This window comes from Mobula birostris, chromosome 27 (genome assembly GCF_030028105.1).
Source record: "Mobula birostris isolate sMobBir1 chromosome 27, sMobBir1.hap1, whole genome shotgun sequence".
Lineage (NCBI taxonomy): Eukaryota > Metazoa > Chordata > Chondrichthyes > Myliobatiformes > Myliobatidae > Mobula > Mobula birostris.
The window spans coordinates 24527909-24645126 of record NC_092396.1 but is presented as its reverse complement, the minus strand read 5'-3'; the positions used below and the strand labels follow the sequence as shown (position 1 = coordinate 24645126).

Sequence of the window (117218 nt, the reverse complement as noted above, 5' to 3'; positions counted from 1 at the left end):
GCTGCTAGCTTTAGTTAAGCCTCCCTGGCTGCAGGCCAATGGATCATTCAGTCCTCTACTGTGAAAGCCAATAATTGTTGGTTCTTCTCATTAGCTGCTCCCTGGTGGGTAACAGTCACCGAATACTTTCCACACAGCCTTGCTCTTTTGTGCACTCCCTTGCTAGTCTGAGAAAGACTTAATTTTCACAGCATTCTTGTGGTTGTATCCTTTTGTCTCCAGTAATTAGAATAGGGGACAGAAGATGTGGTTGTTTGAAGTTGGTATGAATGCCACATATGATTCCTAAAGGACCAGGCACCTGGTAATATCTCTGATTTAAACCATAAGACATAGCAGCAGAATTAGGCCATTCAGCCCATCGATTCCACTTCGCCATTCCATCATGGCTGATCCTGGATTCCACTCAACCCCATACACCTGCCCTCTCACCATATCCCTTGATTCCCTGACCAATCAGGAATCTATCAACTTCCGTTTTGAATATGCCCACAGACCTGGCCTCCACCACTGTCTGCGGCAGAGCATTCTTCAGATTTACAACTCTTTAGCTAAAATAATTCCTCCTTACCTCTGTTCTCAAAGGTTGCCCCTCATTTCTGAAGCTGTGTCCTCTAGTTCTGGATACCCCCAACATAGGAAACAACCTCTCCACATCCACCCTATCTAGTCCTTTCAACATTTGGAAGGTTTCAATACAATCCCCACACATTCTACTAATTTCCAGTGAGTACAGGCCCAAAGCTACCAACTTCATATGTTAACCCCTTCATTCCCTGAATCATCCTCGTGAACCTCCTCTGGACTCTGTTCAATGACAACACATCCTTTTTGAGATATGGGGCCCAAAACTGTTGATAATACTCCAAGTGCAGCCTTATAAAGCCTCAGCATTATTTTCTTGCTTTTATATTCTATTTCCCTTGAAATAAATGCCAACATTGCATTTGCCTTCGTTACCACAGACTCAACCTGTAAATTAACCTTCTGGGAGTCTTGCATGAGGACTCCTAAGTCCCTCTGCACCTCTGATGTTTGAACCTTCTCCCCATTTAGATAATAGTCCGCACTATTGTTCCTTTTACCAAAATGCATTATCATACATTTCCCAACACTGTATTCCATCTGCCACTTTTTTGCCCATTCTTCCAATTTATCTAAATTCTGCTGCAATCACATTGCTTCCTCAGCACTACCTAGCCTCCTCCTATCTCCGTATAATCCGCAAACTTTGCCACAAAACCATCAACTCCATTATCCAAATCATTGACAAACATGTGAAAAGTAATCCCCATCCTGCCCCCTGAGGAACAGCACTAGTCACTGGCAGACAACCAGAAAAGGCCCCCTTTATTCCCACTCGCTGCCTCCTGCCTGTCGGTCATTCCATTATCCATGCCAGTATCATTCCTGTAGCACCGTGGGATGTTACCTTATCAAACGCATCAATTTCCCCATCCCAGTTGTAGTGACTCTTCTTATCCACAGTCAGTACTGACTTAAGAGTATTCCTTTCTTTACTCGACCTCTCCTGAGACTTTCTTTTTGGACATACAGTATGTTTCTGTTATTTTACTAGTATGCACCAATTCCAAAGTGATTCTTTTCTACATTTTGTGGACAAGCATTACCCTTCTTCTGTGCACAGAGGCAAATCTCTGGAAATCTATTTTGAGTTATTCTAAATGGCTTCCTGCAGTTCCGTCTTCAATGATCTCAAAAAATTATCCATCCTCTTGACTTTAGGTCTGTTTCTCTCAGACATTTTCAGACCTGCTGAGTATTTCTGGTAGTTTGCTTTAATTCAGATTTCTAACATCTGCAGTATTTTATCATTAGGTCCCTGCCTTAAGTTGCTTTTCCTTTCTTTTCAAATAAGTTTCCAAATGAATTGTATGAGTTTCCTCGAGACCTTGTATTGACCACCAAGCTGTGCTTCTGTCATTTACAAAAGGTTTGTAAATGGGACACCTTCCGTCTAACAGCATTTTCAGCGCTGATTTAATTACCGACTCTGTTGCGGAATTAAACTGGAAGGTTAATTGGGGATTCCCGGGAAGAAAAAAAATTAAAACTTAAGATCCAATATTTGCTCTCTGTGTTGATCAACCAAGCATAAGCAGGAGCCGGGATGATATTTGGCCTCTGATTTATCACTAATTAGAGATTGCTGCTGCAATGCATGAATATTTTGATGTGGGTAGTCATTTGTGTAATTATCTCTGCAGTCAAATTCCTCTTGCTTCTCATTATTGAGATAAATGTGTGAAATATAAGCTGTGAATCATAGAAGTTACAGTCCCAAGATAATGCCAAGAAAATTGGAGATCGGAGGATACAGATGTTCTGGGTGGAAGTGCAGGTAACGTTTCAATTTATTTAACTTTGTAAAGTTCTTTCTGAGACTGGAAATGAAGTGGCAGTGTGGTGAAGTAATAGGGCTGCTCCCTCATAGTAACAGTGAACTGCTCAACACTGACCTCTGCTGCTCTCTGGGGGGAGTTTGGTGAAGTCATGGTAAACACAAAATGATCTGCAGATGCTGGGGTCAAAGCAACACTCACAACACACTGGAGGAACTCAGCAGGTCGGGCAGCATCCGTGGAAAAGATCGGTTGACGTTTCGGGCCGGAACCCTTCGTCAGGACTGAAGAGGGAAGGGGCAGATGCCCTATAAAGAAGGTGGGGGGAGGGTGGAAAGGAGAAGGCTGGTAGGTTCCAGGTGAAAAAGCAGTAAGGGGAAAGATAAAGGGGTGGGGGAGGGGAAGCAGGGAGGTGATAGGCAGGAAAGGTGAAGAAGGAATAGGGGAAAACACAATGGGTAGTAGAAGGAGGCGGAACCATGAGGGAGGTGATAGGCAGCTGGGGGAGGGGGCAGAGTGACATAGGGATAGAGGCCTATTCCTCCTTCACCGTTCCTGCCTATCCCCTCCCTGCTTCCCCTCCCCAACCTCTTTATCTTTCCCCTTACTGGTTTTTCACCTGGAACCTACCAGCCTTCTCCTTCCCACCCTCCCCCCACCTTCTTTATAGGGCCTCTGCCTCTTCCCCCTGCAGTCCTGATGAAGGATTCTGGCCCAAAACATCAACTGATCGTTTCCACAGATGCTGCCCGACCTGCTGAGTTCCTCCAGCGTGTTGTGAGTGTTGCTGGTGAAGTAATGGAGCTGCTGCCTCATAGTAACGGTGAACTGTGTTCAGTACTGGCCTCCGCTGCTCTCTGGGGGGAGTTTGCAAGCTCCCACTGACCATTTCTGTTTTTCCCTGATATTCCCCTCATACTCCGAGGATGAGTGGGTTGCTCCTTGTGTACGGTAGGATGTGGGAGATGTAATGGGAATATGGAAGAATAAAGTGGGATAAGAGTAAATATGTGCTTGATGTCAGCATAGACTTGCTGGACTGAACGATCTGCATCTGTGCTGTAAGTAAAATGAATTAACTTTTCCAAAAAGGAGCAGTACACTTGTGGTTGAAAACTAATGGGAAGAGAATTTTATAGTTCAAAACTCCAGCATAGGGTAATAATCCCCCTCTGAACTGTAATGTTCCAAGCTAATCTATTTCTGCTAATCAAATTTACTGGATAACCGTATTATTATTAAGAATGAAAAGAGAAACGCATTTTGACTACAAAACTAGAATATCTCAATTACCTGGATGAGTTCCTCTCTATGGACCATGAAATTTAAAATTAGTTCCTGTATTCTACCTTTGAAAGTAAACCATGTCTCAAAGTCCAAAGTAAAATTATCATCTACTTTGAGATTCATTTTCTTGAAGGAAAATAAAGAAATACAATATAATACATGAAAACCATTGTATTTCAACAAGATAATTCAAGTAACAAAAATGTGGATTTGATTCTACCAGTTTCTGATTGAAACTCAGATATGGAACACAGGGTATGTCCCCACAGTTAAACACTTCCCATTCAAAGTATAGGTCAACACAATGACTAATGAGTTTTCTTTGTGTGGTTAGTCTGATCCGCCTGTACTGCCTCTTTGTTGCCACTAGAAGATGGTATAGGACAGGAATTGAAACCATTCTCAGCTGGTAAACATCACGCGCTTCTGAGGTGACCCACTATTAAAAGGGCTAACAAGATTTGACATCGAGATTTTTAACTTCAGATGCAATGGAGACAAAAAAAAACAACCCTCAGGAGTATTAGAAAATGCTTTCCTAAAATTTCTGTTGATTTCGGAAAGGAGAACTTTTGATCTGAAAGCATTCAGTGAATTTTGTTTTTCATGTAATGTGAAGGCTTTCAATGCAAACTAGTATCGCTACTACTAGAAAACTTCTTTTTGACTTTGGGCTTATTCAGCTCGAGCAACACACAAAGTGTTGCAGGTACTCGGGGTGTCAGGCAACATCTACGCAGGGGAGTAATCGGTCAATGTCATCAGGTCTGGAAAGGAAGGGGAAAAGTCTGAATAAGGTGGGGGGGGTGAGGTGAAGGTGTGCAAACTGGGAGGTGATCAGTGGAAGAGGCAAGGGGCTCGAGAAGGAGGAATCTAACAGGAGAGGACAGTGGACCATGAAGCAAGGAAGAGGGGAAACCAGGGGAGCTGATGGGCAGGTGTCGAGAAGAAGGGAACTAGAGTGGGGAATGGGAAAAGAAAGGAGTGGGAGAGAATATACAGGAAGTTCGAGAAATCAAGATTCATGCCATCAGGTTGGAGGCTACCCAGACAGAATGTGAGGTTTTGCTCCTCCAACCCGAGAGTGGTCTCATCGTGACAAATAGAGGAAGCCATGGACAGACATGTGGGATTGGAAGTGGGAAGTCAAATTGAAACGGGTAGCCACCAGAACCAGGTAGTTCCAACCTTATGACATGAACATCGATTTCTCTAACTTCCAGTAATTTCTCTCCCCTCCCCTTCTCTCTTTTTACATTCCCCATTCTGGTTCCCTCTCACCCCTTTTCACCTGCCCATCTCCTCCTTCCCTTTCTCCCATGGTCTTCTGTCAGACTCCTCCTAGCCCCTCAGCTCTTTCACCTATCACCTTTTAGCTGTTCGTTTCAATCCCCACCTTCTCCACTCTCCACCTTCCCCCTCAACTGGTCTCACCTATCACCTTCCAGCGTGTACTCCTTCCCCTCTGCCGCCTCCTTATTCTGGTTTCTTCCCCTTTTATTAAAGCCAGTCCTAATGCAAGAACTTAGCCTGAAACATCTACTCTTACTTTCCTCCATGAATGCTGCCTAGCTTACTGAGTTCCTCCGGCATTTTATGTTTTGCTCCAGACCTCCAGCATCTGCAGAATCTTGTGTTGATCATTCATATTAAGAAATTATTGCCAAAATCACAGTTGCAAGCTCTCTCTGGACAGTGCTATGGTGAACACAGTTCTCACATATCAGAAATAGAATGCATCAGCATATCCAAGAGTGTGATTATTTTTTAATACACATTCATTCAAAGGACACAGGCTTTGCACCCTAAACCAGCACTCAATCGCCTGTCCCGAGCTGTACTTGCAGAAGTGCTGGTAAGTTTCCTTTTTGAACCACTGAAATCTGAGAGGTGTGGATACACCGACAATGCTGTTAAGGAACTATGTTCTAGGACTTCGACCCGGAGACACTGGAGGAATGGTGATATATTTCAGAGAATTGTAAGAGGCCAGGAGGACAACTTCCAGCTAATGGCGTTCCTCCACTGTCACCCGAAAACAAACCAACAGCAAAAGATAAAGATTCGAATGAACAACCTCGGAAGGGAAGTTCTTCATATTTTATCTGGTGGTGCACTGTACTTTTGCTACAGTGATAATGTAGGTTTTCGCAAATAACAACATATTTATTGAACTCCAAAACCTGAGAAAAACCCTTCATCATCGCGTCAAATCAGCCTCTTAAAGTGAAGCCCCCAACTCAACGTTAGTGGTTGTGAATTATCTACATTCCATTACTCAATAATAATGACTGATCGCTCTCCTATGGTTATTGTAAGCTGACACACATTAGGTTATAAAACATAGAACGTAAGAGCTCCAGATCAGGCCCTTCGGCCCACAATGTTGTGCTGAACCAAATAAATTAGTTATCGAACGGCCAATTAAAATAATCGTTATGCCTACACAATGTCCATATACAGTGGATTCTGGTTAACTGGGACCAATACATTTTTGACCAATCAGCTAAAGTTTCATGGAAATAGTTAAAAAGGCCATTTCTCCGTCCATATCTGCAACTGATCTATATCCCTCTGTATCTTTTGTCAGTCATCTACACTATCCACAACAGCACCAGTCTTCATAGCATCTGCAGACTTACTAACCCACACATCTCCATTTTCATCAAGGTCATTTACATACATCACAAGCAGCAGAGGTCTCAGTACAGATCCTTGCAGAACATCACTAATCACAGATCTCTGGCTAAGATTACTCCCTTCAGCCAGCTCTGAATCCAAACAGCCAATTCACCACTGATTCCCTGCATATTAATTTTCTGTATGAGCCTCACGTGAGGGATCTTGTCAAATCTCTTTCTAAAATACACGTAGACAACATCCACAGCTCTAACTTTATCAATCACCCACAGCACCTCGTCAAAAACTCAAGGTAGCAAGAAATGATTTGCCCCACGTAAAGCTATGCTGGCTCTCTGTAATTAGACCATGGTTTTCCAAATGCTCATAAATCCGATCCCTAAGAATTCTCTCCGGTACCTTCTGTATCACTGATGTAAGACTCACCAATCTACAGTTTCCAGGATTATTCCTGATTCCCTTCTTCAACAATGAAACAACATTGGCCACTCGCCAGTCTTGCAGGACCTCACTGGTGGCTAGAGAAGACATAAAGATATTGGCCCCAGCAATTTCCTCATTTCCCTTGCTCAATAACCTGCAGTATATCCCATCAGGCCCTGGGGACTTATCCCAACACTACCTCCTCCTTTACTCAAAATGCCCTAGCATATTTATACTCTTAGCACTGATCTCCCCATATCCATGGTAAAAACTGACATAAAGTACTCACTAAGGACTTCGCCCACATCCTTCGTATTCAAGCAAATGTTCCCTCCTTTGTCCTTCAGTGGTACCACGCTCTCCCTTGTTATCCTTTTGCTCCTGAATATGTATGAATAGAATGTTAATCCTACTTGCCAAGAACTTTTCATGGCCCCTCCTGGTTTTCTAATTCCTTTCTTGAATTCTTTTCTGGATTCTTTATAATCCTCCAGGGCCCAGTTTGACTTTAGCTTCTGAAGCTTTATGTACTTTTCCTTTATCTTAAATAAATTCATCATTTCCCTCGACATCTAAAATTCTCTTACCTTGTCCTTCCTTCTGACTGAAACATACCTGTCCGATAATCCGTGCAGTTGGTCTTTAAACAACCGCCATGTTAGATATAGACTTGCCCAAAAACAGCTGTTCCCCATTAACTCTCCCTCGTTCCTGCCTAAAGACCTCATAATTCGCCCTACATCAATCTAATACTCTCCTGCCAGGTTCATGCTTATCCTGATCTCCGGCTATCTTAAAACCTAAGGAGTTGTGGTTACTAACTGCTTACTGAATGAGGGGTCTGTCACCTTGACGGGTTCATTACCCGACACCAACTACAAGGGTAAATGGTTGAGAGCAAGTACAGATCAGCCATAGTCTGATCAACTGATCTGCTCACTGAGATGCTTTGCCTACTCGTGCTCCTATTCTCAGGAGGAGCAACTTTTCTCTGTGAATCTTTCCAATCATCTACGTCGAGCTGTGGAGTTTGAGCAACTGAATATATTCTGGACTGAGATCAGTGGTTTTTGGATGATAGGAGAGTCAAGGGTTACGATGGGGCGTTGAGAACAATGTCAGTTCAGCCATCTTATCAAATGGTCAAGCAGGTCTGATTCGCTGTATCATCTACTCAGCTCCAATTTCTCATGTTTTTCTGGATTATGTAGAAAATCATTGATTCATAATTAACATGTCAATCTCTGAGGTATCCAAATTACTCACTCAATTGTTTGTTTAGCAATGTGGTGTGTGTGACCTCAAAGCAAACCACAGACCCACTGCCTGGGAGATTTGTTGAAGGCCCAAATCAAAGCCGTTTGCGGAAGCAGATGGATATCAGGACAATGGGTTCAGTGTTACTGTCTTTTTATTATTTTAACAGTGCTTTTAAAGACTAGTGTAAGTTTATTTTATCAAATCGAAAACAACAGCTCCTCTGAGCCAATGGGGAAAATACGTAACTCAATCTATTTGCTATAGTAATTGATTACTAAATCCTGAAAATTAAACTGATATTATGTTTTATCATATTCATTTGTAATTTCAAATGCATCCTCCAACTCTTCTCACCCATAGATGAAATGTAATGTACACAACATCAGGAAGTTTCTCAGGGTCAATAGTGATCAATAGTAACCAATATTTGTAATAAAATTTAAACAAAGTAGGCTTGCTGCATTGCAGTTTTTGTATCAAGGACACAGGAATATGGCCATTTGGTAAGTTACAAAAGATTACTGTTGTAATTTTGCACCTGTTTCTGCCTTCAGGATTGACAGAGCTGAAACTGGCATTCTTGCCTAATCACATTGAGGTAACATGATATGCATATATAAAAATGCTTAAAATCCTTAAATGTTTAAAGTTGTGGGAAGAAAAGGAAACAGTGAAGAGAAGACCCTGGCTGGACTCTGGTCCTGTCTTTACCATATCTAAAGTCTGCTGAAAATATTCCTTACTGTTTAATTTTGTGAAGGAAAAGTTCTGCAATGTTTCTGATAGGAGTATTCACAGGAAAGGATCATGCTGAGCTTGGAGAGGGACAGGAGTTGCAATCTTGCTCATTCGGCTATTGGAGCTCAGAGACATCAGCACGAAAACTGCTCTCGGGCTTGAGCAGGAAGCCAGAGGACTGTGAGCCGGTTCTCATCAGGGGATTGAGGTGGAGAGGGCCAGCAACTGTAGGTTCCTCGGTGTCATCGTTTCAGAGGATCTGTTCTGGGCCCAGCACGCGTGCAATTATGAGGAAAGTGTGGCAATGCTTCTACTTCCTTAGAAGTTTGTAAAGATTCTAAAAACTTAGACAAACTTCAAGAGATGCGTGGTGGAGGGTATATTGACTGGTTGCATCACAGCCTGGTATGGAAACATCAATGCTCTTGAACAGAACATTCTGCAAAAAAAAATAGTGGATGTGGCCCAGTCCATCACAGGTAAAGCCCTCTCCACCATCGAGCACAGACCACTATCGCAGGAATATAGCATTCATCTCAGGGTCCCTCACCACCCAGGTCATGCTTTTTCCTCAATGCTGCCATTGGGAAGTACAGGAGCCTCAGGACACGCATTGGGAAGTACAGGAGCCTCAGGACATGCATTGGGAAGTACAGGAATCTCATTGGGAAGTACAGGAGCCTCAGGACACACATTGGGAAGTACGGGAACCTCATTGGGAAGTACAGGAGCCTCAGGACACGCACTGCCGGGTTCAGGAAGAGTTATTACCCGTTACCTATCAGGATCTTGAACCAGAGGGGAATACATTTCTCGCCTCATCACCGAACTGTACCCACAACCTATGGACTCACCTTCAAGGATGGTTCATCTTATGTTCTCAATATTTATTGCCTATTTATTATTTTTTTTCCTTTTGTATTTGCACAATTTGTCTTTTGCACATTGGTGGTTTGTCTGTGCGTGGTCTTTCAATGATTCTATTGTGTTTCTTTGTAGTTACTGTGTATGTCCACAAGAAAGGGAATCTCAGGGTTGTACTTGGTGACATCTATACATACCTTTAATATTAAATTTACTTTAAACCTCGAGCTTATTTATTGGCCTATTTCACCAACACATTACAACCTTTTTGTGGCCTTTGTGCTATCTGGTCATGCTTCCTGTTTCCACATTCAAATCATTCATCTTCATTATAAACAACAATACCTGACAACCTGCACGAGTAAAAGGTATCCAATCACTAAACCAACCCTCTACCATCATCTTCTCTCTTCTATTTCTGAGCTAATTTTGGATCCCATGAGTTCTAACCTTTCAATCCAGTGTCCTCTATGGAATCTTGTCAAAGGCCTTACTGAAATCCATATATATCACATCTAAGGGAAGGTAAGGACATGTTCGGCACAGCTTTGTGGGCCAAAGGGCCTGTATTGTGCTGTAGGTTTTCTATGTTTCTATCTACTACTCTGCCCTCGTCAACCTCTTCAAAAAATTCAATTGAATTGATCTGTCAGGCTCTGTCCTTGATAAAGCCATGTTCGTCAAGGCTATTTAGATCCTGCCAGAATTTCCCCACTGCTGATGTTATTTCAGAGGTCTTTAATTTCTGCTACACTTCCTTTGCTGTCCTGCTGTAAAGAGGAACCTTGCCTGTGGTCAGAGAGGATTTTAAAATTTCTGCCTATGCTCCAGCAGCCTCTTTCCTTCCCTCCCATTCAGCCTAGTACATATCCCATCTGGTCCTGGGGAATTATTCACTGCATTTCCACCTGTCCCTTACTGAATTGTCCATCTACAAAATCTATTTCCTTATTGAATACCAATGAAAAATATTTATTTAGGTCCCTCCTATACCTTCTGGCTCCACACATAGATTGCCCCTGTTGTCCCTAATGGTTCCATCTCTTTCCATGTCCTTAAAGTAGTTGTGGAATGCCTTTAAGTTAATTTATGTTCGACAGTGATGCTTCATGACCCTTCTCATTTCCCCGTTTTCTTTCTAAACATCTCCTTATTTTTTTGTACTCCTAATAGGCCTCACTCATCTTGAGATTCCAAGATCTGATATCATTCTTATAATTCACCCCTCAAAATACTTCGTCATATGGGACTCCCTGAATTTGTTTCCCTTTTCTTTTACCCATGCAGGAACAGGTTGCCCGAGAACTTTTACTATTTCTCTCACGAATGCTTTCCACTGTGAAAATGTGTATGTGCCTGCAAGTGAATGATCACAGTCAATCTTATCCAGGTCCTGTCCTATTCCAATGCAATCGACCTTCCCCCAATTTACGACATCTATCCACACTTTTTTTTCCAAAACCACTTCGAAATATATGGAGTATTGGTCACTATTCCCAAATATGCCCCCTCCAACACTTCCCACTGTTGACAAGATTAATTTCCTCCAAGGTTCCATAGGGCTACTTCAATCATTGATCTTTCTACATATTGCAGCAAAAGTCTCTCGAACACACCACAAAATTCTGCCCCCTCTGAGCCTTTTCTGCCAATGTAATTTCAGTTAATATTTGGGAAATTAAAATCCCCTAATACTAGGACCCCATTTTTATTGTACTTCCCTGATATCTGTCTACCTGTTCCTTTACCTCTTGTTGACTTCCAGGAGGTCTGTAAGTGACAATACTCTTCTTCTCTCATTTCTACCCACAAGGTCCCATTTGAGGATCCTTCCAGGCTGTCCTCTCTCAATACTGAAATAATGCGGTCATTAATTCCTCCTCACTGGAAACCATCCAGAGATTATACCGTTTGTCATCCTGTTCTTTAACTGCCTATTTAGCTCTTTAAACTCCTGTTTCAGGACTTTATCTCTTATCAATGTTATTGGTACCAATGTGCACCATGACCGCTGGCTCCTCCTTCAGAATATCGGAAGCTGGATTTTTTCCACCATCAGTGCGTACCTTGCCTCTGGCAGTGAACACCTACGTCCGTTTGTTTTGATTTTATTTGAAATAATGCCAAGAGTTAACTCGTCCTTTTCACTTGCTGCCTTACGTCCTAGTAAGAGGCTTTCTCATTCAAGGTGAAGAGGCCAAGCCTCACGTTGTGGTTCCATGACATGGATGGTTGATCTGCTGACCTTTATATTGCTGCTAAAATGCCATAGTTTAAAAAAATCAAATCCATCTCCCCTCTCTCACCTTTGGCACAGAATTTGATTATTATACCCACTGTATATTTAAACCTGTAAAAACTTAAAGCCTTTTTCTTGCAACACACATCAAAGTTGCTGGTGAACGCAGCAGGCCAGGCAGCATCTCTAGGAAGAGGTACAGTCGACGTTTCAGGCCGAGACCCTTCGTCAGGACTAACTGAAGGAAGAGTTAGTAAGAGATTTGAAAGTGGGAGGGAGAGGGGGAGATCCAAAATGATAGGAGAAGACAGGAGGGGGAGGGATGGAGCCAAGAGCTGGACAGGTGATTGGCAAAGGGGATATGAGAGGATCATGGGACAGGAGGTCCGGGGAGAAAGACGGGGGGGGGGGGAACCCAGAGGATGGGCAAGGGGTATAGTCAGAGGGACAGAGGGAAAAAAAGGAGTGTGAGAGAAAGAATGTGTGTAGAAAAATAAATAACGGATGGGGTACAAGGGGAAGGTGGGGCATTAGCGGAAGTTAGAGAAGTCAATGTTCATGTCATCAGGTTGGAGGCTACCCAGACGGAATATAAGGTGTTGTTCCTCCAACCTGAGTGTGGCTGACGGAATATAAGGTGTTGTTCCTCCAACCTTTTTCTTGACTAGATAACTTGTCACATCATAGATGTGACTTGAAATGCTTTTTCTCATATTTTCTTATTCATTTACAATTTAGGACTCAATCATTTTATACTTAAACTGCTCACCAGTCTCTTACCTCAATTAATAACCTGCCATATCCATACTTAAATATATTTTTTTCATTTTTTTTAATGTCTGGTGGTCCAGAGGACTAGAATATAAGAGCAAGGATGAAACGCTGAGGCTTATAAGGCATAGGTCAGACCACACTTGGCGTATTGTGAGAAGTTTTGAGCCCCTTATCTGAGAAAAGATGTGTTGGCATTGGAAAGGGTCCAGAGAAGGTTCATGAAAACTATTCCAGGAATGAAGGGGTTAACGTATGAGGAGTGTTTGATTGCTCTGGAGCTGTACGTACTGTAGTTTAGAAAAATTGGTGGGGGAGAGAGGAAGAGGGATCTCATTCAACACTGTATTTTCCTACAGTGAGTAGTCTAGGACCAGAGGACACAGACTTAGAATAAAGTGACATTCATTTAGAACAGAGATGAGGAGAAATTTCTTAGCCAGACAGTGGTGAATCTGTTGAATTGATTGGCATGGACAGCTGTGGAGGCCAAGTCATTAAGTATATTTAAAGCAGAAGTTGATAAGTTCTCAATTTGTCAGGGCTTCAAAGGCTACAGGAGAATGGTGTTGAGAGGGATAATAAATCAGCCATGATGGAATAGTGGAGCAGATTCGATGGGTCGAATGGCCTAATTCTGCTATGTCTTATGGTCTAACAGCAGGGCTGCAGATTAATAAAATCGTTTAAAATTAGTCAAGAGTTTCTCAGTACCAGACCTATTGCATTGCAAGTTTATGATGTTAATTAACCCACTGAGATAATTTTATGGCCTTTTGAAATTTTACTGTACATTGCCTTCACTGTAATGGAACTTAAGTTACGGTGATAAATATGCACTCTCTGGTTCCCTCAGCAAAATGCCCAATCTTGCAGAAAGGCATGCATTTGTTATCATGAGGGGCAATTTGGAGAGTATCAGCATTAAGCCTTATCCCATTCTCACATCACTTTTGGACACACACTTTTCAAACATTTCTACTTTTCAGTGTTACTATCTATACATTACCTCTTATGTCTGGTTTAATCTAATTAACCATTTATAAGGCAAAGGATAGCATAGCTTGTTAAACTATTCCACTTAAAATTGGTTATAGAGGAACAGAAATCTTTTCTATGTTGTACGAGGTTAAAAGTCAGGTTGCTTTTCAAGAGAAAGACATCAGGGATATTATTCCAAGGATGGAACACAATGTTCCTACATTAAATAACAGTGTAGGGAAGTGTATGGTCATGCACTTTGGTAGAAGAAATAAAAGCAAAGACTATTTTCCAAACAGAGTGAAATCAGAAATTAGAGGTGCAAAGGGACTTGGGATTCTAGTGTAGATTCCCTAAAAATTAATTTGTAGATTGCATCTGCCTTTCTTACTACCAATTCAATCAGTGCATTCTTTTCGAGAGGACTAAAATGTAAGAGCAACGATGTAACATTGAAGCTTTATAAGGCATTAGTCAGACCACATCCAGAGCATTGTGAGCAGTTTGGGGCTAATCTTCAATGAGGGATGTGCCAGCACCAGAAAGGGTCCAGAGGTTGTTTACAAGAATGATCCCAGGAAAGAAAAGGTTAATGTATAAGGAGCATTTGATCCCTCTGGGCCTGTACTCACTGGAGTGTAGAAGAATAAGGGAAATCTCATTGAAACCTAACAAATATTGAATGGCCTGAACAGAGTGAACATGGAAAAGATGTTTTCAACAGTGGTAGAGCCAAGAACCAAAGGGCAGAATAGAAGGACGTCCACTTAGAACAGTGATGAGGAGGACTTTCTTTAGTTAGAAAGCTGTGCAGGTCAAAGTCATATTTAAAGTGGAGAGTGATAGTTTCTTGATTAGTAAAAGGTGTCAAACATTACAAGGAGAATGTGGTTGAGAGGGAAAATAAATCAGCCATGGCAGACTAGACTTTATGGGCCGGATGGCCTAATTCTGCTCTTATGTCAAAAATATATATAGAATTTATATCTTCCTTATATTCTAACCACCGGCAGCTTAGTGCTAGGAAACTGTAGTTTAATTTCTGTGTGTTTGTCTTTGATCTTCTGCGACCCACTCAGCTAATTGTAGGTATGTATATGTGTAGATACACACACACTGATCCAATCACTAACCTCTGGAGCAAACTCAGATACCCCTGTTTCAAGATGAGGTAGGTTGGGAAAAAATTGGGGAAACAAACAACGACTCCCTGCCCAAAAGGATAAGGTCTTAGAAATTACAGATCAGATCTACTGAGCTGATATCCAGGAAAAGAAACTTTGGTAACGCAGGTTAGAAAAATTGCATTACCAAATTGGTAGCCAGGGAGGTTTTTGATAGAGCAGTGCAGCAGCCACACATTGGAAAATAACCAAATGGGGAGGAAGGGCGGAGCAAATGAGTGAGAAAATGGGGCAAATTACCTGAAAGATTAATGAAATCAAACTCTATAGGAATTTTCAAAAAGGCAGTTTGCATGAAAATGGCTTAATACAGTATTCTATAGAAAGGCTGAGGTGTAGAACTGAGGTGGACATTTCTTTTAAAGAGTCAAAGGTACAATGCCTCCAAGGAAAATATCCTTGCTCAAATTGTAAGACCTGCCATCCAAGGTATTTCAACAGCATTAGAATTGTACGGAGCAATTTTGGGATTTAGGTGACTGTATTAATTTTTAGGAATATAGCAGTTTTACTACATTGGTAATGTGCTTAAATGGCAGTTTAGGAATTCAAATTTCATGAAACACTGAAAAAAGAACTGGTTTAATTGAAAATGAGCATGTTACTTCTTTCATTGTTAGCACATAATGATGGCTTAATAGCCATACAACACAGGAACAGACCCTTTGGCCCAACTTGTCATGAGAGTCAAAGTTAACTACCTGAACAAGTCCCATTTCCCACATTTTATCCATCTATACCTTTCCAAACCTTGGACCCGTCTAGATATCCTTCAAAAGTTGCAACCACTCTCTGTGAAAAAGTTACCACTCGGATTGCTTTTAAACCTTTCCCCTCTCACCTTAAACCTATGTCCACTGGCTTTGGATTCCCATAGCCTTAGAAAAAGACTAACTATTCATTTTCTACTAGCCCCCCGTGATTTTATAACCCTCTAAGGTCACTTAGAGTGGGCACGTGGCCAAGTGGTTAAGGCATTGGACTAGCAACCTGAAGGTTGAGAGTTCGGGCCCCAGCCAAGGGAACGTGTTGTGTCCTTGAGCAAGGCACTTAACCACACATTGCTCTGCGACGACACTGGTGCCAAGCTGTATGGGTCCTAATGCCCTTCCCTTGGACAACATTGGTGTCGTGAAGAGGGGAGACTTGCAGCATGGGCAACTGCTGGTCTTCCATACAACCTTGCCCAGGCCTGCGCCCTGGAGAGTGGAGAGTGAAGACTTTCCAAGCGCAGATCCATGGTCTCGCAAGACTAACGGATGCCTTTAAGGTCACTTATAAGCCAGGGGAGGAAAAAGTCCCAGCCTATCCAGTGTCTCCTTATAGCTGAGGCCTTCCATTCTCATGAAGTTTTCTGCACCCTCTCTGGCTTAATGACATCCTTCCTAAACCCAGGTAACCAGAACTGCACACAGTACTCCAAGTGAAATCTCACCAACATCCTGTAAGGTTGTAACATGTTGTCCCACCTCTTGTACTCAGTCCCCTGGCGGTATGCTAAACGTCTTCTTCACCACCCTGTCCACCAGTGTCTCCAATTTCAAGGAAGTACAGATCTGTACCTCAAGCTCCCTATGTTTGAAAACACTTTCCATGGCCCTACTACATTTCCTTGGGAAAGAACACTCACTAATTTCAGTCCCATGACATGATTTTTTTTACATCATTTATTCATATCAAAACATTTATGGAGGGCTAAGACCACCTTCTCTGAGAAACTCCCTTCCAAGACCCACCCATATGCTGATTGCTTATAGAATTGCCATTCATTACTCACAATATTGATAGACAGGGCCAGACCAGTAACACCGGTGTTTTGATTCTGGAATACAGATTGCCTTTTGTTAATAGACTAGGCACAGGAAGACAGGCATAAAATTACACCAATGAAGAATTAACAGTGGTTGTGATCTTACATAATAGCACTCCAATGGTGAGTTGTTTCCTGCTGTCTTCTACACTCAGCCATATTTACTTTGTGTAGATCCCATAATGAGAATTTCCTTACAGAACCTACCTGATCATCAGCACCAAGAACTTGTGAAAGTTTAGGGATTCTAGCAACAAATCCTAATGAAAGACTCTGGCAGCTGGCCCACCCACATCCATGAGCTGAATTGGCTATCAGGGCTGCCAAAAGCAATGATCGTTTCGGAATGTGAAAAGTTACTAATGCACAGATACAATTTAAAATGTTAAAGTAAATCCAGTTAACAAAAAAGTAAATGACTTATGCAATAAATAGTTTAAACTGATGTAAGTTCACTGGGCTCATTGCCCAATGTAGGCACCGAAGAACTGCAGGTTTGCATTCTACCCACAAACTCCTGGCAAGCATCAGTCAGGAAGTTCAGAATTTCCATATTAGTGCATTAGTAACTAGCTATCTTACTATCTCAGAAAAGACTCAAGATTCAAGGTTGTTTAATGTCAGTTCTAGTACCCAAGTGTAAAGGAGAATAAAATAAATGCTACTCTGGATCCAATGCAGCACAAGGAAAATCTCAATAATAAAAAAAACACAATAAATATAAATATACATAGTGCTGCTATAAAGCTTGTGAAACCTTTAGAAGTTTCTCTACTTATGCATCAAAATGACCTAAAGTGTGACCAGATCTTCACTCAAGTCCTAAAACTAGATAAAGGGAACTCAATTAAGTAACACAAAAAACATTACACTTGTACATTAATTTATTGAGAAAAATGATCCAATGTTACATTTATTTGTTGGAAAAGGTATGTGAACCTTTGCTTTCAGTAACTGGTGTGACCCCCTTGTACAGCAATAACATTTCCAGTAACTGTTCCAACACGCACAAAATACTGGAGAACTCAGCAGGCCAGGTAGCATCTATAGAAAAGAGTACAGTCGACATTTCGGGATTGGAGAAAAATAAGGTGAGGAGTCAGAGTCAGAGGTGGGGGTAGGGAGAAGGGAGAAGAAACACAAGGTGATAGGTGAAACTGGGAGGGGGAGGGATGAAGTAAAGAGCTCGGAAGTTGATTGGTGAAAGAGATACAGGGCTAGTGAAGGGGGAATCTGTTAGGAGAGGACAGAAGGCCATGGAACAAAAAAAAAGGGGGGGGGGAGGAGCACCAGAGGGAGGTGATGGGCAGGTAAGGAGAAAAGGTGAGAGAAAAAATGGATAATGGTTGGGGGGGTGGTGCATTACCGTAAGTTTGATAAATAGATATTCATGCTATCAGTTTGGAGGCTATCCAAATGGAATATAAGGTATTGCTCCTCCAACCTGAGTGTGGCTTCACCACAATAGTAGAGGAGGCCATGGACTCACATACCGGATTGAGTGAATTAAAACTGGTGGCGCCTGGGAGATCTCACTTTTTCTGACAGATGGAGTGTAGGTGCTCAATGAAGTGGTCTCCCAATCTATGTTGGGTTTCAGCGATTTACAGGGGGCCTCACCGGGAGCACTGGACACAGTAGACGACCCCAACAGACTCACAGGTGAAGTGTTGTCTTACCTGGAAGAACTGTTTGGGGCCTGAATGGTAGTGAAGGAGATGTAGGGGCAGGCATAGCACTTGCCTTCTTTCAACGACATGTGCCAGGAGAGAGTTCAGTGGGGAGGGACGAATGGACAAGGGAACTGCATAGGGAGCAATCCCTGTAGAAAGCAGGGGAGGGTGGTGAAGGAAGGATGTGCTTGGTGATGGGATCCCGTTGGAGATGGTGGAAGTTACAGAGAATTATGGCAACTGTTGATCAGTCCTGCACATTGGCTTGGAGGCATTTTAGACCATTCCTCGAGACAGAACAGTTTTAGTTCAATATTTTGAATTGAATTGACTTTATTACTTATCTCCTTCATATACATGAGAAGTAAAAATCTTTACATCTCCATCTAAATGTGCAATTTATAATAAATAGTATGTACAACAGGACAGTCAATATAACACAGAAATACAGTTGTGTCAGCGCGAATTAATTAGTCTGATGGCCTGGTGAAAGCAACTGTCCCAGAGCCTGTTGGTCCTGGCTTTTATGCTGTGGTACTGTTTCCTGGATGGCTAGCAGCTGGAACAGTTTGTGGTTGGGGTGGCTCGGGTCCCCAGTGATCCTTCAGGCCCTTTTTACACACCTGTCTTTGTAGATGTCCTGAATAGTGGGAAGTTCACATCTACAGGTGAGCTGGGCTGTCCGCACCACTCTTTGGGATACCTTGCATGAACAGCCCTCTTCAGGTCATGCCACAGCATCTCAGTTGGGTTAAGATCTGGACTTGGCCATTTCAAACACAAATTTTCTTCTTTTTAAACCATTCTCTTGTTGATTTAACTCTTCTCTTTGGGATCATTGTCTGGTTCCATCATCCAACTTCTATTAAGCTTAAGCTGACGGACTGCTACCCTGACATTCTCCTGAAAAATGTCTTGGTATAATTTTGGTCCCTCAATGATTGCAAGCTGTCCAGGGCCTGAGGCAGCAAAGCAGCCCCAAATCATGATGCTCCTTCCACCATGCTTCACAGTTGGGATGAAGTTTTGGTGTTGGTCTGCAGTGTCCTTTTCCCTCCAAACATAGCAATGTGTATTTCTGCCAAGAAGTCCAACTTGTGTCTCATCTGTTCTGGGACAGAACATTGTCCCAGAAGCTTTGTGGAGTATCCAAGTGGTCTTTGTAAACTTGAGGGGTGCAGCAATGCTTTTTTAGAGCAGTGGTTTCCTCCATGGTGTCCTTTCATGAACACCATTCTTGTTCAATGTTTTTCTTATAGTGGACATGTGAACAGAGGCTTTAGCAAGTTCTAAAGATTTCTGCAGGTTTTTTGCTATTGCCCTTGGGTTGTTTTTCACCTCCTTCAGCATTGAATGTTGTGCTCTTGGGGTGATCTTTGCAGGATGCCTTTTCCTAGGGTGAGTAGCAACAGTACTGAGTTTCCTCCATTTGGAGACAACTTCTCTTACTCTGGACTGATGAACACTCAGGTCTTTAGAAAGGCTTTTGTAGCCTTTTCCAGCTGAAAATTGTTTGATCGAGGTATTGTGCACATAGATACCCGACTTCAAGCAACTTTTGTAGAAGGCATTACCCCAGAAGTTCACATTTTTTGAACCTAGACTATGATTGTTTAATACTCAGTAATGACAGGAAGTACAATTGTTTGTGTGTTATTAGTTTAGGCAGATTGTGTTTGTCTATTATTATGACTTGGATGAAGATCAGATCACATTTTATAAATAATACAGACAGAAAACCAGGTAATTGCAAAGAGTTCACAAACTTTTTCCTGCAACTGTAAGATAGCTAATATACATACACACAATTATCAAGTCAGTGACAGTCTCACGGCTTCAGGACTGCTTCCACAGCACAGGCTGGAACTTGCTTGCACACCAAGCGATGTATGATTCGGGAATTAACTTATACATCACTATGGCCATGCACTATATCAAAGAATGTGTAATATCACCAGCAATAAAAACATCCATGTATTCCCAAATCAGAAGCCACGGATGAATAACTTAGTCCAGAACCTGGTCAGGGCTCAGGATGGTGCTTACAGATCTAGTGACGCTGCATCATACAGCAAAGCCAGGTGAAACCTTAAGAGAGTCAGTAAAACCGCCACATACAGAAACAAACAACAGAGACACACTTCAGTAAATACCACCAATTCCCAATGTGTGTGAGAAGACATCAATTCCATTACTAACTACAAAGGAAGGGTCTTCTGCCCTATAATAACGTAACACTAGCTGAGGAGCTAAACCATTTCTTTGTTTTGTTTGACAGGGACAGCAACGAACAAGTGATGAAGGCCTTGACACCTGAGGACACAGCGCAGACACTGAGCACACGAGGGGGATGTACCCTATGCAGTATCAACACGAACAGGGCATCTGGACCGGGTGGCGTAACCGGACTGATCCTCAGGGTCTGCTCTGACTAGCTGGCAGAGGTTTTAACTTCAATTCATAATCTCATAAAATCACACTAAAAGTTCAAAATCAAATCTAAAGGTACTGACTGCAATTATTGTAAGTTGGCAATCAGGAGATTTGAATACAGAAATAGTGATGACATCTCAAGAAAATGCATAGCAGAGGGGGATAAATAATTAACTACCAATATTTGCATCTCTCAATATTCATTTGATTTTTGTGTTTTTCTCAAGGTATTTATTTTCTAAATGTTCTGCCTTCTTCACAAATATTTTGGATTACTGTCCTACAGATTATGGGTAACCCTCCAAGTACTGAACTGTCATCAGCTTTCTGAAGACACACCAATGATCTGTATTTCTCGGTACAACACTATTAGATCACAAGAATAATTATTACTTTTCTGAAATGAAACTTTGGAAATTGAGTGGGAAGATGCCCAGTTGAGATGAAGGATCATTCATTTTATTGAATAATGGAGCCGAATACCAAGAAAATCTGCAGATGCTGGAAATCCAAGCAACACACAGAAAATGCTAGAGGCAGCCTGGCCTGCTGAGTTCGTCCAGCATTCTGAATAGCAGAGCTGGCTTGTTTCTCCTTCTCTTTCTTTCATTTTTCATGTTACCACACATAGTTTACACTTCGACAGTTCATCAGTCACCTATTTTTAAAATTAATTTTCTAACATTTAACCTTCTCCTGAAAGCACATACGCTTTACTAACCTTGCCCAAAATGTATGAATCCTAATAATGGCAGCTATATGAGGTAGTGGCTACACCCCGTTCATGATAAGTCAGATTAGAAAAAGAACAATTTTCAAGGTTTTGCATTTCATTGACTGCAACCATGAAATAGTAGAAGTCTGATGACCCTCTTGTTCATTCTAAAATGAACTAGCACCTTATGTTTAAGACAAATGCCACAACTCTAGGAGCTATGGAGGGCAAACTCATTCTCCTAGGCAACTTCAATGCCAATGTCATAAAAGGCACAGAACTCTGAAAGACTGAGTGGCAAGGAAGGAGAGAGAAAGCCAACTCCAAGTATTCTCGTCCTTTCAAAATGCCTGGAGCAGAGTCATGTCATAATCTGTTTTATAAGAGACAAGAACATGACATTATGGAAAGACACCTGATCTAGACACTGACATGTTAGACTTTGTCATCATCTGAGTCAGAGAAATCAAGGGATGTCCACATCACCCACACCATGACTAATCAAAGAAGTAAACCCACTGGGCTATGAACAAAACCTTTTTCAATTTTTGTTTTCTTTTTAAAGTCCCCTGTCAGGTTCAAGCTGGGTTTTACTTGTTACTTTTATATCTGTCTAAAATTTTTTAAAGAAACTTTTAAAAAGCAGTGAATAATAATGAAAAATAATGGTTTTATACTTACTGTAGGGACTGCATGATCTACACTTATTAATTGATAAATATAAATTTATAAATCAGAATCCCTCATGTATGGCTAGAACTAGTAATTGCACAGTAAACAAGGTTACATCCTGTACAAAAGAACTTGATGTCATTGTACTGTAATGTGCACAGATCCACAGTATCAGTCTTGGATAATTATCTACCTAAAAACACCACTATAAATATCATATTTTTGTCTGAATGAAAATATATATCTGAAGTGTATGCAATGACTCCACTCATCAATATGACTAGAAATAGCATGTTAATTTAGTTAGAAAAATGAATGGCTTAACTTCAGCATAGATGAAATTCCATCAAGTTTTAAGAATGAAACTATTTAAATTGTATCTAATTTAAACAAATGCTTGACTAAGATATAAAATTCTAAGCATGTCCAATTTCAGATTTTAATGTTTGAACAGACTTAAAATTCAATTATCACTATAATTTAATTTTTTAAACATAGGAACTGTGACACTTTTCTGGGAAGAGCTAGGACAGTGTTAACTTGACATAAAGACAGCAGGGAAACTCCAATATATCCTAGTTCCACTCCATCTCCATATGTCAAAGGCACTATATTCCAAAATAGTCTTCACAATTGTTGATGAAAAAGAAATGACTTAAAATCTGAAAATAAACAGATTTGTTTTTTAAACTGAGCAAATTAATTCTGCTTTCTATACTTGCTCCCAGATCATCAGCAGTATAATTATATATTCACATAACAGCTCATTGTCAATAATTACACATTCACTACTACACTATTCCTTGAGATCACTTTTAGTGGATTCCATGGTCACAGGACAGGTCCAGAAAGTGCAGCTGCCATGATCATATGGGATGGCACAGCCTGAAACAGGCATTGTTGATGTTGAATTCTGTGAGACATCTTAAAGGTCATCTACTCATCAAAAAAGACATCTAGCAACACTGAATGATGCCAGATAGCAGGTAAGTTGTATGTTCAGTTCAGAGAGAAGACTACCATATCTTCTATAATGTGCTAAGATTTTTATTCTGTGTATCAAAATTATAAGTGCCTTCAACATTACCATGAAAGAATTGTTTTCGAGTTTTACAAATATTTACAGCACTGTGTAACACGGTTCAAGTCTGGGGGTTGGGTTTCCTTTCTTTTTTACACAAGTTAATCAGATCAGACCAAAGCACAGAATTCCAAAAGTACTATGTACAAACGCCATTAAAAAGTACAAGGAGACTGTTTGCTGTCAGTAGGTAGTTACAGCTAGTTACATGGCTGGCTCTGACAGCACAGCTCTCTTTTCTCAGGAGTACCAGTCCCCTTGTGTACCCTTCCTACCAGTTAGGAAAAGGGTGTTTATTTATTCAGTACCAGTTTTTGCTGTGTATTGGAGACCACTTTTCACCACATTGGCTTAAATCTGAGTTGGATTGCTCCAAAAAAAACAAAAAGGATTAAAAAAAAACAAGTAAAGACTGGAAAGAATTTATAAATTAATGAGATTGAACAGATGTCCTGACAAGCATAAAATACTCTCACATCTTGAAGGGCAGCGTTAAGGGAGCAGTGAAGCGCACTTAAGAATGAATGAAAGTACAAAGTCCGCATATGAAAATAAGATTTCTCTGAAAATGCATTTTGGCACAGGTAAAATTGTATGTTTTTTGTCATCTCAGCAAAGTTTGAATTCATGGTTCCAAGGTTTCAGCATTTCCCACCAGCTTTATTTCCCTTTTCAGCTTAAACTGTTCATCCCTCTTCTCTCAGCAACGGTCCATTTGATTCCTCAAAAGAAGATTTACAAAAGGAAAAGGTTGATCATTACTGTTTACGGTGGGGTTGAGAAGCATCCCATATCTGCCCTGCTGAAATAGGTAGCGATTTTAAGGTCCTGCCTTCCAGTCCGTCAGAGGGGTCCAGGATGCTACCATGATAAGATCCATAACAATCTACTGCCATACAGTCACCAAGTCACTAATATAGTGCAATGGTAATCCCAATTCACATAACAGGAATCGCCGAGAGTGCAGGATTACATAGAGGGGTTTCCACTCTGCCACTGGAGCCCACCGGTTCGCCCAGTACTGGAAACATTGTAAACACGTAGCTGCCCATTGTCCAAGTCGGGCCTTGCTTGGAAGAAGATTGGCAGTTGGCAGTGTAACGGAGTTCAAGATTAAAAGAGAGCAAACCAAATGCTCACACTGAAGCAATGACAATCATCAAATGGGGGGAGATGTTGGAGATGCTGGCAAGCAAATCTGGGGCTAGGCGGGATAGGTGACTTTCAGAGAATTCACAGGGTGGGAATATTTGAAGAACGTAAGCAGGCTGTAAAGAGAAAAAAAATACAAAATCAGTTTATGTAGTTTTCAAAACATTAGTGGATTTCATGTAGAAAGAAAGGTCACTTAAAATAGTAACATAATTCCCCGTGAACCATTTTGATGTGCAAAAGGACCACTAACAAGATTTAATTTTATTGGTGGGGGGGGGATGGTGAGGTGGTAAAAATCAGCTTCATTATGTCAAGAAGCTCAAAAACATTTTCATCAATATTAATTGTTTATAAATAGATCAGATTACTCATTAATTCACCAACCAGAAATACAGCATGATCAGGGAGAGGGAAAAAATACAGCATATCCAGCAGGCATGGAGATGACAGAACTGACCTAGATATGGTCAGATTCAGATTCAACGTAGGGTGGGAAAAACTAAAGTAAGGAATGAAAGAATGCTATACCTTCCTGCTGCCAACCACTTCATGCTCAAGTACATGCTATTATTTCAACATCTCATTGCAAAATGCAATTATCTATTTCTTACAGCCCACTGGAAACTCCTATAATATTGTTCAGTTACATTCACTGGGGTAGCACAGTATTTCCCATTATTGCAATGAAACGAATACAAAATAATACAAGTCAAAGAAAATTCTGTCACACTCCTGAATGAATGACATTGCTAGCAACACACCCCATGCTTGTTTAGCATTCCCACAGATGACAAAGGAAAAAAACGCACACACACAGAGCCACGAGGTAATGTTGCAACTCTATAAAACTCTGGTTAGACCAGAGTTCTGGTTGCTTAATCGTAGGAAGGATATGGATGTTTTAGAGAGGGCGCAGAGGAGGTTTACCAGGATGTTGCTGCATTAGAGAGCATGTCTCATGAGGAAAGATTGAACTTAGCTATAGCTTTTGTCTTTGGAGTAAAAGATGCCGAGAGGTCACTTGATAGAAGTGTATACAATGATTAGAGGCATAGATAGAGTGGACAGCCAGCATCATTTTAGGGGAGTGGAGGAGACTATAGGGGGATGTCAGAAGTAAGTTTTTTTTCCCAAAATAGAGTGGTAAGTGAATGGATGGTAGAGGCAGATACGTTACGTACATTTAAATGACTATTAAATAGGCATAAGGTTGAAAGAAAAATGGAGTGCTATGTGGGAAGGAAGGGTTAGATTGATCTTGCAGTAGGTTAAGATGTCAGCACAACATTGTGAATTGTACTGTGCTGTCCTGTTCTGTGTTCTAAATGAATTTCAATTTGACAAACTACCTGATTCGAGCCAGGATTTGGAACATTGATAATTCCAGCAGCTTGTTTGAGCTGTAGATAGCTGATAAAACCAGCCTTCAGTGACTCTGTCTGACTCACTACATCCTCCTGATCACGGCCACAAGGTAATGCTAATAGTAAGCAGTAATCAGTTTCCACCTGGAAAACAAAATTTGTGAATTAATTTTAAAACAAACAAGATTTCTTTCTTTGCAAGCACCATATTAAACTTACAATGTTAAAACAAAATGGCTATTGAGGCATTTTAAAGTCACTTACTGTCATTCTGCGTGCTACACCTTCTAGTTGTGTTGCTTCCAACCGCATGCGCTGAGCAATTCTGAGCGGAGGCCCACCCTCTGACGCTGGAAGTGACCGATGGGCCAGCACATTGTTGCCAGACACAAAATGTAGTTGTACTGCAGCTGTGTCATTCTTAAGAGCTAGCAGACCCTGCCACACAATCGGGTATTTCTAAAGATATAAACATTTCAAAATGTAAATCACAGTTAACAATCCTGAAAAATTACTGCACTTCAGCAGTATTAATCCCTTCTTGAAAAGCAGCTTATTCTTTAAATTCGAGTTAGAAGCATGTCATTTTTAATCATGGAAAAATGGTTAGGTGGAAGTATGAAACAAAGTGGACAAAGGTGTCAAGTAAAGTAACAACAGAGATAGATACTGGAGAAATAGTCATCACAAGATATCACCCGTACAAGCAAATAACTTCCACATTCAGTCTTAACACTTGTACATAGCTTGAAATATTCTTTTATTAAATTTAAGTTGTCATGTTAGTAAATAAATCGAAGATAGTGATGAAATTGATGCTTACAGTTAGAAGCTGCACCATGTCCACAGGTCTTTGTGAGCCTGATGACGTCTGTGGTTCCTGCTTTACAGTGGCTTGATGATCTGGCCTGGATATTACAGGTGACGGGGCTGCCCCTGGTGTTGAGGACTGTGTGGAAATAAACGATGACTGCTTTGGGGTTAGTGTTTGGTGAGGTGAGGACAGTTCATGTTTGATTGGCAAAGACACTCCAGTTGGAGAAGGATAGGAAGTTGGATTAGCTTCTGGTTGAACACGCTCTCTCTGTAGATGCTGCAGGTGAGGCGAGTGCAGTTCCACCTGCCCAGACAGTCTGGTATCCTGGGATATTTGTGGAGTTTTACTTCTCTGTCCAGGATGGACATGTTCTCCTTCTGAAATACCCTGTCAGAAATAGGTAAGTTTTACAATCATGAAATTGAAAATATTCTGGCACTCATTCTTCTCACATCAACTGCTTTTATTAATGAATTAAGACAACCTCAGCAAAATTGCATAATAATTCTGGCTCCTCAATGATCTGCTGTGACTTGTCATCTGGAAATTGCCTTTTCAGGCCTGCTTTTAATATTGAGAATTAGCTACCATCCCTCAATATTTTAGAAAAGTTGAGCAGAAATCTTTCATGGGAATGAAGAAATGATGTGACATATTATGTAGAAATAGAACTATACCCTTAATAGATAATTCCAAAATCAGAGAAATCCCTCGTTAATGGATAATATAATTTTGCAGTATCCTGGACTGAAATGATGGCTTTTGAAAGGACAGAAAATATTTCAATTAAAGATATAATTGAAGAATGGTAGTAGTGTGGAGAGAATTGAAGAAAAAATTCTCATTGAGAAGAGATCTGAAATTCTCAAGGCCACTAAATTCCTTAGTGGATCTTCCAACATAACTGTTTACATATCAATCTGTAGTTGGAATAGGAAAGCTCAAAGCCAGGACAAAAGTTAATACATTAGTCTTTGTTGGAGTCACAATAAGTCCTTGGTTGTTGTCACTGCTGAATATAGATAAAATAACAAATATCCAGACATACAAAAGCCCTGTGCATGCAACATGGGAGTAATCAGAAAGATGAGCAATAAACTCAATACTGATGACGATAATCAATTACAAGTGCCTTTTGAAAAAATGGGGAGAGCATGAGTGCAAAGACTCTTAATAAAAAAAAATGCGGTAAATGAGCAAACTAATTTTCTTCTGATGGTTACAGGAAGTTAGAGAGACAGATAAAACTAATCACCAAAAGCTTTGGAGTTGAAATCCATTATCTAGATAGTGCACTTCAGTTCAGTCAAGTCCGTGAGGCATCCTCAAGGAAAATAATTCAGTGACAAACACATACAAGAAAAAGTTAGTGAGCCCTTTGCAATTACCTGGTTTTCTGTATTAATTATTCATGAAATGTAGTCTGATCTTCATCTAAGTCACAATAATAGACAAACACAATCTGCCTCAATTAACAACAGACAACTGTACCTCTTCTAATCGTACTGAGTACACCATTTAAACAAACACAGTCTAGGTTCAAAAAAATTATGTGAACCTCTGGGGTAGTGCCTTCTACAAAAGCTATTTGGAATCAAGTGTACCAATCAATGAGATGAGATTGGAAGTGTAGGTTGTAGAGGTGCCCTGCCCTATAAAAAAGACACACAAAAACAGGTTACTGACAGAGCCTGTGCTTCTCAAGAAAGATTTGTAGCTTTGTTTATGTGCACCATGCCTTGATAAAAACAATTTTTAGAGGACCTTAGAAAAAGAATTGTAGAGATGCATGAAGCTGGAAAAGACTACAAAAGCATTTCTAAAGACCTGAGTGTTCATCATCAGTCCACATTAAGAGAAATTGTCAACAAATGGAGGAAATTCAGTACTGTTGCTACTCTCCCTAGGTGTGGGCATCCTGCAAAGATCACAACATGCAATGCTGAAGGAGGTGAAAAAGAACCCAAAGGTAACAGCAAAAGACCTGCAGAAATCTCTAAAACTTGCTGAAGTCTCTGTTCATGTGTCTACTATAAGAAAAGCACTAAGCAAGAATGGTGTTCATGGAAGGACACCATGAAGGAAACCACTGCTCTCCAAAAAAAACACATTGCTGTAAGTCTTAAGTTTGTAAAAGCCCACCTGGATGTTCCACAACGTTTCTGGGATAAAGTTCTGTGGACAGATGAGACAAAAATTGAACTTTCTGGCAGAACTGCACACTGCTATGTTTGGAGAGAAAAGGGCACTGTACACCAACACCGAAATCTCATTCCAATTATGAAGCATGGTGGAAGGAGCATCATGGTTTGGGGCTGCTTTGCTGCCTCAGGGCCTCGACAGCTTACAATCGTTGAAGGAACAATGAATTCAAAATTGTATCAAGACATTTTACAGGAGAATGTCAGGGTAGCGGTCCTTCGCCTGAAGCTTAATAGAAATTGGATGATGCAACAAGACAATAATCTGAAACACAAGAGTAAATCAACAACAGAATGGCTTAAAAAGAAGAAAATGTGGCCAAGTCAGAGTCCAGACCTTAACCCAATTGAGATGCTGTGGCATGACCTGGAGAGGGCTGTTCATGAAAAGGTATCCCAGAAATATTGAAGAACTGAAACTTTTGTTTGGAGGAATGGTCTAAAATTCTTCCTCACCATTGTGCAAGTCTAATCAGCAGCTACAGGAAAACGTTTGGTGGAGGTAATTGCTGCTAAAGGAGGTTCTACCAGTTACTAAATACAAGAGTTCACAGGCTTTTTCCAGGCTGGATTAAACAATGTCTTCAATAATGACATGAAAAGTACAATTTTTTCTGTGTTATTAGTTTAGGCAGATTGTGGTTGTCCATTATTGTGAAATAGATGAAGATCATACCACATTTTATGAGTAATTAATGCAGAAAACCAGATAATTGCAAAAGTTTCACAAACGTTTCCTTGCAACTGTAAAAGACAAATATGTAGGTGAAAAATAAAAAGTATTGACAATCTAAGTAAAATAATCAAAGCACTATAGTAGGTAAATTTTTCAATGAACATACTCAAAAAAGACATAGAAACTGAACCTACAAATTTGACAACCATTAAAAATAAATTCAATCCAATATAAAAAAGCAAAATTTACTACATTGCCATCGGCAGCGAAAGAAGGCAATCCCCAAGCTGCTATGTCTGGAAGTACAGGAAAATCACTTGACTTGAAACTTGCAGTGTCACAGGGTTCAGAGCCATTACAAGCTACGTTAATGACATAGATAATTAAACAGTCAACTCTAGCTATCTAAGCCTACTGACAGTACAAAGGTAGTTGGAAAACCTGGCAAACAAACTGCAAAGGAGTGCAAGCATTGAGCAAATGAACAAGGTGGAATGTAATTTGGGAAATAACAGAAAAACATGATTTTAGTACATAATTAGAAACCAATATATGTGGGTGATCCTTGGGACCAATGTCTCTGAATACAGAAAACAAAAAGCCAATATATAGCAAGTGACTGGAAAGCCAAAAGAAATGTTGTCATTGTCTAAAAGAAAAACAGGGTTCAGAATTATAAATGACAATAGTAAAAAATGCATTTGGAGTATAATGTGGACTTAGGGTCATTCTTTTTTGGAGTTGGAGGTGACAAGGAGGTTCAATTAAGAGATATGAAGTGAAATGCCTCAAAACTCACTGGGATCCCAAGAATAAATAACCGTCAGAATAGATTCAGAGAGGTCTTTTCCTCTGGCAGAGCAGTACAGCATTCAGGTGCTTAGTCTGCTCATTTTCTCCGTTTAAGAAACAATGTGAATCTTTAACATTTTCTACAATAGAAGGCTTGGTTGATCAGTCTCTGATTATATTTAATTATCAAATTTTCAAGTCCAGTTCTATATAAAAACTAAGGTAGATGTCTAAATAGATGTCATATTGTCTGTCAAGTCAAACTAGAGTTTCTAGAAAGTATTGGGACGTAGAGGCAAAAGAAAATAAAATTTAAAAGTAATAGCAAGAATCCACTGATAGACCGGATGGAACCCGCTGCCTGAGTGCTGCTTCTGCCTGGAGCATCGTGAGGACCTGGCAGCACCACAGCGGCAGTCCGGGAGCAGCGTTGGAATCTGCAGTAAGATGCTGAACTTTAAATAACTTGAGAGACTGTTTCATGGAAAACAGCACTGCTGTCACTGCATTTTGGGTTAGCGCTAGCTTCACGTCACGGGGATCATCGCGCGCAGGCGCTTCTGGGAAATGGTGCAAGGTTTAAGAAGAGCTCAGGAACCTTCGGGAAGGGTCGCCTGGTTTGAAAACATAACGGTCTATTAGGGAGCGGAGAGGTGCAGGTCGAATCCGTCTACAAAGTCCGGAGAGGTAGCCAGTCTTTTCACCTAGTGACTAATGTCTAGTGACTAATATCTAATGTCTAAAAACTAATGTCTAATGGCTAATGGTTGATGGAACTAATGGAACTATCAAACTGCCGCACTTGTGAAAAGTAAAAGGAGGAAAAAGGAAAAGTTGTTTGATCATTGAGTGGAACCTAGTTAAAAAAACCTTCCAGTAGATGCATTCAATCTCTTTCAAGTGGGGAAGCTGCACATGTTCAAGAAGAAAAAGAAATCCGACTTGACATTGTCCTTGTTACAGAATACCTTCAAGTCAGATTATCACCTCATTTCAAACCTTAAAGTATTTCAACTGTCTTCAAAAATTCCACATTACACAAAGAACACAATTCCAAATACTGTTATTTTTGAAAAATGATGCATTGCACTTATTTAAGCAATATTTAGTTTAGCAGAACTATTTTGGGCTGACCATATCAAAAAATGTCAAGTTTATGCATTCAAACAATTTTACTAAACAGTAACTATTGCAAGGACAATGCTTCAAGGAAGGTCTGAGAAAGATGTATAAAGATACACTCAGAACTAATGAGAAGGCCTGTGGGATTGACAATTTGATGTGTGGAATAGCCACATATTTTAGATTACGTGGCACACAACCTGCAAGATTATATATAGATCATGATTTTCAGTAGGTGTCAAAGGAATCTATGTAAGGTCTGCCAAGCCTTCAAAAAACTGTGCTACCAGTGTGACATATACTGTATGTTCTGCTTACGGATCAAGATTCAGCCATGCATCATACCTGACGATCAACAGATGAGATTGTGTGTTAATATTCAGAGCAGAGATCAATAGATTTTTTGGACTCAAAGTGCATAAAGGGACTCAGCAAGATAGTGAGTTTGAATTGGACAATCAGTCATTGAACAACAAGATAACCTGTCAGGCTTAATGGCCTATTCCTACTATTCTGTAGTTTTCTCAGAGGAACTAAAACCTCTCCCAAGCTTTGAGTCAATTCCCTTCCCCACTGTCATAGGTGAAACATTATCTGGTCATTACATTGTTACTAATTGTGAAAGCTTCTTACCAAATAGACTGCTGTGGTTCTTATATTATAAAAGCAATTATACTCATGTTAAGAATTATTGAAGAGATTTGTGATATCCAATGAATGTGAAAAGTCTTATTGCCTTGTATATGTTTATAAAAATTGGGTGTAATCTTTTAGATTAGATTAGATTCAACTTTACTGTCATTGTGCCGAGAACAGATACAAAGCCAATGAAATGCAGTTAGCATCCAACCAGAAATGCAAAGAATAGTGTTATTTACAAAATAACTGCGAATAAAAAGTAAGTGCTACAGCACACAAATGTAAAAGTACTGAGACAGTACAATATAGGTGTAATACTGTTTAGCGCTGTGATGTGAGGTTCAGCAGTGTCACAGCCTCAGGGAAGAAGCTCTTCCTGTGCCTGCTGGTGCGGGAGCGGAGGCTCCTGTAGCGCCTACCGGATGGGAGGAGAGTAAAAAGTCCATGGTTAGGGTGAGATGCACCCTTGATAATGCTCTTCACCCTGCCCAGGCAGCATTTATGGTAGATGTTCTCAATGGTGGGCAGTTGGGTGCCGATAATCCGCTGGGCAGTTTTCATCACATGCTGGAGTGCTTTGCGGTCCGATATGGGACAATTGCCTCAATTATAAGTGTGCATTCAAATAAACATTTCTCTAAAGGAAAAAGACCCAAGGGATATACACTGAGTGGTCACTTTATTAGATACACATGCTCATTAATTCACACATCCAATCAGCCAATCATGTCGCAGCAACTCAATATATAAAAGCATGCAGACATGGTCAAGAGGTTCAGTTGTTGTTTAGACCAAACATCAGAATGGGGAAGAAATATGATCTAAGTGACTTTGACCTTGGAATAATTGTTGGTGCCAGACAGGGTGGCCTGAATATCTCAGGAACTGCTGATCTCCTGCACAACAGTCTCGAAAGATTTCAGAAAATGGTGCACAAAACAGAAAACATCCAGTGAGCAGTAGTTCTGTGGGTGAAAATGCCTTGTTAATTAATGAGGTCAGAGGAATGGCCAGACAGGTTCAAGGCTGACAGGAAGGCCACAGTAACTCAAATAACCATACATTACAACTGTGGTGTGCAGAAGGGTATCTCTGAATGCACATGTTGAACACTGAAGTGGAGGAGCTACAGCAGCAGAAGACCATGAATATCCACTCAGTAGCCACTTTAATAGGTAAAGTGGTCAGAGTATATGTAAACAAATCTTTGAATTAGCAACATGATTTGTGAAAACAGCTAAATATAAAGGATCCTCGATATTATAAGTAACATGTATCATATCTTCAACTTGGCAAAATACCCCAAGGTTAATTCACAGCAGCATTATCAAACAAACTTTGGTAACAAGCCATAAAAGGAGATAATTAGGTTAAGTAAATTTTTATATGTAACATGGAGGAAAGAAGAGTATATAGAGGCAGAAATACTTGGGAAGGGAGTTAGTTCCAAAGCTTAAGGTAGAGGTAGTTAAAGACTCATCAACTACCGCTGAAGTGATAAAACTAGCCACACACTAAAACTGGAGAACAGTATTGAAGCTGATTGGGTTGAATGAGTGTATAGAAATAGATAATGGCAAGACTCTGGAGGAATTTGAAGATTACACAAAATAATTTTAAATAAAGGTGTTGCTAGATAAGGAGCCAATGTAAGACAAAGTACATAAGGTTGTTAAGTGAATGGTATAACTTGGGTAAAGCTTTGAACCAATGTTTCAAGGCCAGTCAGACTCCTCTTGGAGGAGTCTGATCCAAAGTAAAAAAAAAGTGATAGATGAAGGATTCAGAAGCACATGATCTGAAGCAAGTAAGTGGAGAAAATAATAATAACATGCAAGTAGGAGGTCTGACAATGGAGAAAATAAAATAGCTGAGAGTCAATTTGTATTGCTGTCGCTATTAATCTGGTTCAGCAACAGGCAATGGCTGGGAAGACAGATGAAGGTGATGGCTTTAATCTTCTTAATTATTTTGGTGAAATATCTACTCAGCCAAAATAAGGTGTTGGAGAAGTAGCATACTTTTTTTAAAAAAACTGCAAAGGGTTGAATTCCAGAAGTGACTAAGAGTGACTTTCCTTGACACCTAGGTGACATTTGACTAAATGTGGATCACGGAGCCCTGTAAAAAATGAAGTCAATGGACATAAAATAAAAACACTGACAGAACTATCTAGCCTGACGTACAATGGCAAGCAATACTGACACAAAGAGCCCATCATCATTCTAGCAATTCCAATGACCAGAAACATAACTGAACCACTGACATAAGCACCATGGTTATAATGGGCACAAGCTGGGGATCCTGCAGTGAGTGACTCACTTATTGACATTCCAAAGTCTTCACATCATTAAACAGATTGTTAAGAGCATGAAAAATTTCTCCACTCGACTGTATGAATGGAATACCAACAATTTTCTAGAAACTTGATACCATCCAAAACAAAGCAGTTCACTTGATTGGAACCCCATCAACTCTCCTAAACATTAACTCTCTATACCACTGGTAGATATTGACTTTAGAGTTTACCATCCACGAAGTTGCCTGAGCTACTCTAATATCAAACTGGCCACAACAAAGGAGAAAGCCAATTTGGATGTAGGTACATCAGCACCTGCAGGTTCTCCTCCCAATCACACACACTGAGTTGGAAAAAATAACACTGGTGCTTCATTGTCACCAGGTTTAATCACAAATTTCTCTCCCCAGATGCACTCTGGAATATCTTCACCAGAAGAACTGCAGAGATTGAAGGCCTGGCTCACTACCAACTTCCCAAGGGCTAGCAGGAATGGGCAATAAATGCCAGCCTTGGCAGCAATGCCCACATTCTGAAAACTGAATGCAAAAAAAAAATGGGTGACTCAAGTGAAAGAGACAGCATTCAGGTAGAGCCATGTGTTATCAGAGTACATGCAAAATATTTTCAGATCATATTACTAAGGGGTTAGATCAAGATTAAGAAACAAAGAATATTCTAAGAATACTTCTGATATAATGGTGTGAGTTACATGCTAGAGGCAGAGAAAAAAAAACAAGTTAACAATAAACTGTTATAAATTGCCCATTTCAGGGGAAAATGAAAAATATCACAATCTTTCAGACTGCAAAGCAGTTAAATGGCAACATGAACTAGAGTGCTCAATTAAATTTTACTCCCTAAAGCAAAGAATATTATGAGAAAATCTAATAAAGGCATTTAACATCATTAAAGGGTGCTAAGAGCGCAAATTAATGAAAATTGTCATCATAAGCAGAAGGGTAAGTAACCATAAGGTGTCCATTTAAGGTAAGAGCAAATGAGTCAGATTTCTTTTTGAATATTGCTAAGTATTATGATTTAGAATATGCCCAAAATTATGGTGGAACTGGATGGAAAATAGAATTGAAAAAAAGAGCATTCAAGAAAGAGTACAGAAATAATCTAAATTGCTCATTCAAAAGCTGGTACGTGCCAAATACCCTCCTGGATTTTATGATTCCGAAATCCTAAGAATTAATCTAAACTGTGGAATTTAAGCAACTTCTAAAAACTGACATATAGAGTAAAACTCAAAAGTTTAGCTGACTTCATAATTTGTTTATAGAATACAATGAACATCAGAATTGATGAGTGCAGACTTCTTGTTCTTCACAAACATATTTTACAAGCTACATTATATTTCTTCACTAATAAATTACCATAGATAAGAATAATCTCAAAACAATAATCAGTTTTTAAAAGGGAAATAATTGAGAGAGGAAAATTGCTGTACATACCTGAGGTGTCATACTTCGTGATGGCAGGTTTATTCCACCAAACTGTGGATGACCAAGATGAGAAGGATGGAAGTTCCGAAGATCTTGGTATCGTGGATAGTCATGGAAGGAACTAGGAACCTGGTGCATGAGCTGAACACCGTGGGAGACCATTACAGACTGCGACATGGGCATTCCAGGGGGGACATTGATCAGCCGAGCTTCACTGTGAGGGGACTTCGCCATTTTCACTTCAGATGTCTTAGGAGCTTCTTTTGCTGGCTGAGGGGTTTTACTAGTTGGAGGAGTTTTAACTGACCCTTCTGGAGTCCTGGCTTGTCTGGATTCATTATGGACATCGCCAACTGCCGTTAGAGGTGGATACATCATCCGAACATCACGCAGCAGCATCTCCTGGGGGACATTATATTGGTCTAATCGTAAACTTCCAGGATGAATTCTGTATTCTGGCTGCATCACAAGGACATCAGGCTGTAGGGGACCCGACCCCCTTCTAATCCCATGATAATGGATTAAATCATCATCAGGTTGATGCTGATTGGGTATCTGAGGCATGCACAAGTCCCTGATAACCGTTGACTGTGGCGTGTTTGATCGCTGCGAACGAAGTTCCATCTGAGATTGAAGCACAGCTCTAGGGGATGGGTGATGAGCTTCAGGTCTAATTCCATATGGGATACCTGGTACTGAAGGGGCATTCATTCTTACTTCACCCTGAGAAAGGTGTCCTAAGGAGACTACCTGAGTCTGTGTCACACTGTGAGGAGGCATGATTACAGACTGTTCTGGTAAATGCACATTGGGAACAAATTGTGCCATTGTGAGGCCAGCATTCAGAACCATGTTTGCATTTATTGACTGAGAAGCAGATGATGTACTACTAGGCTGGCATACTTTGGGAAATGAGGAAGGAGAATGAACAGATGTGTGTGGGGAATGAGGTTCCTGTTTAATAGAAACTGGCAGAGATAGAGCACGTTCTGTTGGGGTGCCACGACCAGAACTGATGTGGTTAGTGTCTGACTGCACCTTACTTGGTATAGCAGCATGGTGAGTGCTGATTCCTGGACTCAGTGTTGACTGCTGAGTTACTTTGACAGGTTCAAGTTTAGGAACAACTGGTTCTCCACCTTTTTTGTTAGTAGTTATAATGTTTGGCAGAAGATTGTATACAATCTTCACCGATGCTGGTTGAGAAAGGATGGCAGATTCAGATTTCTCAAGGATCTGATGCTCCTGTTTAACACTTGAAATCACAGGTGGTGTATTATATGACTGCGCACCGCCATGTCCTGCAAGTATGCTTGAAGAATGAGTGCCAATCACATTGTAGCCTGTTGGAGTTTGTGACCCTTTTGTCACAGGTTGTGACTGCGAAACTGGCTCCTGTTTGGCTTGTGACTTGGACACAGATTGCTGAAACTCTATGTCTACTGCACTAGCAGGTGGAATCTGGCTGATTGGAGCACTTATTCGTTGAGGACCTTCTGTCTTCTGGCCAGAGTAGCTCAGTACCACAACCCCTTCAGATGTATTTACTCTAAGCCCTGGACTTGACCCCTGATTTAATGGGATATTATCCACTGACCTTGGCTCATCCGCAATATATGCCATTGTTCCAAGTTTGTATCTGCTGTTTTCAGTCAAGTTTGATCTATATTTCTGTTTTGTCAGAGACATATTTGGGAGGCTGGGTGATTGAGATGGAAGATTACCAGGGCCTCGGTTGTTCACCGAAACTTTTGCCATTTCCTCTTGGTCTAAACTTGGTGGCATTCTGCTTATTACTGAAGTAACTTTAGGTGAGATCAACGAACTAACATGTTTTTCTTTTTCATTAAAGGTTGGTACCTCTGCTAACTGTTGCCCTGCAGTAGTGCATGGTGGAACTGCAGGCTTCTCATCCAAGACCAGTTTGTTGATTTCAGCTGAAGGAAACGCTTCCTCTGTCCGAACTGAAGTCAATGGTTCATTTATAGCTGTGGTAACAAATGTTGTAGGGACTCCTGTGGCTGATACATACTTTGGCTCCATGAGAATTTTCCGCAATGTACTAGAGTTTGTGTCAAGATCTGAAGCTTTGGTATCTGGGGGAGGAGCAGCAGGAGGTGGTGTGGAACAAGAACGGGATGCTTCATGTCTTGAAATCCAGTCTGACATAGCCCCAGAACTAACATGCGTAGTTCCTAAAACAGGTGCCGGACTTACTGAAACCTTTGCAGTGGTGGTGGTTGGGAGTGCATTAATAGCCAATCTTGACATGCTTTGCTTAGGTTGAGACTCAGGTGTATGATCATTGAGTTGTTTTAATTTAAAATATGGAGGACTTTTGTTATCCTCATTACATGAAGAATGCTGTGGATCCTGAGGTGAAATAGCTTCTGTTACTGATTCCTTACTTGGTACAGTAACTTTCATTTCATCAGGTTTACACTCTTCTAATCTAGCCATATTATCAACACCACTCTTGGGAACACAAAGCGGTTCCACCACTACTCTCTTTGTAGGTTTTTCTACAATGGTTTCTGGTGTAACAGTGCTTTGCTTTATGTCAGTAGAAACAGACACTGGTTCAGGTTCAGAGCTGTTGTCGTCTGCTAGTTCCCCTTTTCTGCCAGTGCTTCCTCGCCTATTACGTCTCGACGTTCGAGGTTTTGAACGCCCTCTGCGACTTGGAGTTCGTGGGACTTCAACGGGTTCTGGTTTCAGAAGGTTCTCAGTTTTCTGGGAGATAATTTCAGACTGCTGGAGGCACATGTCAGGATCTTTTACCTCAGACAAAGTAGTTAACAGAGCAGATCTGGAAACTGAACTGACTGAAACTGCTGACTGACTGTCCACCACTGAAGTTTTAGAAGCTAAACTGTCTGAAGATACAGCTGGGGAAGCAAGACTGACTATTCCAGTGGGAGTTTCAGAAACTACATTCTCAATTGAAGTTGGAGCTTTGGAAATCACACTTTCCACTGAGGCAGGAGCCTTAGATATCACACTTTCCACAGAGACAGGAGCCTTAGATATCACACTCTCCACTGCAATAGTGCTTTTAGATAACACACTCTCTTCTGAGACAGGAACTTTAGAAATCATGGTATCTAATGAGGCTGAAGCTTTAGAAATTACACTGTCTGCTGCGGTGGAATCCACTGGTGTAGTAGCTTCAGATACTACATTACTTGTTGAGGTAGTAGCTTTAGAAATTATGCTATTTGTTGAAGAGGGAACTTCAGAAACTGTTCTTTCTACTGAAGGAACTTCCGAAGACATAGTCTCTGTTGATACGGGAAATTTAGAAACTGAATGGCCTGAGGGTGGGGCTTTCGAAATACCACGATCTGAAGTTGGGATTTTTGATACCAAACGATTTGAGGGTGATGTTTTTGTCAACAACCGGCCTGAGGCACCAACATCATTATTAGACTCTAATATATTTACAACTGCCTGATCAGTTTCAGGCTGTAATGCATCTGAGGGTGTAGGGAGCACCATCTGATCTTCAGAGATGCCTGCCACAGTTTGTTCAGCAGAATATCTCGGAGCAGACGTGAAGTTGTCAGGTTCTGCTGATTCATCTGCAATAATGGAGTCAATGGCAGCTGCAAGTTCAGTTTCACTTGCCTGATGAGCAGGCTTTTCTACTTCTTCCTCTGGCCTAACATCAGGTTCACTTGTTGTCTCTTTATAAGGATGTACAGTTGGGATTTCTGTTAATTTTGCAATGTTCTCTACTGCTCTTTCAAGTTCTATCTGTTTAGCACGTTGTACAGCTTCTGGCGAACACTCAAGTTTTGGGGTTTCTTTTTCTGGTGATTTTGGTGGTTCTGAAAATGGATTACTTGCTTCTTCTTCAATTAATTTGGGTGACTGAATGTCATTTTTCACGGAGTCTTTCTTTACTGTTCCAGTCATCTCTACATCACTTTTACTAACTTTTAACTCTTCGGTATTTAATCTTATTTCCAAATTTCGTAAACTCATTTTGTCTTCATTGGTCTTAGAATTTCTTCCCCTTCCGCACTTTGATTTTGAGCTTTTCTCCAAAGTTTTTTTATCTATTATTTCACTAGGGTTTTTATCTGAAGGACATTTTTCTGATGCAACATCATTTTTGTCTGCTTTTTGATCAATTACCATCTCACTTTCCTCTAGTGAGGTTTTTATATTCTCATTTGAACTTTGCTCAGCTAAGGGTTCTGCAACTTCATCTCTATGGTCAACACAAATCTCAGATGTCCTTGATTCTGTTTTAAACCCTTTTTTCCCTACGTGGCTGCTAAAAGCAGCTGAAGCAGGTAAAGAATGTAGAGCTTTCTGCGATCTTGGTGATTTCCAGCCTTCAACAGGTTTTGTGCTTTCAGTGCTATCTTTAGTTTCTGTTTCTTCAACTTCTTGTTTTACCTGGTCAGCTTTAAAACATGGAACCTCTTCCCCTGGTCTACGGCGGGATTTTGGGGGTCTACCCCGTCGTGGTGGTGTTTGTACATTTGATGGTTCCTGAGTTTCTTTATCACCTCTTTTCCTGGTTGACCGTGATGTATCAGCTGAATCCTTTAGATTTGGGCCATCATCAACTGTCGCGTAAACTGATCGCACATTTCTGCGTCTTGTTCTACCTAATGGCAGACTTGGCTCCACTGTTTCAGACTCTGGGGCAGAACTTGGAGACTTTGCTGTGTTTTTGGAGGCTCTTTCTATTTCCAATTTCTGTTCCTGAACTTTCTGAGTGTCAACACGGGGTGACGATGACCTCTTCAGCTTTTCACGGTCTATCCTCTCACTTTTTCTTGTTACAGGTTTTTCTGTGATGGCTGCGGTAACTGCTTGAAGTGGAGCCTTTGTTCTTTTGGTTTGAGAAGACTTTTTCTCTTTTACACCTACAGAAGGTTCTGCATCTATCTCATTATCCGAAATCTGTGGTTGTACCTCCAAATGTTCTTCTAGTTGGATGACATCAAACTGGACAGTGGTAGAAGGATTTTTATCTCCTTTATGGTCTTCTGCTGTCACCTCTTTTTTGTTAGTTTTGGAGGAATCTGCACCAAGTTCTTGCGCTTCAGTTTCAGGACTTATGCACTTTTCTTGTAAGTCAGCTCCCCCTGGAGTTGGTGGTTTAATATTCAAATAAGAGGAATGTTCTCCAGCTGATATTTCCTCCTCAGTAGTCACAAGATCTGGAGTAACATTTGCATCTAATTGCTTGTTTACAATAGGTTCTACTTCACAAGGGCTCACACTTACAACAACAGGTTTCAGGACATCAGCTGCGGAAGCAAACTCTGTACGATTCTCTGTTGAGCTGGAAAGTACATTTTCTACCACTGACGCTTCGTTCACTACTTTATTCTGTACTGTATCTTGCTGTTCAAGGGGAACTGCCTGGGGAACAACTGATGACGGAGGTGGTATATGAGTCCTAAAAAGTGGCGTAGCATTCTTTACCTCTGATTCAGGAAGAGATTCGGGTGTTTTAGGCTGAATTTCTTTTTCAACTTCTCGTCGCTCAAGTTCCTTTGGTTTCTGATCCTTTTCCTTTTCTTTTTGCTGCATACGTGTCAATTCAATGAACCGACTGTGAAACAAGACTACAGGTTCTTGCATCAGTTCTAGGGTGTTATTGGAACCATCCACGGATCCCTGCCTTCCAAATAATTTACCAGAAATTACATCCAAATCATCATCTTTTCTTTCAAGGTGCTGTAGACGTTTTGAATCCTGCTCAAAAATTGAGCTATGCAGGAACCGGGAAGCAAATAGTTCCTGCCTTTCCTGCTCATCTTCCTTATGGTCTTCCTTCTTTTCATCTAATTTACCTTCAGAATCTGTTCTAATTTTTTTCTTTTTCATATACCAAGAGGGGATTGGCCTTGGTGCTGATTCCACCTTTTCCTTATCTTTATCCTTTCTAAAATTGGCAAATCTAGAATCTCGATCCAGAAATGACCAATTTTCCTCTCGAGATGAAGACAGAGACTTTGCCCTTTCAAGTAGAGCCTTAGTGTCAGGAGTAATCGTCTTGTCAAGAGCAAAGGAGTAGAACTTGTTTCTTTCTAGAGAACTGGATAGCTTTAAGTCTGATATCCTATCTTCCCTATTTCGGTAAAACAAAGGAAATCTAGAACTTTCAAAGGACGTTGAAGCTTTAGGCGAATGAGATTTATGTTCATTATCCTCATCAGAATCACTCGGTACCTCACCTGGTTCTAGCTCACGCACTGAACGCTTGCGAATTCCATCTCGTTTTATAATGCTACTTGGAAAACTAACATCAGATCTACATGCATCAAGTTTCAAACGTGTTTCCCAACGAGGTGTCTCCTCTTCAGAGCTCTGGGATGTTATTTTAATTCTAGACAAATCTAATACTTGTTCTCGCTTATTTGATTCATATGCATTGCACTTTAAAGGTTCTTCTTTAATTGGAATTTGAATGGTGGAGTCTAGTTTGGGAGAAACTTTAGATTCTTTCAGTAACAATGTCTGATGTGGAGAGTCAGAATTATCATCCTCATCTTGATAAGACAGTATATGTCGAAACCCGGGAGAAAGGACGGTTTTTTCAGAATCCTCACTTTGCTGCCGAGAACTCCTGTAATTCCTCTCTCGTTTCATGCTAATTTCAAAATCAAATTGGTCAGTTTTTCTCCGCTTAACTGGAGGAGAGTCATCTGTAACATCCTGAGGTGGCTTCCCCACTTCGTGGACCAAACTTCTTCTCTCAAATTCGTCTGCATTCTCTTTTTTGGGGCTGTTAAATTTTTCTGATTTTGCCATCTCCATTTCCTGTTGCTGCTTAAGCCGGCGGTTCTGCTCCATTTGTTTCCTATAACTCTGGGTGTAATCGATATCAATCCCAGGTTTCTCCTCTGTGTCAGTGGTCTGCAGTTTTTCATGGGTGGTCTTGTGATCATTTGTTTCTTCAGTGCCACTATACTTTCTCTTTCGTTTATCTCTTTTAATTTCCCCTTCTCCAGACATCTCATCAAGATGTGGAGGCAGCTGCTGAAGAATTCCCTTAGTCAGAGGTTTCAGTGTGCTCACTTTCTTCAATCCAGTTTCTTGAATATCCACCAATTCTTCAGATGGCTCACTTAATCTACACTGTACCTCTATGCTGGACCGCAAGCCAATCCCTGCAGAAACAGTGGAAGACTCTTGCCCTTCTCTGGGGCTAAATGCTGGAACCAATTTTTCTTGCTTAATTTTTCTGTGCTCTCGTTTGAGTGCCTCTTTCCGCACCGGTCGTCGGTCCAAGTCTCCTTCTTTACCCACTTCTCTCCAGGGAGCCAACTCCGGTTGTTTTTTTAGGCCTAGACATAGTTCCTCTTCCTCCTGACTGCTTCGTTTAACCTCTAACTTCTGCCTGTCTGTTCTTAAAGCTGGATCCGCAAAACGCCTCTTCCTCGCCTCCAGTTTGTCAATATCCATTGCATTTGGTGCTTCAGCACCCTGTTCGGGTTTGAGGTTCTTTTTATGCTTAATTTTCACTTCCTTATCCACAATTTCTATTTGGCTGGCAAGCAGTTTCTCTTTTAACAGTTTTGGCCTAGTAGGCTCCGATTTTGACAGCTCTGCTTTTGTTTGATCAAGTCGTGTTAACTGTACTTTATTTTGTTCCGTAGGAGGAGATTTGACACCATCATTCTCTGGCTTCCCTCTCAATTTCTCTGAAACCAAGGGGTCAATCACTTTTGTGTCTCTTTCCTTTACACGAGTTAAGACCACACATGGAATTAAATCCAAACGATTTTTTGAAGCTCCTTCTTTCTCTGCTTTTTCTTTCCCTTGTTTTACTTTACCCTTTTGTCCATCAGGATTTAGATCCCTATCCATTTCCTGGTCTGTTTCAGAAGATGGGGAACTTGGAGTTGGGGGTTTCACCTTACGTAGTTTGAGCTTTTCAGTTTTTTCCTTCTTATCTGGTTTCTCCACCTCAGATTTTTCAGTCTTTTTCACTCTTTCCAATTTGTCAACTTTTTCTTTTCGTTGAGTCCGTTTATCAATTCTTTCAGGCTCAAACAGCCGATCTTTCTCTTTTTCATTTTTATCATAACGATCTGGTCGGATTTTGTCAGGCTTATCAACTTTATCATATCGAGGAGGTGACAATGAGCTGCAACTACCACTACGATCAGAAGATCGACTATAAATTCTGCGTTCAGAGTCCATGCTGTCACTCTGATGCCTTTCAGATTGTGTTGGTGATGCACTACAACTCTGGGCTCTCCTTGAATGTGTTGGGCTTTGGCTTCGTTCGCAAGTTCGTCTTTCATGATCTCGTTCGCGATCAGATTCATAACGTTCTCTCTCTCTTTCCCTTTCTCGCTGTCTGTAACTGTACTCCCTTATGTCTTGTTCATAGGGATCTCTGTAGTCTCTATACTCCCGTGGATCCTCATAATAGCGAGGATCATAATAATCACCCTGGTAGGGATCCCATTCAGCATAAAAATCTCTACTTCTTGCCCGATAGTCTCTGCGAGGATCTTCCGGAAATACAGCAGCTGGGCCCCTTACTGCATCGAAGTATGCTCGATCTGTAGGATATTCGTGATATGATCCTCTCCGGTCCTCTCTGTTAATCAAAGAAATGTATATCAATTCAAATGTCATTGTTTTAAACAAATCAATGGCAGTATAAAATTAATTTTCTATTTGTAAATAGGCCATCGGCAAAATTAAATACTCTGGATTTGATCCTTGTTTCAAAGCAATTCTCTAATGGAAAACTGCAGACTTTTTTTTCCACAAGCTGTCGTTGACAGACATTCATTTGGTGATGCCATATCCTGAAGCTTTGTGCTACTGAAGTTTTCTAACTCTACGCCTTTAAATTTGTTTTGTTTTGCCAAGTCTTATCAGCACATATGACTGCCTGGAAAGCCTACCTTCTTGTATACAAACCAGAAAACTGCATAGGTTCAATGCTGACCTCTGGTGCTAATTTTGTGAATGTTTGCATGTTCTCCTTGTCACCATGTGGGATTTCCCCTGGGCACTCTTGTTTCCTCCCTTTCCCAAAAATGTGCTGGTAGGTTAACTGGTTAGTCTAAGTTGTCCTAAGTTGCAGGAAAATCAGCTGAGTTATTGAGAATGGTGCACTGAGGGGCAGCATAAAATCTATCGGTCGAACAGACTTCTTCGATGTCATATGAAAAAAAACAAAATAGAATATGAAAGGGCAGCATTTGTAAATTTCCATGTCATGGAAACCATTCCTTAAACAGGACAGCACAGATTGCCCTGTTCTGAAAATGTTACCATAGTCCGGGTAAAAAGCAATTCTTCTCACTGAATCAATGTAACACAGGGAGCAAAAAAAAACCATAATCTTTTGAAATAGGGAAAAGTAACTGGTGCATTGATGAAATTCTAGGACTATATTTGACATAAAAGACAGAAATCATAGGGGACATTACCTATTAACATTGGACATTTCATGTAGGCAACAGGCATAACACCTATTTCTACCCCCCCCCCCCCAAACGAAAAGTGTACTTCCTACACAGCTATTTCCATAACCTCTGGATAATTCATACTCAAGCAAGGACATCATCAAATGCTCCACAGAATGTATGGAGTTGCAATATTTGCTGATTAGTAAAGGTCCTACAATGGATTGATCAACAAATCATGGAGTCAGATAGCATGGAAACAAATCTTTCAGCCCACTGAATCCACACAAATCCCATTTAATCCTCCCTACACTATCGTCAGCTCTCCCCCAAAATAGTACCACTCAGTGAGTGCTTGGGCAATTTACAGTGGCCAATTAACTTATCAATCTGCACATATTTGGGAAGTGGATGGAAACCAGAGGAAACCCATGCTTTAATAGGGGGATATGCAAACTAATCACATAGTGCACCTGAGGTCAGGATTGAATGCAGATTGCTGGAGCTGCAAGGCGATGGTTCTATTTGTTGTGCTACTGCGCTGCGTGAATCTCATTTTGAAAGTATGTTATTATTTACTGAGTTAATGCTTGCAGTCACGAAATCATTAGTTTTTTTCTGCTGTAGGTTAAGAATCAAGTCCTTTAGGTTTCTGTCTTGACAACAGAAGATTCACAAATGGATGAGTGTCTTCACCAAGTCACTGGAGTCACTTTAAAAAGTTTGTTCTGTCTTCTTTATACAATGTGCATTTTATTAATTGATATCAAAATAAACAGCTGCACAAAAAATACCAATAATACAAAATGGTCATTTTGAATTTGGACACAAAGTCTGATATTTTTACCCCATGTTGAATTGATACATCCCTGATCAAAATTGAAGTGCAAGTTGAAAACCAGAAAATGAATTATAATGTTTAAACCTATATAATATCTGAATTAGGGAAGAGAGAATTATATTTGACTGCTATGGCCCTTGGACTATGCTAGGTATAGGAAAAACATAGTCTAAAGACTTAAACAAAGCTTCCTCCAGAGTACACCATTTTACCAACAATGGTTTTGAGAGGTAATTAAAACACTGGTGGCATGCATTGGAAACACATTTCGAATATACAAAGCTTCTACATTTTAAAGTTGCTAGGGCAAAAATAATGCATTTATGACTAAACAATCCATGGACATACAATCCCTAATTTATATATAATAAATGTTCAGACATCTAATTGTCAAAGTTGATCAAAAATCCTGAGCTGAACAGTGTAGTAAACCAGAAGGTCTTCACACTATATAGTTTTCATTGCTTCAGAAGCATTAACAAACTTAAAAAATAGATTCACTTGCCTTCTCTCTGCAAAGATTTCATACAGATCTCTAATATCTTGCCCAGAGACTTCCATTGAACGATAAAATGCCAACTGACTCTCACGGTTTGCAAAATCCACCTGTATGGAAGGTATCTCACTGTTAGGCATTAGAAGTAGAAACTATATCAAGTATGTATATTAAAAAAGACAAACAAATATAGCTGAATATTCAACTGCAAAGTTGAACTGGCAGCAAATAGTATTGTTTTAAATGCTTATGTTTCTTGCAAGCATTAAACTGCTTTTCCAATTCGCTTGCTAGTCATAATGCCACTTTAAGTTGCCGAATGCCAATAGAGTATGCTTTCCAATGTTATAAAATACAACTTTAAACTTTCTGGGTTTTTCTTTAGATTTAAACTAAATAATCCCCTTCAATGTTGCTATTATTTCATGCTCTGGTTTTGAATATAACACATCAGCATCTCATGCAATTCCACAGAACTGAGGAAGGGTTGGGAAAGTTTGTGTATGTGAGTGTGAGAAGACAGGGAACTTTGCAATAAACATCTACCTGAAAGACAGAAAGAGAGGAATTTTAAGAATGAAGAGAACGTGCACTCCTAGATTGCCCATGAACTCTCTTATACTAACCTTTATTCTATTTCCTCCAATCTTCCTGCCCTTGGTCTCCTGCACCGCTGTCTGTGCGCATTCAATTTCATCGTACAACACCAGAGCCATTCCTTTCTGACGATCCAACACAATCTGTCCCAGGAGGTAAAGAAAGAAGTCAGCTAGTTCCCTGAATAGGAAGGGCATGTAACTGATATCTGGCAGAATCTCTTGCGTGTTTGTGCATTTTTGAGAAGGGCCAAGTTAGAATTGATGTTTGATGTAATTTTCCTGTAAGTGATCCATAAGCAGAGAAGGCTACTAGAGCTCACATCAATAATGATTATAGTGAAGGTTGTTTACGTAGCTTATTCGTGAACAAGGGACCTGTAATAAAATGTTATTGGAGAAGTTGTGTATTAGAGAATGACATAGTGAATGACAAATTAAAAGATGAGCTGAAGATATAGAGAATGCTATATCAAAGAGATAATGCATCATCTTACTACTTTCACATCATTTTATACCCAGAAGTTAGCTGCAATGATAAATATAATTTTCAAATAAGTTTTGAACATATGATTTGTTTGATTCAATATCCTCTTAATAAAACTATTGCTGGTCTTACAACCAATTTCAAGATTTAAGATGAGAGAAATCAACACCATGGTCTTCCAAAATAACCCAGCAGAGACTGTAAAACAATGGCTCTCTACTGCCATTGCTATTGTTATATAATGCAACGGTTCAGTGCTCGGCAGCTCTTCACTGCCCGGTTACATTTTGGCGCTAAAATATAGAACTGCTCTATATGGACATAAATAAGATTTATCAGTAATTCACAGAGAAAGTCAGTTCAGTGGCTTTGGTGGGAATATTCATTAGGAATGAGATCTGACAAAGAACTTGCACCTGAAACGTTGAACAACGTTTTATTTCAGATTCCCTGTTCGTGAGCTGATTACTTGAACACGGTGGGGGAAAAAAATGATTAAATATGCCATGTTGTGGGCGACATTACAGGGACCAGACATTAACTCTTTTAAGCATTTTATTATTTAAACTGGTCAGAGCAGCAAATAAAATCTTATTAAGGAAATATTTTTTTTTAAAAAATTACGCTTAAATACTCCGAATAAAATGCATTTTTCACAAGTTTCTTTTAAGGTACAAAATAAAATTGAAAACTGACTAGATTAATATGCTTATGATACAAACTGATTATTATTATTTGCTTTTATCAGAACATGAAATGTATAGAAGGACTATTTTGAAGGGGAAATCAAAATCCAAATGATTGGAAGAAAATTCTTTTTGCTGCCAGTTGTTAATAACTTAAGGTGTGTAAACGAGCACTGCAAGAAGACACTTACTTTGAGCACAGGACCATAACGACAAAAATGCCTGGACAAGTATTGTTCAGTAATATTTGAAGATAGACCATCCAGCCATACACAATTGGTTGGCATACTCTTTCCAAATCCCAGCTAAGGAGAATGAGAAATAGAGAGAAGAAAATAAGTGTATTTTAATTGTAACAAAACTCAAGGACCTAAATTCAATAAGATTAAGCTATATGGTAGACTTTCATTTTTGCTAATGTCATTTAATTAATTGGCTCATGGCCAAAATTTACAAACACTACTTATCAATTATAGAATACATGATATAAAGATATTCACTGGAGATAATTGGTATAGAAACACAATGGAAATTTATTTATATTTTTTGAAGATTTTATTCATCATATCTTCTTTCACACATAATTGAATCATTCGTTATTTGGCAGCTGAAACAGGAACTCTGCACCTTTCAATTTCCTTGCAAGACTGGCCTTTCGGGATATACTCAAGCATGTTGGGATGACATTCTAAATTTCCCTCACTTCATTTGGGAATCTGCCGTTTCTTTCCATTACAGCTGAGCTAATTTCTCATGGAGTACTGATGCTACGTTTTGTAACTTCCAAGATATAATATCCTAAAGCATTTACTCACTGTGTAAAAGTACTAAGGAGCACACAAATGTCTAATATTTTCATTTGTACATAAAAGTATTACTTAATTATAATTAATACTTCATTATATTATGTATTAATTATTATTTATCTTATTAGAAAAGTACAATGTAATGGTAGTAGAGAAGAGACGGCCACTCAAATTGTAGTACATAATCAATTGTACAAAGTAGTAATTTTGGCTTTCTTTGGTATATGCCTACTGTATTCAACTGAACAAACTGAATTTCATTTGAACATTCTTAAGTAAATGTTTTATTCAGTTTCCATGTTGGCATTATTATAACTCAAATTCACATTCAGTATTATGATCAGATATTCCTACAAATATTCTTGCACTAACTAAATATTATATTACAACTTATTATATTACAACTTGCCCATATAAAGTCTTGCAAAATGCAAACTGATACATATTGCTTTCAAGTCAAATTACAAAATGCAAGAAAAAATGGCACTTTGCCATTTTGGGAACATAGTTACTTTATTCTTGATTCCCTAGATGTTGAGCTCCTGATTTTTACTGAACCAGGTCAAGAAAAAAAAAATCCAAATGGAAGTGAGAGAAATCTAAGGATAAGTCGAATGGGGTAACATTTTGAATCAGATGCTTCAACCACAGAGGTCTGCACTAGCTTCATTAAGGTTAGCATATGTTGCTGTGTGACATGGGGATGTATAGGGTGTAAGGAAGGGGAAACCAGAGCAGATCAGTCTTCCAATCTAGCCCAATGGAATCTTAAATCAGAAAGCGCCAGGCTTCACCATTGTCCAGGTCAATTTAGCTTGTTTCAACTCTATCTGAGAGAGAAACAGTAATGTTTGCTTTCATACACTGTTCAATCACAGCTCAGACAGGCTGACCAAAGGTAACACCAAATACATCCACAGACAGATCTGCAGGTTGGACACTATACCTAATATGCCAAAGAGAACAATGTAAAAACTTGAAGGGAGGAAAGGGAAAAGTAACTCAATAAAACAATGGGGAATATTACAAAAGTAAAGTTACAACAAAAAACAGTATACAAGAAATTGTTCAACAGAAAATTCTTACTAATATTTCACTGTGAATTCCTGATAAGTGAATATTCCTGATAAGCAAATGACTGTATTTCTCCTTCCTGACCTTGAGCCGATTATTTCCTAAGTACTCTCCGTCCATTTTCTTGATGGCTTTGCAGACACTTGCAATGTCACAGTACTGTAGGAAGGCGTATTGAGGAACCCCATTTACCTTCTTGATGTCAATATCCTGTCATTTTAAATAAAAGAAAAGACAATAGCATGGACATTGAACTCTGGGCCTTTGCCTCATTTCAAAATCTAGGCAATTTTAATATTTTGATATTGTTTTCTTTGCATTTACTTTTTAGATTAAGTTGTGCTGCAAAAAAAAACTCTTATTAAACATTTGATAGTTATTTTCATGTGGAAATGTAATGCATAATATCAACCGCTACCATTTGCATTGGCCTCTTAAAGGAGTAGAAATGGTCAATTAGAAAATTACTCAAGGAAATGTAAATTTCTTAAATTTTAACAGTATTAAGACACCTGCTTGGATAACACATTGTGTCTTCACCCAATGCTTGAACTTAAAGGCTTGGCACCAGTTAGGACTTGCACACAGCCTTTTAACCTATAAACTATTTATGGTTCAATTTGGAAACCAGACTGCTTCATATAATGGTGCTATTAGGGTTGCAAATCTGGTTCCAGATTTTAATAATTCACATTAACCAAATACAGAATCCAATGTGTGCAGATAAAAAGCTGACAAAAAGCGAGTCATCCCTGGCCTTTAAAAACTTCTGCCTATAACCCTATACTCTATTAGGTCATACTAACGCAAAATCCTGTCCCCATGCTTATTATTATTGGCTCCAGAAGTCCTAATGCTTCCAAATTAAAATTCTTAGACATGTTTAAATCTTAGCTGGCTTTTTCTACTCTAGCAGTTTCAATTAACAAAATCAGGCAGGTTGATCAATGTCTAACAGTGCCTTGAAATACTGCAGGCATTCCCAAATGAGGTATTTGGAGTCTGCAGTATGTTATCAGACGTTCAACCTTTCAGCATCATGCACATTGATTTAGAATTAATTTGACCCTGCTTACCAGTTTTACCCACTACCCAGGAGGACTCATAATGTGACAATTAGACTATCAAAATTAAGTGCAACAAATATAGCTTATTCTCCACAAGAGATTAAATACAAATCACAGAAGTTATTTATTTAATATTCTGTAAAAAGATCGGCTCTGCAACAATTACGGAAGATAATCAAGATGATAAATAATTAGAACGTAGATAAATCTATACAGCCTGACTCAATTGCAAATCAGAAGCTCATATAAAATCCTGTCATCTTCATAATGACCAATCCAACAGTGTACATACCACAATCTCCCCAAAGCGTTCAAAGATGTTTCGAAGATCTCCATAGGTTGTTGTTTTCTCCAAGTTTCCAATAAATAACGTTCTTGTGGCCTTGGGATGAAACTCATCTATTCGGTCATCCAGCGGTCGAAATTCATTCTCACTTTCCGTTTCTGCAAGGGGACCCAAACAAAAAAAAAAATTCAAAAATATATTATGTCACCACCACTAAAACATTATGCATACTAACCCTTCACACGTTCATACATTATATTGCATCTAACTATGCAGTACACATTATGTTCATGTGATCACGCAGTTACTTCCTATTTTCCAATCCTCAAATGCTTTATCTAAGGTTTAACTGACTAAGGAACTAACTGTGTCATCTAGTTATCAACTACTGATTCACCCGACCATTGTTAGTCCTTTGTTCATCGCCTGTGGTCTATTTTCCTGGAGTGGATATATATTCTGTGTTGTAGCAAAGACTCAGTGCTGTTCCCAGCAGCCTGACAAGAGTAGTGAAGCAAACAAATAGGCATTAGTTACAGCAAGCAGACGCTGAGGAGACCAGCAACATCATGGCCGCCAAGTCCCAGGCTGGAGGACCAAATAAGCGGAAATCATGTAGGCTGGTCATCAGCGTTGGAGGTCCGCGTGCAATAAGAGTCAAGACCCGAAGGTCAAGCCCATCATCAGTGAGTCCTGGGGTTGAGGGTGGAGGCCCAATGTCTGAAAATTTGGGAGCTTGGGGCCAAGGACTGGAGACAGTCTGTCCTGGAGTTAGAAACCAGTTTGTGTGTGTGGGTGGGAAAGGTTTGTTTTGCTATTGTTGTCTTTTGTTTTGTTGTTGCTGCTTGTGTTCTGTTAAACAATATGGGCATACTATGTTGGTGCCAGAATGTGTGGCCACACTTGTGGGCTACCCCCAGTACATCAATGGGTGTTTTAGTTATTAATGCAAATGACATATTTCACTGTACAAGTGATGTACACGTTATTTAATGTATACATGATAAATGAATCTGAATCTGCATTAATTTTTAGTGCAAGGAAATCCTATCAAAAGCAATTATTACAGAATCCATAGTTAAGTGAAAATGCTTTGACTACAGATTCCAGTTGACTAGTGCCTCTACACTTCTACCCACACTGGCCAAGCAATAATTTTCATTTAAAGATAGACTAGGAACCAGCAACCCACTGGTGAAGGGTGTACAGAGATCCACTTTGAGGAGCACTGTGTTGTAGTATTTCTCAGTGAAACAAACTATACACAAATGAGACTTACACAAACCATTGCTTCCAAGCCAAAATGTTTAAAACGAGGGGTCAGTTTTAAAATAAGGAGCTAGAAAGAAGTGAGAACCAACGTCTTAACCCAGAGGGTACTACGTCTTTTGAATTTTCTATTCAAGCAGGTTGTGGGGACCTAATCACATTCAAGATAGAGATTGCTAGATTTTTGTACACAAGTAGAATTAGGGGACATGAATTTTTAGTGAAAAGTGATTTTCAGGCAAAAAATGATCCATAGTCTTATTGAATAGCAGAACTGAGAAAAGCTTGAATGGGCAACTTCTGGTTTTCTTTCTTTATGACCAAGAATAGGCTCTTAACAGGACACAGACTGGGAAGTCAGTTAACTTACTTGAGTTGAGCTTGTGCACCTTTCATCTCTGCATCAAGGTTACAGGCAATGTACTATGGTTCTTGTTCTGGCCGCAAGTAGTATTGTTTGTTTAGTATGAACATCACTTCCTGTTTGTAAGCTGTTTTTCACATCATATCCTACGCAGGTTAATTTGGATTTCGACCTGAACCACACATGGTAGAAAGACATCCATCTCCAACCACTCTTTATTTGCCCTTGAAACTGTGATATTCTGTGAATCCTAAGCTTTCTTAATATTAGTAAACAGATGGACTTTGAAGAAAATATTATGTTCATCGTTTATCACTATTAAGCTACAAATTCACTCTGATCTAAACAGCATAGTTACAGAATGTTGCATATGTTACCTTGTATTTTCACTGATCATGAGAATAACTGATAGTGTTAGTATACTCAGGCGTGTGACGATTCTGTATTGAATCTCAAATGTACTTAATGCAGTTTTACAAGCTTGTCCTCATTAAAAACCCTGAAAAAAATCTCTGGCTTGGGTGACTTCTGAGAAAGTGTTTAACTCCTTGCCTAGGTTTGTACACACGCACTGCGAGGGCAGTACAGTTTCTATGTAATAAACTAATCCAAAGCACAATTGTTCCTTGCTTCGATAAAGCCTTTGATATAACTATGCTCTCTCAAAACTCAGTGCTGCTCAGTATACACCTACCTGGACCAGTCCAGGCAGTGACTTCAATCTGCATGCCAAAAAATAACTTCCCCTTAGATGCATTCATAGCCTTCTCTTGATCTTCTTGCTGTCGAAAGAAAACAAGGCCATAGCGCTCTTCGGATGCACCGTGGATCTGCACAGATGTTACCTTCCCATACTTCTTAAATTCGTGAAATAGACCATCTTTAAGGCTTGTGTCTAAATGCAAAAATAAATATTTTCAATACAATGCTGTTCATATGATGCAAAGTATCACTTTTCTTTAGCTTAATTAGTATTCAACAGAAACTTCAATTTTACAAGTGCTTACATCTAGTATGCTCTTCTGATCTGAAATGATAAGACAATCCTGGTTTTCAGAGATTCTCAGATGAGAGCTACCAAAATGATCTGAAAGAATGGAAAGCACTGGCCATGCTGCAGTCAGCAGACAAACATAATATCCCCTGCAAAATCAATGGAGGGGAAGTTGGACTAAGAGAGAATTTGACCTGCTACTTGTATCCAGTAATTATAATGGCAAGGCTTTGCTCAATTTTAATCTAGATCTGTGCCATCCTTTTCAATAATATTACTAGCACGTAGAAAAATACAAAAAATTACGTTACAATGAGGATCAATAAAAAAATAAATTTTATTAGTAATTTTTATATAAATTATGCCGCAAGATGGCATCCCTAAACTAAACTTCTATTAAATTCTCCTATTTTATAAAAATGGATGCCAGTTATTTCTAGTTCAGATTCTAACTACTATACATGACTGAGACACCAATATTTATAATTTCAACTGCTTCAAGAAATGCTGTAATAATAAAAAAAATCCCAATATTAGCATTTCAGAGTTAAAACTTCCCTTTAAAAGGAGATACAATATTAAGAAACCAATTAACTATGGGTTGTGAAATTAAAACACAGTAATAAGTGATAACCGTCAAGTTTGGAGTTCTAAGCTTTTAGCACTGATATAATATCAGTGCTAAATATAGGTAACGTCTGTGTTTGCTTCCTCCACACATGCTTTCAGTGTTTTTGTTAGGCTCAATAAAGTGAATAGATTGAGGTAAAAAATAAACAAGCACATTTTTCTGAAGAGTGCTTAAGTTAGTACCCAATGCTCCCTTTCCTCTCACTCTTCCTCCTAATTGTTTTTCCTTCCCATTTGAAGAGATTTATTATTTGCTGGGGTACAACTGCACAGGCTTTTAGTATATGTACAAATGGCCATTTTCATGTGTACCTCCCACATTTAATATTAGCAGATTATTTGGTAATCACCCACTCCCACCTCATGTTCACAGAAATAATTTTGGCAGTGACAAAGAGGAGGAGCAGGAAATAAGGTCTATTTTTCTATCCATAACATGGGTATTTTAGTATCAGATACGGATAATGGGTTCTTCCAGTAAGATGGCGGCGTGCTTAGGCGCAGCAGCCTCTTACGGTCAACCAAAGGTGTTTGACCCTGTTGAACACTGATAATGTAAATGCCTCAGTTGTATCGAGGTGTAGGCCTCAATCTGCGGGTTTGCTTGCTGCTGCAGTCCAGGAGAGGAGGCATCTGAGGCGGTGTAGCGTGTCATCCATGTTCGGTTGGGAGCTGGCCTCTCCCTTCAGTGTTGCTCCCCAGTGTTTGACTGGTGGAATGACAAGCTGGATTGCGTGTGTGTGTTTGTCTATGGACTGCCAGGAACTGCGCCATCAGTTTGTGGGATATGCCACTCAGGTACTTGGCCTATTTACATTTTGTGTGACTGTATGTGTGCTCGCTATCTTGAATGTGCTATATGCCTTGTGTTGTGTATGTTTTGCACCTTGGCCCCAGAGGAATGTCGTTTCGTTTGGCTGTATTCATGTATGGTTAAATGATAATTAAAATTGAACTTGATTTGAATTTGAGATCTGTAATTACCATCATAGCTGAAGTCATCCTATTAAGCAGAGGATTCCAAATACCTTTACGGCTTAAATTAAAAATTCTCACACATATTTCTAAATTTCTCCCATAGCCTCGCGACTTTCTGTGTTGTATTCTCCTCTAGCCACTCTGAAAAACTTTCCACTCTTCCAATTCTGGCCTTGATATTATGCCCAAGTTGAGAATTGACAAATTCTGGTAATGCCTCCCTAAAAGACTTCTCTCTCTCTCTCTCTCTCTCTCTCTCTATTCTTCCCTAAGACACTCACTAAAGCCTCTCCCCTTGACCTAGATTATTTATTTGTGTTGCAGTGTGAAATGTTACTTAATTATATTCTTTACAGAGTACTCTGAGGCATTTTATTAAAAGCACTGCATGAATTAAAAGATGTTGTTTTATCAGTCACCTACTGAGTGCCTTAACTGCTATCATTGTGCCTCTGGCCTGAAGTATATTCTAACGTTTTGTCAATTTCATTTTTACTTCATCATAGTAGTGAGACTGTCAAGAAGGACAGGTAGATGATAAAGCAAAATTACACACGGTGGGATGAGTTGCAGTGTAGAAGGGGGACAAAATCAAAAAGGGGTTTGGGAAAAAGGATTGCAAGTTTTATTTTTGAATGCATACAGTATATGGAATAAAGTAGATGATCTTGTAGTGCAGTTAGAGATTGGCAGGTATGACATTGTGGGCAACACTGAGTTGTGGCTGCAAGATGATGATATTTGGGAGATAACATCCAAGGATACACATCATATCGAAATGACAGGCAGAGAGACAGTGGAGGTGGTGTGGCTGCGTTGGTAAAAAATGAAATCAAATCCTTAGTAGGAAGTAACATAGGATCGATGTTGAATCCTTGCAGGTAGAGTTAAGAAACTACATGGGTAAAAATACCCTGATGGGAGTTATATTCAGCCCTCCAAACAGTAGTCAGGGTATGGGGTACAAATTACAAAGGGAGATAGAAAAGGATTGTCAAAAGGGCAATGTTACAATAGTCATGGGAGATTTCAATATGTAGGTAGATTGGTAAAATCAGTTTGTGCTGGATCCCAAGAGAAAGAATTTGTAGAATGCCTACTAGATAGGTTTCTGGAGCAGCTTGTGGTTGAGCTCACGAGAGGATCAGCTATTCTGGATTGGGTGCTGTGTAACGAACCGGATTTAATTAGGGAGCTTAAGGTAGCGGAACCCTTGGGAGACAGTGATCTCAATTTGATAGAATTCACCCTGCAATTTGAGAGGGAGAAGCGAAAGATGTATGAGTATTACAGTGGAGTAAAGGGGCAAAAGAGAGGAGTTAGTGGAAGTTGACTGGAAGGGTACACTAGCAGGGATGACAGCAGAGCAGCAATAGATGGAGTCTTTGGGAGCAATTTGGAAGGTGCAGGATAGATATATTCCAAAGAAGTGGTAGTATTCTAAAGGCAGGATGATGCAACCGTGGCTGACAGGGAAGTCAAAAGCCAATGTAAAAGCAAAAGTGAGGGCATATAATACAGCAAAAATTAGTGGGAAGTTAAGAGGATTGAGAAACTTTTAAAAACCAACAGAAGGCAACTAAAAGAGCCATTAGGGGATAAGGTGAAATATGAAGCTAACCAACAATATCAAAGGGAATACCAAACGTATTTTCAGATGTATAAAGAGTAAAAGAGAGGCAAGAGTAGATATTGGATAACCAGAAAATGAGGTAGTAATGGGGGAAAGGGAAATTGCAGACAAACTGAATATGTATTTTGTATCGGTCTTCACTGTGGAAGACACTAGTAGTATGCTAGAAGTTCAAGAGTGTCAGGGGTTAGAAGTGAGTGCAGTTGCTATTACTAAGGAGAAGGTGCTTAGGAAGCTGGAAGGTCTAAAGGTAGTTAAGTCACCTGAACCAGATGGACTACACCCCAGGGTTTGCTCCTATGTTTTAAAGTGTTATAAAGCAAATCTGCTCCTATTAGAGCAAAGTCTGGTACATAATGAAGAACATTTTTTAAATGAATTATGCTTAGTTTATTTTTTGTTTTTATGTATTTGATCACAGAAGACAGCTGCACATTGGACATGTTTTTCTTTATCTCAATCTCTGCAAGAAATTGTAGAAATACCCATTCAGTTTATTCTCCTCAACCTCCTCAGCTCCTAACTGAACTGACCTGAACACCTGAAGTAACTTACAGTGACATGCTAACTTACAAATATCCCGCAACAAAATAAAGAAATCAAATTAAACACAAAGAAATTGTCATCTGCTAATTTAAACCAAATTGAGACGCCAATGATTTTAACCTCCAAATTCTGTGTTTCTTTCTTGCAGCGACAACTTTGTGATAAGATTACCAGACAATTTCTTCGAACTTATCAAATATCTACTAGAATATGACTTCTAGCTGGATTAAACTTTTCAAATGATGTGCTTACTCACCAGTAGAACGGACTGGCAAATTTTGGACCTTGATTCCATAACTCTTGCGTGGTTCATCCTTTTCCACAGGTGTTGGGAGTTGAACTGGTGGTGCAGGTACTGCAGCAGACTGAACGGATCTTGCTGGAGACTCGTCACTGGAGCTGCTGCTTGAATCACTACTGTGAAAAGAAAAAGCTGCTGATTAGATTTAACCAAATGTGTCCTGGAAAATATAAGCATTTTCTTATTTCAGCTGCAGAATAAACAATATCCAACTTGTTTATATCTATCCTACAATCTCAATCCTGTTGCTATGGAAGAGACTTTATTATTCCCCCAAAATAAAAAGCTGTAATTGAGACACTAGACTAGCTCTTATAATCAAGGCTAGCATGGCAGCAACAATGAGTGTTTAGAAAACTTTGCTCAGGTTAACATGAATGCACATCAATTTACAGTGTAACAATTTTTTTTAATGCAATATTAGGAAAAAAACATTCTTTTATAGTAAGGCTTGCTGCCTTTCACAGCAATTTTATTCAATCAGTAAAATGTCTTTATACATCAAGTACTCAGCAGGGTATTATCATGTCTCTTTACAAATACTAAATTGTATTCAAGGTATACAAAATAACAGAGCAGCACAACATATGAATTCCCATCAGTTTAATCATACGTGTTAATGATGTGATATCTCCGGCTACAGCACTTTATAAGCAATCAGATTTACATCTCAGTGACCAAATTCTAATTTTTTTAAAAGATTGATATATTAAAGAAAGCCTTATAATCTATAACTCAACTTAGCATTAGTTGAGTGGAAAAATCTTCAAAAAGCTGATAAGCGCAAGCATTAAATAAAAACTTATAGACTCAATGCACACAGGGTAAGCACAATTAAGTTTCAAAATGCAAAACAAACCCAAAAAGACCAACGACTGTTCAATCAATCTATCTACTCTCAATGATCAGGAACTGATGGAAACTATTACCAACTGTGCTATCAAGGGGCAGGTAGCCACCAATGGATCATAAGCACAAAAGACTCTGCAGAAAACTTCAGTAAAACACACAAAATGCTGGAGAAACTCATCAAGTCAGGCAGCACTCATGGAGGGGAACAAATGTTGGCTATTTATTCCCCTCCATATATGCTGCCTGGCTTGCTGAGTTCCTCCAGCATATTGTATGAATAACCAGTAGAATCATCTGGCTCTAGATCTCATAACAATTAGGTTTTAAACATGGACTAAAGACAATAGACAAAAACAACTAAAGATCTGAATGCCATGATGAAGTAGATTCTGAGGTCAATAGAGTTCATCTTATTGTACACAGAGATCATTCAATAGTCATGAAACAGCAGGACAGAAGCTTTCCTACAGCCTGCTGGTGCATGCTTTCAGGCTTTTTTATTTTTGCCTAGTGGGCGGAGTGAAAATAGAGATAGGTCGTGCCTATGATCGTGCTGGCTACTTTACCAAGGCAATAAGAAGTGCAGACAGATGCTATCTATGAAGGGTAAGCTGTTTTCCATAATGTGTTGAGCTGCATCCATAACTCCCTGCAGTTAGTTTATTGTAGTCTCGGCCAGTCCAAATGCCATACCAAACCCTGATGCATCTGAATTCGATGCTTTCTATGGTGTATCTATAAAAATGTTGAGAAGTCAACAGGGATATGCCAAAATTCTTTAGCTTCCTAAGGAATTAGAGGCGTGGCTGTACTTTCTTGGATATGGGTCTATATGGTTGGAGTAGATAAGGCTATTGGTAATGTTCACTTCTAGAACTTAAAACTCTCAACACAGTTGATGTAAACAGGAGCATGTGTACCCCTTTCCCCTTGAAGCAAATGACCAGCTCTTTTGTTTTGATGACAATGAGGGGAAAATCATTGTCATGACACAATGCCACTAGGCTTTCTCCTTCCAGTACTCTGACTCATCATTGTTTAAGACTCAGTCCATTACATTGGTGCCATCTGCAAGCTTGTAGATGTGTAGAGATGAATCTGCCACTACAGCTGTGAGTGTATAGGGAGTACAGTAGGGGGCTGAGGACACAACCTGGTTGAGCATCAGAGTTGAGGATAATTGTGCCGGACATGTTACTGCATGTCCTTATTGATCATGGTCCATTCACCAACAAGTTAAAGATCCAGTTGCAAAGGGAGATGTCAAATCTGAGATCTAGGAGTTTGGAGATGAGTTTCCTTGGAATTATGGTATTGAAGGCTCAGCTGTAGTCTAACATAGGTGCCTTTACTATCCAGATATTCCAGAGGGCCAAGGAGATGGTATGTGCTGTGGATTTTTTTTTGTGGTAGGCATATTGCAGAGTCTGGCTGGAAACTGGAGTTACGCCATCACTAGCTTCTTGAAGCACTTCATGACTGTGGATGTCAGAGCCACAAATTTAAGTAGGGAGACATTAAAAATGACTGCAAACAACCCCAATGTCTGATCAGCACATAATCCAAGTATGTGGCAGGACTCCATTGGGCCAGATGCTTTTTGAGGGCTCACCCTCCAAAAGACTTATCTTACATGATCTGTGGCGACTCTCTGTACAGGTGAATTGGAGGTTATTAGGTGGGTAGTGTCATTCCATTTCTTTTCTGTTCAAAATATGCATAGACTGATGCATGGGAGCACCACACCTGCAAGTTCCCTTCCAAGTCATGCAACATCCCGACTTGGAAATGTACCTCTATTTCTACACCGCTGCCAGTTCTAAATCCTGGATTTCCTTGCCCAACTGCACTATGTGAGTATCTGTACTAAAAAGACTGCAGTAGTACAAATGACCAGTTTACCTCAACAGTTTCAAACGCAATTAGGATGGGCAAAACCCAAGTCCTCAGAAAAGAATACAACATGGGATAAACTTGCACACTTGAGGATGGATGGAAGAGGGTATGTGGATGATGCATTAATGATATGGTGTGAAATTAAGACTAATGACCTAGTTCAGGAGTTCCCAACCTTTTAAGCCACAGACCAATACCATTAAGCAAGGGCCCATGGGTCCCAGGTTGAGAACTCCTGACTTAAACTTTCAAATTCAAGGATTACACATCATCCCTTAGGTGAATCCTGAGACTTGGAAACCATCAGAAAATGTATATAGCTTATGGAAGCAGCAAATTTCACGGGGACAAAAGAATATTTCTTCTTTGATAACCAAAAATACTGCTGATGCTAAAAATTTGAAATGGATCAGAAAACCCTGCATCTGTGGAGACAGAAACAGATCAATTACTTCTCATCAAAATTCCTGCCCGATCTTCTGATTATTTCTGAAACATTCCTATTTTTATTTCTATACTTTTGTGTTAATTTTTTAGCCACTTTGTCTCTCATCTGCTTGTCTGATTGTTTTAAAACCACAGATGTAAATCAGACATGCAGATAAGGCAATCAGCCTAGCAAAATTATGAGGTCTCACAGTGTTTGATGCTAAGTATGAAGACTAATTTCTGTACTGCTATTAACAAGTCTAATTAATTACTAACACCAAATAAAATAACACATTATCTAACATCATTCTGAAAACATAAGTACTGAATAATGTTTCAAAAATTGTTGACTTGAATGTTCACACGAGAATCTGTAAGAATTAGCTACTGAAACTTGCTACCTCTTCTTGTTACAGAAGAAGACATGCCACTTCCAAAATAAATTTTCAAGTGAATTAAAGTTCTTAATGTACCAGAGGCAAGAAATTGGAATTAGAAGTCAACTGCACTTTTCTCTGTGGAAGACATGAAAGAAAATCAGGAAGTATGTTCTTATAAATATATGTCTGCCTACATTTACTCCCGGATGATGCAATATTTCAATATTTGGACATTTAAATCATTTCAAAATTTTGTGGACTGCATGCTCTTCAACTATCTGCTTGACTAATGTTGAGTGGATTTAATGTATTCCAACTGACCAGTGTCCTCATTAATTAAAATAATGTGCAAAGTTACCTGCTATGAATTTATATTGTCTGACATGCATACACACAAGTTTAAAAAAAAAACAAGAAATTGCATGATTACACATACAATTCAACTCTGTACTTCACTGAATGGTAGTCATCAATTTCCAGCAGCGCTGTCATATTATACTCAAAGTAGCTGCAAGGTCACATCATGTCAGGCTGCTGATACCTAACCCAGCCGAAAGGTTATTTCTTAGCAGAGCTATAAAAGTCAGCAGCAACTGACATTTTGTGTTAAGTACAGTGGCACCAAGCCAGAAATTATTCAAATTTTGTACACCTCATCATACAATAGGCTCCATAAGATAGGAATTGTTCTACACTCTTCTGGTTTTAAGAATGCTTATTTCAATATTTATTTCATTTAGAAACACTCAATTCATAGTTACTCATTACTTTTACTGTGATGCCTTAACCTTTGTCTACCTGTTAACTTTTAAAATATCTACATAACAGTTGATTAAAATTTTAGATATTTAACAGCCACCATACATTAAAAACTGGGAAAAAAATTACAACCAATTTATCTAGCTGAAACGCTTTTTTTTAATCCACATCTGCTGCTGCTATAGTTCTAAATTTTTGAAACTTGATCTCCTTAAGTGGTAATCCTCAAACTAATTTTATTACGTATACAGTACAATTCACTTAACAATATTGATTCAATATAACAGGCTGCCTCATAAGCAAAAGCACAACTAAAATATCCATTGGGATAGTCTGTGCTCCATAAGCTTCTAAGCTGAAAGAAATTATTATATTCTTGTTTATTTATTAGTATTATGTCAAAACCAGTTTGGTTTCATTAAGAAGTCACTGAAAGGGAACAAGATATCTTCTTTATTTTTCATTAAGACAAAGTGGTAAATCTGTTTACATTATAAAACAAAGGGTCGTAATGCATTTCAAAACACATATTCCACACTGTGCAAAATATAGCTAAGGAGCCTAAGAATTTTGCAGAGTACTGTAGTAATTTTATGTATTGCCCTGTACTGCAACTGCCAAAAAAACCAACAAATTTCATGACAAATGGAGTAATGATAAACCTGATTCTGATACAGATTACTGTTGTTGAAGAGAACGGGAAGGGAGCAGGAAGAAGGGAATCATCGTTAGGAAAAGGGGAAGGGAGAGGGAAGGAGCAGGAAGTGCCAGAGACACTCTAATGATCAGTAAACCAATTGTTTAGAATCAAAAGACCTTGCCTGGTGTCTCAGGGCTGAGTGTGCCTGCACCCATGCCACCTCCCGCCCCGGTACTCCTCTGCCACCTGTCCCACACCCCTCCCGCAGCACCTCAACATCCTTTGCTCCTGCCAGACCTTCAAACGTGCTCTCTGCTCCATGTTGACAAATGCAGTACTGTGCAAAAAGTCTTGGCATATACAGTGCCTATAAAAAGTATTCATACCCCGGAGGTTTTCAGTAGATTTAATTTGGCTTTTTTGACACTGATCAACAGTAAAAGACTCTTCCATGTCAAAGTGAAAAGAGATTTCTACAAAGCGACCTAAATTAGTTACAAAATATAAAAACAAAATAATTAATTGCCTAAGTATTCCCGCCCCGCTAATATGACACAACAAATCATCAATGGTGCAGCCAACTGGTTTTACAAGTCACATAATTATTTAAATGGAAATCTGTTGAAGACCTGTGTGCAGTCAAGGTGTTTCAATTGACTGTAGTAAAAATGCACCTGTATCTGGAAGGTCCAACTGGTGAGTCAGTATCCTGGCAAAAACTACACCACAAAGTCAAAAGAACACTCCAAGCAACTTCGTGAAAAGGTTATTGAAAAGCACGTCAGGAGATGGATACAAGAAAATTTCCAAGTCACTAAATATCCTTTCACGACATCAAGAAATGGAAAGAATACGGCACAGCTGTAAACCTGCCTAGTTCAGGCCAACCTTGAAAACTGAGTGACAATGCAAGAAGGGGACTAATGAGAGGGGTCACCAAGAGACCTATGACAACTCAGGAGGAGTTACAAGCTTCAATGGCTGAGATGGGAGAGACTATGCATACAACTGTTGCCCAGGTGCTTCACCAGTCGCAACTTTATGGGAGAGAGGCAAAGAGAAAGCAACTCATATGAAATCTTGGCTAGAGTTTGCCAGAAGGCATGTAGGTGACTTTGAAATCCGCTGGAAGGAGGTTCTGTGGTCTCATGAAACAAAAATTCAGCTTTTTGGGCATCACACTAAACGCTATGTTTGGCATAAGCCAAACATTGCACATAATCAAAAACACACCATCCCTACTGTGAAGCATGGTGCTGACTGCATCATGCTAAGGGGATGCTTCACTGCAGCAGGCCTTGGAAGGCTTGTGAAGATAGAGGGTAAAACGAATGCAGCAAAATACAAGGAAATCTTGGAGGAAAACCTGATGCAGTTGAAGAAAACTGTTTTGTTTTTCAGCAAGACGATGACCCCCAAGCATGAAATCAAAACTACAGAGGAATGCCTTTAAAACAACAAAGTTAATGTCCTGGAGTGGCCAAGTCAGAGTTCAGACCACAATCCAATTGAGAATTTGTGGCTAGACTTGAAAGGGACTGTGCACTCACAATGTCCATACAATCTGATACAGCTTGAGCAGTTTTATAAAGAAGAATGGGAAAATTGCAGTTCCAAATGTGCAAAGCTGATAGAGATGTATCACGTAGACTCAAGGCTGTAATTGCTGCCAAAGGTACATCTACTAAATACTGACATGAAGGGGGCGAATTCTTATGCAATCAATTATTTTACGTTTCATATTTGTAATTAATCTGTTTTCACTTTGACACGAGTCTTTTTCTGTTGACCAGCGTCAAAAAGAAAGCCAAAGTAAATCCACTGTGGTTCAAAACAGTAAAACATGAAGACTTCCAGGGTGGGTGGGGTGGGATACTTTTTATAGGCACTGCATGTGCCTAAGACTTTTGCACTTTACCCATAATCATTATAACATAAACACAATTGGCTTTACAACCCAGAAAGTTTAGTAAGTAGGTACGACAGCAATATTTCAGAGGCACATGGGCAGGCATGTGAACAGGCAAGGAATGAAGGCATATGTGTAGGCAGATGGGATTAGATCATGATAAATTGGTATCATGGTCAGCAGACTTTGTGGACCAAAGGGCCTGTTTCTGTGCTGTACTGTTCTGTGCTCTGTAATCAATGTAGTACAAAACTTTCACTGTCTTATCATTGCTGGTTGCCCGATCTCCTGAACAATCAATACAGTGATCCAGCCCAGTGAAGTAAATAATTTCCACTACATGCCTTCTTAAATTAAAAAGAGTATCCATACTTCACATATGCATAATAAAAAAACTGAAAGATTAAACAGAACAATAAAAATATTGATCAGTCTTCAAGCAAAAACTTCTTTGATCTATACTTTTTTTAAAAAGTTTTTTTTTGCTTTATGCACAGCTCTACAACACGGTTTTTATTTCTAAAAAGATCCTATGATTAATTTCCAAGAGATCACAAGGTTAATGGACTCAAAATTCCACAATTCTAGAAAGAGAATGCTGACCAAGTTCATCCTGCAAACATCAACCAATGATCAAACAGACCAAAGAACGACTAGTTCTTGCATTTTTACAGAGAAGGGGGATAGGCATAGGGAATGTGACAACAGGGTGGAAACCAAACAAGACTAAATATGCAAGTGGTCTGTCAGCTGAGAGGGCAACAAATGTCTGTTAAAGTTGAGTTTAGAAGAGTAATAAATTAAGGGAGCTGAATGAAATCTGAGGAAAGGGGGAAATAAAACCCCACTGGAACTGTTAGTCACAGAACTATGCAGATGTTAGAAACTGGAAACACCAAATAGGTCGGGCAGAGTCAGCAGAGGGAAAACTGAGTTAATGTCATGAGTTTTCAGCTTTTCAGCAGAACAGGCTGGTTCTGACACAAATTATGCCAAAAGCTCCATTTCCCACCATGCCACTATGTTTCTTTACATCATGCAAGTTACTACCCAAATTATATTTGAAGGATGTTCAATAAACTTTAATAACCATCCACATCCAACATGATCTACAACACTGTATTCCCGTATTCAATGTTCAATCCACAATTTCCTGCAGGAAGCATTTTACCTGAATAATACCATGAGAGAACATGACTGGTCTGTCAGAGGAATCTCTAATACAAACGTAAATAAAGTCCTCAGAATAAACCAGAATTACACCATGCATCAAGTTATACTCTAGGAATTTCTCAAATACACACACATCAAATATTAGCGTGTACCTAACAATGTGACAATAGGATTACTGGAAATGCAAGGTCTTGAAAAGATACATTAAAGGAAAAGTTAGATGAATACACAAGCAAAGATGGGAAAAATATAAAGCAACCAGGCAAATTGCCTTGGAATGCCATGCATCTGATATCCTCTACAGTAAACCACTTATTTCTGGCACTGTTTATTTGAGAAAATTCACAGCAATTATAATATCTACTTTCAAGAAAAAAAACTGTTAAACATGTAAGGTAAATAAACCTCCTCTATGTCAAGAACAGCTTTAGACATCTAAATATAGATGTAAATATACAATATAAAATGTAAATGTAGATGTAGATTAAATATAGCATTGCTCAACCAGTGCTAAATATTGGCATTGGAGCTAGATGGTGCACAAAGGTAAGAGAGCAGAGCAAATTATACTTTCGCCTGAGATACTGTATTCAAGTACTAAAATAAAAACAACACACGGTTACAACAAAATATAGGAGCAATTTACAGAAGCATTGTCAATTACCAGCTAGGTCTTAACCACAGAAGATATAACAACAGAGGATCAACGGCTTAGTCAAACAGATTTCAAGAAAGCATGAAGGGTGAAGAGAGATGTTTAGGAAGGGGAAACCCCGACATTTGGGTAACAGAGCAGGAATGTGGATTATCAGTAACAGAATGACTAGTATCAGAGAAACACAAGATATTAATAATAGGAGGAAGAAGATTGGAAGGAGTGAGGATGTGGAGAACCCTTAAACAAAGACATGAACAATAAAACTGAGGCACTGTTGAACTTGGAGCAAAGGTTACTCTGCAAATAGAAATGTGATAGGTGAATGACATGCGATGCAAGTTAAAGCAGGCACAGCTAAGAAAATTTAAGTGAGCCTGTTTATTTAGTGAAATAGAATACAGTAAACTCTTGTTTATACTTTCGCAGTCTTCAAGAACCTGGCAAAAATTTCTAAGAATATTAATCAGGGAATTTTGTTTTAAGTGATAAATAGAAAAAGAGTGAAAAAATTACTTTATTTATAAGAAAGGACAGTACATTTGTGGTTTGATTAGCAGCAACATCATCTGTGAAGACCTGGCACTTCACTGGGTAGCAAGAAGTCATTCATTAGATTCATTTTTGCCATATTTTACATTAGTACTGCCTAGTCTTAAATATAGATCTGTAGTGTAAAACATGGTAATTTAAAAGGGCAAAGGGATGAAATACAGTTCAGCAATTTATTTAAAAGGTTTATGGATGGGACACTAGTGTATGATACATAATAATTTTTTGATTAATTCTAAACTGTTGCCACCTGCCCCCTCCTCATCCACATACCCCACAAAGTATACTGTAATCATTCCTAGAGTCAACAGTGACAACAATAAAGATGTCAACATAGTTGATATTAGCTTGGTAGAAGTAAGCAGTCTTGTTGAGTTACAGATGCATAGCCAAATGTTCATCTTGAAAAAAATACCATACCGATGTTATTCTGTATATACAGGTCCATCTTCAGAGTGATGCTATGGGGAGCAACGAAATCAGTGAATGGGAGCTTTTCAAGATAGTAACAACTAAAACACTATCTATATATTTTTCTTAAAATAGTCTAACTAACCGAACATCAATAGTTCTCAAATTTGTTTCAAAAATATTCTTCTCCTATTTTTGCCCTAATCCAACAAAAGCCGAGTCTTGTTCAGGCACAATCACAAGGCTAAGAAATTGCAGTTAAAGTATACTTAACAAAAGCTTATCGTCTCCAAGTCAAGATACAATGTGAAACTTATAAGACTACTTCAAACACAATTCAATAGAGAAAAAATTGCAATTATTGAATTGTTTCTAAAATTAAATTGAAAATAAACATACACATTAAATGATTAATATTTGGAACATGATTATTTGTTTATATCTTCCAGAATGTACAAAAAGCTAATCTATTTACTGTTTTATGTGCAATTAAATACTTCAATTATTGCTGTATGGAATATAAATTTGGAAATTTCTTATCTAAAAATGCACAGGATAGTTAATAGTCTGAAACAAAACAAAAATGGATTTTTATTACTATTGTGTGATGCACAATAATCTTTGAGAAAGAGGGGTGGTGGTAAATCGAGAAATATCCAACACACCATTGCTGTATTGTATGGTACGGGTTGAATTTTAACTGGGTGATTCAGGAGGTCTAACTTGCATTGCAACTGATATGAATTTAATATTTAATCTCATACCTGAGCAGACGGACCACGGAATGCTTTAAAATTGAGGCATACTCAGAGCTGAAGTCAATGTAGGTCCCCAAGCACCACCATGGGACAAATTAAGGACAAAATTCCAAACAGAGATATACAAAGGTAACCCAACAAACATCTGTCAAAGATCAAACTAACCAGTGTTTAGTAAAAAAAAAGTGACTGTTATTTTGCACAGCCTAATCTTATGCAGTAAAAAAAAAAACAAATTTATTTAAAACAATCCACATTAACTGTAGGGAATAGTTTAGAAGTAACCAAGGCATGGATAGGACTTTTTAGAAGCAGATGAACCAAAACTGCTAGGATAGAATCTCCACACCAAGTCAAATATAAATGGAAAATGTGAAACTGGTTCAAATTTTGATAATTTCTTTGAGCTGGAATGGTGGCCTTGCTAAGTGGAATTTAAACAGAGAACCAAAGACTCTCATGCAGCTGTTGTAAATTTTTGCTTATCCAATACTACAACATGAAAACCATGGGACACTCAAGCAGTTCAGATTGGAGTATGAGAGATAGTATTGGATCTTACATATACATGAAAAAGCCTCATGTATTTTGAGCCATCACTGGTAGACAAATGATAAAACTATAGGAAAAGGGTCAAATGTTTGGTGATGGGAATAGGGTGAAGGAAGAGAAATTTTACAAGTGATTCACTGGCTAAAATAAGAGAGGAGAGCCAAGGATAAAACAGGATTGTTGGATAGAGTGATCAAATGTGACAAAGACAGGGAATGAGTCCAAAAGTACAAAGACAGATGTTTAGCCAAATACCTTTTGTAACTTTGATATCTCTTTCAATACCATGCCAAATTTAAAGGAAGAAGATAGGTAAGAATTTGAACAATACATACAAGGGCTTTCATTAGAAACATGTACTGCAGCACACAAGCAGAGTAACTAATATATTCTATTTTTATTCCAAATTCTATTTTGAAAAGTATACAAAGTCACATTCCTATTCTTCATTCCAAACTGCAACCTCTAGAACCTCTCTTCATAATCTAAATGCAAGTACCTTGTTCACATATAAACATATATATGTGTGTGTGTGAGAGAGAGAGAGAGAGAGAGAGAGAGAGAGAGCGAGAGAGAGAATACACACACACACAAATGTTTGTATATTTTTTTTTATTACAGGATATGATGAATAAGCAGGAATAGGGTACTAGGATGGCCAAAGATGGGAGGGTATGTGTGCAATTGGGTGAAGGAATTTGGAATGCAAGTCCATTGCACACTCCGGAGCAGGTGGTGGTAATGCACCATTAAGCTGGGTGCCAACCGCCGAAGAAGACATATAAATATCTAATATCTTATCCTCCACTTCTATGTGTGTCTACCATCTAGTTCTTCTTACTCACGTTGAGTACACAAATATTCAGTTCTTGAATTAATAAAGAAAACAAGTGTCTCTTTTTAGTGCAGATTTCCCCATCATTAACAATTAAATAAATGAACACATAAATATCTTGATTTTGGTAGAGAGATACATACGGACTTGTCACCTGCCATTGTTCTTCCCCCTCCCTCCCCCAGTGCCTTTTAATGTCTCACCTGAAAGACAGAGAAAATGTACTTTCTACACACATCAAAAGAAAATAAAACATTTTATATGCAAAATAAAACATTTATATCAGACTATGTGTGATAGAAATAAAGTGTGCAATTGAAACATCTCTTCATTACAACTAGTTACAACACCAAGAAAAGTAATTTTCAAATGAAACAAGGTTGGGAATTAATTGGAACAGCACATCCAGACATAACATCCTGATCTAAATTCACATATAGACTCACATTTAAATGTTTTGAAACATTATATTGGGTCAGATCATCTGCAGAGATCTGCCCAAACCTGCCACAGATGTGCTCCATACCCAGTGCAGACTGTAGCACAACTTTTCAATAAGACCATACGACATATGAGCAGAATTAGGTCATTCAGGCCATAGAGTCTGGTCTACGATTCCATTAAGGCTGATTTATTATCCCTCTCAAAACCACTGTCCTGGCTTCTCCCTGTAACCTTTGATGCCCTGACTAATCAAGAACTTATCAACCCTTACTTTAAATATATCCAATGACCTGGCCTCCACAGCAACCTGTGGCAATAAATTCCACAGATTTGGACGTCATTCTGGTCCAAGACCCCATGGTAGGAAACATCCTCTCCATATCCACTCTATCTAGATCTTTCAATATTCGACAGGTTTCAATGAGATCCATGCTTAGTTTTTCCAAACTTCAGTAAATACAGGCCCAGAGGTATCAACTGCATCTCATACGTTAACCCTTTCATTTTTGCAATCATTCTCATGAACCTCCTCTGGACCCTCTCCCATTCCAGTACATCTTTTCTAAGAGACCCAAAACTGCTCACTGTACTCTAAGTGTAGTCTGACCAATGCCTTATAAAGCCTCAGCATTACATCTTTGCCTTTATATTCTAGTCCTCTCAAAACGAATGTTAACATTACATTTGCCTTCTTTACCATCAACTCAACCTGCAAGTTAACTTTTAGGGAATCTTGCATGAGGACTCACAAGTCTCTTTGCACCCCTGATTTTTGAATTTTTTTCACCAATTAAAATAGTCTACGCCTTTATTCCTCTATCATGTTCATGCATTTCTCTACATTATGTTCCATCTGCCCTTCTTTGCCCGTTCTCCTGATCTGTCTAAGTCCTTCTGCAGACTTCCTGCTTCCGCAACACCACACACCTCTGCACCTATCTGCAAATCATCTGCAAGCATAGCCACAAAGTGGTTGATACTGCCATCCAAATCGTTAACATATAACGTGAAAAGAACAGGTTTCAACACTGATACCTGCAGAACACCACAATTCGCCAGCATCCAACCCCTTTATTCCCACCCTTTGGTTTTTATTTTTTCCTGTAAATTTTGCTAGTATTTTTCCTGTAACACCATGGGCTTTTATCTTGTTAAGCAGCATCATGTGCAGCACTTTGTCAAAGGCTTTCTGAAAGTCCAAGTAAACAGCATCCACTGTCTATCTTGTTTGTTATTTCCTCAAAGAATTCCAACAGATTTGTCAGGCAAGATTTCCTCTTAAGGAAATCACGTACGTGGATTTTGGCCATTTTATCATGTGTCTCCAAGTATCCTGAAACCTCATCCTTAATAATGAACTCTTGAATCTTGCCAACCACTGTAGTCAAACTAACTGGCCTACAACTTTCTTTCTTCTTCCTCCTTCCCTTCTTAAAGAGTGGAGTGACATTTGCAATTGTCCAGTCCTCTAGAACCATGCCAGAATCTAGTGATTCTTGAAAGATCATTACTAATGGCTTCACAATCTTTTCAGCTATCACTTTCAGAATCCTGGAGTGCAGTCCATCTGGTCTAGGTGACTGATCCACCTTCAGACCTTTCAGTTTACTAAATACCTCCTTAGTAATAGCAACTAAACACACTACTGTCCCGACACTCTCAATTTCTCTGGCATACTGCTAATGCCTTCCGCAGTGAAGACTGAAGCAGAATAATTATCAAGTTCTTCTGCCATTTTGCTTGGTCCACAATTACTACGTCTCCAATGCCATTTTTCAGTGGTTCAATATTCACTCTCACCTCTTTTTTACTCTTTATAAATCTGAAAACGTTTGGTATTATTATTATTAGCTAGCTTTCAGTGGACTACAAGCCCAAAAGACTTGAGCTGCGCCAACAGTCTGGCAAAATGCCAGCTTTTGCTGACTTTCTAGCTCTTGGGCTGAGAAATCTCTTCTTTGAACCTGTGCCAGGCTAACCTTGGCAGAAATACATTGGGCCCATTGAAATGAAAATGGAGAAATTTGCTTCAGAACAAAAGGTAAATTGAACTATTTATTAATCACATTAAATGATTTTAATTGTTTCAAGTAATATCTGTAATTTTAAATTTCCATACTTTTATTTTTAAATAATTCTAACATTTTGAATTATTATGATTATTTGGCAATCAGAGTCATTATATCGTCGCTTGTAATGGAAGAGTCTCTGCACTGAACCAAGATTCTACAGCGGTGAGTTGAGTTCCAAGTCACAAGAGGAAGAAGAGCGTAATACACCACAGATCGTGAAGCTGAGCAAAATGTGCTCCGATGTTTTTATACTTTAAAAAAATAAACAGAATATACTGTGCTGATGGAACAAAGTATTTACCTGAAATATTGTACAGCTGCTCTTTGACCTACTGATCACTCCAGCATTTTCTGCCTTAAGTTCAGGTGCCAAATATCCAGTGTTTTGTTTATGTGCACAGTGTACAGACAGCATTAGCATTAACTGGACATTAGCAATTTCTTTGATTTACAAATGAAATTACTGAAAGTGCATTGTTTAGCACCTTTAGCAACAGCTTGTTCAGGCAGTTTCCATTCTGTGTACAATAATTTATACAGTCCAAAATAAAACAGAAAATCATTAAACTGCAAAATTTTCACAAAGATGCAGCTGAATTATATAATGCTGTAGATATGGAATTACTGCCACTTCCTTCTGCCTTTATGTTGCTTTTTTAATCTATCCATTCTTTTTTGCTTCGCACTAACATTTTGATTCCTTTTTCATTTAAATTGATACTGAGTCACCAAAGGCAGCAGGTTGTGTTGGTGGTCTGTGGGTTAAGCAGGTCTTCTCTAAACTCAGCCGAATAATCATGCCTGTCCTCAATGACATAGTCCTACTGTGCCTTCTACCCTTTTGTTCAATGCCCATATCTATTATGTCTCTCAAAATAACCTGCTCAATCTCACTACCCATTCTCCTCTCTATGCTGCTCGTTCACATCAACCTACCAAACATCTATGGTTCTTAGCAATCTCTTGATATAGGTGAGAATTTCTCCACGATTCACTTTTCTTTTAATTTACTCTGCATTCAAAGTTCAGATTTTTTTAAACTGTCAGAAGAGAATGAAGAGATAATTTACCCCTCTCTTTTTGTATCTCTCCCTCATTATCTGTCTCTTATCCTGTCTCACATGATGGAACTTTAAATTTTTGTCATGGATGTAAACCAATCTTACTAACAGTCAACAAAATACAGGTAAAACAGTTAATTGCCTGAAGTTAAATACATATATTCTGTTCTTTCTTTCCCTTATTTTTCACCTCTTTCCAACTCTGAACAATTTACTTAATCTTTTAACTTAATCTTTTAATGCTCACTTTTTAACATGGTCTGGATGCCTTACATCAGCAGTGCTTCTGGAATTTATCCATTAGCTTAGTCTTCAAATAATTTAGAATGCATATGCAAAAATGGTAGAAACTAAAACAAATTCCATCTGTACAGCTGAGAAACCTCCAGACACACTGCACATCCAGGACAATGCAATTTTAATTCTAATTCAGCTGATAGCACCATGGCTCTGGGGCAAGTTATCAGCTCCAAATCTGAGTGAAATCTTCAAGCAGTATTTATATGTAAAGAATACATTTCATGTTATGATAAAAGTGATTTATTTCAAGTTCTGGGGGGAAAAAATGACAGCTTAAAAAATGGGTGGGGGGGGGGATCTTAACTGACAAACTCTCAGTCCATTTGCCAAAAATGAACAGTTAAAATGATAAAGTTCAGAATCAGAATCAGGTTTATTATCATTGTCATATATGACGTGCAACTTGTTTTGCGGCAGTAGTACACTGCAAGGATGTAAATTTACTCTAAAATGCTAAATAAATAAATAGTGCAAAAAGGGAAATAATGAGCAAGTGTTCATTGACGGTTCAGAAATCTGATGATGGAGGGGAAAAAGCTTTCCCTGAATCGCTAAGTGTACAGACTCTCCTTATAATAGGTATGAACTTGGAATTTTAAATATTTTTAAATTTGTAAAAACAGGAATTCAAATGGCACATACAAATTGTGCCATTAGATACATACATATAAATATAGATACTAAACAAATATGACAAAATGGCATGATTTACACACCTTAGATGTAAAGTCACTTCATGCAGCCACAAAGCATTTTGCTTTTTTCAATGAAAAACAGAAAGAAAGAAGAAATAGCAGGTTAATATAAATATATATTACATCGCAGTAACCATTTTACTGGGGTGATATTTTAAGTTTTACTTCTCATACTAGTGAACACAGTTTTAACATATAACAGCAGATTTTTCACTTTTATCCCAATCTAGACTGCTCTTCCAGTTTACTGTGGATAAAGGATAATCCTAATCCTCCAAAAGTTCATTATTAAATTGGAGATCCGCAAATGGAAAATGGAGTAAAGGCAATTTGCTCTGTTACATAAAAAGTTTTTTAAAAACTACAAAAGCCAAGGCAGACAAAGCGAAAAGAAAGTGAAAGGTAAATTTTGTAATTTAGGAAAATAAAGTGAAAAGTAATAAATCAAACCTCATTAGACTAAAGGGCTCATTCACCAATTTTGATCAATGAACTTCAGCATAATGCTTCCAATCATGTGAAACCTCTGTTAATTTGGTATCAGGAAACATTTGGTAGAAGGTTAGCACAACTCCTCCATAAGCTATAATGACAAATAATTCCAGTGATGTTTAATTCATGGCATCAAATTAACTCCAATGGTTGGAGAGAGCAAGAATAAATAGGATCTCGGACAGCATTGTGAAGATTACTTTGGATACAAGCAGATCATCTATCATGGCAAGTTAATTTTATTTGTAAATGCACTATAGTGGGTCAAAAATACTGTAGCATACATGAAGTACTCCTAAACAAAGTGCCTTCAGAAATTTGTGACCGAAAGAACAAAAGCTGAATGAACAAAGGATCCAGAAAGTCACTAATGATCGCCCTTCTATATTGTCAAGACCATATCTTGTCCAAGCCCCCAAAAGCCCATCCTGACAGCCAAAAATGGAAGAAAGCACAAGGATAGAGGGTGTTCACTGGAAAAGAGTACTTTGAGGAACTTCTCAACCACAATTGTTTTCTTGACCCAAGTGCTCTTGACACGCGACCTTCACCACAAATTATACTGTTCAGGCTCACGGCCACTCAAGACCAAAATCAACAAAGCTATAAACAATGAAAAAGAAGCTTTGAAGTTTTGAAACATGGTGGAGGAACTTCAGCGATAAAAGAGATTTTCATGTCAGAGGACAACAGAAATGCCATAACTTTGACCATCTGCAAGATGAGATAAAACCTGATCAAGGTAACTACATCTCCCTGCCATCTACTATAGCAAAATCATCATACGGCTCTTCCTTCCAGTGACTGTAGCATTGCCTCCTGATTTTCAGATTGGATTTCTGACAATCAAGAGACATGACAGACATCAACTTCATTGCAAGGCAACAGGAAGGGAAATGCAGAACATGGTATAAAATGATGTATATGGTCTTTTTAACTCAGAAAATCCTTTAACTCCATCAACTAAGGGACCATGATATATTCCTCTCAAATTTGACGCCCTACAGAAATTTGTCATTTACACAATAGCAATCCACTGTTTAAACTAATGCCCACAATAGACCCACACCAAGTACAGACTGATGTCAAGCAAAGCCATATCATTGTCCTGACACTTTTCACTATCTTCCTCACTGCAGTACTGAACCTTGTACGTAACATTCCTGTTGCAGAGAAACTCATCTATAGGGTAAATGGATAAATGGGTAAATCTTTTATCTACATTGACTTCACTCCAGTACAAAGGTCATTCCAACCCCAAAGCAGGACCACACATACGCATACCTGCAAGGCACAATTGCACGCTAAGCTCCAAATCTTTGTTAATTTCTTCACTGAAGCACATTACTGACCCTAAACTAAGGCAGAATAAGTACACCACCTCCCAAACAATCGACAAAAGAAAGGTCCTCTTCCAACTCACACTATAGAGATCCATTGTAAGACCTTGGAAAATGTGAACCAGTTCCTATATCTTCCAACCATCTGCCAACAGAGGCACAGACAATGATGAGAAAGTTCACCGCAGCTTGCAATATGTTATTGCAGCCTTTAGCTATTTAAAGAAAAGTGTGTTTGAAAATTAATATCTCTAGCCACCTGTATAACTGAGACACAGACTATATACAGTAAGCACATCAAAGCACTGGGAGAGGTACTCTATGCTGTTAAGCAAAATTTTTGTTAACAACTGCAGGATAAGTGAGTCATGCCAACATCCTCAGTTTCACAATGCTAATCACAATCAATTGGCTCTGAAGGGCAGGGCACATTAATTGCATGCCTGATGCCAGGTTCCTGAAACTAGCAGCACAACATTCCAAGCTCCACCTTGGCAAGATTACCAAATGGAGCGATGAAACAATTCAATAATGTTCTAAATTTCTTCAATAAAATTTGACAACCCCCACCAACCTAGAAAGAATTCCTGGGCCTAACTGCCACAAATAGAGGAACATTTTGGGTGAATTCAATCAATGACCGAAGCAGAAAACCACCTCCCATCTTAAGAGCCTCATCTATTCCATCTGTGGCAGAGCCTACGGGTCCAACATTACCAAGCACGGCTCCCCCAGAAACTACAGAACTGAAGTGGAATCACGGAAACTTCCTAGAAGAATAGACAAGACAACAAATACTAGTCATTGCAACAGCACAACAGTAATAACTCTATTTTCCCCAAGCAGTTATCCATGAGGAGCTAATAAAAGGAAGCCGAATGATAAAAATCAAGTCTACTTTGTGGAATAAAACAGGAACAAATCCATGGAAATGAACACACATATTACATCATCTGATTTCACCAAAAGCTATATAAACTGCACAACATTTTTGCTTAATAATACTCAATATGAAGAAAATTCAAGAGGTTCAAAATAGCCTATATTGTTTTCCTAAAGGATAATATGCACAGTTGTTAGAAATCTCTCATAAAGACAGTTAATCGCTATAGTCATTCCCAGAGAGCACAGCCACTTTTCTCCAATTCTGCTCCACTTCACTGGGGCAGCAGCAACATATGCAAGTTAACTGACAGGCTTTCTACAGTCACTGCTGAGAACATGAACCCTTTCTCCCCAGGCTAACCGCAGACTCCTGCCAGTCACGTGTGTCCTCCCCTCTATCCTTCCCCCCCACAGCAGAAGGACTCCATTAGAGGAAGTGAAGCTCATATTACAAATCTGACATGGCCAGCAGCCAATCCAAACTGGATATTTCCAGTTCAAACTAGCCGAGAAGCCAAAAAAGCAGTTTTGCTATATTCAGATGCAAGCTTTTCAACTCATGCCAAAATAAGCCACCTTTCCATGTCATTCAGTTACACATTATAATTTTTAATTCAATTAACAGCATCCCACTTTCACTTGTATACACTGCAATAGATATAAAAAAAATAAGCTGAATTTGCCAGAGCATCGCTCTTCATACTGTGATAAAGGCTAATTGTTACACAAGAATTCATTGTTTCCTTTGCCTGCAAAAGTCACTAAGTTAATCCTCAATTTAAAAAAAAGCTTTGTGAATCTTTTCTTTTAAATAAGACTTTTGGTTCAATCTCAGCATATCAATGCATATATAGAAAAAATAGAACTATGTCTTATTTCTTTGCAACAAGTAGCCTTTAGTTTTCTACACAGTTCACTTTTATAATGATCTACCTGAGCTTTATGGTAATTGGATCTCCAGGCACTTAAATACATTCCCTCTGAGGCAATATGGGTTTTTGATTATGTATTACATATTTAGTTACATAGTAAAACTAATATAGAATCAAGCAAGTTCTATCAAATTTGACAAAGCTCACAAAATACACTGGTTGAGTTCAACAGGTGAATTCAGATGGAAAAAGTTAATTTGCCAGCCATTTGAGCTCACAGCCCCTATAGCCTTGAGCCTTAGCCAACTAATCAGCATCTTAATATCTGTGGCTCTCAAAAATAATTGTCTTCACTGAAGCCATTTTCTAATTATAAAATATTCTTGAAATAAAATGGATGAAAGTGTAAAAATGAAAACATGAGTGGACCATTCAGCCCTTAAGCTAGCTTTGCCATCCAATAAGATACTGGTTGGCTCCCTAATATTTCCTTAACATCTAAGAATCTTAAGTTTCATTCAAAATTTACAAAATTACGACAGCCAAAGAAGCTGATACAGGTGTCCCCCGCTTTTTGAAAGTTTGCTTTATGAAACCTCGCTGTTACGAAAGACCTACATTAGCTACCTGTTTTCGCTAACAGAAGGTGTTTTCACTGTTACGGAAAAAAGGCAGCGCGCACCCCGAGCAGCCAAGCTCCTCCCCCAGAACTGCATTCTAGCCAGCATTGCTTAAACATGTGCCTGGAAATAGCCGTTAGCAAGATAAGTTCTAAGGTATCGGAAAAGCCTAAAAGAGTTTGTAAGGGTGTTAGACCAAGCGTAAAACTAGACATAATTAAGCGTTTCCATCGTGGTGAACGAAGTAAGGACAAAGTGAGTTTTGGCTAGCGGAAGTTGACGAAGATGATGTTGAAGAGGTTTTGGCATCCCATGACCAAGAACTGATAGATGAAGAGCTGATGCAATTGGAAGAGGAAAGGATAACAATTGAAACTGAATGCAGTAGCGAACAGACCGAAAGTGAAGTCGTCCAGGAACTGACCATGAAGCAATTGCATGAGATTTTCGCTGCAATGATAAAGTAAGACTTTAATTTTGAAAGGGTACATAGGTTTAGGGTACATTTGCAAGATGGTTTGACTGCTTACAAAGAACTGTATGATCGAAAAATGCGCAAGGCTAAGCAGTCAAGCATACTGTCATTTTTCAAGCCTTCCACATCAGCCACAGCAGACGACGCACCTCGACCTTCGACATTGAGGCAGGCAGACATAGAAGATGACCTGCCTGCCCTGATGGAAACAAACGACGATGAGATGACACCCCAGTGTCCCACCACCCCAACCCCCGGCTGCAGAGAATGCAGCGGTAGCCGGGACGCACCCAACACATCTTTAAGAAAAAAGCTGAAATAAACAAGCTAATTAATTGGGTGCCATCCGGCACGTAAATGTCAGCCCAGATCAGAGGCAATTGCTGATTGCGTCGTCTCTGATCTGGGCCAACATTTACGTGCCAGGCGACACCTAATTAATTAGCTTGTTTATTTCGTCATTTTTCCTTAAAGATGTGCTGGGTACCTCCCGGCTACCACTGTACCGCTGCATTCTCCGTGGATCGGTATCGGTCCGCTGACCGGAGGTTGGGGACCACTGCACCACCCTAGCCGCCGACGATTCAGCCTAACACACCATCATCAGTGTGCTCGGTGCTGTCTTCCCAATTCCAGTAAGTGATACTACACTGTACATACATTATTTCTACTTTATATAGGCTGTGTATTTTTATGCGTTATTTGGTATGATCTGGCAGCTTCATAGCTTAAAGGTTACTGGAGAGAGTGTTTCTGCCAAGAGCGCTTGCGTGAGATTTTAGCTATGGAGAACAGTGCAACAATGATTGTAGAAAAGTACTTCTACTTTATATAGGCTGTGTATTTATCATATCATTCCTGCTTTTACTATATGTTACTGTTATTTTAGGTTTTATGTGTTATTTGGCATGATTTGATAGGTTATTTTTTGGATCTGCGAACGCTCACAAATTTTTCCCACATAAATAAATGGTAATTGCTTCTTCACTTTACGACATTACCGCTTACAAACCATTTCATAAGAACGCTCTACCTTCGGATGGCAGGGGAAACCTGTATTGTTTTCCCAGGGTTGCAATGTCCAGTACTAGAGGGCATATATTTAAGGTGAGAAAGTTCAAAGGAAATGTGTGGGGCTAGTATTTTTTCTTTATGCAGGGAATGGTAGATACAAGGGTAGTGAAGGCAGATTTGATCGTGGCACTTTAAACGCTTTCAGGAAAGCACATGAATAAGATGAAAAGAAGGGATATGGACCATGTGCATGAAAAAGGGATTAATATAATTAAGTATCATTAGTTCGGCACAACATGGGCCAAACGACCTAGGCCTATGCATATTACTCTACATTCTAAAATCACAATATCAAAATCAGTTGTTTTGCAATCCAGAGAAAAAATTTACTTTGATAATATGCTAAATGACCACATTTCAGTTTCATTAAATATAATTCAAACTTACAAACCAACTGACATATGCACATTTAATAAGGAAACGTCAAAGGTACAGAAGGAAAAGAGAAGAATAAGAAGAGTTAATCAGCAAAGGTTTCCTGAAAATGGCATTACAATTGGACAGGGTGGCAAAAAGGCTTTGGCACACTAGCTTTCATCAGTCAGCATGAAGTGTAGGAGCTGGGATGTTACGATGCAGTTGTATAAGATGTTGGTGAATCTGCCCCTAGAGCATTGTGTACATTTTTGGTTACTTTATAATAGGAAAGATGTAATCAAGTAGAAAAATTGCAAAGACTTACAACAATATTGCTAAGACCGGTCAAACTGAGTTATAGGGAGAGGTTAGGTTGACTAGGACTCCATACATTGGAGTGCAGGAGTCTGGGGGATATTGGGGTGTCTAAAGCCATGAGTGACATAGGTAGGGTGCACATTTTTTTCAGCAGGGAAAGGGAATCAAAAACTAAAGAGCATAAGTTTAAGGTGAGATTTAAAACGGACCTCAGGGCAACTTCTTCACACAGCAGATGATGCCTATATGCAATGAGCTACCAGAGGAAGCATCTGCGGCAGACACAATAACAACATTTAAAGGACACTTGAACAAGCACATGAATAGGTAAGATTTAAACGGACATGGGCCAAAATGTGGCCAAATACGACCAACTAAGATAGGCGTCTTGGTTACCATGGACGTGCTGGACTGCAGAGACTATTCCCATGCTATATTGGATTATTAGTTAAGATTTTAATTCTAATAAAAGCAGAACATATCTAATATGATTTCACTTACTAATACCAAATTTGTACCTTTTTTCATCCTCATACTTGTTTGTTCTACAAATGCAAGCTTAGTTCCTTGTCAAAAGGTACTGAAGAAGTTCTGCATTTGGTTCAAATGCTTTCTGACAGATGAGATATTAAACTGAGGCCCCACCTACCTGTTGAGGTAGGTGCAACAATTCAAAAAAAGAATTCTTTAGATGTTCTCCCCAATATATCCTTCAACCAACACCACCAAAACAGGTAAACTTGTCTTCTGTTATTGGTGTTGGGGGTTCCTGTTGTGTCCAACTGACCCTAAAAGAATGAGATAGGGACAGCCAAACTTTAGAATAAAAATTTTAGGAGATCTGGCTTTATATGGCAACTTAAGAACATGAATTTGCAATTAACAACTAAAGCCTGTTCTCTCGTTTAATGAGATCACAACTGACCTGTTATAATTCCCTTAACCCTGCTCATTCCAAAATGAAAGTTAAAAATCACGAGCCTTACATTTGCCTTATCTTTGCATTTTTACATAAGGCCTCTTATTATTTTACAATGATTTCCTTGTTAAAACTACAATAAACAAGCTAAACCCATTTTAAAAAATGCAGCTAACAAACACACATTTTAGTAGGCAGTTTTTCCACAGGAATACTAACCATGGAAAGACCACAGAAAATAAACACATTATTGTTTACACGGCATCTACAATGGCTACATAATTCAAATTCTGGAAAATAACTCCAGGAGTATGTTGTCTTTGCTATGAAACCTTTTCCCAGAACGCCTTGCTAATTATAAATCCCAATTTATAAGCCCACTCATCTAATAAATAAAAATACACATCAGGTGAAGACTTACTGAATCATCTGGGACTTTCACCTTTTCCTAAAGTCAAAATATACATACTACTCCTACTAGTTACAAAGAAACGAATTCAGATGTTTGATTTTCTAGGCATAAGAAGTTGATCCAAATTGTATGCATCTGCTAGACTGAGTAACACTGCAGCTTTCATGCACATCACTATACTTCCATTTCTAACAACCATTTAAGTAATAACAGTTGGTAGAATCACATTCGCACACAAACATTTGGTACATATACAGAAGGCAATCAGCGCTTATTCAGTCATATTACTTCAAGGAAATATTGATAAGGCCTCAGACAAAGTCAGGAATCAAAAGGTTGAGCGTGGTATAACTAATGTTCTGAGCTGCATATATTTTAATACAAGAAGTATTGTAGGAAAGGCAGATGAGCTCAGGGTACAGATCAACACATGGAATTATGATGCTGTAGACTTGGTTGCAGGAGAAGCAGACTGGCAACTCAGTAGGGTTCCATTGTTTGAAACGCAACAGAGCGGGAGAGATTAAAGGGGGAGGGTTGGCATTACTAGTAAGGGAAAATGTCACAGCAGTGATCAGTCAGGACAGACTGAAGAACTTGTCTAGTGAGGCTTTATGGGTGGAACTGAGAAATAAGAAAGGTATGACCACATTAATGGAGCTGTACTACAGACCACCCAACAGTTTGCAAGGTTTAGAGGAACAAATATGTAGAGAGATCATGGACTGCTGCAAGAAACATAATGTTGTTATAGTAGGTGATTTTAACTTTCCACATATTGACTGGGGCTCCCATACTGTAAAAAGACTAGATAGGATTAGTTCGTCAAATGTGTTCAGGAAAGTTTCCTTCATCAGTAGGTAGAAGTCCCAATGAAAGTGTGCACAATACTTGATCTGCTATTAGGGAATGAGACAGGGCAAGTGACAGAAGTTTGTATAGGGGAACACTTTGCATCTAGTGATCATAATACTATTAGTTTCAATGTAAATATGGAAAAATATAGGCATGGTCTATGGGTTGAGATTCTAAATTGGGAAAAAGGTCAGTCTTGATGGCATTAGAAAGGATCTGGACAGGCTATTTTCTAGCAAATGTGTACTTGGTAAGTAGGAGGCCTTCAAAAGTGAAATTTTGAGAGTACAAAGCTTGTATGCACCTGTCAGAATAAAAGGTAAAGATAACAGGCTTAGGAACTTCGGTTTTCTTTTTTTTGTAATTTATTTTTTTATTGAATTTCATCATCAAACATTTCCATAAGATGTATTTCAGATACTGTACATATAAATCATATAATCATATTTGTCACAAATCTCCACATAATATTTATCTGAGGTATACACATAGAAAGGAGAGGAAAGAAAGAACAATCGAAAGAAGAAAACTATGTACAGAGTAGGGAGTGGTTTTTTTGTTCAACATATTCATTGACTTGTGAGAATAAAAGCAGGCCAATGAGGTGTTATGTAGTTAAACCATTTTTTCCAGTATAAGGAACTTTGGTTTTCAAGAGATATTGAGGCTCTGGTTAAGGGAAAAAAAAGGAGGTGAATAGCAGGTACGGGCAGGTAGGAAAAAATGGAGTATAAGACATGTAAGAGAACGCTTAAGAAATAAATCATGAGGGCTAAAAGAAGGCATGAGGTTGCCCTAGCAGACAAGGTAAAGGAGAATCCTAAGGGATTCTACAGATATGTTAAGAGCAAAAGGACTGGAAGGGGGGAAAAATTGGTCCTATGTTAGATAAGAACAGTAATGTATACATGAAGCCAAAAGAGATGGGGGGGGGGTCTTAAATGGATTCTTTGCATCTGTACTTACTCAGGAGATGGACACAGAGTCTATAGTAGTGAGGTAAATTACAGTGGACAAATCTCCAGAGTCTGACAAGGTGCTCTGTGGGAGGCAAGTGCAGAAATTGCAGGGGCCCTAACCAGAGATATCTGAAGCATCCTTAGCGACAGGTGAGGTACCAGAGAATAGGAGGATAGCTAATGTTGTTCCGCTGTTTAAGAAAAGCTCTAAAAAATAAACCAGGGAATTATGAGTCGGATAGTCTGACATCAGTTGTGCGAAAGTTGTTGGAAAGCATTCTAAGAGACCAGATATATGAGTATCCGGATAGACAGGGACTGATTAGGGATAGTCCACATGGCTTTGGGAGCGGTAGGTCATGTCTAACCAATCTTATATAGTTTTTCAAGGAAGCTACCAGGAATGTTGATGAAGGCTAGGCTGTGGATGTTGTCTACAAGAGCTTTAGCAGAGATTTGACAAGGTCCCGCATGAGAGGTTGGTGAGGAACATTCAATTGCTTGACGTTTTAGATGAGACAGTAAATTGGATTAGACATCGGCTTTGTGGGAGATACCTGAGAGTGGTAGTAGATGGTTGCCTCTCTGATTGAAGGTCTGCAACTAATAGAGTGCCACAGAGATCAGTGCTGGGTCCATTGTTGTTTGTCATCTATATCAATGATCTAGATAATAATGTGATTAACCTGACAGTAGTTTTCAGATGACACCAAGATTTAGAGGTACAGTGGACAGCAAGGAAGATTATCAGCTTGCAGGGGCATCTGGACCAACTGGAAAACTGGCAGATGGAATTTAATGCAGACAAGTGCAAGATGTTGCACTTCAGCAGGACCAACTGGGGTAGGTCTTATACAGTGAACGGTAGGACACCAAGGAGTGTGGTGGAACAAAGGGATCTGGGAATATAGGTCCACAGTGTCGTAATAAAGCTTTTGGCACATTGGCTTTCATAAGTCAAGGTACTGAGTACAGGAAATAGGACGTTATGTTGAAATTGTATAAGATGTTGGTGAGGCCTAATTTGGAGTATTGTGTGCAGTTTTGGTCACCCACATACAGTAAACATGTAAGTAAGATTGAAACAGTGCAAAGAAAATTTACAAGGATGTTGCCAGGACTGAAAGACCTGAGTAACAATACAAGGAAATATTGAATAGGTTAGGACTTTATTCCTTGGAATATAAAAGGGAGATTTGATAAAGGTATACAAAATTATGAGAGGTATAGATAGGGTAAATGCAAGCAGGCTTTTTCCCGAAGTTGGGTGAGACGATGACTAGTGGTCATGTGTTAAGAGTGAAAGGTGAAAAGTTTAATGGGCACAAGGGAAAACTTCACTCAGAGAGGATCGTGAGAGTGTGGAACGAGCTGTCAGTGCAAATGGTGAATGGCAAGCTCGATTTCAATATTTAAGAGAAGTTTGGATAGGTACATGGATAGTAGTGGTATGGAGGGCTACGGAGCGGGTGCAAGTCGATGGGACTAGGCAGCTTAAATGGTTTGGCATGGACTAGCTGGGCGAAGGGCCTGTTTCTGTGCTGTACTTTCTATGACTATGATTAAATAAAATATAGCCATGAAAGTAGTTTCAAGAAAGGAGAGATTGACAAATCAAGTAAACACAGATGCAATTTCTTGCTGTAGGCAAATTTCTGAAATCCATATATGGGGATAAAAATGAATGTGTTTAGGAATACAAAAGTTTATCAAGATCAGGCAGTGTGGATTTCAAAAAGTCATGTTACTTTTAACAAATTCAAATCATGTTTAAAGTTGTTCCTGGCTAGATAAATAGAAGGTGCTACACAACAAAATCATACATTTTTAGAAAGCATCTAATAAGATTTCTTACAAGGGATTCGTTACTGAAATTCAAAAAATGGATAAAAATAATTTGTCCACAAAACCTTCCAAAGACAGACAGCAAAAGGTTTTTGGATTTTAGAAGTATCAATTAGAATTAGATATGGATTAGAAAATAATATCAAAGTTCCAAGTGACAAACAACTGCAGCACAGGGAGACAAATAAATTAGTGAAAGCAAAGTGATAAATACAATTTGATGTGAAGTAACATATTTTAGGCAAGAACTAGTAATGGAAATGCAGACTCATAGTAGAAAGTAAATAGTAGAACGAAAAGATAAATTTCTGAGTTCAAACTCTTCCATGGAAAGTAGATAAAGTCACTTAATTAGTCAATTTTATTTTGATCCTTTTAAAATGTAAACAGATGAGTTTCCACATTATTGATACATTTGGAAAAAAACAATGAATAGGTCAGTTAAAAATTACGAAATATTTAGGTAATCAATTACAGGAGATACCAAAGCCACTGAGACTTCATAAAATTACTGCAGATGATACAGATCTGAAAGTACAGTGCATTAATTTCTTTTTCTCCTTTCATAAATGCTGTCTGGTCTGAGTGTTTTCCTATCTTCTGTTGATAATGAAGTTATTCAACAGAATGAAACTGTTGTCTAAAATACACTTATGGGCAAAGGTAATTGAAGATACTGGAACAACTTCCATTGAAGGAAATGATGCTAAAGTAAATTAATACAGAGATTTTGATATAATATTTTTGCTAGATGGCTCAATGTTGTGACACTAATTTTCACTGCAATGAATGGTGTATAATATTCACTGCATAGAGACATTACGATACAATTGCACAGTTTGTTGAAAGAGCAAGAACATACAGAAAGTATAACATCTAAAGCTACTTTAATTCAAAATATGAACTAATGGGAAGTACTATAAAAGTTAATTTAAACAATGATAACCAACGAATTTAATTTAAAATCTTTATATAACATAAGTAAGTCTCTGTTATCTGTCTCCCCACAAACTCTTTCAATTCAACAGAGTTACAGCTAGGAATCTTTTATAAATGTTGTTCACCACATGAGTCAATGATGACTCAGAATGTAAGCAAAAGGCAATTTTTTCCAGAATGCATAAATAAAATCAACAAAAATATTAATAAGGTGAATTACTGGCCATTGAATACTTTGAAGATGGCATCAAAATCTGTGAAATTTGTTCTTTATGTACTTGCCATACAACTGTAACGATCATTGCTCTAAAACAGTGCCTTGAGTGTTAGTGGAATATACACATCGGAGAAAACAATACTGGGATTGGCTGAAAGGAAGTCTTTAGCTCATGATGTTACAAAGAGGATGAGGATCTTTCCTTTCTGTAGTTTCCCATCATTCTGAGTTTTGTTAATCTTTCAGTGTCATGGATTAGTAAATAAACTTTTGCCTATTTCTGCTCCTCCCATGCACCCAACCCTGAATATTACCAATTTCAGATTCAATCAGGGAATATGCTTTTCAACGTTATTACCAGTCCCAGTTTTTACTTTTAAGATCCAAGCAATCTCCAGTTTTGCAATTTAAAGTAAAGATCACACAAAAAGTAGCTTGTTACACTTTTGTTTCTATTTACATCTCCTTATGCTATGTGACATCTCTATGGCAGTTATCCAAGTGATTTTTAATTGCTTGTACTTCAACTATAAGACCCAGAGCATTTCAGTCTTGTTGTAAATGTTATTTTGACCCGTACAAACCACAAGTAATGAGTTATACTGCCACTGTGTTAATATTTCCATAAATAATGTAATCTGACCACATTCTAATCACAATGCCATGCTATAATAGCAAACTACATCACAGTACAAAATTAACAAAGTTTTCCCCTCATGTTACATACAGGTGAGAATATCTGATGAATAAGAAAGCAGTAAGCCAGCTAAATTGATTAGGCATTAGGAATTCAGAAGTAATTTTCATACATCTATATATAAATTATTTTAATAGAAGTCAAATGTTTTGATGCTAAACCCATGATGCTGTCAGTTTATATAAAATATGCCTTTACTAACAGAATTATATTTTTACCACTATGTCACAAAATAAGGTCTATAGAACCAAGCAATATTCCAGTAGTTTTGAACGTGTGCACACTAATATAGACACAGCTCTAACCAGACGTACTGTTCCACTACAGCCATATCACAGACCCCAACAATACAATACAGAAAATGTTCTAGGTAATGAGAATGGGGCTGCCACGTCCACAAAAGACTCAACAAACCCAAATGGAATAACCACAGCCAAGTCATTTTACTTTCAACTAAAGATGTGGAAAGTGTCTTTTACAACAGTTAATAACCAATAACCCACTCACCAATTCTACCAATTGGCTCCAAATTTCATGAGGTAGGTTCCAGAGAGATTGAAACAATGACTGCCCTTGATGCCAAAGCAATTTTTGATCAAAAGTGGCACTGAGAAGCCATAGTAAAAGTTCTAAGACTCAAGAAGTAAACTCTCCAATAGCTGGTCTACATTAATCTACATAATTAATATTTAAGCCAAACCAAAAATAATTGTTTTGTTTAATGTTGTATGATCTCAGTGCCAGGTCGTCATTTCAGAGTAGTGTCCTCAGCCCCGATCTTCTTGAACTGCTTCATTGATGACATTTCCTCCATCACAAGGTTAGAAATGTGAGTGTTTTCAGATGACTCCAAAATATTCAATTTTCACAGCTTGTCTAATACTGAAGCACTCTGTGTCTGCAGGCAACCAGTTTTGGACGTCATTCAGGCAAGGGTTGATGTGGCAAGTCACCAGGCACATCAGGCACTGACCACTGCCAAAAGCAGTAGCAAGTCAAAGAACCAACAATGTTTACTGAATCTCCTGCTGTCAATATCCTTGTGGCTTAGAGGGAGTAAAAACACTAGTCAAGCTGAACTGGATATTTGTACAGTTGTCCTTCCGTATCTGCGGGTTCCGCATCCGCGGATTCAACCAACCGCAGATTGAAAATATTCGGAAAAAAAATTCCAGGAAGTTCCAAAAAGCAAAACTTGTATTTGTCGCATGCCAAGCACTACGCTGAATCCACACGAATGATGTGATGTGTAGGCATACCCTGCTGTAGCCTCCTGCCATTTCACAGATCCTCAGTCTCTCTCCAGAACTCGTTGTTTGAGCATTGTTCACCTCGCATCTTGTTCGTTTGCTACTTGTGTTGTGAACGAGAAGAAAGAGTTTAAGGCTAGTAAGGGATGGCTGGCTAGCTATGTAAAGCGCTACAGCCTCAAGAACTTAAAGATCATGAGAGAATCGGCATCAGCTGATGCAGAAGCAGCATCAGCATTCCCAGAAGAGCTACGATAGTTGCAACTGCACTGAACATGTACAGTCTCTTTTTTCCTTGCCATTATTCCCGAAATAATACAGTTTAACAACCATTTACATTGTATTAGGCATTATAAGTAATCTAGAGAGGATTTAAAGTATACGGGAGGATGTGCATAGGTTACATACAAATACTACACCATTTTATATAATGGACTTGAGCATCCGCGGGGGGTCCTGGAACCAATCCCCCGTGGATACCGAGGGACAACTGTATACAATGCAACAAGAGCAGATTGGCAGGGGATCCCCTCTAACTCACCTTCTACCTTTGAAATGAAGAATAGCCTAATTCCGCTCCTATGTCTTATGGTCTTATTTACAGGGAGAAGGCAGGAGAATGCGATAGAGAGGGATATTAAATCAGCACAGATGGAAAGATGGAGCAGATCCAAAAGGGCTAAATGGCCTAATTCTGCTTCTGTGTCTTATGGTCTATAAGGTACATAAGGAATCAAATAGAATACTATTCACACGTCTAGATAACTGCAACTCTTGAAAAGCTTGATACTACTCAAGTTAAGGCAGTAGAATCCCTTCATGAAAATAAATCATCAAAATTAAGATTTTCTATACATGTAGTTCCCTTAACTTATTACAATTCTGAATTACCTCCTTTTCAGGTTTCTTTCCAGCACTTCAACAATTCCTTAGATACTTTTAACCATGAATGCTAGATTGCTTATTGTATCATTAAGAGCATCATATCCAGGTCCAATATCTCCTAAGTCACTATCTGCATACACTTGCCACAGAGACAATAAATATAATGAATATATTCATATATATAGACACCAAAAATTAGCTAATTAATGGTACACTAAAAAATCAAATTTTCTCTTCTAATTTTGGATATCTTATTGATGCATCATGTTAACTACGTAGGAAAGGCGTAGCCAGAAAATGCATTGTTTTGAACTACTTTATGAAAAATATACATTTTACTGAATCAAAACCAATAAGCCAATCCAGTTCCCAAATATTTTAACTGTTCATTCATTTAAAAAGGAGATAAAATCTACGTCATTAAAGAGCTCAAATCTTTTTACTACTTCTTGCTATAGTGCATATCAGATTTGCAAAACATTTCTGTTCTATCTGCAAGTGAGACCTAGAGCTTCCAGCTGTGTGCCACATTAATTATCTAATCCGGCTTAACCTGTCTTCAGCCCCTTGCAGCAAAGCTCAATACAAGCTCAAGGAATATCCCTCATTTTCTAATAGGTACATTAAGGCATTTTGGAATAGACAATGCTTTCAGCAATTTGAGGTAGCCAGCAATTCCAATCTTTGTAGAACCCTAGCATTAAGTGATTTTTCACCCATCTCTTTTTTTCCTGGTAATTTCATAATCATCATCTCCTATTTATATCTCCTGATACTTTCTGCTATTTATTATACTGGTACTGATGCAAACCCAGATTACATTCCTAAAATCAGTGATACAAGAGGTGTCATTACAGCATCAAATAGAGAGAGATGCAGCATGTCCCACGATCCTGTACAAGGAACCCGGCATGAACTTCTAATCTTGTTGCTGTGCATTTCTGTGCTAGAATACTTGCACAAAACACATCACTGACTTATACAGAACCTGCCTCTGAGGGCTGGTGTTGAGCAAGCTAAGGTGGCCAATGTGGTCACTCAGCATTGAGACATGGGGCTCAGAGTTGCTTTCTGGCCAGCAGTTACAACCATTGCTTTGTAATTGACAGCAGCTACTCCATGCGCTGGCTCTCTCACCTCTTTTTAACTTGATGGAAAACACTATCTCCCTCCTCTGGGCTCAGACGATCAATGGAGGAAAACAAAAGTGAAAGCCAGGTGGCAGCTTCAATCACATTCAACTGGTGGCAATGAGGGAAACTGTATGAAACAGGCAGCCAGTAAACACATGGAGAAAGTGCTGCCAGTCCCAAGCAATGGTCTGTATTCACAAGTGCCAGTCAAAGTGCAGCCCTGAGCCTAATATCTCAGTGCTTGACAGGTGCACCATTTACCATGCCCACCCAAAAGCAGACCTCACTGGCAGTCTCCTCACCATGACAATTTCATTGTTAGATATGTACTGAGGGAGGGCAAGGGTTCACACCAGATTCCCATCATAGTAAGATACAGTCTGAATAAATGCATTTTTTTGTGTAAATAAGTACCAGTAAGTGTTCGTACTGGAAGACCAAGAGCTCTATAATGACTTCATGCTCTAAAGGTTCTCAGTGGGTACTAGCATAATGCCTTTATTACCGACCTTCACTTTCAATCATTTAATCACTCTGCCTCCACCCTATCATAGATATTCCCTCATTTCTTCCTTCTGCTGCCAACATTTTTGCAACTTAAAATATATTTCACCACTAACTTTTCCCAACTTCAATGAAAGGCTAATGACTTGAGACATTTAACTCTGTTTCTCTCTCCATGCCTGCTGCCCAACCTACTAAGTATTGCATACTATTTATGAACTATTAAGCACAAATCATGTATTTAACTTGTACCACAAATGCTTAGATTAGTTTATTTTTAGTGTGCTGTACTGTTCTATGTTCTATTAATTATATTGCTTACATAATGTAGTGGGAATATTGTTCATAGGAACAATATGAGTTCTTCAGCCCACATGTTGAGCTTAACTATACAAGCCTGCTCCATGAACAATCTTATCCTTCCCTCCCATACAGCCCATAACCCTCCATTTTTCTTTCGTCCATGTACCTACCCGATTGTATCCACCTCTACTACCACCCCAACAGTGTGTTCAAGGCACTTACAACTCTTGTGTTTAAAAACAAACTACCTCTGACATCCCCTCTATTTTCCTCCACTCACCTTAAACAGATGCCATATGGCATTGGTCATTGCCCCCCTGGGAAAAAGGTACTGGCTGTTTCCTATATCTCTCATAACCTTATACACCTCTATCTATGCCTCTTATCATCTTGGTGACCAAAACTGAACTCATTCCCTGTTAAGTGAACAGGAGCAAGAAAAAAGCCAATACCAAGTAAACTAAAGAATTTTATCCCTTTTATATGACTAGATATTTACAATACTCTGCAACTTTACAAATAAATGGGTGGCATGGTAGCATATTGGTTAGACTAACACTATTACAGCACCAACGAAAGACATGGATCTGATTCCATCACTAACTGTAAGGAATTTGTATGATTTCCCCATGACCATGTGGGTCTCTTCCAGGTGCTCTGGTTTCGTCCTACCTATCAAAAAACATATAGGTTAAGAGAATAATTGGTTACATAGATATAATTGGGCAGCAAGGGATCACTGAACCAGAAGGGCTGTTACTGTGCTGCATCTCTAAGTAAAATGACTGAACTGTACAATTCTAGTAAGTAATTCCACAGTTAAATCTGCAAACCATACACTTCAATGAACTTTCTTAAAATTCAGTACTGCAGATGCATTTGGGCTCTGTGTACAGTATCTCCATAAAGTATATCATCATGGTTATAACTGGGGCTATTAACCTTTCTGTTCCCACTGATGCTGTCTAATCTACTAACCATTTCTAGAAATGTGTTCTAGGATATGCAGTATTTTGCTCATTGACTAATATCTCTTCTCTTGGCTCAGAATTCACAAGACTTTTCTCTCCATTAGGCATGTATTAAGTCAAAATTTAACAAACTCTCACATAAGATTTTTTAAATGCAATGTTATTTGGATTTGCAAAAATAATTTATTTAAATGACTTTACACTGCAAAGCCAAAATCTAAGCACATCCAAACGTGTGTAATGTCGAACATTTTAACATATTCTTTATTTGGTTAATACTGGAGATTCAATGCTAATTTTTCTGCTATGAATTTCCTACTCCGCATTCTGAGGATTAGCCAGAATAGGAGCAATTAACTAAACTATTTCCATTGCTCATATACACATGAATCAAGAGCAGTAAGGTACAGAATGCCATCTATAATGGAAAACAGCGAGAGTACTTGTTTGAAAATTCACATACAATAAAATGTTGAGTCACAAATTAACAAATATCATAAATATGTAATGGTTATATTATATCAACAATAGATATTACCTGTTATTTTATTATTCCAAATTCCAATTCTTAGTTGATAAAGGATTTATTGGATATTTTCAGCGCAAAGGCTCAGCAGCTAAAACAATTTAGCTACCTAATACAATATCATTTATGTAAGACTAGTTTTTTCCCAATTGGGATGGTTAGGAGGAATGGTAGCAGGGCTTCAGGTTGGTATGGTGGTGGCTAATGTTAAAGACTTTGAATTTTGAACCTATGGCGAACTTGCTTAGGAAATGAGTTGATTAAACAGTTATCCAATAAATATGACACAGCGCAGCCAAATATAACCCTAGGACTAGTGGCAGCTGTCAATGTCCTTCCCAACAAAATCCATATGTTGTGTTATGCATCACAGCTCACTCTAAGAGCTCAGATTATCTGGTAGAAATGTACAAATGTCTGATATTTATACAATAAAGAAACATGATTTAGTTTCATATTTCAAGAGAATCAGAGCCATTAACTTTTACCTATCTTATACCTCTGTAAAGGAACAACAAACTGATTTCAACACCACCACAAAATTCTCATTTGTTCAGAGAAAATTGTATTTACACACATCAATGTACTTACAGACCTATACAAAGCATCAAAATATATACTCAGTATATTACCATAAGGAAGTATTTCCTAAAAGCACTTGAAAAGCTGCGACAGATAGTAAAATGGATGGGTCTTTAAACAAACATCTACTCATAACCAAAGGTTATTCAGAAATTTACTCAGAAGGAATCAAGTTAACATATTTTACACACAGTTGCTGTACTTCCCTAGACTTAAAAAGGGCATACACTTCTGAAGATGCTATATCTCATCGTTCCAAATTCAGGAATTAACAGAAGCTGCACAGTTTATAAAATTCCATTTGGAAAAAAGGTGTCAAGAGGAATGCAAACAGATAATGCTCTGCAATACTCAAATGGGAAAACTGAATCAAAAGCTCAACAGTAACGTGCAAAATGAAGATAAGATGATAATAACTTAGATTTTGTGGTTATTAATGGCATCACAACTACCTGTATAATGCACTTTAACAATTCGATGCAACCAATAGGAATTTTTAAATTTTCACACATGTACAATTTAATAAAAGTCCCAAACTTGCTGCCAGTAATGCAGTGCCCCTTTGTAACTGCAGTTTTCAGTCTGCTCCAACACTATCGAGAATTGCCTGAACTGACTTAAATTTAAGCTTTCTGCAAACCAGCCTCACTACAACATCTCAAACTCAGTTACATGAGATTACAATGAATTATGACTAAACTATTATAATTACAGCAAATTTCTACATACATTGCAATTTCCCGATATGACAAATATCTTAAAATATATGAGATTTTAAAATGTTTCTAATGTTTGGGTTATTTCACTTTGTCTTTAATTCTTATTCATAGGTGACAATTTAGCACCTCACTAAAATGACCTAAAGACCACCTCCCAATATTCTGACTCCAAAATTCTTTAAATGAGATGAGCTGTCCTGTCAGCCCAATCATATCAAAGCTGCTGGACACAGGGAATTTACTTGGATCTTTCATTTGACAGCAGCAAACATTAGAAAAAGAGTGTTCACCATACAAGTCTCTAGATATTTTATTTATTCGCACCAACGGGTTCTGGATCAGTGGAAATTTTACTGAACTATGTGGCCAAAAAAAAATCTTAAAAAGCAATTTTGCATAGATTTCAAAAGCTTAGGTCATTCTTGAATATTCTTGGTAGAAGTTATAGACATTGGATAAAAGTCCTAAGGTAGGTATATTTCATATTCTACAAGTTTGAAGCATATTAGCATAATAACTAAGGTAGCACAAGGTAAACAGAATTCATAGTAAGCTAGCAACTGAACTGAAAACTTATGAGTTAAAAAAATTATTGAAATTGGTGGAAATTGGAAAAATGATGCGTCAAAGCAAATGGTATTGGAGTCACCACTGTTAATGCACTTCCATAATAACTTGGAAATACAATTTAATAATCACAATACTAATCAACATCAGTGCTGATTACTGGAAAGTAACTTGTAAAACTGCAGTGTAAATAGTAAATGGATTTTAAAATGGGTAACAAGATTTGCACAATTTGGCATGAGGAACATAAAGGCTACACATTTACTGCAATCAAAGCACTGTAAGAAATAAATTTAAAAAGTACAATAGTGACATTAAACTTGTGTTTGACCTTGGATAGATCTCAGTTGAAGTACTATATATACTTCTGAATTATCAATGGCATTGCATAAGTGCAACAAGAATAATACTTGAACCAAAGGTGGAACTATTTTCTCTTTAATAAACATTTCAGAAATGACCAAACGGGGTCTTGAAAAAGTATGAAGGGATTTATTGGAGCAAATGTAAACTATATACCTCTGCATGAGAAATATCTAAAATTAAGAAGCGTAACTAAATAGTCAATAATAGATCCAAACTAAGAAAATAGAAAAGCAAGCTAAACATCTAAGGATGAGAAAGCAGGATATGCTAAAAAGACTAAGTAAGCTTGGGGTTGGCTTATGTATAATGCACAAATCAGCACTGACCATTTTAAAAACATAAAACACATTGGAAAGATTACATTGAGGAATGCAACCTATTCTACAAATCTCAATTACCTGTTAACTCTACTGTCACTGCACCAACCCCTAGATTTAATCTATTCTATTAGAAACATTTGAGTTATCATATAATAGCTATGCAAATTAAACCATGCAGTACCAACAATGCAAGCTACAAACCTTTGATATGCTTAAGGTATGACAGGGAATTGTCTTTCTAAGTGAACTTGTTAACTAATGATTCAAGCTGGGAGCCCATGCACCACATCATTTTGCCATTTCAAGCAGCAGAATACAATTGGTAAAATATTAAAAATAATCTGAACAGTAATCATATTAAAATGGGAAGTAGGAAATGTAATCTTTCACTATGTAGTCGTAGGATCTGATACATCCATGATGCCACATAGTCAGCAGGGATCAAACGAAATGTTAAAACATCACAAAAATGCAGAATAATATACAAGTTATACTTTCTCACTGAAATTTTTATTAAAAACTGACATGGTATCTTGATCATTCTGCTCCAAATACTTCTCAAAAAACAGACGGGTGTACAATATGCTAAACAACACTTTGTATTATATATGCATTGATTACCAAGTTGAGGGGAAAGAAAAGATTTCACTGTTCTAAAAATATTCAATATTGCTATCCTACCACTAGTAATTTTATATAATGTCTGAAAGAAAAAACAATAAATGAAAAACTGAAATGCATAATTTTCTAATTCCAAAGCATCTGAATAGACTAACCAAACACAACTAAACCAAATCCCTCTAACCTAAGTATCATTGTGACAAAAATCCACATTCAAACGTATAAGTATTGTTACCAAAAATTTTTTCACACGTGGTAAAAGACCTACATAATCTCAAATTGCTAGTGCCATCAGCATCAATTTAACTGTGTTCTACACAAAATATATTTCCATGTCTAACATATTGTAAAGTTAACAATGTCCCTTAATAAAAATGGCATGTAGGTTATACATTCTTACCACTGCATATTCATTGAAATCCTAGTAACAACACCAAATTACTTTTCCATCATGGTGGCATTTCATACACATTGTCAAAGATGGGTTGTGCAAAAAATACATTCCTTTCTTTTAAATAATTTTTGAGAACTCTTTGTAATAAAACAGCATGTAATAATGTTGAATTACCAACTTGTACACTTCACCTTTTTTGATGACTAGTGAAAGCGACCAAATGATTCCCTTTATTCTGGCGGCAAATGGGATGCGTTGATGGAAACTAATTGTGGTATGCTCCTCTCCACCTACCTGTCACTGCTGGTACTACTGCTGCTGCTGACTGAATCACTGCTTGATGACCTACTCCGGGACCCACTGCCACTGGGAGATCGCCGTGACCGTCCTTGGCTAGGTCGTTGTGGGGACTGGTTTCCTGACCGTGAGGAATGTGGGGATCGACTTCTGCTGTGCTGATAATTTTTTTCCTGGCGTCTCCCTCTTACTTCCCGAGTAATATCTTCCCTGTAGAGATCTCGGTGTACTACACTTGAAATTGCAAACTGTTCCCTCCCTCTTTGTTCATAACGTGGATCATGAGCTTCAAATCGAGTTGGACTTCGACTTCTTGACCCATAATAAACTCCATGCTGTATAGTTCGATCCCGAGGATCTCTATAGTAATCCTGTTCATAATGTCTGGGGCGATCAAACCCTGCTGTTGTACGATCGTGGTGTCCATAGGCACTATGATCATAAGTACGCTCCCTGTTATCAGAAGCCCTGTGTTTTGTTAGGGGAAAGGATGGGAAGAGGAATGAAGAAAAAGACAATCAGTCAAGCATTCCCCACATAGCATGAAGATCTTCTAATTATTCCCTCTAAACACCGGGAAGATAAGCATTTGATTTTTAGCTAGTGAATATATAGAAACAATAAAGAAATTGGCAAAAGCATTATATTCAGTAGCAGTTATTAAAAAGCTGAATGCTTTCTTTCAATGTTTATCCTTCACAGTAAACCATCATTTCCTAATACAGTTAATAATATAGTAATTATTAAGCTTATATTTCCTATTCTCAGATAGTAAAGTCAGGAAAACATTACTGCAGAAGCCATCTACGAAAGCCTATTTAATTTTTTGCATATTTATCTAAGTAAAAATATAACAACTCAGATATGTAGTTATTTTAAATTCTGGAATTTCCATATTTCTATTCATAATCTTCATAGTTACTTTATAAACATATCTTTTTAATTGCTTCCCATTTTAAAATTCTTCCATGCAAAATATTATAACAGAATTACTTTTTTGTTGACATTCTACAGATTCAGAAAACAGAAAACACTGAGTAGCAAAGCCACTAAACTATGCATAGAGTCAAGTAGACTTAATCAGCGAGGTATAGAACCGAGCTTACAATGTACTGCAGAATCATTTTACACTGACCTTTCAGCAATGAAAAGAAGCAAGCTGATTCCAAAGCATTACTGCCATCAGCTGACACACAAAAAACACATTTCCTAATCCATGAAAGACAAAGACAGGCAAAGAAGCTAACAGAGGTGCAAGACACTGAGATTCTATTGGCTAAGTGCTGATTGAATTTTTAGCATTGCTAATGACTACTGGAGTTAGTGGAAAGATAGGGTTGACTGGGTTAGGAGAGGGGCTAAGATACGCATGGCAGGGCATACCAACCTTTTTAGACTGCAGTAAACACGACCTAAATCCCAATTAAATCTAGGGAGAGAAAAGTGTACAAACATTCCCAATTTGGTCCCCTCTTAAAGGGGTAATCCAACTTCGGATAGTGCTAGTGCCGCATTGATTTGGGGATTGTATCAAGAAAACTGAACGCCCAAGAAAGATAAACTTCCATTGCCAGTGTTACGTACATTCGCCTCAAACAGATAGCTCCCAAAGTTTAATAGTAACTCCCAAACCCCAAGACCTTTCTGAGATGCGGAGTACGTTCAGATTGATGTATGACGGTAAATAGATGTATCCCAATTCGCGTTGACATTAACTATAACCGTTACTCCCAGAGCACAGAGCATTCTTCTAGTAGTAGGTACATAACATCCATTTTCTAGCAGTCAGTTGCCACGTCTTATAATATTTTCATATTTGATCTGAAAGTTAAAAGTGTAATGTATCCACTAATAGATTTCCCTTGTTTGATAGTCCACTGGTACAATAAGTAGAATCATGAAGAGTACGAAACACAAACCAGGTAATCCAAACTGCCATAAAACTACTTTAAGATGAATATAATCCCATGTTGAAGAGATAATACCCTCCATTCCATTATGCATGAAAGTGAAATTCCAAAATGTGTAAAAGCTTCTACAAGTTAATCATTGGACCAGAAATATCCATAAGATCCAACTGGCATGAATCAAAATAGACAGTACATACGTAGACCCTTGCATGTGTTACGTTCTCAATTCTTCAGTTTTCCTTCAAATAAATTCATGTTGAAAATCATTAGCTGTAATATCCTTCAAGGAAAGCAGCAGATCAAAGAGTACTACATCTTCGTTGAAATATTTCATATCCAAAGAATGTGCATCAATATCTTACACTTAAGCCAAAGCCAATATGATACTGCAGGAAGTCTTCAATGCACTTCAATATTGTCTCAAACAGTAGGTCTAGTAACTCCATAGTATTCCTCAGGTTGGTTGTACCAGGATGCAATATCATAGCCACTCAATCGAAGGGATACATCCAGAGGGAACTGCTTGCAATCCATGGAGAAAAGGGAAGCTTATTACGAGGGTTAACTCCATAGTAACTGATAAAAACCTTCCATCAAACTAACCAAACTTATCCCAGGAGTAGTCATCCAGCCAGCTGCAGAATAGATCCACTGCGAAGAGGCCAGAGCTGCTACTGGTTTCAATGCTCTTCCACATCCAACAACGGCACGAATGTATAGATTTCCTCATTAAATCCATCTGGGAACCTAAACATGAGTTGCTGCTTCTCACACTATTTATCAAAACCCTGCCTAGAGAAACCTTGGAACTTACCCATCAAGTCTCCGTTCATAACGTCCTTCCCGTCCATGTAGTGATGGTGGTGGTCCATATGTTGGCCCCCCACCACCTCCCCTGAACCCTGAAACCTCTCTAGTACGAGTTCCTATAGGAACGGTATCATCTAATCCCCGAGCAGCACTTGGAATAGTGCCAGGCTCATTGTAATCCGTTCGAAGGTCCCGGTCCCCCATTTTGTTGACCGAATTATGAGCTTTCTGTGCACTTTTGATGTCCACAAAATCCACAAAGGCTGCCACTCCTCCTTCTGAGCCCCTTTTGGGAAGAATTTTAACACTTTCCACACGGCCATATCTGAAAGAAAGAGGAAAAAATATATAAATATGTAAAACACAAACTAGCCAGGACAAGTTACAATCGACATTTTACATAATATTGCAAAATTTAAACAGCATTATTTTCAACTTTTGCTTTTAACTAGAAAAAAATTAAATGCAACTTTATATTAAATTCAATACCAATGCATAACACCACAGCAATCAGTACATCTAACATCTCCAGAGATCCTTCAATTGATCCTGGCCTTAGGTGTTGTTTGTGTCAAGTTTGCATAGTCCCTGCATCATTCTTCTCCTGCAACCAGCACCTCTCCCCAACCCATGTCCCCAACAGTTGTGCTTCCACTCACATGCTAAAGATGTGCTGATTGGTGCATGAATTTGCTATTCAGGAGAATAAGACAGGAGAGTTCATAGAGATGTCAGAGGGAAAAGGGGGATTAATGCCTGTCTTGATGGCTGGCGTGAATATGGTGTGCTGCAGGACTCTACAACTAATTTAATTTTGATTTTTTTTAAAAATATAAACTATATTGTCCAGCTACTATCTACACTCTCAGAAAATATAGCCAACATCATGAAGAAAGTATTTACATATGGTATGACAGGACAAAGAATGGAGGACAGAGGTAAATTCTAAATTACTGTCAATTTCTTGCATATATTCTCTACCTGATCACCAGATTCCAGACCATGGTACTAATGAATACATAATATTGTTGATTTGAGAACATACATATTTCGCTATCGAAGCCAATATAAGATTCTAATTTAGACTGTGTAAAGAAAACCTCATAAATGAAATTAACTGTTTGGATTATTTTACGTCTGATGCAGAAATTTGAACAGAGCACAGTAACAGCAATCAGGTATATTTCCAACATTCACTGAAATGAATCACTGATTCCATTGGTAGCTTTTCTTCCTTGTTCCTATTCTCACTTTCAAACTCAGAGTCCCCAGTTCCTCCAATCTCTTATCGGTCTTACTCCATTAATAATCTTAAGGGTCCCAGATAAATTGCCATATTTCCATTCCTCAGTGAATTATCCATTGATGCTTTAGGATATGCATTCAGTATCCTGGTGATTAACTGCACTAAATAAATTCCAAAGGGAACAATGGCTCCTGCTAAATTCTTAAACAGAGAAACATCAATGTGCTTTAACCTGCTGAGAAACATAAATTCAAGTGTTCCAACAATGTATTCATAAAATAAGATTTTTAATTTCCAGGTTAAAATTATCCCATCCACCCAAAAAGATAAATAAAGATAAAGATAAAATATCAGATTTATTTGGTACAATGTACATTGAAACAGTGAAATATACAGTAAAATAGACAGTGAGGAGTTATTCAGTGTCAACAATCAATGCAATTCAAGATGTGCTGGGGGCAACCCATAAGTGTCGCCATGTTTCCAGGGCCAACATGGCATGCCCAAAACTTACTACCTTAAGTCTAACGTCTTTGGAATGTGGGAGGAAATCCATGCAGTCATAGGGAGAACACAAAAACCCTTTACAGACAGCGTTGTGAGTTGAACCCCAATTTTATGCTTTATGCTACTGTGCCAACCCATATTCATTAAATATTCAAATATGCAAATATTCATTAGTCAACTAAAACGTAATATATAATGTCCAACAGCTAAAGAATTCTTGTAAGAAACTTTAAATTGCCATGTCATGATTTTCATTCCACTCACCCCATCCCCACTTTTTCTTATTAAATTGCTAGCTTCCACTTGTTCGAGAGTATATCATTGAGACTTAGCTTATAACTTAGAAAATGGATTATGCTCAAAATTTTACATTGTAAAAAAATGCAAAATGAAGATAACAATGTTATTACTAATGAATGTGCTAAAAGTAATACAACAGAATGCACAAACGTTTGTACAACCTACTCTTTTAAAGCATAAATGTAAAAAATAGATTTCCATCAGTTCTCTCCTACAATATCCTAATCTTAGCCTAGAATTGTTATGTTTTGTAGGAAAGAATCTGCAGGACAGTGAGGTGTGCAGGGAAGCGGACTGTTCTTGTAAAGGCCAATAATGATGAGGGGCCAGATGACTTCCTCCTATCCTATAATGATTCTGCTGTGGCATTATCGTTCTTTGACTCTGGCACTTGAAATTAATCACTTTCTTGATTACAAGAGATAATATAATCTCATTTTCAACTATTACAATACGAAAACATGTTTCTCTTACAATCTGGTGGTATAAAATTGTTGATTTCCTACAGATTATTGTAAGATACCTAAAAGGTTTCTTTTGGGATACTACCGATCCACCAACTCCTTTGGCAACTCCAAAACGCTAAATTAAAAAGAATTGCGTGTATTTCCAGGAAGTGTCATTGCATAAAGAAAAAAATTGTTCTTCAAACCTCAGATGACTGGGGTTTGTCCCTGCATCCCAAACGTTTCTCACCTACGTTGTTCAAGAGTTGTCATACTCAATAAAAAAAAACTGATGTCAGCAGTTCAGTGGGCGGGGCAGATAAAACCGGGGATAAAGGTGGAATCCGTGCATGTTTTATTAGGGATGGTTTTATCTTTATAGAATTATTTTAAATTTCAGTACATCTTTTACTATTACTAGAAATAATTACAGCTATATTGTATGACAATTCGTGATTGTACAGTCAAACATGAAAAACGCAGAAAATTTACAATTTTGAATTAATCTGATCAACGTTTTTGCATCAGTAATTACAAAACCGCAGGCAGTAAAATACCATATTTTCACCAACATTTCTGTGACTGCTGTTAATGAGTGTTTTTTTTTCATTTTAATCCACTTTCAAATACATGACCTGTTTACAGGCTTGTGTGTACTTTCAGAAACCAAGGCCGTTTAAACAAACAACCGGACTTTGAGCAAATCCCCAGAGCAGCTATTTATGTGCTTTTCCTCAGTGACGAGTTAAACTGGCCGCATGACACACCTTGTGGCTGCTTTCCAACAAACTCTCCCGATTGCTGCAGTCTCGCAGCCGACCAGCGGTGCAATGCTGTAAAATGGCGGGACATATCACAGGCATCAAACGGACACATATAATGGCGGGAGGTGAACGGGGGAAAAACTCAAAATTGGGTCATTGTAATAAATCAATAGCGCTAACGAAAAATGATCGGTTATTTCGATCCCGTCGAACATAATTTTCCCTAAAGCAATCCTTTTTTTTCATTTCAAGGACATCATTCTTTGTACGATTTTCATTGGGTGCAGTCATCAAATAATCTACCTTTCAGAAATTGGGTGGATCTTAAAAGGATATCACATGATCTGCTTCTATTGCAGTTTCAATGCGGTATGTTCTAATTTGTACTTGCTTCCCTACGTAATAAATATAGTTTAAAAATCCTCCATTTCTGCAGGCAGGGAGGTAGTTCGATTTCCCACTTTTATCCAGTAACTTTTACAAAGATCTCCATGATTGCGATTATATCTGTTTGTAAATAATTCGTGATGCGATGAGAGTGACGTTTATCAGTGGAATAAATTGCCTTGTTTGCTTCTGGGCAAGTCTCTTGGGAGAAGCGAGTGCCACACCGACATTTTTACACAATGCACATTATGTGGAGCTAGAAACTGCACGACTACTGCAGAAATCCCGCATTCGAGGTTTCTTTAAATTAAAAACAAAAACAACAGGAATTCTGCAGATGCTGGAAATTCAAGCAACACACATAAAAGTTGCTGGTGAACGCAGCAGGCCAGGCAGCATCTCTAGGAAGAGGTGCTGCCTGGCCTGCTGCGTTCACCAGCAACTTTTATGTGTGTTTCTTTAAATTAAGTTTACTTCTTAAACTATGCGCAATAAAATTCTGTTTTCGCAACGGCAACATTTGAGAGGAAACAATGTCCTACTTAAAGTGTGATGAAATTATTTATGCCAACTCAAATATAACCTATCTGCACATCCTATCCATATTCTGTACTTCTGCATCAGGAACATTCAGCTAATGTTACAGAAAATTATTAGTCAGAACAGGGGTGCGGTGGGAAGAGTACAAAACTTTTTTTCCCTTTTCCCAGTTTTGACAACTTTCAAAACAAAATGAAAACAAAACAATTTTCAAAAGAAAGTGAAACAATCTGTAGTTTCTACAGATGTTGCTGGATTAATATAGTCTTTTCAGCATCAAGATAATTTTTCAGATGCCAACTATCTGCAGGTTTGCTTCACTTCTTGGGGGGGGGGGTGAAAACTAAGAAACTCTCAAACCCCTGTTTATATGGTAGCAACTTGATCAACTTGACAGGGGTGAAGTTATGTGCTGAGGACAACATGACTTGGAAATTATCACTTAAAAAACACAATGAAAATTTGAAATGAGAAATGGTGGATTACTCATCATAAATACAGTTAGGTTTTTGAAACAGTCACTCCCTTACTATGGAATCCAGTGGTATAGCCAGGAATCTGTTAACCTGACATGGGATCTACAACCCATAGATTTCACTGACTGTGGGGAAGGAAAAGGTCTACTCATTTCTGTTTAATGGTGGTTTGTTTAATATGTCATATTACTAGTTTAAAAGTAAGAGCTAATGACACACATTGAAAAATAAATTAAAGCTGACAATATTAACAGTTGTGGCATTTTGTGAACAGAACTTGTTCTGATCCACCCACTGACCACCACTCTACACTGGTTCTAAATGATCGAGTTCAACCTTCCCATTCAAATAAGGTAAATTCAGTCAAGTGGCAATAGTGAGCAGCAGTAACATCAAGGCCTTTTGGCTGCATTAGACCACTTATCTCTCTGCAAAGCAGCACTCTGTATCACGAAAGTACTGTCAGTTTAAAAAAAATTGAGCTTTACGCCACATATAAAAATGGTTCCAACTGCCCTATTGGTGATATTCCAGAGTAGCCAAAACTATCAACTCAATGTAGCATTTAATTTCCAAAGCTCCAATGTATTAAAATAAAGACACTGTAATTCATGTAGTGATGGGAAAGATACTGGAAACTCTCTTCAAAGATCCAACAAATAACAGAGAATAGTCAACACCTATACTGAAATATCTTTGTCGTGTGTGGCTTTTCATTGATTCTGTTGTGTTTCTATGTACCTACTGTGAATACCTGCAAGAAAATGAATCTCGGGGTAGTACATGGTGACATATATATATGTACTTTGAATTTTTAATAGCCATATCTGTTTAACATATTGAAACAAAATAGATGCCAGAAATATTCATAAGGTCAGAGGGTGTCTATGGAGAGAAAACAGACCTTTCAGATCAATGACTCTTCATCTCTCTCCATTGATGCTGCCTCACATGCTGATCGTTCACAGCATTTTCAGTTTCAGATTTCCAGCATATGCAGATTTGACGTACATGGGGTTTTTAAATGTCTCTGATAAGACATGATAAAGACCAAAGCATATAGAAATCAGACGAACAGGCTATCTAAAGGCAGTTACTCATATGCAAGGACAAGGAAACGGATGTCCCAAAAATACCACAATTAATTGTTGGTACTACCTGTATAATGCTATATCAATTTTCATACAAAATGAATCATGCATTACAAAATCACCTTGCCATGCAATAGAACTGTAAGCTAAATAAAAGACAAGTAAAAAAGATATCCAAAATTTAATGCTCCATGATGTTGCTTAAAGAGACCCTTTTTTTTGATTTGTTAACCATAAACCTTAGTTCATATAAACTTAGTCAATTTTTCTTCTGATGTTACAACAGTGGCAACATTTCACTTAGTCAGTACAAATGTCATCACTGTTAGTTACGCCTCAACATGCAAGCTTAACATACACCCTTTCTGCCACTGCTTGCTCCAGCTATACAAATTAGTCACATGCAATTTTCCAGTAACAAATCTGTGCTGCCTTTATTTCAGGCAATACATCCCATGGACAAAACAACATAGCTGTTTGTATTTATTCAGCATCTTCAGTATGATAAAAATAACCAAGTGTTCTAGCAGCAATATTAATGTCTGACAACCAGTTGCACAAGGAGGAATTTGGAAAAATTACCTTTGCTGAAATTGGATAAGAGCACAAAAGCATGTTTTAAAAAAGACCCCTCAGGCCTACACCACCATTCAGTAGAATTATCGCTGATCGATCTTTGTCTCTGCTCAACTTTCCTGTCTGGTTTCTTAACTGTTGATTCCACTGAAGTCTAAAATCTCTTTCAATTTTGAATATACTTAGTGATTCAGCCTTCACAACATTATTAGAAAGATTCACGACCATCTCAATAGGTCTTATGTTCTGTATTCCACAAGATGAAATATTCTTTCAAATTGTGATAACAGGTTGCATAAACTTGGGTTGTATTTCATTAAGTTTAGTTGGATAAACAATGATGCAGTTGAGTTATCTAAATATTAAATTCAAAAGGACAAAAAGACAAACCTGAGCGACAATACTTAAACAATGTTCTAATTTTGTGCTTAACTGTTAAAATCAAATTTCTAGACAACTTAGTATCCATAAGCATCACAAAGATTGAAGTGGATCATACCTTGACTAAGACTTGTCTAGTCAGTAGAAATCTCGTGTATCTGCTAAAACTGCTCAATACATAAAATACCAAACAACTGCTAGCAATATATTCCAGACTTTTTCCAGATTACAAGAAATTATGTTATTTAGTCCATGTAGTCATTAACCAGATAGATCCAGTGGACCAAATACATTGCTGTTGTTTAAAACAACCATCTCCACTCTAGCCAGTATGAAACAAGTAAATCTACATTTACAAAATACTATTTTTCTAAATGCACACTATATCCACACCAAGTATACACATCTTTGTATGTCTACTTTCGATACTTTAAAGATGGTTGGTAGTTTCACAATTTTTTTAACATATAAAATTGTCAGATATTTAGCAAGCAGAGACAGGGTAATTTACCAAACAAATTAATCCAACATTACATGGAGACACAAGAGATTACAAATACTGGAATCAGGAGCAAGTAGAAAAATGGAGAGTTGTCATTACTAATTGAGATCCTTCATGTGGATTAAGAGCAGAAGGGATAAATATAAATACACGAGGGGAACAGATGGGCAAGAGAGACACTACACTATAATTATGACTGCATTGTTCAAAATGCTATCAAACTAGAATTGTTTTCAAGTATGCACATGCTCCATATTATATTTTAAAATATGTGTTCCAGTTACAAACACCAAGTCTGATTGTTCAGGTAGGATTCTTAGCTACAGTTGTTCTTTCCAGTTCCAAAACTGACAATTATCTAACTCGATTATGTAGCATAACATGAAGGAGTAAACAACTTAAAGGCATGAAATCCTTGATATTTAAGTGCACAACAAAGATTATAGTGAATTGCTTAAGATATGTTTGTGGTGTTATATTGAAATAAAATATTGCCAAAAAGTACTTTTAAAAAATCTGGCTGGTGGTGTTAATGGCATCACACCAGACTTCGAGGCAAGTGGTCCCAGATTCAAATCTTGCCAGCTCCTTGCATGCTTTCCATCTATGCTAGGTTGAGCATCGAGCTAGCACTTAGCCTCGTAAAAAATAGACAAATGCTAAAGAAATGTCAAGGTTGCTGGACAATGCGCCACAAGGTGCTGAGAGGAACACCACAAGTTGTAAATAATAGGAAAAGCTTGCAGAGCTTATTGTTTGTCAAGATCATTAACAAAATGTTATGATGTAAAGTACTTGCAGTTAAATGATGCTGTTTATCCCCTGGATGAACTAAAAAGTATAATCTTTGTGGAGGAGGTACAGGAGCCTGAAACCCACATTCAGCAATTGAGAAGCAGCTGCTTCCCCTCGGTCATCAGTTTTCTGAATGGTCCATGAGCACAATCTTGTTACTTTGACTTATTTTTGTAATTGATAGTAATTTTATGTCTTTTCATTGCACTGCTGTTGCAAAACACAGATTTCATGTCATATAAATCAGTATTAACTCTGAATCTGATATTGTTATATCATAGCTTTCATATACTGCTATGTTCTTCCTTCATTGTGGTGTCAGCCCAAGATTTTGCTTCAGGTTTCACACCTCTGCTTAAATCCATTGCAAGCCATTTGTAAATCAAAATCAATATTGGTTTATATTTTTGAAAGGTTGCATTTTAAATAAAAACTGATAGAGAATTGTACACAAGTATGAGCAATACAGTTGTATTTAGGAGGAAGGTTGTTTCCCTTGTATAAGAAACCAAATGCTCGCACTCAGACACAGCAGCAGGACCAGCTGGCACCTTTGTTAAATATTGTGCCAACAAACCTTAGCTGGAGGTTTGGAGCCAGTAATTTTGGACAAGTAATGATTTATTATCCATCTTTTACTGCTAGCTATGCAAAGCCAAACTTGTCATTCCACAATCCTGGGTACAATTTACTTCACTGTACCTCTAAAAAAAAATGTACACATGGATTAGAAACACATTTCAGATACCACATGCTGAAGTAGTTTTAAAGATTGTTTTAAGGTACTTAGACTACTATCATAAATAGAAAATATCCTATTTGTATTTGATTCCAAGATTATTATCCAAGAAATTTAAAATGTTTTCATTATGATGAAACTCCCACAAACTATGATTGAAATTATTGAATAGTAACAGTACAGTAGGTGCAGCCTTCTTGGAGATGGGGCAGCAACAGTAATGTCAGTTGCATTCCTGATACAATAATCATCTGAAGTGAGCCCAGGAAGAAGCCCAGACCAACATGGAATGTAAAGTCAATTTTCACAGATTTTGCAATGAATCTGCCTTTTCTATATCAGTAGAAACAGCTACCTTTAATAATAATAAATGGACAGGAAGAGTAAATTTACGTTTAGGCCCTTCAATTTTATCAGAAGAAAACTATTCATTCAATGACTCCTTGGTAAAATAATTCTACGTTATTAAAAAAGGACATTCGAGTTTCAGTTATTACAAAAAAGTGCTTTATTTTTAAAATCACAGACGCAAACTAATCAAGATTAAACCTAATCCGTATTCAATTCAATAGCATTTCTCCTGAATTTAATAATTGTTCCAATTAGACTGCTACTGCAATTTAGATTCAGTTAAGTGTTCATACACCAGATCACAGAGGCCACGCCCTCTTCGACCAGACTATTTATACGCCCAAAAAAAATGACAACACAGTGTACACAAGAAAATTTTAACGATTTGAAACATTAATGCCAAATCTTCCTTTTGCTGAAGAAAGCATCTAGACTATGGTCGCTGAATTCGTCCGCTTTGCTGGTACTTTTTTAAATATTTCCTAAATATACAACGGTGTATGACGGAAGAAAAACTCGTCGATCAAACGCTATTTAACATAGATTCACTTTACGCTAAGCTAAAGATTTCCAACCATTCTCCACGCTGTTACAAAATAACATAAGCAGCAAATACAATGGAAAGTATTAAATTCCCCAAATATTCAATATTGTAACAATCAACTAGCTTGAGCTTTGTTTCACAACCACAAGCTTATTTGTATGAGTAGAACACTGTTCCAGATCGTTTCTTTCTGAAGCCTTTTGCACCCTCCCTCCCCCTTATGCGTTTCTCGCGTTCTCCAGTGGGGGAGGGGTGGGAACTGGCTTATTTGCATTTCAAACTGTTATACAGAGATACCGCGCTCTTCTATAATTAAATGTGAATATAGACATCAGATTCTGCAAACCGCAAATCGTCTCAATTCTTATAACCATTGTGGTAGTATACTACGTACTAAAATTGTTTTAATTCTACAGACCTTTTGCTCGCCCAATCTACTGGGAGAAAGCACTAAAAACTGCAAGAATGTTTTTCTGCCCCTTAAGGAATTAAAAAGAACTATTTTAATATAAAGATGAATTTATTAAAAAACGTATTTATAGCACTTGTAGATGTGCTCCCGTTCGCATCCACGTGGAGACATTGTCAAGATTGTTAAGACACACTATATGCATTCATATACAAGTGATGTAATGCAAAATGATGGAATTTACATTACACCAGTAAACCAATCTATAAAATCTTGACAGAAAGAACGTCCAAAACGCAGGATAATCGATGCTTATAAATGGGAGATAAAACAGGCAAATTCATCTTTATTGCAGTCATTAAATGCATGTTCGACTACTTCATTTAAGATTTTTGACAAACTCTAGATATTGCTAGAACTAATAAATTAATTAGATCTAACTTAAGACTGCGAACTTGATAACTTTGACAAATCACCTAGCAACTGTAACTAGGCAACTTCAGCATTAATCTAAAATTTAGAAACTTCTTACTAAAATCCTTTATCTAAACACGGAATGCTAGCAAAATTTACTGGATCCCCTTGTTACCATTTGTTTTCCAATGCACAATACGACTTTCAAATACCAGTTCCTTCTCCATACCTACTACTGTCAGGAAGCAAGAAGTCAGGTGCAGAGGTTTTGGAACAATGCATTTGCATCTTTGTCCAACCCTTCGGCCTTTTTCCATTTGTTAGAACATAAATCATCAATAAATGTAATGATTTTCAACGCAGACACACTATTTTGAACACGAGATAAAAATGCTTACAGATCAACTCAACCGTGGTTAGTTTAACTAAGATTTAGCATGGATTTTTTTAATACATCCATCAAGCAACAAACACACGGCTTATTATCAAGTCTGATAATCTCAATGAAATAAGGGTTAAATCCCTAGTGCGTTTTGCAATTAATAAAGATATTTCCACGGAAACAATCGATGAGCTTTCCCACATTATTTTAAGTTAGCTAGCTTCTGTTCTTCAATAGTTGTGATGCATCCTCCAACAGTTCTGGTATGTCTTTTGTGTTCAAAAAACGTAATAGGGATTAAGGACGCAAATTTATAAGACCATTAACGTATTGTTTCACAAATACTGTGTTGAACATTTTGAAATCACAGCATCATACACAATATGGTAATTAGATTTTGCCACACATCCTCCGACAAAGTACATTTCAAATGCCAAACGTGAGGTATGATGCCGAGAATGGGATCCGCCATTTTACTCACGCTCGCACCACACGCTACGCTCAGTATCCCTATTTTATCATTACCCTCTACATCAATACAACCACTGATTAAAACATAACAATTAAAGTTAGAAGCAAACGGTACAGACACTTGCGACTCGCTTTCGCAACGTAGCCATCTTTTAAAAGGTAAATTAAGCACAATTTCCAAATTCCTTCCCTTCACTATACACATATTCGAACCTTTAATTGGAACTCAGATCACTGATTCCTTTCTGGAAAATGTAATACACTGCAAAATCTCTAGCTGAAAGATCAGAATATATCACAGAGAAACAGGAACACATTTTGAAAGCATGGCACCTAAAACTTCCTATTTTTAATCAAACGATTTCAATGACATATTTCCTGCCAGCAGAAGTGTATCACGAGCCTGTAAATTTTCTTTCTTCGCTATGCAGGGTCAAGCAGCTTGTTCTGATCGAAGATAAGCGGCCCCTTTGCTATTAGCAAATGTGTTGTGCAGGATTTCCCCTCCCCCAGTCCTGTTTCCCACAGACGGTCCTGTCCTCCATTACAGCTCCCATGTGTCTAAAAACACATCCTTCCCTCTCACGGGGCCGGAGCTTCCCAAACTCATAAAATTTCCCAACATTTGCAAACGTTATTGCAAACTTCACGCTGCAACACACAGCGATATTTTTTTTAGAAAGTACCGATTTAGCTGAGTAACTGACTAGAATGAAAAAAGACAAAACGTGTTTGTATCTCATTTCACTTTTTAAATTGCACGATCTTTCTTCTCTGTGCAGCTCGCCGGAGCTGTCTGGTGACATTAGTGAGCGTATATAAGCAGATCGCCTCAAGATTGCAGCAATGCCACACAACAATAGGAATACAGTCGGGCCGCCTGTGACCCCCTTTGCTAAGTGGAGGATGTGAACTTAATCAGCAGTGCGTGTGTGCGTGTGTGTGTATATATGGATCTCACCTACACAGCTGCAGCAAGACACCGACACTTTCTCCGGTTTCAGTTTACCCGAGCGGACTCGAAGCCGGGCCCACACAATAATACACTAAAAAGAGTGTTTACTTCATCTCTCGCACTGCCAACTTACCGCTTAAAATGCTCGATAATCTTGTCTTCGCGGACATTTTCCGGCAAATTCCCCACCCAGAGGTGCCTGGTTTCTCGTACCATCCTTAGCGAGTCATAGGACCCCTTTTCAGTGTGTGAAAGTCCGTGATCGGGGCTGGCTCCCGACGGCCCCAGGCCGGGTTAATCCTTGAGGTAAAATCCCACCATTAGGCTAACGCACACACTTACTCCTCGCTCGCGCCGCCCGACCTGACGCGTTTTTTTTTCCTCGAGACGCTAACAGCGCGTCCCGAGACCCGATACTGAGGAGAACCACGCATGCGCGGAATCCACTACAGCGGGCGCGCAAGCGCCACGAAACCCCGGGTCGATTCGGCTCCACGCCGCAACACGCACGCGTGGAGAAACCCTCGCCTCGCTCCCCTTCCCCTCCCCCCTCGCCGCTTCCCAGCCGAAAAGAATCGACGCCGTCTACGCCTGCGCGTACGCTATCTCACCATCGTCCGGCTCCGTGGAACCCACGCGTGCGCAGAGCGCGACGCAAAAGGCTCCACAGCGGCAGCAGCAGAGCGCGTGCGCGAAAAAGTGGTCTGGAGTGTTGTCTGCGCAAATGTGCAGAGTTGGTGTCTAGCTTACTACAGTGACTGGGAGGAAAGTTCTGGAAAGGCTGCTGTCGGCGCCGGAGTGCGATGAATAGAGAGGAATCTGAGAGCGCCATTCCAGGGATATCCACTATTCCATTTAAAGAATAGATCTGTTTAATCCGTGTCCTTCGACTAATACTAAATTTTGGATGTTCTGAACGATATGGGAAGATTTTAGATGGCTTGAACGCCGAAATGACCGATTTGAGGAAATACAACCTTCAAAAAAAAGCTTGTTACCAGTAGCTTTGTCAGAAAACTGCTGTGTGTTCGTGGGGTTTTCTTACAGGAATATCGTCCATTTCAGTCCTTTGTCCCCGTCTTTGTTCCCCTCCCCCTTCCCTTTCCAGTCGGCGCCATTTTAAGGCGATGGAAAGTTCTGGAGAGTCCGCCATTTTGTGGCAGCCAGTTTTCTGCCCTAACAGGGAGTGCAGCGCCTAGACACTGCTGGAATACCAGAAATATAGACTACCTTGTGGCTTAAAATAGTGGAATAACAAGCACTTAAGCCCTATGCGATCTTAAAGTGTGATCTTTCTTGGAAGATGCTATTTCGTTTAGTCATAGTACTAAATAAAACTGGCTTTGCGTACAACCTATACAGATCAACCGTTACAAGATCGCTAAATTTAGGATATGTTAAATTTATATCGGGTTGGAGAGAAGGAAAGAATTCTCTGGGGAAAGGACAACAGTTTGGGTAGTGATACCACAATACAGTAAGTGTTTCAGAAAGGAGACCAATATAAAATACTTCTATCAAATTTTGTATTTAATCATTACGTCACTATTCAAACATACATTTACAAACATAAGTACTGACAGCCTGATGGGTCACATGCTTCTCACGCTCTTGCTGTGAAATTGAGACTAAAAAAAAATGACGAAAGTTTAAAAAAATTTTGGGGGGGTGGGGTCGTGTTAAGATGGATTTTCCGGCGATCAGCTGTTAGTGGGGGTTAAGTTTTAAACGCTGATTGAAATTGCGAAATGTTTGAATTCAGTTTGTGTGTCAAATGGTGCAATAGGCGGTTTCAAAAGCCTGCTGTTTCAGCAGGCCCATTTTTATCGAAGGGGGAAAAGGTTTTAGTTACATAACGTGTTTGATTTCCTGGAAATTAGCTGCATATCACAAGGTTGAGACGGAAATGGATTTTGGTTGTAGAAAGGTTACTGTTTGACCTATGTACTTTATAATCAATAAAGGATTATGCTTGCAGTTCACTGTTCTTGGGTTTTTAGCCATAGGTTTGATGACCTTGGTGCAAGATAACAGGGAGGGAAGGGCAGGGCTGTAAAGTACATGAGTCATAAGCTTATAGCTTTTCAAAGGCTGCAATTATGTACTGAGATGTGCAATTGGCACACACGCAATATTCTTAAGATTGCATTTTGTGACAGTGGTAAGATAAAAGCAGAACTCATAAAGAGGGTAATGGCGTAGTTATCATAGAACTTTGGATTTGTGTTTATTTGGTGCTAATCAACAATAATTCAGAAATTGGTACAAATGGAGGCTTTTGATCTAACTAATGTATTGCGTTGTATCTTGTGTACTGATAATTGGGTCTTGTTTTAGTTACACGTATTTTTAGAAAATGCCCTGGAGGCACCTGCATTATTTTTGATTTTGTTTTCTTTCTCTGAATCATCTATGGTAGACTCAGGGTATTTAAAAAAAAATTCTTGTATGGAGGGGAATATATTTAGAAACCCAAATGACTACAGGTGTACGTTAAGCTATTTAAATATTTTCAGTATTAAGAGTATCAGGGATATGACATTTGTGCAGGAACATGATGTTGATAGAGAAAATCAGCCATGATCTTATTAAGTTCTTGAATAGATTACCCCACTTCTATTATTTGTGAAGGCTGGCAATAAATAATTTTGTAAAGTGAGCACTTCAATTAAAATACATCACAAAGCAAAATTGAAAGCGTTTTCTGGAGTTTCCTTATATGGCATGTATTTTTTTATTGATAGTGAACCCAAATTACCTTTGCAGTCTTCACTTGTGTGTAGTTGGGCATCTTTTGGTTAACACTGTTCTTTGACCTGTGCATTTTGTCTTTTTTTTATGGTATCCTTTCCAAATAAAACAAAAACAGAAGAGTGTTGCTCCCAAAGGCTGGTCTGTGTGTGTGTGATATGCGCACCTTTGGATTATATTCTGCTGATTAAATCAGTCCTAAACAGAACTGCAATTTAGCTTCATGTTCCACTTATATGTGTACTTAGTGATGTTTTGTAACAAATCCAGTAATTGCTTCCCAGCAACCAGTTTTGTGGTTTCCCAGCAACTACCTTTTTGTTTCGTGGAAACCATGTACGTTTGTTCCAAACTGGCTTTGTTTGCTATTCATTGGTTTAACTGTACATGTAACCATAAGTAGGTACTACACTTTTTGTTGTATTTTAAGTTTATTATTGAGGTTCCCAGAAATTCTCTATGATCTAAAAGTAGGTCACATTGCTTCAAGTGCCTTGATATTAAGACCATTTTATCTGAATGTCTGATTTGTATTTTTAAAATGTAAGTTTCTATTCCAAGAACAGAAAATAGGAATAAGGGTATGACTCTTAAGCTTGTCCAATGGCTGAACTGCCCTATGTGCCAGTTCCGGAGAACCCTCAATTGTGTAATCATACAAAAATGTATTCAACTCCCCAAGGTATTAGTCTCCTCAAACTTCTGGGGTACAGAACTCCAGCAATTAACCACCTTTGGTGAAAATAATTTGCTACACAGCTTTAAATGACTTTCTTTTCTAACTCTGCCTTCTTACTCATGGAAACATCTCATAACCTATGTTGTTAATGCTCCCTTAGGAATTCACATTTCAGTAAGATTGAAGATTTTCCTAGTCTTTTCAGAAATCAGCAACTTCACTGACGGACATTTTCCAAATATATTGAGCTGTTTAATTAACAATAGGTCTCTAACCAAATATCCTTCCATGTCAATTTGGTGGAAACAGAAGAAGAACAGAAATTAATTCAGCCCAACATGGATTGTGCCTTTATTTGGGTTATTTCCTGTATTTAAATAGAGGGAAATATTCAGCATGATGGACAGCATCTATGCGTAAAAACATTTCACATCAATGACCAATTATCACGAGTTAGAGAGTCAGAACACTACAGCACAGGCATAGGCCCTTCAGCCTATTCTGCCTTTCAACCTGTACCTGAATAGAAGCCCTCCATCTTCCTCCCATCCATGCACCTATCCAAATTTCTTGTAAGTGTTGAAGTCATACTTGCATCCACCACTTACACTGTCAGTTCGTTACACACACTCAACATTTTCTGAAGAAGTTCCCTTTAAACATTTCACCTTTAGTTTTAATCTCACCCGACCTCAGAATAAAAAAACTTGCATGTATTTACCTTCAAACAACAGGAATTCTGCAGATGCTGGAAATTCAAGCAACACACATCAAAGTTGCTGGTGAATGCAGCAGGCCAGGCAGCATCTGTAGGAAGAGGTGCAGTCGACGTTTCAGGCCGAGACCCTTCGTCAGGACTAACTGAAGGAAGAGTGAGTAAGGGATTTGAAAGTTGGAGGGGGAGGGGGAGATCCAAAATGATAGGAGAAGACAGGAGGGGGAGGGATGGAGCCAAGAGCTGGACAGGTGATAGGCAAAAGGGGATACAAGAGGATCATGGGACAGGAGGTCCGGGAAGAAAGACAAGGGGGGGGGGGCCCAGAGGATGGGCAGGAGGTATATTCAGAGGGAGAAAAAGGAGAGTGAGAGAAAGAATGTGTGCATAAAAATGAGTAACAGATGGGATACGAGGGGGAGGTGGGGCCTTAGCGGAAGTTAGAGAAGTCGATGTTCATGCCATCAGGTTGGAGGCTACCCAGACGGAATATAAGGTGGTGTTCCTCCAACCTGAGTGTGGCTTCATCTTTACAGTAGAGGAGGCCATGGATGGACATGTCAGAATGGGAATGGGACATGGAATTAAAATGTGTGGCCACTGGGAGATCCTGCTTTCTCTGGCGGACAGAGCGTAGATGTTCAGCAAAGCGGTCTCCCAGTCTGCGTCGGGTCTCGCCAATATATAAAAGGACGAGGGAGATGTCTTCCTTTTTTAAAGAAAGGGGCTTCCGTTCCGCCACTATCAACTCTGCTGTCAAACGCATCTCCCCCATTTCATGTACATCTCCTCTCACTCCATCCTCTCGCCACCCCACTAGGAATAGGGTTCCCCTGGTCCTCACCTACCACCCCACCAGCCTCCGGGTCTAACATATTATCCTTC

General features: G+C 38.6%; 1 protein-coding gene across 1 annotated transcript; it reads right to left on the bottom strand.

Annotated features, from left to right (window-relative positions):
• Window positions 1–22552: 22552 nt before the first annotated feature.
• On the bottom strand, window positions 22553–112607 carry spen (spen family transcriptional repressor). The gene is made up of 15 exons (XM_072245273.1): window positions 112322–112607; window positions 99917–100237; window positions 97190–97660; window positions 58061–58221; window positions 53718–53918; window positions 51397–51548; window positions 50122–50247; window positions 48349–48462; window positions 47015–47128; window positions 46394–46498; window positions 35660–44227; window positions 26477–26857; window positions 25918–26112; window positions 25639–25797; window positions 22553–24402 (listed from the first exon to the last, which is right to left on the bottom strand). Exons 1-15 carry the CDS (start codon window positions 112402–112404, stop codon window positions 24271–24273), a joined length of 11283 nt encoding a protein of 3760 aa, XP_072101374.1. The 5' UTR covers window positions 112405–112607; the 3' UTR covers window positions 22553–24270.
• Window positions 112608–117218: the final 4611 nt, after the last annotated feature.

Coding starts and splice junctions, on each gene's coding strand:
- spen (XM_072245273.1), bottom strand. CDS start 112,404: ATGGTACGAGAAACCAGGCACCTCTGGGTGGGGAATTTGCCGGAAAAT. Junction 53,919..58,060: donor TTTGCCAGTCCGTTCTACTG/GTGAGTAAGCAC, acceptor TTTTGCATTTAG/ACACAAGCCTTAAAGATGGT. Junction 50,248..51,396: donor AACGCTTTGGGGAGATTGTG/GTATGTACACTG, acceptor TTAAAATGACAG/GATATTGACATCAAGAAGGT.